The following is a 144,179-nucleotide window of genomic DNA, read 5'->3' as shown; positions in this document are numbered from 1 at the left end:
ACAACTGAAATGTCTTAAATCAGATAGAGGAGGAGAGTTTACCTCTGATGAGTTCAACTTATTCTGCAATGATCATGGTTTAAAAAGACAAGTCTCTACACCGAGAACTCCATAGCAAAATGGGATAGTTGAGAGAAGAAACAGATCTATTGTGGATTGTGCTAGAACCCTGATGATTGAAAAGAAAGTACCACAAACATTTTGGAGAGAAGCAATAAGCACAGCAGTTTACACCCTGAACCGAGTACAACCGAAGAAAGGAACTTTGAAGACACCATATGAAATCTAGTATGACAAGAAACCTAATGTAAGTTACTTCAAAATCTTTGGAAGTAGATGCTATGTACACAAAGATGATAGAAATGGAAAGTTTGATCAAAAAAGTGAAGAAGGAACATTTCTTGGTTATTCTTCTAGAAGTAAAGCATTTAAATGTTTGATCAAATCATCTAACAAAATAGTAGAAAGTGCAAATGTGAAAATTGATGAATTTGCAGAAAGAAATGATGAAGGAAATTCTAAGGAACCAGAAGATTATGAAGAATTTGTCTATGTTCAACTGACAAGTCCTACTGAGAGAGTTACTGAAGAAAATAAAGAAGATATTCAGTTGTCAAGTGATGAAGAAGATCATGCAGAGCCTACCAAGCCTGTATTAGCCAAGTATGTCAGAAGGAATCATGCATCAAGTCAAATTATAGGAGATAAAGATGATCCAGTGATGACAAGGAACAAACTGAGACAGAACATGTCTGATATCTGAATTTGAACCGAGAATAGTGAAAGAGGCATTTAACAGTGAAGATTGGATAAATGTTATGACAAAAGAGATTGATCAAATCAAGAAGAATGACACATGGGCACTGGTCCCAAGACCGAAGGACAAAAATGTAATCAGTACAAAGTGGATTTTCATAAACAAGCTGAATGAAAAAGGTGAGGTCATTCGAAATAAAGCAAGACTAGTTTGCAAAGGATATGCTCAAGAAGAGGGAATTTATTATGGTGAGACTTTTACACCTGTGGCTAGACTTGAAGGAGTAAGAACATTGTTGGCATACACTGCTTACAAAAATTTCAAGGTATATCAAATGGATGTCAAATCTGCATTTCTGAATGGTATATTAGAAGAAGAAGTTTTTATTGAACAACCTAAAGGATTTGTTGAAGGAGAGAATAAAGATCAGGTATGTAAATTGAACAAAGCTTTATATGGTCTGAAACAAGCACCTAGAGCATAGTATGAAAGATTGCATTCTTATTTAATCAAGATTGGTTTTATAAGGACAAGTGAAAACAACAATATGTACATGAAGAATGATGAAAATGGAATACTGATCTCAGCCATATTTGTTGATGACATTATATTTTGTGGGAATGATTCTCTATGCAAAAACTTTGGAAATGAAATGAGCAAAGAATTTGAGATGTCATTAATCGATGAGATAAATTATTTTATAGGTTTACAGATGTTGCAAATGAAAGATGATATTTTCATTACTCAATTCAAGTACATAAAGGAAATCTTGAAGAAATTTGGAATGGACTCAAAACCAGTAAGTACTCCTATGACTACCAACTGTAAATTATCAAAGAATGATGAATCTGCATCTATTGATGAGACACTTTACCGATCCATGATTGGAAAGCTACAATATGTTGTTCACAGCAAGCCAAACATAGCACATGCAGTAGGCATAGTTGCAAGATTTTCTGCAAATCCCAAGGAAACACACATGACAGCAATCAAGAGAATTTTTAGATACTTGAAAGGCATTGAAGATTATGGCTTAGTATATAACAAGAGAAATGATTTTGATTTAAAAGTGTATACTGATGCTAATTGGGCAGGCAACATTGATGATAGAAAAAGCACAAGTGGAGGAGCTTTCTTTTTAGGAGAAAGACTAGTGAGTTGGCTTAGCAAGAAACAAGGATGTGTTTCACAGTCAACAACAGAAGCTGAATATGTTGCTGCAGCATTGAATTGTACCAATATAGCATGGATCAAACAACTGTTGGACGGTATAAATGAGAAAGTTACCAAGCAAGTAACTATATTCTGTGACAATACTAGTGTCATTAACATTTCAAAGAATCCTGTTATGCACTCTAAGACAAAGCACATCTCTATCAAATATCATTATCTTAGAGAAGAAGCTCAAGAGAAGAAAGTGGTGTTGGAGTATGTTAACACAAAGGAACAAATAGCAGATATCTTCACAAAGCCATTTCCAAGCGACACTTTTGAGTATCTCAGAAGCAAGTTAGGGGTCCTACCCCTATCTTCTACTCATTGACAGAGTTCGGTGAAAGCATCAATTTGATGAATCTACAAAATATTATGTGTGGATTGATGCTTATATACACACTTTAGGATGTTTTCTAAAGGTGTGCAAGAAACAAATACAAGGAAAAGGAATTGAAGACATAATGCTCTGACCGAGACTGAGTTGACACATAATAGCAAGGAATTCACTTCTTAGTAGAAGAAATCATGTTTTAGCTTTTTTACTTTTTGGCATTGTTGTCAAAGGGGGAGAAGACTATTGTATGGGGGAGAAGTCTGATGACAGGGGGAGAGCAATTTAGAATTAATTAGGTCAAATCAATTGGTTTTTCCATCAATGCCAAAGGGGGAGACTATTGGCATTTTAACAGACAATAAGAGATTGTTGGCATTTCAATTAGGATATTGAGAAGGTTGTTGATGATTATGGATATAACTGATTAAGGATGTTTACTGTCTTAATATTATTATTTTGTCATTGATGTCAAGAAATTGATTTTTCTAATTCAGTATGATGTTGTCATATCTTAAGAAGTATGATTTGATGGGTATAAAGATGTCGGTAAAAGACACTATAAGATTGTGAAGAATAAGGGGAGAAATAAGTTATTCAATGGGCAACTATTACCGAGTTAGACAATGATGAGATCGTGATGTTTAGATTGTTTTGATATCCTACATATGTTGTTGATTGTAAGATTAATACTATACTATGTTACCGAGCAAAGAACCTAGTCGGTAAACCCTAAGGAACCTAGTCGGTAAACCCTAAGGTTATCGCTATCGGTTAATGAAGGCGGAAGGTCTATCGAGTGAAGTTTAGTATTTACTGAGTTGCAACCGAGTTGTAAAAGAATGCATTAAATGATTAAAAGCGTTATTTAATGAAGGAAGCTGATGAGCTGGAATTGATTAAATGATTGGTATGTCGTGCATGAAGTTTGTTAAAGAATCCATGGCAATGGAAGATCAGCAGAAAGATCTACAGCTCAGATTGAACTGCAATACATTAGCACAAGTTCCAAGAAATGTATGCAAGTTCCAAGATGAGGTAAAACATTTTCAGATCGAAGGATACATTGAACCTAGTCAAGTTTGAAGATCTGATGGCTATGATTGATCATGGGATATGTGATCAAGGAGATTCAGCGGTTAGCAAATTGTTTATAAATAAGGAACTGTTGATAAACAATGCATGTGGGCAAGTGTAAGCACAAGGATGCTACATAGTGATTACCGAGCATAGAAGCTTGAAGACCTGTTTGATTAACAGAGTATAGAGCCCAACAGAGGGACAAGATAAGTCCTATGACTAGATTGTATTGAGCAAATAAGAATCTGCTTTAGCATTTTTGATGTGAAGTTGCGGATATATTTTATTACTGTTATTTTGTAAAGTGACAGAAAATCTCTTAACTGAGTGGACTTAACAGTTTTATTTGCAAAACCCTCTAGCAAGGTGACATTCTAAATGAGTGTTTGAAATCCTTTGACAAGGTCACTTCTAACAAAGTGAAGATCCTAACAGATCTAAGGGAAATCCCTTAACCGGGTCACATCTAGCAATGTGTTTGTAATCTTTAACAGGATTTTCTTTTAACCGAGCATACTCTAGAAGAGTATATTTCTTAGTGGGGCTGAAATCCCACAGTGGTTTTTCCCTATTTGGGTTTCCACGTTAAATCTGGTGTTATGAGTGTTGTTATGATTATGTGTTCTTAAGGTTGCATGTTTTACAATTTTGATTACATATATCTGTTTAAGCTACCAAGGTTGAATCTGTTGATTTTATGGAAGATTAAGTTTATATGATTCACCCCCCCCCCCCTCTCTCATCTTTTTAGCTTGGCATTTGTACTTAACAATTAGTATCAGAACTATCACCTAGATGGGTGTGTGGAATGCTCTCCACTACACAACAACAATAAGAATAACTCAATAAATGTGGATGGATGATTAAAATGGTTAAGTGTGGGAGCTAATTTGACTATAATGGTGATTCTATGGAGATGATTCTAAGCATAAAATAATAGCATAAGATTGCACAAGATTGAGATATGTAAATGAGGGGAGGAGGCCCAAATTTATAGATTTGAAGAGGCCAAAATGGAGGGCAAAGATTGATTTGGAATGGAGGGTGGAGATTGAAGTAAAGTGATGGGAAGGATTGAGAGGACATGGTGTGGAGACCAAAATATTTTCCAAAAAGGCATTTCTTGTCTCCACACTCCTCAAGGTGCATAGGGAAGAGATCCCAATGCACATGTGAAGAGTAAAAGGAATTAAAATTCCTTGAGAGAGATAAGGGAATTAAAAATTCTCAAATAGAAGATTGCATGGGAAGAATAAAGAAGAAAAGGAATTCAAAATTATTTGGGAAGAGAGGGCATGGGGATATGCAAAGGATTTGAAATACTTTGACCTAACCAAAGTGGTTTCATATAAGGTTTGGAAGGTGAGAGGGGAAATCCATTTATGGCAAAGAGTTGACTTGTTCGTAATCATGGTTATTAGGATTGTGCAAATGATTAAGAGAGGAGATTAGGTGGGTTAATGAGAGATTAGAAAGAAAATGGATAAGTTAGGAGGATTTGACATAAGAAGAGAAAATGAGTGGAGGAATTTAAAATTGAAGAATAATGATAATCAGGCTTCTAGAAGAATTAATTAGGCTAAGTGAGGATTAGAAGAAGTAATTTGTAGGAATCACATAACTTAAGTTAATTAACTAAAAGAGGTTTAGAAAAATAAATGATTTTAGGGGACTTTAGAAGAATGGATAAATCATTAATTTATTGACAAATTAATTATTAGACTATAGTGAAAAAATTAATTAAATTTAATTAATTAATTTTGAGAGGAATAAAGGGTAACATAATTAGATAGATTAATTATGTAGAAAAGATAAATTAATTAAATATTTTATTTAATTAATTTTATATGTCTACATTTTTCCCCTCTTTTACGTAGTAGAAAAATTGGTAGTGGGTAAAAGACAGAAAAAGATGCCCCAACATGAAGACGCGGGTGGTACATGCCCCCTCGAAAATTTTGGTAGAAAATTTTAAATTTTTCAAGAAAATTCTTGAAAATGATTGGAAAGAGAAAAGAAAGGAAGAGAAAATGACAAAAGGGAAACTAATTTGGAAGAAAAAGGAGAGATGATGGGAAAATGCAATAAAAAGGGGTGAAGGGATGACCTATATAAGCCACATGGGGCCGAAGAAGGGGTCATTGTCACACTTACACCTTGGAGAATTGAGAGAGACCAGAGCACTTAGGAGCCATGGATCACATTCCTCTCCACAAGCATCATGCATAGAGGGTCTGATGATACTAGTGATTGGCCAAGTACATCCCATCGGCATGTACCCCAACCTAGCTTTGTGATTTTTGTAGTTTAGCATTAATTAAAGCATTAATTAGGGGGTAAACTTATCGCGGCATAGACATCGATCTTCGATTTGGCATATGCGTGGAGAAATAACACCTCTACAGGTGTTCCTCATCCGCACAGGTGTTCCCCATCTACATAGATGAAACATCATATGTACAGATGTTGAATAGCCTGCAGGAGGGGAAAGGGAAAATACTGTCGAACGGTGTCTCTGTTCTGCAGTTCAGCACACGGGGCATGGGTTCAGTGTCTACACCTAAGGCAGAACATCATCTCCACCTAGAGAGAAAATGGGGATAAAAGAGAGGAAAGGGGAGGATTTGGGGGGAATACGAGGTCAATGAAATGCCCCAAGTATAGAAGGAGGCTAGAATAGGCTAGGATAGGATAGGATAGATTAGAAGAATATCTAATGAAGTGGTTTTCTTGAATGTAGGAGGACCTCGATATTTTGACTTCTCAGGAGCACTGTCCACGGATGATGTCATTGTACAGGAAATTGAGCGGAGATGAGCGACTTGTACTGAACTAGCTAGGACCTGGGTTCATAGGGTGATGGTTGTGGATTCGAGCTCGCACAACTATGATGACAGCATTGGTAGAGAGGTGGAACAATGAGACCTGTTCCTTCCACCTACCTACAAGTGAGGCCAGCATCACCCTCCTTGATGTATGGCAGATCCTGAAGGTTCCTATTAGAGATGTGATTCTTAAGTATCGGTTAGATCATGGGGAGGACTACTTGAGGCAGGTATGCACATGTGGTGATCTCCCCATGGACAGGACGAGGATGAGATTACGTGAGGTGATGGAGCAACACCGAGCTATTCCCAGACTGGTTTTATTCATCTGCAGTTTGATCAGTGGTCGATTGATGCCTGATATGAGCAGGCATGGATTTTAAATAGTGTGGAGCAAGTATCTGTACTATATGATGGAGGATAGAGTGGAGTCTGCATGAGGGGTTGTGGTGATTGGGCAGCTTTATCATGATATGCATGTGTGTGTATCGAGGTTATAAGAACCTCAAGGCCGACATTACGTTGCTACACATCTAGACATGGGAGCATATCATCGTGATAAGGTCACTAGGGGTACAAGATCAGAGGCCACACTATCTGTATGTTGACAGATATAGAGGACAGCTCCATCATACTCAGGTTGGTGCCACCTAGTTTTGGAGGATAATCATCTATGAGATGGTAGATTTTAGATGGCAACCATATATAGACTATGAGCATTGGAGGCATGATTATATGCTTGCCTAATTATAGAGTGACTGATGGCTCTTTGGCAGGACAATTCACGTCGTCGACCAGTATCTCCCACATAGAGTGATGAGACAATTTGGGTATCAATAAGATATAGTGGGTCACGAGCAGACCCACCCTCAGATCACTAGAGAGCATGACTCTTGGGGAGACATGATTGGTATTTTTGTCGTTAGGCTCAGTTAGACAGGGGCTACCATGGTTGTGAGGACAGAGTGGCCTAAGGTGGACAACGTCGGGTGCACCAGAGCATATAGGGCTTGGTGGGATGCACACAAGCCAATTTGGATTACTATTCTAGGGGTATTACAATAAGATGAGCTCATGCCCTCGGTTGAAGAGATAGTTGGGGGAGAGGGGGATGGTCCAGGAGAGGAGGAGGCTACCAAAGGAGCTAGGGGATAGGTATAGTTATGGAGGGGAGTTCAGAGGAGGAGGGGAGGCTAGAGGAGGAGGGGAGGTCAGAGGGGAGAGATACCAGTAGCAGTGGTACCATTACAGGTATAGGTGTTGGAAAGGGAGATAGGGGGTCCTCAGAAAGAGGGGGCAGCAGGGGGAGCTTCTTGGCAAATGCACACTCCAATGAGATATTGTAGGTGATTGAAGGTTTTGTCATTGACAGAAACCTTACAATCCTATGACATCGGCAAGGAAATCTACCAGCACTAGCAAGGTCAAACTCTACACCAGCACATAGACCACCGGCACCGGCAGTGAAAGGAAGCATAATGGCACAGAAGCCGATGGGAATTTTGTTTGTAATATATTTTGTTAATTATTGTAAAATCATTGTAAGCCGACTTGGCAAGTTGTAAAATGACTCATATATATAAGAGATCGTTGTAAAACATTTTGTAATAGATGGAAGAAAATATATAGGTGAAATAAGGCAGACCTATTATGCGAATTATAGGTTAAGGGTTTATGTATAAAGCAGAGCTATAAACCAGTACTGGATCTGGCATAGTAGTTGTTATCTTGAAGTAGTAAAAGACGTTGGATTTATATAATCCATTTTGTAAGTCAGTGAGACTTCCCATTTTGTAATTGAGCAGTGAACTCTAGGAACTTGGCCTTCCTACATGTGCAGGCCCCTCTTGTAGCAGTAATATTCTCTTATTGGCCAGTAAGTGAATATTGTGGGTCACAAATCCCACCGAGGTTTTTCCCACACCGGGTTTCCTTGTTAAACTATTGTGCTATGGTTTTTTTTTCATGTGGTTGTTGTTATCTCTGTTTATTGCATTATTTCTTGTTTATCGGTATACAGTATTGATATGCTCTACATGTTTTCAGTTAATAAAATCTTATAACCAGTTAGATACTGATTCACCACCCCTCTCAGTATCTGTGGGAATCCTAACAATTGGTATCAGAGCTTGGTCCTCTATTTTTAGAAGCCTAACAGCTTGAGGAAGATCTTGATACCGGTAGAGATGGAAAACTTGATGAAGCAATTAGAAGGAGCTCTCTCAGACTATGATGCAGAAAAGTTGGAAAATATCAAACTTGAAGATGATCTAAAGGCTGCACAGGATATTATTCAAGCACTTCAAGAAAATATTACCATTGCAAAGAATAAGAGAAGAGAACTTTGTGAAAAGATGCAAAATGAGAATGATGAAAAGGAAACTCTTAGTGATCTTATGAATAAGTTGAAACAAGAAAACTTGACAACAAAGAATGAGATGCAAGATATGACTATGAGATTTTGTAAAGAAATTTAAGATAGGAAGAAGAATGAAGAAGACCTAACTAGAAGACTGAATGGTGTTGCAAATGAAAACACAAGACTTAGTTATGAAAATGATATGTTGAAGACAGATCTGATGCATGCACAGAATGACTCAAATGAACTCATGAGGTAAAAAGGTATCTTGGAAAGAGAACTGGCTACTGCAAATCAACATAAAGAAAAATTCAAGAAAAGCTCAAAAGAACTTGGTGACTTGTTGAAGAATCAGAAACCTAATGGAGATACAAATGGCCTTAGCTTTGAAGCTGGTGAAAGCTCTTGTACTGCAAACACACAGGATCAAGACAAACCAGTAAGACAACCTATTGCTTATAAATTTAATGGCAAATGCTTTAACTATAACAAGTATGGTCATAGAGCAAATCAATGTAGATCTAGAAATTATCAAAGCACAAATACAACCACCGGTCAATGCTCAAAATGCAACAAAGTTGGTCACAATTCAGAGAATTGCAGAATGAATGTAAGATGTTATATTTGTGGAAGATTTGGACACTTATCTAATCAATGGAGAACACAAACCAGCATAGGTTATGGGAAAGCTATTCAGAAAAATAATGTGACTTGTTATGCCTATAAAAAGATTGGACATATTGCTAAATTTTGTAGAAGCAAGTCCTCACCGATAAATAACAATGGTGCTAGTTTGAAAGGTAAAGAAAAGGTTGAAGAAGTTAAGCAGGAATTCTCAAAACAATGGATCAGGAAATTAGAACTAAATGTTGATAGGAATACTCATCTATCGGCAGAATAGAGTAACACTCCACCGATAGGAGACCCTTCATCTAACTGAAGAAAATTCCCTTGAGGGTTTGGTAATCAAAAGTGAAACATGCTATAATTCCCTCGGTTGATGATAAGAAGTTGAAATTACTTCTATACCAGCAGATAAGTTAAGTGATTAGTTAACCGGCAAGCATTAAATATGGTGGTTGGCAAAAATAACATTATAAAATAGTGTTTTGGCTCCAATTTCATTTCACCGAGCATTCAAGCATTCAAAGAGTGCGAAAATTCCTGAACGAAGGCATTCCAAGCAAAGAAGAGAATAAATTCATCAAGAAATCATCCTTAAGGAAGATAAAGGTATTTATATCCATGGCTTCTTCATCTATTCCTGAATTCATAGCAAACCCTACTTTTGTCGAAGTGATTAAGCACCCTAGACCTGTATTCTAGTTAGTTCCCAAGATTACCAAGAAAGATGATAATGTTGGTGCATTTTCTCAAATTCCCAAAGGAGTAGTTTTTGTTGAAGACCCTAGAATGTACATACATTGTCACATAGAAGAATTAGGTGATGAGGAAATCAAGAACATGTATAAATTAGTAATCTGTGATGAAACCAATAATGTTAAACCTGAGCACAAGATAGTGGAAACCCTAGGTTTCACTGAAATTCTCTGTATTCCGGATTTTCCTAAGGATGTTATAAGGATAGTTCTAAGAAGGGTTCATGGTGAGTTCTTCTGGTTGGACTCACTTCACAAAATTACAAAAGAGGTAGTAAAAGCTGTGACAGGGTTACCTTCCACCAATAACAGGCCTGATAAAACAAAGGTGGTCTCAAATGACCTAGTGATTAACCTAACAAGTGCAACATCTGATAAGAGATCCTTAAGAGTAAATGATGTAACCGACATCAATATCAGATTCATTAGCATGATTTTAGGCTACAAAACCACACATGCAAATAGGTTAAATTCAATCTCTAGCCTATGCATAAAGAGTGCCTATGATATGATTAAAGATAGTGCAAAAATAGATGTGTGTGAATGGTTGAAAGATGAACTTATTGACAATCTTGGAAAGATAAAGAAAGACAAAAAGGGGACATTTAGATTTGGAAACCTACTTGTCTGTTTAATGCTACACATAACAAAACAGGTGCCCGATATCGGTAATAAAAATCTTGGTTTTTGATATACCGGTAGGCAAACAATTGTTTGATTTACTAAATAACATGGGTGAAAATAGAGAAAAGAATATAAATGAGTACTTCCAGGCATTGAAGGCCCGGATGAATACCAGAGTCAGATTATCACAAGCAATTGTAAATAAGTATAAGGATGAAATATGGTTTGTTATTAAGAAGGATGAGATTTGGATGGAGGTAATTATCCCAAGAACCATTTGGGTTACTGAAATGGGTTATGAAAGTGATGATCATATAATTGAAACATATGCAAAAGCCCTCCTGGAAGCACCCAGGGAACCTAAAGAAGAGGTATTTGGCAATGCTAAAACTATTGAAAGTCAAATCCAATCAAAGAAAAGGGTAAAGAAGGTGGAAGCAACAGTTAGAAGAGGATCTAGACAAGCTAAAGCTATCAAAGAAGATGTACTTAAACAAACTAGTATTACTGAAGATGAGTTAGAAGCACAACGGCCAGAAACTCACCTTTCACCAGTTGCAACCTCTTTGGAAAGTGATATGCCAGCTGAATTTAAAAGAGTTGTGAGAAAAAGGGAACCTTCACTGGTATCTACACCTTCTCCTAGAAGAACCAAACAGAAACAACAGGCAGTAAGGCCCCCGGCTAGAAAAGTAACTCCAAAGAAAAAGTTAACACCCAAGAAGAAGACTCGACAAACCATTGCTCCAATTGACAAACTTCTAAATGAAATTACAGAGGATGGAAAGCTGAAAAAAATCAATAAATTATATGATTCATTATCAGTTGATCACAAGGAGAAAGTTGAAAACAGTGTAATTCTACACTTGGACATTTACAAGAAATTTCTAATGCAAGTTGTAGATGAATTACCGGCAGAACTGTTTAAAAGACTTGAAGCTAGAAGGCAAGTTGTTGTAGAACTTGATAAGAAAATAAAAGTTGAAAAACTACTTGTTGTTTATCCTGTCAACTCACCAAAAGAGATAGATTATCTAATCTCTGAGGCTAACCAGTCAGTATTTTGAATTGCACACCGGTATGTAGCACTTATGGTTGGTAGAGTGAATGAGGTAGCAGAGGAAACTGCTAATGCATGGGACATATTCCTTGTAGAGAAGGAAAAGCGGGAAGAATATAGAAACCCTAAACCTATCAAAGTATAAGGATAAGGGAAAAGGCAAGGTTGGTGGACCACCTAGCATAAAAATAAAAGATAACTTATCCCCACCGCCTCTGAATACTCCACCGGTAGTTACCACTAACAATCAACTGACTAGTGAGAGTATGGACTGTTAGGATTCCCACAGATACTGAGAGGGGGGGTGAATCAATATCTAATCGGTATATAGAATTTCTTAACTTAAAACATGCAAAACATATTATAATAGTGTACCAGTATGCAAGAAATAATGCAATAAACAGAATTAAAAATATCCACATGAAAAGCACACCATGACACAAGGATTTAACGAGGAAACCCGATGTGGGAAAAACCTCAGTGGGATTTGTGACCCACAATATCCACTTACTGGCCAATAAGAGAATATTACTTACAAGAGGGGCCTGCACATGCAGGAAGGCCAACTGCCTAGAGCTCACTGCTCAATGGGAAGTCTCACTGACTTACAATGTGGATTGTACAAATCCAATATCTTGTATTGCTTTACAATAGCATCTATAATGCCTGATCCAGTACCGGTTGCTACTCTACTTACATAAACCCTTTAACCCATATTTTGCATAATAGGTCTACCTTAATATTTTGCTTACATCACTTACATAACTTCATTCAAAAAGTCTACAATGATCTCTTTTATATGAGTCATTTTACAACATGCCAAGTCAGCTTACAAAGCTTTTACAATAATAAACAAAATATAATATAACAAAATCCTGTCGGCCTCTGTGTCAGTATACTTTCTTTCTTTGTGTCAGTGTCGGTGTCCTGAGTGTCGATGTAGAGTGTGATCGTTGATGCCGGTGAACAATCTTGTAGGTGTAATGCCTTGTCGGTATGATGCCTTGTTGGTGCCATAGGATTGTAAGGTTGCCATCAATGACAAAACCTTCAATCACCTACAATGTCTCATTGGAGTGTGCATATGCCAACATGGACATACCACAAGAGGACACCAATCCCAATTCTGAGGTGTTATATACAGTAGACATTGACACACAAAAAGCCAATATTGTGGTAGATAAGGATACAACTGGGAAAACAAATATGGCTAATGAGCCACTGGTAACAGATAGTACAAAAGGTAAATAGGCAGAGCAATGGACTTCATCACAGCAACAGGTTCATACAGAGACAGTGCCACTGGCATCAGCTGAGCAATCCAAACCTTTGCTTAAAGAAATGGAAACACAAACTGACCTACCAGAGGTCACCACAAGCAAGGAAACTGTTCCCACTAGCGGAATACAGATTGTTGGCTCATCAAATGCAGAATTCAAATCAACTAATGTAACAAAAGTTTTTTGGATTCCATTAAGAAGATAACAAATTGCAGCTCACAAGCATACAAGGCAATAGATGATACCATTTCAATTTTGAAAATGATAGCACCTAAATGTAATGTAGATAATAAAGATTCTTTGAGTCAACTTGACACTTTGTCTAAGTATATTACTGACAACACTGTGACAGTTGAACAAATAAAAGAGGAAGCATTCAAGGAGAGATTAGAGAAAGAAAAACACAAATTCTTTGAGGAAATAAAGAAGTGTACAAGGCAATTTGACACACTTTTACTGGAATTGTGCAAAACATTGAAGGAATTTAAAACTTTGTACAGGGATATAGATAAGAAGATCAACAAGATACAGGAGGAAGTAAATCAGCTAGCTAATAACTTCATTAATTCATCTAATTCATTATCAGTTTTTGAGTAAAAAATAACAGGTTTTGAGGAAGAACTACTAAAGTTGGAAAGAGAGAAGGAAAGAATAAAAGGAAAGGCTAAAGATCTAAAATGTAGACTTGGTCCAAAATTGGACTACCTAGCCTCCTTAAGAAAATAAATATCTGATGCTTTGATTCAAGGACAAAAAACATCGGCAGAGAAAATGCAACACCTCACCGGTACAGTTCAGAGGACAAAGGCCACAATAAAAGACAACAAAAAGTTCATTAAAAACCTGAATCTAGTTTTGGCAGATCTTTTTCAGATTGTAACCAACCGGTTACAAGGGTGAAACTGGAAACCACACTCAATTGACACTTTGATAACCTTGGTCATTGATGCCAAAGGGGGAGTAGTGGAATGAGAAAAATAATCAGTAAATGACTCAACAGCTTAGGGGGAGCTCATACTCTTTTGGTACACAATTTTGGTAATTCTAGCAGATTCTTTTTGGATAACAATTTTTGGATTTTTCTCATGAGTGTTGCCATCAATGCCAAAGGGGGGGATTGTTGGAAAATGCACACTCCAATGAGATATTGTAGGTGATTGAAGGTTTTGTCATTGATGGAAACCTTAAAATCCTATGACACCGGCAAGGCAATCTACAGGCACTAGCAAGGTCAAACTCTACACCAGCACATAGACCACTAGCACCGGCAGTGAAAGGAAGAATACCGGCACAGAAGCCGACAGGAATTTTGTTTGTAATATATTTTGTTAATTATTGTAAAATCATTGTAATCCAACTTGGCAAGTTGTAAAATGACTCATATATATAAGAGATCATTGTAAAACATTTTATAATAGATGGAAGGAAATATATAGGCGAAATAAGGCAGACCTATTATGCGAATTATAGGTTAAGGGTTTATGTATAAAGTAGAGCTATAAACTGGTACTGGATCTGGTATAGTAGATGCTATCTTGAAGTAGTACAAGACATTGGATTTATATAATCCATTTTGTAAGTCAGTGAGACTTCCCATTTTGTATTTGAGCAGTGAGCTCTAAGCACTTGGCCTTCCTACATGTGCAAACCCCTCTTGTAGCAGTAATATTCTCTTATTGGCCAGTAAGTGAATATTGTGGGTCACAAATCCCATTGAGGTTTTTCCCACACTGGGTTTCCTCGTTAAACTACTGTGTTATGGTGTGTTTTTCATGTGGTTGTTGTTATCTCTATTTATTGTTTACCGGTATAAAGTATTGATATGCTCTACATGTTTTAAGTTAAGAAAATCTTATAACCAGTCAGATACTGATTCACCCCCCCCCCTCTCAGTATCTGTGGGAATCTTAACAGAGCTAAGCCGATGGATATACTAGTTGGGGAGGGGGGACAGGGGGATAGGTACCACAGGCTGATTTTGACTAGGCCATTTTGGAGTGGGACACAAATAGGGCCAGGGCTCAGAGCTTGGAGGATTAGTTGGCCATGAAGAGACAAAAGGTGGACCAAGAGAGCTAGAGTAGATAGTCTGTAGGAAGCGTTGGCCAGAGTCAGGGAGGAGGGAGGTGCACTGCGGCAAGATCTAGAGGCTGTGATCTCAAAGTGAGACATTGTGAGGGCAAATGCCGATATGACCTTGGAGCTATTAAAGGCTGCTAGGAGTGGGGGAGTCATCAAGCAGCTCAGGGAGGAGATGAAGAGGATGGATGAGGAGCTTGATACTTTTCAAGGGAGACTGAGCAAGGTTGAGGCGGAGCCGATTAGACTCTAAGGAGAGACGAATATGGTGCGGCAGCTATTGATACCAAGGGATCTGGGCTCAGTTTTTATAGAGATTACAGGTGCTCAGTAGCATATAGATAGACTAGCATAAGAGGTGTAGTACTATAGAGATGTGTACCATTAGGCAGTACCAGGAGCATAGAGAGCTCCCTCCTATACCAAGACCACTAGGTCACATAGAACTTAGAGCTAGCAGTCAGGTGGATCTATAGGGATGAGGGCACCACGGCCACCACTAGCAGGGCCCTCATGAGGTGTAGGAGAAATGGAGAGCACAAGCTAGTGCCCTCATATGCATGTGTGACATTTTAACCCTTTGGGGTATTATCATTGTACTATAATTGGGCACATTATAATTTTTGATATATATATGAGATGAGATGTAGTTTTGGTGGTAATATGCGTATGTACTTTATTATGGACTTTTATTATATGATGGATGGTGATTTTTATTTGATGCATGTCATATAACATATTTGTGATGCAAGATATGTATGGCCTACATGATATTTATGTTTATGATTATGATGCTAATCATGTTGTGGATGCAGCATGGTTGAATGTGATTTTATATGATGTGTGTGATTGTGTCATGATTATGCCTAATTTGTTATAGAATGTATGTTGTTATATGATGTGTATGGTGTTATGTATAATGTGATGCTTATAATAATGTATGAAATGAAAATGGATAATCCTAATATGATCATATGAAATGTGATGAATTGAATGATTATGAAATAAAATGCAACTATGATAATGTGCTAAAAAATGATAATTCAACTAAAATGATAATACAAGTAAATTAAATGTACAACTAAAATGAAAATGCAAGTAAAATGCAAAATATAATTGAAGTGATAATGCAAATATTATGAAAAGTGAAATGCAATTATGATTGAAATGAAACTAAAATTATGGTGATTGTGTAATGATGATTAGGCTAAAATGATTGCAACTAAAACTAGTGAAATGATTATACCACTATATATGGATAAGTAAATGCAATATGCAACTAAAGTAGTAATGATAATAAAAATGCAACTACAATGAATGTGAAAAATGATAATGGAACTAAAATTATTATAACTAAGATGGGTGGGGAAAATGTGAGTACAATTATTATGAAATGATTATGAAACGTGTAATTGTTTATAATGTGCCAACCATAACACAATGATAGAGCACTAGACAAAAGAATGAATAGTGGGGTTGGAAGGTGAATACATTGAGGTCTCCATAATGAGGCGAGATGGGATGAAAGTGAAAATGGATGGATGAGAGAATGAGTGATTTGTTGTTGTTGTGTAGATGTGGAGAGAATGCCTCATTTAATATTGCCAAGGATGATATACACTATTGATTATAGGAATCAAGATGTTATGAGGATCTAAGCCATGGACTAGACTCTTAGATAATAGGTATCTCTATACACATAGGCTTGCAAACATTATGATGATGTAGATGCAGGACTACAGGACGTACAAGAGAAACCTTCAAACATGCTATACCACAAAAATATGCCCCACTATACACCAACTTAAGACACACCAGGATATAGAATGATCCAGGAATCATTTTGATAGGGGTAGTCATAGGACACAAAGATGTAAATCAAAGAAAAAAGATCAAACCACACACAAATGATATGCATAGGGCCAACTGACATCTCTTGCCAAGAGTAAGACTAGGACTAGCATGATGGTGCCAGAAATGGGAAGGATGCATCCCGATGGGCAAAAGGTACTTGATAATACTGATTAGGCAACAAAGGTAGATGGCATGCAGTGATAGATGTGGATATCGAACTAACTACTAGGATTTGATTAGGCTCATGTGGATGGATGTTTGGATTATGCGCAAGTAAAGAAGAAGCTCAGTTTGTTGGGATAAAATCTCAAAGAATGGGAGGAAGCTCAATGTGATGGGATAAAAGCTTAGTGTCTCCTAATTCATAGTTTGGACAAAATCTCATCATCCCGTGCAGGGGGGATGAAGCAAAGTGTGAGGGGACTGGGTTGAGTGATCAAGATGGGATCATCCTGCATAGATGCCCATATGTGGAGAAAACCCATCATATGACTTAAAAAGGATTATGCATGTGGAACTAGGCTAGGAGATGATGGAGTGGGGGTGAATTAATTCCTAATATTACCAAGGGAAAATAGGCATGAGGTGGGTGTGTAGTTTTAATATCAATATTGGGCGGGAGGGCGGGGAGAGATGAATGTCTACGAGATGGTGGATCTAGCTTATTTACCTTGACGCCTAAAACTAGGTTTTCACCAGGGTACTTTCCCATAGCGCCACAAGTGGTTTTCACAGATGGACGAATCGATTTTTCTTTACTTTTTGCTTTTTTTCTTTTTTTTGTATTTTTATTATTTTTTTTATTTTTTTGTTCATTTTTTACTTTTGAAAGCTTGGAAAACCTCTAAATACTAGGTGTAGAATCTCTTCAGATGCATGATGTTCATAGGCTCATCTAGAGGATCTCCTTTAGGGGTAGCCAGCTGATAGGCTCCTGATCCATACTTTTCTATGATCACATATGGTCCAAGCTAGCTAGGCTCAAACTTGCCTTTCTTTTCATGATCCTGGAGATTCATTTGATTTTCCATAAGCAGTAGATAATCAATGTAAAATTATCAGGTTCTAACTTTCTTGTTATAGCTTAGTCAGAGAAAATTTTGATATACTCAGAGGTGATTCAAGGCCTTAAGACGCCTTTCATCCAACAGTTCTAGCTCTTCCAATCTGGCAACTATGTATTTTTCATCAAGGAGGATGTTCTGCAGGGACACTCGGAATGAGGGTATCTTGATCTCAAGGGAGAGGATGACTTCGGAACTGAAGGCTAGGGAGTAAGGAGTTGGCTCCTATGGGAGTGTGAATACTTGTGCGGTAGGCCCAAAGGGCAGGATGGAGTTGCAGGTGTCAATCACGACCAACTTCAGTGACTTTTTAATTGAGGATTTTTATGACAGTTTTATTCTAAGCCTCAACTTGACCATTACCTTGTGGTTAGTATGGGGTGCAAAAGCGGTGTTGGATGGAGAACTTCTGGCACAAGTCTTTAACATCCTGAATTTTGAAAGATCCTCCATTATTTGTGATAGTAACCTTAGGGACTCCATAGTGGCAAATGAGGTAATTCAAAATGAACTTGTAAATCTATTTACCAGTTGTGAAAGTGAGTAGGATGGCTTCCATCGAATGAGGTGGGGTGAATTTTTCCTATGAGATCAAGTCCCCGCTAAGAAAAGGGCCAGGGTGTGATGAATGGTTGCAGATCCTGAGAGGGTGCATGAATCTTGTCACCATGTTTCTGACAAGGAACACATTTCTTGACATAGTAATAGGCATCTTCTTCCATTGTTGGCCAGTAGTATCATGTACACAAGAGCTTCTTAGCCAAAGTGATTCGACTTGAGTGTGCTCCGCAAATACCTCTGTGCACTTCACGTAGTGCCCCTTCAGCATCCTCTTTGTCTAAGAACCTTAGGAGGGTTTCATCAAAGTTCCTTTGAAATAGGGTGTCACCGAGGATAGTGTATTGGGAGGATCGGTGAATGAAGGTTTGTTGTTGGGTTTTGGTGAGGTGAAGGGGGATGATATTGTCTCATAAGTAGGCGAAGGTTTCTTAGTACCAAGGGGAATTAGGACCAACGAGGACGCACACCATTTATGATTCAGGAACATCATATGTTGGTACTAGAAGTTGCTTTACCAAGAACTCACACTTTTAACTATTTGTCGGCATCTGCAGGAAGGAATCATTTGTGGCCATTGCATCGACAACTATTTTATTTGTCCTAGGAATCTGATAAAACTATAATAGTGAAATTTGGTTTGAGATCTTTGACCATGCTTCGATAAGGAAGTAACTTGTCATCCTTTGTTTGATACTCGTCGTTTACTTGATGATAAGTTGAGAGTCATCGTAGACATGCAGCTTCATGATTTTCCATTAGACAACCAAGCGAAGTCCAGTGATGAGTTATTCATGCTCTGCTATGGTGTTGGTACATGTAAAGGCTATCTTATATGACTTGGGCATGCAATATCCTTGAGGTTTTATTAACAAAATACCTACTCCCAATTCATTTTGTGTGTAAGAACCAAAAAATTACAACTGTCATTTTGTTGATGTAATGACAGTCATAATGGCATCATCAGGAAACTTTGTGATGAGGGGGTGATCACCTTGTAGTGGAGCATCAACCAATTGATCGACCATGACTTTTCCTTTGATTTCTTTCTGGTCCACATACTCAATGTCAAATTCACTTAGGAGCATGACCCATTTTGTTGTGTGTCTTGTGAGAGCATCTTTAGACAGCGGGGTAATTAAGGGGATCAATCTTTGCTATCAGCTTGGTCTTGTTGTTAAGCATGTAGTGCCACAACTTTTGAGAGCTAAAAACAAGCACAAGGAAAGCTCTTTCTATAGGAGTGTAATTTAGGTCATATCTGACAAGAGTGTGACTGATGTAATATATCGCATGTTCTTTGCCCTGGTCATCTGTTTGTCCTAATAATGCTCTCAGGGGCAATGTGGTTCTTGATATATATATAAGGAGCGGTTGTCCTAGAACAGGTGGCATCAGAACTGGAGGGGAGGCCAAATATTCTTTCAATGTGTCAAAGGCCTTCTGACATAGGTAGTCCCATTTCAATCTAGTATCTTTACATAGGAAATGTCCAAATGGGTGACATTTATCTGCAAGTTTTGAAATGAATCAGTGGATGGACTGGAGTTTGCCTTGTAAAGTGTGTATTTGTCTTAGCGTCTTGGGAGGGGGAAATTTCCATGATTATCTTGACCTTAGCAGGGTCCACTACTATTCCCTTATGAGAGATTGAACCCCAGTAGTTTTCCTAATGTAACCCCAAAGTCACATTCCTTAGGATTTAGATGTAACTTGTATTTTTTGAATCTCTTAAAGATCTTCCTTAAGACTAGAATGTGTTCTTCTCTTGTTTTGGAATTTCCTAGTAGATCATCCACATAGTCTTCCATTATTTTGTGCAAAAATTCATTGAAGATAGTCACCATTTCTCTTTGATAGGTGGCTCCTACGTTCTTAAGACCATAGGGCATAACTTGGTAGCAAAAGGTGCCCTAAGGAGTTGTGAATGTTGTCTTATGTTGATCCTCTTCTACAATTCTGATTTGGTTGTACCTGAAGAAACCATCCATTAAAGAGAGAATCTCATGTCCTGTTGTGAGATCAACTATCATGTCTATATTTGGAGAGGAAAGTCATCTTTAGGACATGTTTTATTAAGGTCTCTAAAATTTGTACAGATTTTGATTCCCCTAGCAGGTTTTCCAACAAGTACAATATTTGAAACCCACTTAGGATAATCTATGGGTTTATGAATCCGACATCCAACGTCTTTTGAAATCTTGCCTTGACTAAGAGATCCACTTATGAATGCAACTTACATGGCTTTGGTTTGATAGGTTTGGCATCTGCTCAAACTGCAAGGTTGTGTACTACTAATCCTGGATCAAGGCCTGACATGTCAGCGTAAGACCAAGCGGAATTGATTTGTGTCTCTTGTAGAAAACTCAATAAATTTTGTATTTTTTTTTCTTGATCCGTTAGGGACTTAGCAATAAGCACATTCTTTGGTTTGTCCTTTGTCCCCATGTTGAAGGTGTCAGTCTCTTTAATGAGCAAGGGTAATTTTTCCTAATACAGGGGAACCATGATAGGCAAGTCAAGACCCCCATCTTCTAGAGCTTGATCCAGGTTTTCACTAGAAGATGTGTCCTTTATTTGTACTTTTTCTATGTCCATAGGTACCTCGGAGAGGTTTTCACTAGGGAACTTTTTATTTTTCTTTTCATTTTTTTACTAGGGGAATTGACTTGACTACTAAAGTAGGCCTCTGAATTAAGTTGAATCTCATTCACAGATGTGTGATCTTTGAGGTTTTGCATAGTAATCCATGCCAAGAGGGCATCATCATTGGCACAGATGTCAAGAATGGTTTGTCCTCATTGATCCCATTCAATAAGTTTAGGGTGGACAATTTGGAGCTCAGATGGAGTGGAAGGGGTGACGGGGGTGATAGTATTAATATGGGCATCATCAAATATGTCATCAAGGTATTCAAAAGGCATTTCATGGAATTCCTCTTCATCAAAGTTTTCAACTTCAGTAGGAGGGTCTGGCAGGGAACCAATAAGAGTGATCTTAGGTATAGGTGACTAACCCAAGCCCCTATTATACTTTTAAGAGATTGGAGAGATGGGAACTTTTTTGCCTTGTTCTTCTGGTCCAAGACCATGTCCTTTGTAACCCATCTTGTCTACCATGACGGATACCTTAGGATACATTTCTTTAGGTATATCTACTGGTGCTTCCACTTCTTCTTGGTACAACCAAGAAGTGACATCAATTTCTAAGATTTCTTCATCAAGTGGACCCCACTGCTGGAAGGTGGTTTTTTTTGCATTGTATAGTGGGTTTACTTTGTTTCTTGATTTCCTTTGGCTTTCCATATGAATTAGGAGAGGGTGGGAGTTAACCCACATAGAGATCATTTTGAACGGTATACTCTCCACAACCATTTTCAATGATCTTGACCTTGATCTCAGATTGGGATGAGGTGGATTTGACATTGGATGGATCTAATGGAGGAGACAGAACCAATGAGTTGAGTGGGAAATGGTAGGGGTGCTTCCCTTCAAGAAGTTTTCAATATTGGAAGGGTTGTGATTCAATGGGAATGGTGATTTATCAACAATTGAAGTGGAATTTGAGGCATTGGTGATATATGGATGGAATGGCTTGAATGGAGTGGATCCATGGACGGCCAAGGAGAATATTGTATGGAAGATCTAGGTCCAAGACTTGACATGTTGTATCCACCACTGCAGGGCCCACTTGAAGAGTCAAAGTTATGGTGCCTTTAGAAACTCTTTCTCCATCACCATAGGCTTTGATTGTGATTTTTCTTGATGTATCCACCAAATCTTCAGATATTCCCAGTTGTTTAATTAACTTATATGTACAAAGGTTTAAGCTTTATCCACCGCCTATAAGGACCCTCTTGATTTTATGCTTCTGGACAATGGCCTCGATATAGAGGGGCTTGTTATGGGATGGATCATCAGATGGTGCATCGTTGGATGTGAAAACAAGGTGATGTTGTGTAGCAAGGTTACCTATAAGAGCTTGGAATTGGGATGCATTGATATTATCCAGGACACATGTGTCTAGGAGAGCTTGTTCAAGGATCTCTTTGTGGATGGGGGATGTCTTAAGAAGCTCAAGGATGGAGATCTATGCAAATGTTTTTCCAAGATGATCAAGGATATCATAGTAGTGATTGGATGACATGGGGGGTTATAGAGGAGGGGAAGGAGATCCTTGGATGGTCACTCTTCCTCTTTGAGTGGTAACATTGTAGTCATTCTGAAAGTAGGAAGCGAAAGGTGAAGCACCTTGAATGACTATTTTTTCTTGAGACTCGATTTGATGATTATGGAGGAGGGACACCTTGAATAGTGACCCTGGGTCTATGAGGGTTGAAAGGGAGATCAGTTCCTTGCATCATGATGGTGTTGATATTGACAAGTTCTATGCAGCCTGCCAAAGAGTCAAAGGCAGATATGTAATTCATGTAGTCATAATTGACAGAATGAGATGATGAGGCGTTTTCCTTACCATGTTTAGGAAAAGGGTCCTCGTACATTTTAAGTTTCTTGTTCGATTTACCAGGTTTGGCAGTATCAACCTCAATGTCCCCTTTGTCAATAAGGTCCTAGATGTAATTCATCAATTTCATACACTTTTGTGTATCATGACCATTGACACGATTGTAGTCACAATAATCATTTTCATTATACCATCGGGGTTTGGGTTGATTTGGATCGAAAGGGCATGTCATCAAAAAGACAACAATGCCAACCTTGACAAGCTTTTGGAATATGACCTCAATGGGTTCAGCGAGCGGGGTATACTCATGTTGAGACTAGTTATTGGAGCGAAGAGGTTCACCTGGGATGGAAGTATTGTTGCGAGGTTGAGATTGATTGCGAGGGATGGATTGATTGTTGAAAAATTTATTGGTGGTGGTGGGTTTGGATGGGGCAGCCATAGTTTGGGCATGCTTGGCATTGATGACTCCATCATTGACAACATTTTTGTTCTTAAACCAATAATTTGGCTTGCCATTGTAGGAAGAGGAATTTTTATTAGATTTTTGATAATGTTTAATGTTCCTTCCTCCAAGATTACATGTTCTAAGGATAATCCTTTCTTAGATATTTCTTCAAAAGTGTCCAAACATTGACAAGTCGGAGGTTTAGAAAATTCAGGTACCAAGTTGCGTTGAAATAATTCAACTTGATATGACTCTGGTATGTCCCATGGAAACTTCTTGATAAGGTGTCGCCATCTTTGAAGGAAGTTACCGAAGGTTTCTTTGGACCTTATGTTTTTTATTGCATAATTCCATCATAGAAGCATCATTCTCAATATTATAGGTATAGTGGGACACAAACAATTATGTTGGGTCTGGGAAAGACTTGATGGAACTATGGGGTAAGGCGGAAAACCAAGCATGGGCATCCTCGCTAATACTTTTAGGAAAATGTCTTCTAAAGTAGATATCTTGTAAGAGACCTATTCGCATAGGATATAAAATTTGTGGACATGGTCTCTTGGATCACCTTTGCCCTTATACTTATCAAACTTGGGCATTTCAAAACCTGGAGAGTAAAATGCACCTAAGATTGAAGGGTCATAAGGATAAGGACATATCTCTTAGAAAGTGTAAGGCCTTTTGTTTAACCCATTCTTGAAATTTTTGATAAGGTCTTTCATGTCTTGGATTTCCTTTAGAAGGTTGGGTTTTTTATTGGGGATATTAGGCACATAGTGACCCATTTTAGATCCTAGAATTTGATTGGATGAGAATAGGATACCACCACCATCAATTTATTGATAGGTGGAACCGGAAGGTTGTGAAGTGTTTTGAGGATGTGACCCATGAATGGTACTAGTGAGGGGTAAACTTGTGTTGATGTAGTTGGCTGAGTTATGAAGGGAATGGATGTCCTTGGAGGATTAGAAATGTTTGGAGGAATAGAAACCAAAGGCAAGGTGATTGTAGCTATTGATGTTGTGGGTGGAGGATGAAGAATGGGATCAAGAATGGAATTGTTTACGAGGTCACCTTCCGACAGCTTGTCAAGGATTGATCTATCAAAATCAGGGGAAAAGCGCTCCCCTTGTGTAATTAGTGGAGCTACAAGTACATTAGGATCATGTTTAAAAAATATTTCCATCATGTCTTGGTTATAGGGGTCATTGATGAGCGATTGGACACATGGAGAAAGATCATGTTGATCAATGAGTTGTTCTACTTGTTGGGGATCTTGATTGAAGGAGTCTTTGGTTTGAGGCATCTCATTTCCCTCGATGGCCATCTTTCATTTTTGTGAGTGAGTCAACACCATACACAAGTAACCTTAAATATGAAAGGAGACAACGAAGAACTTTGAAAATGGTTCAGATTTTGAAAAGCAAGAGTGATGAAAGGACTTAGCAAGTTTGACTTGATTTGATTTGGATTTGATTGGATTGGATTTGGATTGAGATTGATTTGGATGGTCCTTGGATTGGAACAAGATTGATTCAATTAGAATAATACCTTAATCCTTGAATTAGGACTCATGTAAGGATTGATGATGTGGACCACAAGCAAGGTGACACCAAGCTAGGTAAAATTTAGACCTTTGGATTAGGATTAATTGATCAAGCCTTCTTCTACTCGGAACAGATTTATGTTCCTAAGAAAGATAAAGAAAAAAGATTGTGGTTTTGATCAATCCAAATGATTAAGAAAATGTACTTGGGGGAGATTTCATCCCAAGCACAAAAGCCAAAGGATGATTTGATTAAGGATGAAGGCCTAAACAAAACTTTCACAAAGTGTGAAGCTTAGGGTGAGGTTGATTGAAGAATTGGATGATCTTGATTTATTGATTAATGTTTACAATTAATTGGTTGATTGGATTTTATTATGCTAAGTCTCTAGAAAATATTGATGATGATTGTGGAAGATTGATTGAGGAAAAGAAATATGAAAAGAAGCAAGGTTACCTTAGATGGAACAATGACACAATAAGTGATTGGTAGATTGGGCAAATTGGATAGAGGAATACGACCACTCCTATCAATGCTTTGGGATAAACCTGATCTTTGATGAAAAGTGTGGATCCTCAAGTATTCCTCATCAAAATCATTGTTGTGACCATGAAGATAATCATGGAAATGATGCAAGAAGGTCCTATGTTTCAACAAGATTTTTTGGTTGATATACAAAAAATTTCTACGTTTGAGGAGTTGTTTATAAATGGACTTCTTATTCTTGACTTGGCGATATATTGACTTTTTTGGATGTTTGAGGGACTGACCTTTTTTGGATGTTTGAGGGATCAGTTTGTTCCAGATTTAAATTTAATAAAAACTTCTATTCAAACTTAATACTTATCAGTATAAGCAGCATTAATAAGAAATATGCACACATAAAATCAAACACACATGACTACCAATATTTATCATGTGGAAACCCAAATGGGAGAAATCCTTGGTGTGAGTAGAAACTCACAAAATATGCACTCTTCTGGAGTACACCCGATGAGGAGCCATCCCTGTTAGGTGTCACCCGGTTAAGGGATTTTCTTTAAGTTCTGTTAGAACCTTTACCTTGTTAGAGGTAGCCTTGTTAAAGGACTTAGGATCATCATTTAATATGTCACCCGGTTAAGGGATTTTACAAAGGGACCTGTTAAAGTCCACCTAGCTAAGGGATTTTACTATTGTAATTATTAGAAAATAACAGAGAGAATGATATATTTTAATAGCTACTCTTAGCTTAATCAGATCCAAATGAAGCTCTTCGGTTTGACCACCGGTTACACTTGCTCTACACTCTACTGGTGCTTTGCATTGCACTTTCTCTACACTTACTGGTGCTTTGCATTCTTACTCTTATCTTCACACTATCTGAGATTTGTACACTCTCTTCACCACTCTACTATTCACTTAGCAGTTCTACCCTCTTCTCACCTTTCTAGATCACCTCTCTTCAAAATTGCACTTTGAAAATTTTATGATCAATCTTCTTGGTTTTCATCAAAAACCTATATACCATATTTAGCCAACACATACATGTTGATTCCTCAATCAGTTTACACCTAACACTTGGTAGATTTGAAATTCAAATCTTTCCAAATCTTCTTGCACTCTCTCTGCATTCTCTCCATCAATCTCACCAGCAACTCATCCTTATCTGCCTCTGCAACTCATAATTTCACCAACCTCTAGGTCGTGTTCTGTCTTTTTAATGCGAACCAGAAAATCCGTACAAATCTCACCTTAACTGGTTGTTAATTGTTGTATACTTCACTTGTCATTTGTTTGATGATATCTTGCCATGACTAACTCACCTTTGGTCATTGCATCCATCTTACCGGTCACTACTCTGAGATTCTCGGTGGATAGCATTCTTCAACCTTTATCATCGGTTCACTAATGTAACTCTTCATCTTTTGCCATTGTTCACTGATCATCAATCAAACTGATCACCTATCTGTTCAAAGTGTTTTGGTCGTGCATAAGACTACTAAACTACAATCTGAGTCACCTCTTGTGACCGCATCATCATTTCATCTGCCAGTTTTAAGAAACTGATCTCAACACCTATTGGGTGCTTGACTGACTGGTCAGCTACTCTGTTTATCCTTCAATCGATTAGTCTTCTACCAACATACTGTTTAAGTGTGTCAATAATGCATATTTGGGAAGCATTGAATCCTCCATATTGTTTGCAGACATGAATAAACCATTGGGGTTTACCACACCTCCTTGCCTATGAGCTTGGCCTTATTCACCGATAAGTGTTAGTCATCAATGATAATACTAAATGATGAACCGTTTGTGCCAACACCATTAGTTATGCCAACAATCTCTCCATTTGGCATTGATGGCAACACTTCAAACTTATCTTTTAGCAACCAGTCACTTCTGCTTCTGCTTCAGCTACTCTGTTTGAATCTCCCCCTCTCACTGGCTTCCATTCATGTCACATTTGACTTCATATCCCTTTATGTTCCATCTGACTTCACTCCCCCTTTGACAGCAATGCCAAAGGTGTAGTCTAGACATCTTATTTCACATACTGCAATGATTGCTCCCCCTAATAGGAGTAGTCCATAATCATCAATCCAATTAAAAAAAAATTTAGGAAAATCATACCGGATTGATGTTGTTCCAATATTCACTCACCTTAGAACATGTAGGGGAATTACCCCTAGCTTACCTCTAAGATGCTCAAAAGTATCCTTAGGTGGCGGCTTGGTGAATATGTCTGTAACCTATTCCTTGGTTGGCACATATTCTAGTCTAACTTCTTTATCATGTACCTGTTCCCTAAGATAGTGATACTTCATTGCAATATGCTTGGTTTTAGAGTGCATTACCGGGTTTTTTGATATGTTAATGGCACTTGTATTGTCATGGTGTATCACCACCGGTTCAGTCACCTTTTATTGGATACCTTCCAAGATCTACTTAATCCATACTACTTGTGTACAGTTGATTTTTGCAGCCACATACTCCACCTCAGCTATGGATGGAGAGATACAATTATATTTCTTTCTTGTCCATGACACAATCCTATCTCCAAGAAAGAATGTACCTCCACTAGTGCCCTTTCTGTCATCATTGTTCCCTGCCCAATCCGCATTGGTGAAGACACTTAAGTTAAAATTTCCCTTATGTGGATACCAGAGACCATACTCATTAGTCCCCTTAAGGTATCTGAATATCCTCTTAACTGACACCATATGAGTCTCTTCTAGATTTGCAGCAAATCTAGCAACCAAGCCCACTACTTGTGCTATATCCGGTCTACTGTGCATTGCATATTGTAACTTACCGATCATGGATCAGTATAGTGTCTCATTCACTTATTAGCCTCATCATCTTTGGAAAGCTTGCAACCTATAATCATCGGAGTTCCAATAGGTTTGGAATCTTCCATTCCAAAGGTCTTCAATATTTCCCTTATAAATTTGGTCTGGCTAATGAATATACCATTCTTTAGCTGAGAAACTTGCAGACCAATGAAGAATTTTATTTCACCTATCATGGACATTTCAAATTCTTTCTTCATTTCTTCTGCAAAAACTTTTCTCATTTCATCATCTCCTCCAAAAATGATGTCATCTACAAAAAGCTTTGCAATCAGATGCTTTCCTTCTTTTCCATTCTTCAAATACAAGTTATTGTTGTCACTAGTTCTAATGAACCCTATACTTATCAAGTATGAGTGCAGTCTCTCATACCAAGCTCTTGGTGCTTGTTTTAACCCATACAGAGCCTTTTTTAGCTTGCATACCATATCTCTTCCATCTTCTGAAGAAAACCCTTCTAGTTGCTTAATGCACACTTCTTCCTCTAGAACATCATTCAAGAATGTTGATTTGACATCCATTTGGTAGACCTTAAACTTCCTGTAAGCAACATAAGCAAGCAATATTCTGACTCCTTCCAATCTGGCCACCGATGCAAAGGTCTCTCCATAGTCCAAACCTTCTTCCTGTGCATACCCTTTGTAGACTAACCTTGCTTTGTTTCTTACTACTTGACCAGTTTCATCCATTTTATTTCTAAACACCCACTTGGTGCATATCACATTTTTGTTCTTCGGTCTGGGCATAAGGGTCCAAGTTTCATTTTTCTCAATCTGCTCCAGTTCTTCATCCATAGCCTTGATCTAGTCTTCATCTTTCAGAGCCTCCTTTTTGGGGGGGGCTCAATTTTAGAGAGCGGATAGGTACTCTCCCTTGCTTTTCTTCTAGTCAATACTCCTGCACTTTTGTCACCAATAATATTGTCAGCAGGATGATTATTTCTGACATACCTTGGTTGTACTGGTTCATTTCTTGGAGCTTCTTCTACCGGTTGTGTAGGTTCTACTTCACATGCTTCATCATTTGCAGCTACATTACGATTCTCTGTAGCAGGTTCGACCGATACAGTGTAATTGAGTCCTTGATAGTCCTCTGGTTCACTCTTGTTGTCCTGTTCATTTTTCTCAGAGAACTCATCTACTCTGACATTTGCACTCTCCACAATCTTATCGGTCCTTTTGTTCAAACACTGGTATGCTTTACTCTTTGTGGAGTAACCTAAGAAGGTTCCTTCATAACTCTTAGGATCAAACTTTCCAGAGTACTCATCCCTCTTGATGTAGAACCTGCTTCCAAATACCTTGAAGTAACTGACATTGGGTGAGTATACACACCATAATTTATAGGGAGTCTTATTTGTCCCCTTCTTCACCTGTATCTAGTTCAAGGTATACACAGCAGTACTCACTTCTTCTCTCCAGAAGACATGTGGAATATCCTTTTGTATCATCAGAGTCCTTGTACAATCAATTAGAGTTATGTTTCTTCTTTCAGCAACCCCATTTTGTTGATGTGTTATGGGTGCAGACATCTGCCTCATAATCCCCATTCTTCACAGTAATTTATGAACTCTTGAGAGGTGAACTCTCCTCCTCTATCCGATCTCAAACATTTCAGACTCTTACCAGTTCCTCTCTCCACTCGAGCCTTAAAGACCTTGAACATGTGAAAGGCTTCAGAGTTATCTTTCAAGAATACAGCCCACATTTTTCTTGAGAAATCATCTACAAATAACATGAAGTATCGGTCCCCATAGAAACTCTTAGTCCTCATAGGACCACACAAATTTGTATGCACAAGTCTAGCACATTCTCAAATGAATAACATTTGTTGTTGAAACTAGATCCGGTCAACTTTCCTAGCTAACAATCTTAACACATAGCATTCTTGGGTTTCATAATGTCAAGTATACCTCTGACAGACTTCATTTTACTAACCTTTTCTATGCTATCAATATTAACATGACACAATCTTTTGTGCCACATCCAACTGTCTTGTACCTTTGCCATTAGGCAACTTCCTATAGTGGTGTCTAGGTAGAACATATTACCTCTGGTTTATTTACCAGTAGTAATCAGACCTCCTGATGTATCACTTATTTTGCATATTCCCTCATTAAAATCCAACCGGTAACCCTTATTGTTAAGTTGTGCAACACTTAACAGACTATACTTTATCCCTTCTACCCAGTAAACATCTTCACAATTGATTTTATCATTTAGGGATATAGATCCCTTACCTTTTACTGCACAGGGAGCATCATTGCCAAATCTCACCAGTCCTCCATCACTGTCCTCCATGCTAAGGAATTTGTTCCTATCACCAGTCATGTGGTGAGTGCAACCATTGTCAATTACCCAGTCTCCACACTAGTTTGAACTAGAAACCAGTGCCATTTCACTTTCCTTTGTGCTATCTTTCTTTACTACTACAAATGTAATCCCATCTCCATCAGATCCTTCTAATTCTTCATCGGTAACTCCTTCTGCAAGATAGCACTCCTCGCTCTTTTCTTTGTATCTTCTAAAGTTATCATTCCTATCATTGTCAGGACATCTGGATGTAATATGACCTATTTTATTGCATGAGAAACACTTCAGGGGTAGTTTACCTATGTCCTTCCCTTTTCCTCTTGGCAGCCTTCTTGCTATTAGAGCTTCAAGCTCATCTTGTTCCTTTTCTTCAAATAACAAGTTGTCATGTTCATGAGAATAACCGGTTCTTGCAGTAGAACTACTTTTGGTTTCTTTTCTTCTAATTGTTGGTACAAGTGTCATGGAAGATTTGAAGGCGGTATCAATCTTTGGCATACTATTATCATAGTTACTCTGTTCAAAGGCAATCAACTTACCGATCAAGGAGTCAAGTGTAACATTAACTATTCCCAAAGATCTGAGTTCTTGAATTACAAAAACCCTTATGGCATATTGTGGTAGCAAGGTTCTCAAAAATTTTCTGATCACATCATCTTCTTCAAGTTTTCCTCTAGCACTTCTGATGGAATTCACCACATCATTTATTCTTTTGCTATACTGCTCTATATTTTGTCCTTCTTGCATCCTCATCTCATCAAATTTGCCTCTTAAATTGTCCACGTTAGCCTTTTGTACATGAGGATCTCCTCCATAAAAAGTCTTCATCTTATTCCACATCTCATAGGTTGTTTTTAGATCTTCAACCTCAACATACTCATTATCAGATAGAGTACTAGCAATCACATCCATAGTTGTGATGTTATCTTGTTTCTCTTTGATCTGATCTGCAGTGAGAACCCCTATAGGTTCATTGTACTATATGCTTACATGATTCCAGTATTGATCTCCTAGGGCTATTAGGTAGAGCTTCATTCTACCACACCATAATATGTAATTCTCCTTAGAGAACTTGGGGCCTTCCTTTCGCATCATCTTGGATCTTCCCTTAAGTTGTTAAGTTCTTTTGAATCTAAGGACCAAGGCTCGGATACCAATTGTTAGTCGCAATCGGTGCTGAGACAAGAGGGGTGAATTAACACTATACCAGTTTGTTCCAGACTTAAACTTAATCAAAACTTCTATTCTCACTTAACACTTATTAGTATAAGTAGAATTAATAAGAAATATGCACACATGAAATCAAACACATATGACTACCAATATTTATCACATGGAAACCCAAATGGGAGAAAATCGCGGTATGAGTAGAAACTCACAGAATCTGCACTCTTCTGGAGTACGTCTGGTGAGGAGCCATCCCTATTAGGAGATTACAAAGACACTGTTAGGTGTCACCCAGTTAAGGGATTTTCTTTAAGGCCTATTAGAACCTTTACCCTGTTAGAGGTAGCCTTGTTAAAAGGAATTAGGATCATCATTTAAGATGTCATCCAGTTAAGGTATTTTACAAAGGGACCTATTAAAGTCCACTCGGTTAAGGGATTTTACTATTGTAATTATTAGAAAACAACAGAGAGAATGATTTTTTGTAATAGCTACTCTTAGCTTAATCAAATCCAAATGAAACTCTTCGGTTTGACCACCGGTTACACTTGCTCTACACTCTACTAGTGCTTTACATTGCACTTGCTCTACACTCTACTAGTGCTCTGCATTCTTACTCTTCTCTTCACACTATCCAAGCTTTACACACTCTCTTCACCACTATGCTATTCACTTAGCAGTTCTACCCTCTTCTCACCTTGCTGGATCGCCTCTATTCAAAATTGCACTTTGCAAATTTTAGGATCAATCTTCTTGGTTTTCGCCAAAAACCTATTTACCATATTTAGCCAGCACATACCCACTGATTCCTCAATCCGTTTACACCTAACACTAGGTAGATTTCAAATTCAAATCTTTCCAAATCTTCTTGCACTCTCTATGTGTTCTCTCCATCAATCTCGCCAGCAACTCATCCTTATCTGCCTCTGCGGCTCATAATTTCACCAACCTCTAGGTCGTGTTCTATCTTTTTAATGCGAACTAGAAAATCCGCATCTCACCTTAATTGGTTGTTAATTGTTGTAGACTTCACTAGCCATTTGTTTGATGGTATCTCACCATGACTGACTCACCTTTGGCCATCACATATATCTTATCGGTCACTACTCCAAGATTCTCGATGGATAGCATTCTTCAACCTTTATCACCGGTTCACCGGTGTAACTCTTTATATTTTTCCACCATTCACTGATCATCAATCAAACTGATCACCTATCTATCCAGAGTGTTCCAGTCGTGCATAAGACTACTAAACTACAATCTGATTCACCTCTTGTGACCGCATCATCATTTCATCTGTCAATTTTAAGAATCTGATCTCAACACCTATTGGGTGCTTGACTGATCGGTCAACTACTCTGTTTCTCCTTCAACTGATTAGTCTTCTACCAACATACTGCTTAAGTGTGTCAATAATGCATATTTGGGAAGTACTGAATCCTCTATATTGTTTGTAGCCATGAGTAATCCATTGGGGTTTACCACACCTCCTTGCCTATGAGCTTGGCCTTATTCACTGATAAGTGTTAGTCATCAGCTAGTTGATTGATTTCCTCCTGTATCTTGTTGATCTTCTTGTCTATATCAACTGTCAAAAAGTTAGTCTTACAATGGTGCAGGAGCACCCTTCTATGGTCTTCCTCTTTTGGGTTTTTGTTGGTGTTTTGCTTCTTTATGAAGCCATTGTAAATATAATAAGAGCCATGAGCTCATTAGTCTTAATTAGGTCCTAATCTAGGTCCTAGGTTCTCATTTCTTATGGAGGAGACGTTATGTGTTCCATTGATGATTTTGGGGTCCTTTTAGCATAGTGGTGCCCATAGGATAACCCAATGTAGGCCTAGGAGTTAAGAAAAGCAACTTTGGAAAAGTTGCTCAAAAGTTGCAAAAAGTTGCATGACAACTTTTCAAAGTTGTCAAGCAACTTTTCCACCTATTAGGTCAAAACCCTTAGCATAGCATGGGCAAACCTAATTTTGGCACATAGATCGAGGAAAGGATACTATATATGTTTCAAACCCTAAAATGATGGGTTGTATGTCAGATTGTACGGCCAAGAGTAAAGACCTTGACTGTGATTGGGTTCTTGTTGCCGGTCAGCACAAATGAAGCATTAACAAGTTAACAATGGATTGTTTTGTGAACTAAATGGTGTTTTGAATCTTGCATTGTACTTATACTTTCATTTTGAGCACTTAGGGTAGGTTCTTGTGTAGGTTTTTGTGTGTTTGTAATTATTTTTGTGAAGTACTTTGTCATTGTCCAGTTTTGGATTGTTTTGTGAAATGGGATGATAACTCCTATCCCCATTGTGGAATCACCATGAAACCATGGGGAATAGGAGTATAGACTCTATACATTACTTCAAATCAAGCAGGGCCCTTGAAAATGCAGGGAAGTCTTTCAAAGACCCACTCCTATGCGAGACTATACTATGTCTGGCTAGGAAGGGTTGAAGTTGCAGAGGTCCATGAGAGCAAGGTAGGACAAGGAGGGAGGCACCCTTTGGAGGAGGTGTAGAGGGATGTGTGAAGAACCATTGGTGAGAAGGAGGAGCTTCCACCAATCTAGATAAGGTGGCAAAGGCAATAAACCTTCACTATGACCCAGGCAGGCCTTAAAACCCTCTTTAAAAAACCCTTAAAAACCCCAAAATTCACCCAGGGCAGTGTACAGACACTTGGAGTCCCAAAACCTAGAAAATATTTGAGCTTTTGCCAATTTAATAGTAGTCCTTTTGAGGAGTTTCACAAGTTGGGTCATCATTTGCAAGAGGGAGCCCTAAAAGTTTGGAATGGAGGCCTAATTGGGCTCATTCCTTGTAGCCCTATTTTGCAGGATAGAGGCAAAATTGTGAGATTGGTAACAAATAGGAAGGCCTAAACCTCTTGGGGGCACATGAATGGATGGTAAACCATGCCTAAAACCTATCCTATCCTTGCTAGGACCTAAGATGGTGTAGGACAAGCCAAACCCTTATGAGCCTAAATAAGGGTTCTATTGAATCTCATGAGTAGGTGAGACCTTAGGAGAAGAATTACAAGTTGTTGGTGGGTGGATTGGGAAAGGTTAGGGGATTCCACAAGAAAGGGAAGTCCTAGAGACCCTAGGGTGTAGCTAGAACACCTGGTGATTAAAGGAAGGGATCAAAGAGCATAGACTAGGCTAGTCTATCCCATACCCATTCCCATCAGATTGGTATCAGAGCCAGTAAAAGATTTGGTGGACCATGCATGTCTCTATATTCTAGTGAATCAGTAGGGGAGAACATAATGGTCACTAATGCAAAGCTGGCTAGGGAGGTAGAAGAGTAGAAGGAGAAGAATAGACTCCTTGAAGAAGTGATGAGTGAGATAAGGGACAAGCTGCAAGAAGTGGTTGATCAGAGGACACATGGACTCTGGGGTGAGGACATCAAGGATAAAGGCAAGAAAACCATTGACATAGATGACATTATACCTGAAATAGACCCCTTGATCAATGAAGAACCTTTTGTAAGGGCCATTAAGGCTTTGAATACCAAAGATTTTGAAGGATTGCCACATTTCAGTGGAAGGATGGACATTGACATTGTTATGGAATGGATTGAGGGTATGGAGAACCACTTTGAGTGTGAAGGAGTGACAGAAGCTCAAAAGGTTAAGGTTGCCAAATCAAGACTAAGGGGAGCAGCTTTGACATGGTGGAAGTACCTACAAGAAGAAAGAATTAGCATGGGGAAGCTACCTATTGCAAATTGGAAGGCCATGGTGAGTAAGATCAAGGAGAACTACTTACCAGAGGATTATGAAGTCCAACTTCATAAGAAGAGACAAGGATTGAAGAAAAAAGACCTTGATGTGACCTCCTACATAGAGGAGTTTCAAAAGCTTTGTCTTAGATCAAAAGTCTAAGAAGAGGAATCTATCAAGGTGGCCAGGTATCTAAGTGGTCTAAAGTGGAACATCCAAGAGGAGATAAGCATGTGGACTCCTACCATTGTCCAAAAATGTCATCAGCTTGCTGCTAAGGTGGAGGAGAGGAACAAAAGGAAGGGAGATTCTAACAACAAGGGTAGAGGCAGAGGTAGAGATCAAATGAATCACCGAGGTGGTTACCAAAGCAAGGCAAATGAGAAAAGGAACCAAGGAGAATTCAAGTTGACTGAACATAGCAGTGAAACCAATCTCAAAGGAGGCCATTCTACAGGAAGAGTTGCACAAGGGGGTCAAAGTAGGGGTAGAGGTACCGGCAGGGGTAACTCCTACTTTGCAACCATGAAATGCTACAACTGTGGTCAATTGGGATACCCGGCCTATAGATGTCCTGACAAGCCTACCTCATCAAACAATGGAAAGAGGGTTGCTTATGCTCATGAAGACACATCAAGTAGCAAGACACCTGAGGTAGGCCATATTGAGTCAGTGATTGGAGAAAATCTAATGTTCAATAGAGTCTTGATAAGACAGTTGGTTAAGGATGAACCTAAGCATAGGAGAGCATTGTTTAGGGTGAGATGCAAAATCCTTGGAAAAGTTTGCAAGGTGATAGTTGATTCAGGGTCAACTGATAACATAATATCATATGAGGCAACCAAGAAGTTGAAACTCACAAGGATACCCCACACTAGCCCTTACAAGGTGACATGATTGAACCAAGAATAGAGTGTGCTTGTCAATGAACAGACTTGGGTAGAGTTCTCTATTGGAGGATACAAGGATAGGATCCTTTATGATGTGCTACCCATGGATGCCTGTCACCTACTGCTAGGTAGACCTTGGCAATTTGATAGGAAGGTGATCTATGATGGAGAGAAGAACTCCATTTCCTTCAAGAAGGATACCAAAACCTTTAAGATTCAGTCTCTGACAGAGAATGATGAGGGAACCTCAAGAACACCTAGTGTCTTATTGACTACTGGTAAAGAGTTCTTACACTTGCTACATGAGGAGGAGATAGTGAGGTGTGCCATCTTTGTGAAGCCAAAGGAGGAGGAAGACAAGTTGCAGACAGAGGTACCCAAGGAGGTGAAGCAAATGTTGCAAGAGTATAAGGACATAGTGAGTGATGGAACACCTGCAACACTTCCACCAAGAAGGTCTATAAGCCATCAAATAGACTTTGTCTCGGTGCATCCCTACCCAATAAAGCTACATATAAGCTCACACCTAACCAAAACAAGGAGGTGGCAAGGCAAGTGTAGGAATTGTTGGATCAAGGACTGATCAAGAAGAGCATCAGCCCATGTGCAGTCCCGGTAGTGCTAGCATCAAATAAGGGAGGCAAGTGGAGACTTCGCACTGCTTCAAGGGTAATCAATAGGATCACCATAAGGTACAGATTTCCTATTCCTAGAATAGAGGATCTGATGGACTATTTAGGAGGTGTCATGTATTTTACCAAGTTGGACCTTAAAAGTGGTTATCATTAGATTAGAATTAAGGAGGGTGATGAGTGGAAGACCGCTTTTAAGACCATAGAAGGGTTGTATGAATGGCTTGTGATGCCATTTGGACTTACTAATGCCCCAAGTACCTTCATGAGGTTGATGAATGAGGTGTCAAAGGACTTCACAGGAAGGTTTGCGGTGGTGTACTTAGATGATATACTCATCTATAGCAGTTTCAAAGAGGAGCACCTAGAACATCTCAGGTTAGTCCTAGAGAGGTTGCATGAAGAGAAGTTGGCAATCAACTTAGAGAAGTGTGACTTTTTGAAGCAAGAGTTGGTCTACTTGGGATTTGTGGTGTTTAAGGGAACCTTGAAGATGGATCCAAGCAAAGTGGAGGCAATCTTGAATTGGCCTACCCCTAAAACAAGGACTGAAGTTAGGAGTTTCCATGGTTTAGCCCAATTCTATAGAAAGTTTGTGAGGAATTTTAGTGGCATATGTGCACCAGTACTTGACACCATAAAAGGAGGCCTAAAAACCAAATTCAAGTGGATTGAATAGGCTGACAAAGCATTCCAATTGTTGAAGCAAGAAGTAGCCACAAAACCCATCCTACTCTTACCTACTTTTGACAAGCTATTTACATTGGAATGTGATGCAAGTGGCATTGCAGTAGGGGGTGTTTTGAGTCAAGAAGGAAGGCCTATGGAATTCTTCAGTGAGAAGCTTAATGAGGCAAAGAAGAAGTACTCAGCCTATGACCGAGAGTTGTATGCACTAGTTCAGTTTCTCAAAAAATGGAGGCATTACCTACTCCCAAAGGAATTTATGGTGTTCATACATAACCAGGCTTTGAGTTACATTAACACTCAAGAGAAGTTTAGCAATAGACATTTGAAATGGATGGAATGCCTCCAATCCTTCACCTTCACCATCAAGCATAAAAAGGGGCAACTCAACAAGGTGGCAGATGCTTTAAGCAGAAAGTTGTTGATTGTTCAAGAGTTACAATTGCAGAGCATAGGAATAGAAGGTTTCAAGGACCTCTATGAAGTAGATGAAGACTTCTCATCAGCCTACAAGGTTTGCAAGGAGTTTGAGAATCATTTTCATGGTGAGTATGCAAATTACACTCTCCAAAATGGTCTCTTGTTCAAAGGTAATCAGTTATGTGTGCCTAGAGGATCCATGAGAGAAAACCTTATCCAAGAAAAACATAATGGTAGTCTAAGTGGACACTTTAGAGTCAACAAAACTTTGGATCTAGTACAAAGGTACTACTATTGACCTAAGTTGCCAAGAGATGTGTTAAAGTATGTAGAGCAATGTGGTGGGTGTCAAAGGGCAAAAGGAGGATCAAGTAATGCAGGCCTCTATCAACCATTACCGGTCCCAAATAAGCCTTGGGAGTGTGTGAGCATGGACTTTGTAGTAGGACTCCCCAAGACAAAGATAGGTATGGATAGCATCTATGTGGTAGTAGACAGGTTTTCTAAGATGAGCCATTTCATTCCATGTAAAACTACTCATGATGCTAGCTATGTTGCACATCTCTTCTTTAAGGAGATTGTAAGGATTCATGGACTTCCACTAAGTATTATTTCAGATAGGGACAACAAGTTCATGGGCCATTTTTGGCAAACCTTATGGAAAAGATTAGGGACCAATTTATCATTTAGCTCAGCTTACCATCCACAAACTGATGGTCAAACTGAAGTCATTAATAGGTTGTTAGGCAACTTGTTGAGGTGTCTAACCAAGGAGTATGGGCAAACATGGGATCTAGTCATTCCACAAGTGGAGTATGCCTACAATAACAGTGTAAATAGGACCACTGGAAGGAGTCCTTTTGAGGTTGTCTATGGCAGACATCCAAGGGGAGTGTGTGAAATCAGGGAACTTGGTTCCATGGAGATGAAGAGTGGACAAGCAGAGGACTTCACTCAAACCATCAAGGAAGTCCAAGAACAGGTCAAGAGAGCTATCCTAGAGTCTACTCAAAAACTAAAAGCTAAAGTGGATGAGAAAAGGAGAGAGGTTCAATTCAAAGTGGGTGACTATGTGATGGTCCATCTGAGCAAAGCTAGAATGCAAAGTGGCAAGCCTACTAAACAGAAAATAAAGAGGGTAGGACCTTGTATAATTCTATCCAAATATGGTGAGAACACCTACAAGGTTGATCTTCCTTCAGATTTGGCTATATCACCAGTCTTCAATGTTGTTGACTTGATACTATACAAGGGTGAAATAGCAGGACAAATTGAGAATCAAGCCAAGGTACTATAGGACTTGGATGTGAATGCTTTACCTCAAATGAAGCAGCCCATAGCAGAGGAGATCTTGGAGTCAAGGGTGAAAAAGTCTACTAGACACCAGATCTACATGGAACACTTGGTGAAGTGGGTAGGTCAACCTGAGTCTGAAGCCACTTGGGTTGAAGAGGGAAAGTTCAAGAAACTTGGTATTGACCTGGCTCTCATTTCTCCCTTAGTTCCTTAATTTTGTGCAGAGGGGGAGTATGGTGCAGGAGCACCCTTCTAAGGTCTTCCTCTTTTTGGTTTTTTTTGGTGTTTTGCTTCTTTATGAAGCCATTGTAAATATAATAAGAGCCATGAGCTCATTAGTCTTAATTAGGTCCTAATCTAGGTCCTAGGTTCTCATTTCTTGTGGAGGAGAGGTTATGTGTGCCATTCATGAGTTTGGGGTCCTTTTAGCATAGTGGTGCCCATAGGATAACCCAATGTAGGCCTAGGAGTTAAGAAAAGCAACTTTGGAAAATTTGCTCAGAAGTTGCAAAAAGTTGCATGACAACTTTTCAAAGTTGTCAAGCAACTTTTCCACCTATTAGGTCAAAACCCTTAGCATAGCATGGAAAAACCTAATTTTGGCACAAAAATCAAGGAAAGGATACTATATATGTTTCAAACCCTAAAATGATGGGTTGGATGTCAGATTGTACGGCCAAGAGTAAAGACCTTGACTGTGATTGGGTTCTTGTTGCCAGTCGGCACAAATGAAGCATTAACAGGTTAACAATGGATTGTTTTGTGAACTAAATGGTGTTGTGAATCTTTCATTGTACTTATACTTTCATTTTGAGCACTTAGGGTAGGTTCTTGTGTAGGTTTTTGTGTGTTTGTAATTATTTTTGTGAAGTACTCTGTCATTGTCTAGTTTTGGACTATTTTGTGAAATGGGATGATAACTCCTATCCCCATTGTGGAATCACCATGAAACCATGGGGAATAGGAGTATAGACTCTTTACATTACTTCAAATCAAGTAGGGCCCTTGAAAATGCAGGGAAGTCTTTCAAAGACCCACTCCTAGGCGAGACTAGACTGTGCCCAGCTAGGAAGGGTTGAAGTTGCAGAGGTCCATGAGAGCAAGGTAGGACAAGGAGGGAGGCACCCTTTGGAGGATGTGTAGAGGGATGTGTGAAGCACAATTGGTGAGAAGGAGGAGCTTACACCAATCCAGATAAGGTGGAAAAGACAATAAACCTTCACTGTGACCCAGGCAGGCCTTAAAACCCTCTTAAAAAAACCCTTAAAAACCCCAAAATTCACCCAGGGGTGTGTACAAACACTTGGAGTCCCAAAACCTGGAAAATATTTGAGCTTTTGTCAATTGAAAAGCAGTCCTTTTGAGGAGTTTCACAAGTTGGGTCATCATTTGCAAGAGGGAGCCCTAAAAGTTTGGAATGGAGGCCTAATTGGGCACATTCCTTGTAGCCCTATTTTGCAGGATAGAGGCAAAATTGTGAGATCGGTAACAAATAGGAAGGCCTAAAACTCTTGGGGGCACATGAATGGATGGTAAATCATGCCTAAAACCTATCATAGCCTTGCTAGGACCTAAGATGGTGTAGGACAAGCCAAACCCTTATGAGCCTAAATAAGGGTTCTATTGAATCTCATGAGTAGGTGAGACCTTAGGAGAAGCATTGCAAATTGTTGGTGGGTGGATTGGGCAAGGTCAGGGGATTCCACAAGAAAGGGAATTCCTAGAGACCCTAGGGTGTAGCTAGAACACTTGGTGATCCAAGGAAGGGATCAAAGAGCATAGACTGGGCTAGTCTATCCCATACCCATTCCCATCATACAAGTATCTTTGTACAAAGTTTTGAATTCCTTTAATGTGCTACATAATTCCGGTAGAAGTGTGTCAAACTGCCTTGTACACTTCTTTATTTCTTCCTCAAAGAATTTGTGTTTTTCCTTTTCTAATCTCTCCTTGAATGCTTCCTCTTTTATTTGTTCAACTGTCACAATGTTTTTTAGTAATATACTTAGACAAAGTGTCAAGTTGACTCAAAGAATATTTATTATCTACATTACATTTTGGAGCTATCATCTTCAAAATTGGAATTGTATCATCTATAACCTTGTATGCTTGTGAGCTACAATCTGTTATTTTCTTTTAAGGAGTCCAAAATAACTTCTGTTACATTAGTTGATTTGAATCCTGCATTTGAAGTGCCAACACTTTGTATCACGTCGGTGGGAGCAATATCCTTGCTTGTGGTGACCTCTAGTAGGCCAGTTTATGTTTCCATTTCCTTAAGAAAAGGTTTGTCTTGCTCAACTGATGTCGGTGGTACTGACTCTGTGTGAACCTTTTGCAGTGATGGAGCATTTTGCTCTGGTTGTTGTTCTGTGTTACCATCTGTCAGTTTACCTTCTGTGTTATCTGTTACCAGTGCCTCACTAGCCATATATGTCTTTCCAGTTGTGTCCTTATCTACCACAATGTTAACTTTCTGAGTATCAATGTCAACTGTGTATAACACCTCAGAGTTTGGATTTGTGTCCTCTTGTGGTATCTCCATACTCTCATTAGCCAGTTGATCTTCATTTGTAACTACCGGTGGAGTATTCAAAGGCAGTGGGGATAAGTTGTCTTTTATTTTTATGCTCAGAGGTCCACCAACCTTGCCTTTACCCTTATCCTTATCTTTCTAATATACTTTGATAGGTTTAGGATTTCTATATTCTTCCTGCTTTTCTTTCTCAACAAGGAATATGTCCCATGCATTAGCAGTTTCCTCTGCAACCTCATTTACTCTACCAACCATAAGTGTTACATGTCAGTGTATAGTTGAGAATATTGTCCGGTTAGCCTCTGAGATTATATCTTCTATCTCCTTTGGTGAGTTAACAGGATAAATAGCAAGTAGTTTCTCAATTTTTATTTTCTTGTCAAGCTCTACAACAGCTTGCCTTCTAGCTTCAAGTCTCTTAAACAGTTCTGTCAGTAATTCATCTACAACTAGCATCAAAAATTTCTTATAGATATCCAAGTGTAGAATTACATTGTTTTCAACTTTCTCCTTGTCATCAACTGATAATGTATCATATAATTTGTTGATGTTTTTCAGTTGTCCATCCTCTGTTATTTCATCTAGTAGTTTGTCAATTGGAGCAATGTTTTGTTGAGTCTTTTTCTTTGGTGTTAACTCTTTCTTCTTTGGAGTTGTCTTCTTAGCCGGGTGCCTTACTGCATGTTGTTTTTGTCTGGTTCTTCTAGGCGAAGGTGTAGATACCAGTGAAGGTTCTTTTTTCCTCACAACTCTTTTAAATGCAGCTGGCATATCACTCTCCGAAGAAGTTGCTACCAGTGAAAGGTGAATTTTTGGCTGTAGTGTTTCTAACTCATCTCTAGTGATACCGGTTTGTTTAAGTACATCTTCTTTGATAGCCTTTGCTTTCCTAGATCCTCTTCTTACTGTTGCTTCTACCTTCTTTACCCTTTTCTTTGATTGAATTTGATTCTCAATAGTCTTAGCACTGCCAAATACCTCTTCTTTAGGTTCTTTGGGTGCTTCTAGGAGAGCTTTTGCATATGTTTCAATTAGGAGATCATTGGTTTCCTAACCCATCTCAGTGACCCAAATGGTTCTTGGGACAACTGCCTCCATCCAAATCTCATCCTTCTTAATAACAAAGCATATTTCATCCTTATACTTATCTACAATTGCTTGTGAAAGTCTGACTCTAGTATTCATCCAGGCCTTTAATGCCTGAAAGTACTCATTTATATTCTTATCTCTATTTCACCCATGTTATTTAGTAAATCAGACAGTTGTTTGCCTACTGGTATGTCAAAACCTAGATTTTTGTTGCCAATACCGAGCACCTGTTTTGTTATGTGCAGCATTAAACAGACAAGTAGGTTACCAAATCTAAATGTCCCCTTTTTGTCTTTCTTGATCTTTCCAAGATTATCAATTAGTTCATCCTTCAACCATTCACACACATCTATTTTTGCATTATCCTTGAACATATCATAAGCACTCTTTATGCATAAACTAGAAACTGAGTTTAACTTGTTTGCATGTGTTGTTTTGTAGCCTAGAATCATGCTAATGAATCTGACATTGATGTCAGTCACATCATTTACTCTTAAAGATCTCTTGTCAGATGTTGCACCTGTCAGGTTAGTCACTAGATCATTTGAGACCTTCTTTGTCTTATCAAGTCTGTTACCGGTTGAGGGTAACCCTGTTACAACTTTTACTGCCTCTTTAGTTATTTTGTGAACTGAGTCTAACCAGAAAAATTCACCATGAACCCCGCTTAAAACTATCCTTATCACTTCCTTAGGAAATTTCGGGATACTGAGGATTTCAGTGAATCCTAGGGTTTCGACTATTTTGTGTTCAGGTTTCACATTACCGAAATCATCACAAATTATAGTCTTATACATGTTCTTAATTTCCTCATCACCTAATTGTTCTATGTGGCAATGAATGTACATTCTAGGGTCTTCTGCAAAAACTACTCCTTTGGGAATTTGAGAAAATGCACCAACATTATCATCCTTCTTAGCAATTTCAAGAACTAACTGAAATACAGCCCTAGGGCATTTGATTACTTTGACTACAATAGGATTTACTATGAATTTAGGTATAGAAGAAGGTGCCATGATTATAAATACCTTTCTCTGCCTTAGGAATGATTGATTGTTGAATTGCTTTGCTACTTTACTCGAAATGTCTTTGCTCGGAATTTTCGCACTCTTCGAATGTTTGAATACACAGTGAAGTGGAATGGAGCCAAAAACACTGGTTTATAATGTTAATTTTGCCAACCACCACATTTAATGCTTGTCGGTTAAGTAATGACTTAACTTATCTGTCGGTGTAGAAGTAATTTCAACTTCTTACCATCAATCGAGGGAATTATAGCATGTTTCACATTTGATTGCCAAACCCTCAAGGAAATTTTCTTCAGTTAGATGAAGACTCTCCTGTCGGTGGAATCTTACTCTCTTATGCCGGTGGAGTGTTACTATGTTCTACCGGTGGAGGAGTATTTCTATCAACATTTAGTTCTAATTTCCTGATCCATTGTTTTCAGAATTCCTGCTTTACTTCTTCAACCTTTTCTTTACCTTTCAAACTAGGACCTTTGTTATTTACCGTTGAGGACTTGCTTCTACAAAATTTTGCAATATGTCCAATCTTGTTACAAGCATAACAAATCACATTATTTTTCTGAATAGCTTTTCCATAACCTATGCCAATTTGTGTTCTGCATTGATTAGATAAGTGTCCAAATTCCACAAACGTAACATCTCACATTCATTTTGTAATTCTCTAAATTATGACCAACTTTGTTGCATTTTGAACATTGACCGATGGGTGTATTGGTAATCTGATAATTTCTAGATCTACATTGATTTGCTTTATGACCATACTTGTTACAGTTAAAGCATTTGCCATTGAATTTATAAGCGGTAGGTTGTCTTACCAGTTTGCCATGATCCTGTGTGTTTGCAGTAACGGAGCTTTCACCAACTTCAAAGCCAAGACCATTAGTGTCACCATTAGGTTTCTGATTCTTTAGCAAGTCACCAAGTTCTTTTGAGCTTTTCTTAAATTTGTCTTTGTGCTGATTTGCAATATCCAGTTCTCTTTCTAAGATAACTTTTTGTCTCATGAGTTCATTTGAGTCATTCTGTGCATGAATCAGATCTGTCTTCAACATATCATTTTCATAACTAAGTCTTGTGTTTTCATGTGCAGCTTCATTCAGTCTTCTTCATTCTTCTTTCTATCTTCAATTTCTTTACAAAATCTCATAGTCATATCCTGCATCTCATTCTTTGTTGTCATGTTTTCTTGTTTCAGCTTATTCATCAGATCACTAAGAGTTTCCCTTTCATCATTCTCATTTTGCATCTTTTCACAAAGTTCTCTTCTCTTATTTCTTGCAATAGTAAGATTTTCTTGAAATGCTTGAATAATATCCTGTGTAGCCTTTAGATCATCTTCAAGTTTGATATTTTTCAATTTTTCTGCATCATAGTATGAGAGAGCTCCTTCTAATTGCTTCATCAAGTTTTCCATCTCTACCGGTGTCAAGATCTTCCTCAAGCTATTAGGCTTCTGAAAATAGAGAACCAAGCTCTGATACCAATTGTTAGGATTCCCACAAATACTGAGGGGGGGGGGGTGAATCAGTATCTAACTGGTATTAATATTTTCTTGACTTAAAACATGTAAAGCATATTAATACTGTATACCGGTAAACAAGAAATAATGCAATAAACAGAGATAACAACAACCACATGAAAAACACACCATAACACAGTAGTTTAACAAGGAAACCCGGTGTGGGAAAAACCTCAGTGGGATTTGTGACCCACAATATTCACTTACTGGCCAATAAGAGAATATTATTGCTACAAGAGGGGCTTGCACATGCAGTAAGGCCAAGTGCCTAGAGCTCACTGCTCAATTACAAAATGGGAAGTCTCACTGACTTACAAAATGGATTATACAAATCCAATGTCTTGTACTGCTTCAAAATAGCATCTACTATGCCAGATCAGTACCGGTTTATAGCTCTGCTTCTTACATAAATCCTTAACCTATAATTTGCATAATAGGTCTGCCTTATTTCACCTAATTACATTCCTCCATGCTTACATAATTGTTCTACAATGATCTCTTATATATATGAGTCATTTTACAATTTGCCAAGTCGACTTACAATGATTTTACAATAATAAACAAAATAAATTACAAACAAAATTCTTGTCAAGTTCTGTGTCAGTATGCTTCCTTTCACTGTCGGTGCTGGTGGTCTGTGTGCCGGTGTAGAATCTGACTTTGCTGGTGTCGGTGGATTGCCTTGCCAATGTCATAGGATTGTAAGGTTGTCATCAATGACAAAACCTTCAATCACCTACAATGTCTCATTGGAGTGTGCATTTGCCAACAAGTTGGAGTCTCCTAAGACATGTTTTGAATGTAGTCCATCTTATGGTACACTAAGGTGTCTAACCAAGGACCAATTAGATTCCGGAGTTCACTTGTCCACCCAACCATTCTCTCCTTTTCCTTCTCAAAATTCCTAATCTGCTCCATAATAGACAAAATTTGGCCTTCAATACTATCGGTTAAGTTAGTCGTAGGATCATAAACCTGAGAAATTTGAGCTAACTGACCTCTACAATTATCTATTTTCTTGTCTATGTCAGTAGTAAAATTAGTCAAAACTAGACAAAACTTATAGATTGTACCGCCTTCTGCTAAGGCCTCGCCAATTAGTTTTAATTCCTTTTCAAGATGGGCCTTATCATTGCTGATCATTTGCAAAAATGTTTGAACTTTGACATCTTTAAATTTCTCCATGGCCTGTTGGGTTGATGCCTTGGTCAAAGAATCAAACTGAGTGGATATATGATCTATCAAGTCCTGAAGCTTACCGGATGAACTGGCATTAGCATCTAGTTGTAGTTCAGGTACCACCTGTTCCAAAACTGAAACTATTTTCTCAACGAATCTCTTCTCTTCATATTCAGATTGCGCTAACTCTTGACTAGCTTGTGCTTGGAGAGAAGCATCAACATTCATCCTTTCTGCCAAAGACATCTGATTGAATGGTTTGTCAAAAAATTATATTAAACTATGGAAATCTCCCTTGGCTTTGTATTTTTGATGTGTCAATTTCCATAAGGATCAGATTTTTCATTACCTTTTTTCTTCCCTTTATCTGGTTCCTCCTATTTTTCTTCTACCCTTTTCTCAGTCTGAACTGATCTGGTTTTGTCTTCTTTGGGTACCTCATATGCACCGGTGTCACCACTTTGTGCACCATCCTCTTCCTCAGCTGATTTAATATTCTCCTTAACACGCTCAACCTCTACATAATCCAAAATTTGTTGCTCTACAACATCCTGAGTGTCCTCCTTATTTACATCATTTACCGGAGGATTCTCTAACTGAGTGGTTTCTTCTTGTGAAACAGTTTCTACAAGCCAGTTCTTAGTGAGAAACTTCTTCCAGATTGCACTGGTTTCTCTCCTTGTTTCCCCTACTCTGCCAACCATCAGGCTATTGACTATGTTCTTGCTCTTGAATTCCTTTTTATTTGCTAGAGAAGTTAATCTATCAATTTCCTCAATAGTGATACTGGTGTATTGATTGACTAGTTCACTCTCATTTATTTCTCTATCCATTTGACTAGCAGATTTTCTCCTAACATCAATTAAAGTGTACAAATCTTTTGGAAGATATTTTTCTGAATCAATCAATTCTTTACTAAATACATCCATGCACAAAATTAGAGCTTCCTCAATCTTCCTCTTATCCTTATCATCCATATTTTCATAATATACAGAAATGTTCTTCAAATTTCCATCTTTAATAATTTCATCTATTAATTCTTGAGTAGACAAAGGAGGAATAATATGACATTTTGTTTGGGTGGTCTTCATCTTACCGGATTTTATTGCCTCATCCAGGTCATATTTTATCTTATTTCCTCACTTAGGCTTGCTTGCAGGTACATGATCAGACTTTGCCTTCTTCTCCTTCATCCCTTTCTTCTTTGGCAGAAAGGATGAATGTTCCTTGGATTACTCTTGCAAACTCTCCTTTCTTTGGCACCTTGGGAATGTCTGCATCTGACTCTATTGCACATGCCACCGAAGAAACTGCCACATACTCCCTTTAGGGTTTCTGCTTCTTCCTTAGAACACCTTTCCCCTTTGCAGATGAACTAAAGGGTTTTGATTCAGTCAGAGGTGTCTTCATCGAAGCGGGAGAAGACCCTGTCACCTTCATTTTGACTTGAACGGGTGTAGTCTTTTATTTCTTTGCCTTTTCAACTGCATCCCTTGCATCTCTTGCAGCTCTAACTTTTCTTGAGGGTGACCTTCCTCAACAAGGATTTCCTCTACTATCTTAGATATTTTTCTTTTCTTAGCCGGTTCGGTGAACTTGGTGTGCAGCTCCATTGGTTTTTCCTTGCAAGTTCTGAACCTTTCTTCTTTAGTATTCACCGGAGCATTAAGAAGGTGTTGTGTGTAAGCATCCAAAGTCCCTACATCAACCTCATATCCCATAGGCATTATCCACACCATCTGGGGCTGAACCACTTCCATGAGACATTCATCTTTGTTTACCATGAAGCAGATTGTCCCCTCATATTTCTTCATAATTTCCTTGGGAATTTTGACCCTCTGTTTCATCTTGTCCTGAAAGGTCTTGAAGAATGCCCACAATGCAACATTTTGATTGTCTTTGTTGCCAAGTCTATCAAGACACTATTTTGTCTGTTGGGCCACCAGTCTGTCAAAAGCCCACTGCACTCTACTAGTTTTGGGAATTTGATTGATGAAGTAAAGTGCCAGATAGATAACCAAGAAACCAAATTTGAAGACATGCTTCTTATCTTGCTTAATTTTCTTCAAATTTATCTTCAATTCCTCCAACAAAACACCACACAGATCATAATGAGCATCTTCCTTAACCATCCGGTAGGCCGCATGGATGGTAGTATCGGATACAGAATTCAATCAATTAGATTGATATACTTTGTAACCAATTACCATCGCAACAAACTTAACTTCATCTTCCTTGATTGTGTTGATCTTCATTGAGTGTCCATCAAACTCTGCATCGGTTAACTTGTTGACGGTAGGGTTTGTGACTTTGCGTAGCCCTGGCTTGTCACCAATTTTATTCAAAGAAGTTGCCACCCTAATTGCTTCTGAAGTGATTTTATAAGGTTGGTCTAGCCATATAAATTCTGCATGAATTCTGCTCAATACACACCTCACCCATTCATTTTCATCGAATGACCGAAAGTTCACAAATTGAGTGAAACCCTTTCTCTGCAACTGCACAAATTCCGGCTTGGGGTTACTGATTTCATCCATGATGTTGTCGGTATAAAGATCCAAAATGTATTCATTGTCAGTTTCCTTGATCTCGTAGTGAATATAGGCCCGTACATCATCTATATGCAAAACTTTGTGCGGAATGGAAGAGAATGCTACAACCAGGTCAACCTCCATGGATTTGTAGGGGTGCTTCTTGAACACAGGACGGGGTCTATCCTTGACCTCAACAACTAGTGGAGTAGAAATGGAGGACAATGATGCCATTTCAAATTTTCAAAAAACCAAACTCAGAAATGATCTTCGAAAAATACCTCAACTAACTATCAGATGCCCTAGATCACTCATCAAATCACTTTAAGCTCACTGATCACCCGGAAGCCTTGATCGCCTTGTTCTGCAACTCGAAAACACTATTTGCAAAGTGAATAATAACTCTCATATTTTCCCTTTTAACTTTGCAAACCCTAATTTCACTTTGAAATAAATGCACCTCAGATATCCAACTAAATGCCCTGCGCAACTAATGGATGTCGAAATCAGCCATCTGAATCCTGGATATCAACTGAAATTTGAGTCCTGTCATCTATAATCCATCGACTACAAATCTCATCAAGGGGTATTGCAAGATTTGCATGAGTTTGCCTCACCCTAAGGCCAAAATCCCTAGTTACCGGATGAAGGTTCTACACTGGATTCAGCTACATATCCATTATATGCCTTAGATTCATCTTTCTTTACCCACATCTTCTTATGTTGATCTTTGATCTCATCTACCTTTGCCTTCCCTTTTCATCCGATTTGTTCTTGTCTACCGGAGCACTATTTTTTCTTCTTCAGTACTTTGCAATGTGACCGATGTTGTTGCATGCTCTGCAAACAACATTATTTTGCATAGTTCTAAAGTTCATCTGATTTGGTCTTGTCCTACACTGATTAGATATATGTCCAAACGTTCCACAAGCATAGCATCTTTTGTTCTGAAATTTATTCATCACTGATGTACACATATTTGACTTGTGTCCAAAGTTATTGCATATTAAACACTGACCGGTAAAGGTAGGAACATTATTCATATTGTTCATCGTATTGTTATTGTTCATCATTCCATTATTCATCCTACTTTTGCATTGACTTTCCATATGACCAAACTGATTGCAAGTAAAAAATCTACCATTACATTTATGAGCATTAGTTTGTCTTACCGGAGGATTCTTGCTCTTCTTCTGATCAGGTTTTGTATTTCCTTGTCCAGATTCGAAGGATTCACCTTTCTCAAATCCTAAACCTCGTATGTCCTTTCCATGTCTTTGACTTTCCAGTATCTCATCAAGCCTTGCGGAACTAGCTTTGAATTTGTCTTTGTACTCATTAGTAGTAGCAAGTTCATCTCTCAAGATAGCAACCTGTCTTTAAAGTTCTTGACCATTATTCCTTGATTGTGTCAACTCAAGCTTCAACTGATCATTCTCATAAGTAAGCCTGAAGCATTCATGAGCTCTTTCCTTCAATGATTGTACCAGATTCTCTTCATTCTTCTTTCGGTCCTCAATTTCCTTGGTTAGCCTCATCACAATGGATTGCATCTCATTCTTCAAAGCAACATTTTCTCTCTTAAGCTTGTTAACTTCATCAGCTTTGTCTTGATATTCCATGATCTGATCTTCTTTCTCCTTCAACTTGTCCATCAATTTTTCCCTCTTCTCTCTACAAACACTTGCTTGATCCTTCAACTTACTAATGAATTCATCAACAGCATTCAGGTTCTTCTTCAGGGTACAAATCTCATTTCTAACTACATCAAGATCCTCAAGTGCCACATTGAGTTGTCTCTGAAAATTAGAATCTATTGAATCAATCTCCCAGATCTTCCTCAAGCGGTTAAGCTTCCTCAGAGGAACTATGCTCTGATACCAATTGTTAGAATTAGAGATCACTGAGAGGGGGGGTGAATCAATGATCTGCTGGAAATCAAATCCGCAAACTTATTCTTTATCCACTGGTTAGCAATGCATAACAAAAAAGAACATAAACATGCAATAAATAAACCACAGATCCATAACGCCGAAATTTTTACGTGGAAACCCAGAAAGGGAAAAACCATTGTGGTGCTGGAACCCACAATATTCATATACTATGGCCAGGAGTACATAAATATTACATAGATTGGGAATGCACTTGCATTCAGGCTCACTACCTAGAGCTCACTGCTCAATTACAATGAGCTACAACCTTCAAGGAAGTCTCATTGACTTACAATTTGATTACAATGAGAAAATACAATGAAATGCTCTGAGATAGCATCTGACAATGCAAGAATGAGTTTCGGTTAAGCACTAGATCTCTGACTGTACTCGCTCTACAAATACTTTGTTTCTGTCTCAGTCAGCTACCAGATTATCTGTAAACCAAATGCACACAAGAAACTGCGCTCAATCACACCAAAATGGATCACCACAATAGTATTACACCGAAAACCAATTGCCAAACAATCTTATATATCCAGTCTTAACATAAAAATAATTTCCTTCAAGTCAGCTTCAAGAAGTGTAATGTGTAGCTCCAAGTCGGCTTCAATCTCGAACAAAACATAGCACCAGACCAAAAGAGTATGATCACACGCTTCCTAAGGATCTTCCCATTCACCAAAAATAGAGATCAACCACCAAAATCACTGCTATCATCGGAAGTCATTCCCGACTAAAATATTACCAGGATAGCCTTGTTTTACCGATTAACTCCTACTTCCGGATAAGATGAATCACGATCGCCGGATCGAATCACCAAGAAGAGTTGTCATCAATGACAACCCTAGACCAATAAGCAACTATCGGAAGTCACCGGATGAGTGTCAATTGCCAACAATGGAGATATGCAAAGGATTTGAAATTCTTTGACCTAATCAAAGTGGTTGCCTTTAAGGTTTGGAAGGTGAGAGGGAAAAGCCATTTATTGAAAGAGTTGACTTGCTCCTAATCATGGTGATTAGGATTGTGCAAATGATTAAGAGGGGAGATTAGGTGGGTTAATGAGAGATTAGAAAGAAAATGGATAAGTTAGGAGGATTTGACATGAAAAGAGAGAATGAGTGGAGGAATTTAAAATTGAAGAATAATGATAATTAGGCTTCTAGAAGAATTAATTAGGCTAAGTGAGGATTAAAAGAAGTGATTTATAGGAATCACATGAATTAATTAACTAAAAGAGTTTTAGAAGAATAAATGATTTTAGGGAACTTTAGAAGAATGGATAAATAGTTAATTTATTGACGAATTAATTATTAGACTATAGTGACAAAAATAATTAAATTAAATTAATTAATTTTGAGAGGAATAATGGGTAACATAATTAGATAGATTAATTATGTAGAAAGGATAAATTAATTAAATATGTAATTTAATTAATTTTAGATGTCTACATTATCATTTTAAATGTGCTTGTGTGCATGTAGATAACAATGTTTTCATGTATGTGCACATATAACAAAGAAGATATATATGGTTGTATTCTTGTATCTTCATTGATTGTTTTATGTGAGAGAAGACGGGTGTCAAATATGAAGGAACGAAGAAGGATAGATTTCCACTTAAATCTATCTACTGGTAGACAACGAAAAAGATGTCTTAGCCAAAGTGTGTTTGATCAATTTATTATTAGTATATGTTGTTAATTTGATTGTTATGTTTCATACTTTGTCATATCATGATATTGTTACATTAGCACCTAGAATGTAGATATATTGCACTAGATTCAATTACTCATGCCAATTTTAGATTACTAGGCATCCCTGTGCAAAGTTAGGTGTTTTATATTAGGAAAGATTTTGGGGAAGTTTAAAGCTTCAAGATTAAGTGGAAAAGCACTTTGACAATGTTATCGCCCATGGTGTGCTTGATGGAGATTGAATGTCAAGGGAACCTATTAGGGTAGTCTTCAGTTTTGTACTCTATGTACTCTTGTATTCGACATTATGGTCTCATGTATAGGAAATAGTTTCCTTATGATTTTCATGTTCTTTAGGCTTGTATATTCAGACTCTATGTTGCAATCAAATACCATGTCTGTATTAATATATATTTGAGCAAGTCACTTTAATTTATGCTTAATTATGTGTGTGATTAAGCGTATTTATGTAATTTATTACTTTAATATTATGGAGGGTCTTACACTTACCATTAAACTTTGATTATGTTTGTTATGCTTTCTTGATATCCAATAAAATAAGAAACTTATGACAAACCCTAGCATATTTTCCTTCACCATTTCTCACAAAGCCCACAAATATTTTGAAGTCAAAATGACAAATTCAAGGGAAATTGAGAGGAATTGCAAATTAGTAATGGTAGGTGAATGGCACCTAGTCCCATTCTCCATCACTTTTACAAACTTTTCTCTACAATTTTCGCAAATTACCTTAAGGAACACAATTGACTAGGATGAACTCAACTAGTAAGAAAGTGGGTCATCCAAAGAAAAGTTCTAGGTTTGAATCCCCACAACATGAGAAAGTATTGAAATTTAATAAAATCATAGAAGAAAAGACTAATGATTATATATTTGTTTTGTAGGTTTGTGGCATCATCACAATTATTATATAAATTATGAATCAAAATTCACAATGTGAATTGCCCAATACAATTCATTGTTTGTCCTTACTCTTCCATAATGAAACTCTAGTGTAAAACCAATACTAAATAAAGTATGAGTGAATATTTCCTAACACATTGATAAAAAATAGATCTTGGAATTACAATCCACAACTTCGAATGGCTTCTTTTTTGCCCATGGTGAAAGTAGTAAGTACCTTTTGACTTTAAGGCTACAATTGTAAATCCTTTTGGCTCTCATGAAACTCAAGTTTGCGCAAGGATGGGATGCAACTAAGTCTATCCAAAACACTAGTGCCTATATAGGGAATCAAGGAAAATGGATGAACCATAGACAACCTTAGGCCATTTTTTCTTAATCACAATTTTGAAAAGAGTGGCCTCAAATTATTCACTTACAAGAAGGATAACTCTATAAACATCTCCCAAAATGACATCAAACTACTTGTACCACTTTTATGTTACCTATGTAATTGTATGCAACCTCTACATATAACCTCCAATTTAATAATGATAGGGATAGGCAAACAAATAGCTCAAATAGAAAATTATATTTGGTCACAAGGCAATCAAATGTATGTTTGGGTTTAGGGTTTACCTTACACCCAATATTATTAGTTAGAGGTTGAATAGGTTGTAATGTCATCTACAAAAAAACCAAACATATAACAATTGAAACGTATTAAATATAACAGAAATGTGGAAGATGGTTGTTATAGTTAGGGTAACAATATAGCCAATAATTCAATGCCTCCAAATATTATCTTCTAGATAAGAATGCAAAGTATAAACTCCTTGAGACAAAAATCACTCCAAAACATCTATACTCATATGAGAGTGAAATCAATTCCACTACTCTTATCTCGATACTTTCGTTACATGATGATCATACAACAAAATATGTCCCCATCTAAAAACCTCAAATCAAATAATATTAGAATTGTATTAAATTCTTAACTTACACATTACATATTTGATCAATTAATTACCAAAATTAATTTCATCTATAATTTAATCAATTTCACCCAAAAAAAAATTAACAAAAGTGCACACCTATCAGCTACTACATAACTCCATTTGTATTATAATAACATGGTCTACAAAGATAAAATCATCAATATTTCTTACTTAGACTTCAATGAATTGGATAAGGCAATGACATATAGCTTCTACTAATATTTGATAAAGTTAATAGAAATTTGCCACCTTCCAAGCTTTATCTTCAGCTGACCTCTAAGAAAATTCTCCATGGTTTTTAAATCATTAATGATAGTTGAATAAATAACCCCATTGATATCCCCTTCAATGAAAAGTGTGAGAAAGTAACATCCTTACATCAAATGTAGTTCACGGTTCAATTAGCACTTCTATTAAAATTATCAAGGAGAATAAGACTGAAGCAATAAATATTTTTCTTCTCATCCCAAGATTTTCGTTGCCAATTTAGGTCCCATATGATAAGGAGCCAACTAATCGTAAAACTTTGCATGACCAAAGCCAGCACTATCTTTTGCAACCATAAAGTTTTGGGACAATCCACCCCTAAGAGTAGTAAAGCTTGAATCTGAACAACGTGCATTCAACTACTCCTAAGTGCTTTAACTAATCTATTTGTTAGATTTGTCATTGATGTGGAAGATGAATATATCCTAGGTCATTTAATAAAAGCTTTGTAGTTAGCTAGATGTTATAAAATTATAGCTTTGAATCTAAACTTCCACCTTTTGTTAGAAATATTTGTAAATTTGTTAAAATGATCTTAGGTTATCTTCGATGTAGCTTAACTTTTGCCATAGTCATCAAATTTAGATTATCTTTTATATGATAGACAAGATTTGATGTAGGTTAATTTTTTTGCTACCGTCAACAGATTTTTATATATTATCTTCTTATTTATAGAGATGACTATGATAAACACTTTAATTTATTCAAAGAAAACGTGCATATTATCAAGCCTAATTTATCCATGGCCATCTATGGCATTAACTCCTCAACATAGTGTATGAGATAGGTCTAACTAAAATGTGTGCATGCATGCACACACATCACATATTTACATGCATGCACATGTTTGTATTCATGTTTGCGAGCACACACTAACACAAGACATTCAAATTACCACTTCAACGAATTAGAATTTCAAGGCTTCGGATCTATTATCTTGAGAATTTTGACAAGTCACTCGAGAGTTGCATAGACACAATACGTGACAAAGTTGTTTTTTACATGTAATGAAACATGTACACCATTGTTACTTGACATTACTGCACTAAAACCAGTTAGCACAATACTCTTCGTATCTATTCTAAATGTAAAATTAAAAACATATAATTTTGTCACATTAAATGTATTATAGATAATAAACATATTTTGATTAAGTAGGATTGTAAAACAGAACGTCTTTATAGCCACCACATGCAAAATATAGAATTGTAAAACAAGATGTTTCATTGCCACAATCTGCAAATTGCTTCTTTCCCTGTATATGTGAGGGCATGTTATGCATGGGCCTATTTTTTAATATCACGCACAATACGAATAAAAAATGATTTGAGGAAAAATTTACAAGTATACACACATGCTGAAAGCATGTTGAGGTTATATATATCTACCACTTGATCCCACTAGACGCAATCAGTCTTTGTTCAAATATATTCCTAAAGATTAACTTCCACAAAAAGAATGTGACTAGATTAAGTCTCTCAACACCCGGTTAACAAGCATCAAACATAATAATGCATGTTAATGAAAGATCCCTTGTTTGTTTCATCCTTTGCATGGAGAAAATTTATTTTCAGCAGCAAACAGTTAGTGTTTTGAACATATATTACAAAATATCCAAAGGAATTAGTCATGTGCTGGCGACCTATGTATGGAAGCAATTAGTCATGGTGCAAATCGCCTTGTCCACTCTGCAGCTATTCTGTCATGTTCTGCTCGATCAGTCACATATTGATGAGCAATGCTTGGCACAAGATATTCATCTGTCAATGGATTTAAAAGGAAAACATTCAGGTTTGCCAATTGCACGAGTTGTGAAAGCTTAAATGAATGAAAAAGATTTATTTGTCTGTAATGAAATTTTTTTATAGAACTTACATGGATTGATATCAGTTAACAGGGAACTAATTGAAAGCAACACTTTGGATATTGTTAAGGTGGGACTCCATTTATCCTTCAATATGTCCAAACAAATTTGGCCGCTTGAGTCAATGCTGCAATGGTAAATTCGAGTTCTAAACACCACCTACATACAGAATAATAACATTAGTAATTCTAACATGCATTACCATGAGGTAAACAAAATGAAATCTTGTTCCTGAATTGATGTGGATAGTTGTCTACTTATTTCTTTATTTGTTAGAAAGTACAACACAGTTATGACTAAGAAAATAAGAAAGATAACAAGCCAAAAAAGTCTAAGTCATGACAAGCTGTTCGCAAATATATCTAACACTAGACAAAAGTCCACTTTATCTCTATATAATTTCAAGAAAAGGACATGTTCCTGTTGCAGAATCTCCATAAAATTATTGCCCTTCCAAAACTTACAAAGCAAATCCCCATCGGGATCTCTAGTGTGAGGAAACAATGTCTTACTCCCAATGAATAGAAAGACCACATTAAGAATTATTGCGATGTTTCATTGCCAATAAGATTCCATGCAATCTACTAGAAGAAACAATGGTAAAAGACAAAATCAGAATCCAGTTGCAGTCATTTCTGATAGTTGATCGATTCACTCAATTAGGCATCAACCACTAACAGAAATTATGCAATCAAGTAATTTTCAATAGTCTTTTAACATTGTTTTGTGTGTTAACTTCAACAATTTAATCAAGATAATAATTTGATAGTGAAAAATGGTCCGGGCAATGAGCAAAAATGCTCTGACACCGAGCCAAAATCTAAGGAAAACAGAAATCATATGAGAAGTACTGATATATAAATTTCTTGAAATGATATATCTGATTTAAAAATGAAAAGAAAAACTGTTCTGATGCAACCATTGCGCAGAACAGCCAAGGATCTCATGTCAGTCATTCCTAATTGTGAAAGCAAACAAACCTTCATTGCATTAGATGTCGATCGTGCTAATTCACACAACATTGCATAAACAATAAAATCCTTGTTACAATTATTATTTTCATACTTACAGACGAATAATAACTCTCCTATATTTCAACACACTCCTAGAAAGGCTTTAATAATAAAATTATCACATCCTTGCTTTATCCTATTGACACAATTATGGCCATTAATAGATTTTACTTTCCCTGCTTTGCTAAACCAATTAATAACATTTACCAGGCTTTTCTCTAAAGGATTTATTAAAAAGATAACCCTATCCCTACTTTATCCTATTGACACTATTATGGACGTTGCTAGACATTATTTTCCCTGCTCTGCTAAAGCAAAATAGCATTTACAAGGATTTTCTCTCATTCTAGTCCATGTGTAGAGATACGGTTTACTCTCATCTACCTTCCTAAAACATACTTACTCTTTTATCCATGTTGTATCATCCTGAAATATACTTATCCCTTTTTTAATTCATATTCCTAAAATGCACTGATATTTTGTTAACGTGAAAAAATTTCTTCTGTCAAGAATCCTTCGTGAAAGGTATAAGACTATTAAGTCTGCTTCTCCTGAATCATTGCAAAGCATAGACAATAAGTGTATTATAGGTTCCACCCAAGTGGCTTCCCCTATTGGTATTGCACCCAATTGGTAGCTCCTTAATCATTGCAAAGCATAAACAATAAGTGTATTATAGGTTCCACCCAAGTGGCTTCCCCTATTGGTATTGCACCAGATGGAACCCCCAATTTCTTAGCTTTCTATCACTATCTTAAGGCCAATTACCTTCATCATAAAAATTTAGATTGGTTTGCAGCTGAATAAGGCATCCTTCATCTATTCAATGAGTTACATGGCAAAGAATGATAGCAGGTCTTGGCTTCCAGATTTCCAGTATAAAAAATCATCACGCTGGTAGTTTTAAATAAAAGGGATGATAAAAAATTGCCAAGTATATCACATGTTTTCATATAATCAAATCAAACCCTCATTTAATCAAATCATACCCTCATTTATCAAAACTCTAAACTTTCCATTCATTGTTCATTGCAAGGGGAGCAGCCAGAAGGAAAAGACAAACTTATGCTACAAAAATCATTCTTTTTTTGATGCTCTACCTGATTTATAGGTTCATTTCATCCAAAAACCAGTGAACGTTTCATACCCAATAAACTTTTGGTACGATTTGCCAGATCTTGAAGAATCTCTCTTATTGAAACAAAACTTTGTTTTATGAAATAAAAACTATTTTGCATATGTTCCCAATGATCTATTTTGGGATACATGTGTAACCTCAACATAACAGATCGACTACCATTATTAGTATTCCACCAAAATCAAATCATGCAAATTAGATATTATACTCGATAACGAGGCCAAAGAAAACATCTGATTTTTTGCCTTGTATCTATGCAAAGAGGTTCATCTTTTTCGATGAGACCTTCATCATTTAGTATCTCTTTACTATTTAATCCTATACTTTGATCTATAGGGGTTTCCAGATTCAAAAGATTCAATATTCAAAATTCTCTACGACTTCTTGGAAGAAAAATATGTTCGAAAATGAAAGAACTTGAAATTTTTTCATTTACATCCTCAATAGTTTTGTTTTTTCTTCGTCGTTGAGATCTATCAAAAAGTTGAGATCTATCAAAAAGATTTACATCCATTCTTTTTTACTTTAGTTTTAAGAAGAGACTTGCAATTTTATATATCAAAAATCGGTCATTAAAGTACCCCGGTACAAGTGGCATAGATCTTCGCCTTTCATTGGCAAAAATTCTCAAAAAATCATTCTTGTTAACATAGAAGCAATTCTTGAGATACAAAATAGTTTCCAATAAATCCAAGTCAAGCTCCCCGTTTTCCAAATAGGGCGTAGTTAGTTGGTCTACAATGGCTTCATTGCCTAATTTCTTTTTATCTAGAAAACGAGACGCATTTCTGCCCTTGGAAAGCCAAGGAGTTACTGGCATTTTTCGAGCTTGTATTTGGTTTTCCAAATGTGAATATTTTTCGCCATTTCTCAATACGGCAATTTATCCAGCGAAAAGGATATGCGATCTTGATTTGAATACCTTCTTTTACATAGTCTTTGATCCAATCTTTGGGCACATCAATGTCCGTCAATTCATATCCATCATAATTGCATTTGATATAAAATTCCCTATTCAAATTGGACCAATCCTACTCCCATTTGTGGGCCTGAAATAATAAAATACAAGCAATGTTTTTGGCTATTCTTAATGAAGGGAAATATAATCTTTTTCGAAGATATGTATGTGTGAATAAAACACCAGCTCTGAGATAGTGAAGCAATTCCCAATCGAAGCCCTTCTGTATTTGACGGTGACGATTTTCCATTCTTTTGCTTTCGATCCAAAACTCCTTTTGACTTCTTACATGAGTATTTTAACTACTCACATAACCATCATAAATCTTTATGAGCAACAAGAATATTGGTTGAAGCTCTCAAATCTTGATATTCCTCCCTCAAAGTTCCTTGGTTTGAAATAGTTGGTTGTCACATTTAACGTTCACTATGCAAAAAATTTATTAGTACAATAATCATATCGTGTTGTGTTCCCGGTAGTCATCCACACCACTATGAAAGAACACTCCATTTATGTTTCCAGTTGACTAATTTATTGATCTCACTCTATAATGAGCATAATATGATTCACTAAGAGGATTCTTGACACAAGAAGATGTCATATGTGATCAAAGAATAAGTTTTATTGAAAAGTCAATATAAAGAACAAGTTTATTCTAGGAAAAAGAATAAGTTTTATTCTAAGAGGAATTAGTAAGCATAAAGCATAAGTTTATTCTAGGAAGATTGTGCAAAAAGGAAGCCTACTTCATGTGTATAGGATGGGAATAAAATAATGCTTAGGCTTAATATTAGCTTAGTAAGGAATAAAGCAACGGAAAGGATAAAAATTGTCATGAGAAGATTAAGAAAATAGAGACATACAATAGCCGCTCAAATACAGTGCTTCTTCTCTCTCTTTAGATATTTGGATCCATGCTGCTCTGATGCCACTAATGAAAAGTGGAGAAATGGCATTATTATGGGCTTTAATTTTACTGATTCAAATAATAAATGTACAATGTCATAGGGCAGGGCTAAAGGCCTCATCAACCTCTTCATCAAATTAGTGTCCCATATACTTGAGAGATAAATAACTTCCTGACTACATAACTATGCCCAATCATCATTATTTACAGGGAGACTAAAGCCATCTAAAGTCTAATATAATAAATCAAATTTAACTATAAACTTTAGGTGACCCTTAGAACCCTTACACTTTTGGATCATGTAATAACATCTTCTTAGCATGTGAAGATCCATTCCATGTACAAGACAGCGTGAGTTTTTCCTATGGTTTCCAGGTAATAAGTACTATTACAGGCAACAGGGACACAAATAATTGTTGGAGATAAGTACATGGAGATTGAAAAATAACCAAATATTTAGATAATTTGAATTTAGAAAAAAGTTGTATACAATGAATAAGCAACTTTAAAGAATATAAAATAGTGGAATGCTTTAAAAAAACTTAAAAAACATTTGTATGTCATGTCCTATCCATGATATACTATTTCATCCTAACTTAGCTTGATGTCAACGTGAAGAAAATGGCCTTATTCATAAGACCCCGGCATTTTCTAATTGTCTCAGCTGACTCATGTGACAACAACGTATGTTAATATGATAACTAATAAAGCGATCAAAGTATAAACCTTTGTTATACGTCAAATATTACATGACATATAATACTGACGATATATAATATATATAGACATATCATGAGATACGATAGCAACTACAGATGTTGCAGCAATATTACTGTTTGTAATAGTTAATTGACAAGTCAGCAAATAAGCCTACCCGATAAGGTGATTAGTAATATGCAGTTTACATTAACAAGACAAAACAACTAATATTTAATCAGAAGAAATTCATTATCCTAGAACAAGTGTGATTTATATTAACCCTTGTTAAGGTGTGATTCATTATGTCTACAGAAGCAATTAAGATCAGTTAAGGTTGAAGGGACATTTGGAAGGGTCACCACCCCATGAAGAATGATGTCCCTTGCTAAGAGAGATTACTCTACGACTCCTCTCCAAAGTTATATAAGATGGTTCTGTATTTGAGGCATAAAAAGGGGAGACGAGATGAATATGAGATATCGTCTAGAGAGACAGAAAAAAAAAGGGAATTCACACAAGGCAGAAAAACACGTCATCAGCAAAACGGTACTTCTGCATATCAAGCACGGTAACATCTTTCCTAAAATGTTGATCAGATTTGTATATGCACACTGTTAAGACTCACAGTCACAGTATTAAAATCATAAGGAAAAAATGTCATTAACTTCAGTAATATACAGATAATTGGTCATAATGACATGAATAGATTAATTCACTGAACTCACAATTTGATGGTGAATCGCTCATAATAGATACAAGATGTATAACACGAAGGACTATAAAGGAATCATGAATGCTCAAATCATGTTGCTAAGCCTAAAATGTTAAGCACGTAAATCAGAATTACAATCATAAATGACAATCTTAAATAACATCACATGTAACAAAGGGGATTAATGAAATAGTTACTGTTTATGCAATTTGATAGAAACATCATAGAGTTATATAAATACTATCTCAGCAATCATAATAATAACACGATACAGTGAATATAAGGTGTACACATTTAATATGAAAATCTGTATAATAAATCATGGATAGAAATTAACAATCAAGCTATAAAGAAGATGCCTATAAGAATTTAAAGAACTATAATCAGAATGACTGCACTTACCTGTGAGGGAGGGAATGGAGGTGTAATGGAGAGGTTAAGAGAGACTCGTAAGTTGGCTGTCCTGGAACAACCCTAGAGGCATCTAGGACCTTGAGAGCACTTACCTTGAGGAGTCTAGCAACCTGGTTACAGCCTCATCCCAAACTCACAAGGTAAGAAAGCCATGAAGAGGGTTGATATATGAGGAGATCAGTTGGAGTCACCAATTGGAGCAAGAAGGTTGGATGAAACAACCTCTCTTGGGCTTGGGTAGAGAGACTCCAAAACAGACCTCATAGTATCCTCCCTCCAAAATCATATTTATGTATAATTTCAAATTTATATCATAATGTTAAACCTACATGTTTATTAACAGAGGAATGTACCTATTTGCATATGGTTTCAATGTTATATGCAGGATATTATATTTAATCATATGTTTTCCAATTGACCAGGTATAATCTCTAAACCTAATTTTATAATTTTCTGATTCTCAGTACAGTTGTTGGTGTTGGAAATAAGCCACACCTGGACCAACGATGGACTGGTCCAAGAGGGGCCAGTAGCTCAGTGGTAGAGCACTCCAGCAGCGTATGGAAGGTCCTAGGTTCGAGTCCTAGCTGGTCCATGTCTCAACATGGTATCAGAGCCAGGTCCAGGCTAGGAGCCCCAAGCACACGAGAGGTGTGGCTTAAGGGGGGGGGTGTTGGTGTTGGAAATAAGCCACACCCGGACCGACGATGGACTGGTCAAAGAGGGGCCAGTAGCTCAGTGGTAGAGCACTCCAGCAGCGTATGGAAGGTCCTAGGTTCGAGTCCTAGCTGGTCCATGTCTAAACAACAGTATTTAGATGGGGACATTACATTGTAAGTACTGAAATAGATGTCAACAAAAACAAAGGTTAATTACATTGATATTTTACGATCATTATCATGCTATGAAAATTTATCTTAAATTGTAATCAACTAAAGATTGCAGACAAAGACTGGGAGGGGAAAGCCATTATTTTAAAAAACGGTACAAGGGCCCTCAAAGACGACTATATTTTCAAAACAGTTGATAAAACTTCAATACATGTACACATCTTAAGCCTTATTAGTTATTATTGATTCACTGCATACTATTACCCATAGTTACAGAACTTGTAGAGTCTGGCCTAGACTCGGTGAGTCCCGAGGTGGGTCACCTCTGCCGAAGCTAGAGGACCCTGGACTCGGACTCGGCCGAGTCTGGCCGGGTCTACGCAGATTCGCTGAGTCCTGAGCCCCAGACTCTGCCACCCAGCAAGTAAAAAAACAGGCAAAAAAAATCAAAAAGTCAGTGTAGTCTCCATTAGAGACAAATTTCAAGGACATGAGGAGTGATAAAGCCAATGCAAACCTTGGACTTTGATGGATATTCTACAAATATTATTTTCTAAGCATTAGATATCAGCCCCGTTGAATAATTTTGGGGGAAATTGCGCTGATAAAAGTGGAAAATTTAACCTTCGAGTCTAATTAGGCTCCATATAACAACATTGGTCAATATTTATATCAAACTCAGATTTATGAAATTCTCTATTAAAGTTATTTCTACAAATCTGTTCAGTAAGAGTTGTTCATTTATTATAATTTAGTTGCTACTCTAAGTACAAATATCTTTGTTTAGTTGAATAAGATTGAATGCAAATATGTTGGAAGACACGGCTGATAAGGTGCAACATGTTGTAATACTCTGAGTTCTTATAAAATATCAAGCTGGTAACAACCAGATCTGCTCTGCAAATATTATTTTCTGAGCATTAGACATTTTGCAAATGTTTGTTATAATTGTTTGGAATATATTACAAGGACTTGGGGTGAAATTGGTAAGGGTATCTCGCAGTGGTATCAGGGATTTGACCCTACTAGCCTGCCAGGTTAAGAGTTGCAGTTGTCAGACAAAGATGAAGTCCAATCAGAATCACATTGAGGAATTCAATACAGAGTTTATAAAGTGTTTGCAGGGGTTCCACATATATTGGGAAGATTTTATGAATTAGATTCATCAGATTTCCACAGTCCATGTTGTTGATTTGCATTTATACTTATGTGATCAATGTAAACTTGTGTATGTGCTTCTATTTGATGAGATTATTGTGCCTTTAATGTTTATTAAATTATTTATTAAAGGATGCATGAAACAGGTTTTAAATCCTCAAGAAAAATTGAATTTCTTGGGTTTTTCAATTTGCCGAGTCTGGGTGCCGAGTCCGAGTTCGAGTCCGAGTCAAAAATCAGCTTGCCAAGTCCAAGCGGAGTCAAAGTCTTGTAACTATGCTATTACCTCTCTAGGATTTGATAAGAATTGTTTCTGCTACAAAAGAAACTATGAGTTTTTATACACAAAATAGAAAACTACAAGTCTATCAGTGCATTCCTTTAGTTCTTTTAGCAGTGTCAACCACATATCAGTACTTCAGGAAAATCCAACATAATTTAAATGATGTATCTGAGAAACCTATATAGAAATTCCAAAATTCTGGAGATATATAGAGATTCAACAAACCTTTATCTGAAATCTCCTAATGTCTGGAGATACGTTACACCCTTAATCTCATAGTGCTAATAAGGTTATGAGTAGTCAGCTTGTGGCTACTTCTTTATTAACTCGTGATAATTATCATATTATTTTTAACATATTTAGGTCATCGTAGGTATTATAATTAGGTATTAAGTCAGTCTAGATGACATCCAGGGCATAAGTAGGGTATATGTAAGCAGTAGCTTGTGGTTAATTTATTATTATCAGATTGTAAATTGTGTTCTCAATTTACACTAGAAATAATTTAAGGTTTGCCCTCTTTAAGTGGCTTGTTATTCTCAATTATTATCAATTATTTGCAGCATATTTCCTATTACAAATGGTCTCAAAGCATGATCTTGGCATCATGAAGGAATGAAATTAGGCAAAAAAATAATTATTTTGGAAGTCCTTCTGTGAAGAGCATATCTCTCTCATTTTAGCAATTTTTTGCTTCAATACCTCGGCTCAAAGAGAGTCCTTGGACTTGAAATTTGTATAAATTGTGCCACTCAATTAATGAATTAATGAATGATGGAATGTTACTCTTAATTTACCATTTATTTGTGCATTTAATTTTGTTGGTTGAGTCGTAGATGCAGGTTGAACATGTCAATGGCACAATGCACCCAAAACAGATGCAATGCTGCGCTTTCACTAGGAAACCCAATCAATCTACCTTTGGCGCATCACCTCCTTTTTCCATTTGTTTCTCTAAACACTTTCCTCTAAATCCTTTTCTCTACAAGTCTTAACATAAATAGGATCCATCCTTCTCTAGAGGTTGCTCAAGCATTGCAGATATTGGCCTGAAAGTCCAATGCTATTGTGCTAACACTGCCATAGGCCTCCAACATTTTTTTGTGACTACTTGAAACTTTATTCTTGAAGCTCCCTCCAACATTTGTTTGCCAAGAATTCGTTTTTGAAGGAACACATCAAACAATTTTACAATCTTCCAGGAATATGGGCTGTGATCTTGAAAATTGTCTTTCTAAAGTGACGGATTCAAAGTTCAAACCCATTGAACTCATACTCTGGTTTTTGATGAAGAAATCACAATTATTTGCTCTACTGTAGAACTCTCATTCACCTAAGAACTCCATGCTACTGAAACTATGTAATGTCCCCACTTTGAAATAGAATTTAATAATATATAATAATGATAAAATTAAAATACAAAAGAATAAAATTAAAATATAAAAGAATATAATTAAAATTTAATTAAGTTAATGAATGGTCAAAAGACATGAAATGAAAAGTTGCGACTCCCTCAAACATGAGATATAAAAGGGAGGAGGGAACCTCATTTGAGAGGGGAGATAGAGAAAGGAAGAAGAAAAGGAGCATGTAAATCAAGGAAAGATTAGTGGAAGAAGAAAAGGAATGGGAAGAAGATAAGGAAGTGGCTCTTTCAAATGGCAGAAATTATGAAGGGTTGCACTCTTTCAAAAGGGTACTGCCTATGAAAGGTTGTGTCTCTTGCCAAAGGACATATATGATGAAGAGGTGTGACCTCTCCCTCACATTGGGAGATAAAAAGGGAAGAAGGTTCATTTGAAGAGGGGAAGAGAAAGGAAATCAACTAGAAACCCGAATAAATAAATAATATTAAGCATAAAGTCCCTATGCATTATATGTGTTTGGGTCTAATGCATAAAGCATGGACCATGCTCTTACTGATTTGTTAATTTGTCATCCATATAGAAATGGATGTAATTAACATATTATCGTTAATATATATAATTATATATTCCTATCATTACTAATGATGAAGACTCCTTAAAAGCTATAGCCAATCCATCATGCCATTATGGAGGGGAGGTAGGACATATCAGGAGGGCAAGTAGCAAAAAGCTCCATTCAAGTAGTGGTAACCCCGAGTGGGGTTGGGAGGCCGAATGGTGAGTGCCATTAACAAGCTCTTGGGCTTAATTAATAGGCTCAATGCCCCTTTATGATCCCCTAGGTGCTTCATAATGTGGATGAGTAATTGGGAAAAGCCTAAAGGGAATACACATGCAAATTATGTAATTTACAATGATGATTAAGATAATGTTCCTAACCCTAGTCGGAAAGATTGATCTTATATCAAACATGATTGAGAGGTCTCAATTATGATTTAATTGGTAAAGTTATACCTCTAACTATCTTACATCTCGGATTTGAATGGGATTTGTGATTTTAGGGCAAAAACTAGGGCATTTACAAAAGGGGACATTACATAAGGAGATATTTTACTTGGTAAAGATATAAACCTAACCCTAACTTGTTGCAATTGTGATTCTAGGGCAAATTCTAGGGTAAATCCGGAAGGGGACATTACAAATGGTATCAAAGCTTTGATCATGCCATCCTAAAAGGTAAAGATGAATCAATGAATGCATTCTAGTTGATAAGAAGGGATCTAACAATATGTGTTTTTATGTGTATGCTCCGTGTCTACATATATTCATGTGTATGCTTCGTGTTTTTGTGTATGCTCCATGTTTGGGTTCATACCTAATGTGTTTCCAGCATGTTTATTCCATGTGTGTTTCCAAAGCTATTTCATATTGGGAATCATTTTGAACACTCCATGATCATTGATTGATGACAAGCAATCTTGGGTGGGGTGGACTATAAAGTCCCCACTTTGAAATAGAATTTACTAATAAACAATTATAAAATTAAAATACAAAAGAATAAAAATAAATTTAAATTAAAATATAAAAGAATATTATTACCATGTTTGGGTTCATACCTAATGTGTTTCCAGCATGTTTATTCCATGTGTGTTTCCAAAGCTATTTCATATTGGGAATCATTTTGAACACTCCATGATCATTGATTGATGACAAGCAATCTTGGGTGGGGTGGACTATAAAGTCCCCACTTTGAAATAGAATTTACTAATAAACAATTATAAAATTAAAATACAAAAGAATAAAAATAAATTTAAATTAAAATATAAAAGAATATTATTAAATATAATTAAATTTAATTAAGTTAATGAATGGTCAAAAGACATGAAATGAAAAGTTGTGACTCCCTCAAACATGAGATATAAAAGGGAGAAGAGAACCTCACTTGAGAGGGGAGATAGAGAAAGGAAGAAGGGAGGAAGCATGTAAATCAAGGAAAGATTAATGGAAGAAGAAAAGGAATGGAAAGCAGGTAAGAAGCAGGTAAGAAAGTGGATGTTTCAAATGGCAGAAATTATGAAGGGTTGAACTCTTTCAAAGGGTACTAATTGTAAAAGGTTGTCTTTTGCCAAAGGGCATACATGATGAAGAGGTGTGACCTCTCCCCCACATTGGGAGATATAAAGGGAAGAAGGTTCATTTCAAGAGAGGAGGAGAAAGGAGATCAAGTAGAAACCTGAATTAATGAATAATATTTAGCCTACAGTTCCTATGCATTATGAGTGTTTGGCTCTGATGCATAATGCATGGACCATGATGTATGCGTGTGTGTGTGTGTGCATAATTACGAATGATGAAGATTCCTTAAAAGCTACAGCCAATCCACCATCCCATTATGGACGGGAGGTAGGACATATGAGAGAAAGTAGCAAAAAGGTCCATTCAAGTAGTGGTAACCCCGAGTGGGGCTGGGAGGCTGAATGGCGGATGCCATTAACAAGCTCCTAGGCTTGATGGTTAGCCTCAATGTGCTTTGTATGATCTCCCAAGTACTTCATAATGTGGATGAGTTATTGGGAAATGCGGAAAGGGAATCCACGTGTACATTATGTAATTTACAATGATGATTAAGATAATGTTCCTAACCCTACTAGGAAAGATTGATCTTATATCGAACATGATTGAGGAATCTCAATCAGGATCTAATTGGTAAAGTTATACCTCTAACCATCTTACATCTCATATTTGAAAGGAATTTGTGATTTTAGATCCAAAACTAGGGCATTTACAAAAGGGGACATTATATAATAAGATATTTTACTTGGTAAAGATATAACCCTAACCCTAACTTGTTGCAATTGTGATTCTAGGGTAAATCCGGAAGGGGGCATTACATACTAGAATTTCAAAAGGGCCCCTACTTGTTTAATGTTTTGCAGACCTTTGTATTAATCTTCAATTAGGCATTCCCTATTGTTCTACGGTTACCCACATACAACACCCCCATACACTTAGTGCCCTTACATCTACTGCCACATTTGCCAAATGAAGCATCTAGCTATATCTTGCTTGTGGGCATTTTGTAGGCAAAGTTACAAATGGCATTCTTAGTTGAGGTGCATAACAAAATCTCACTTTGAAGAGGTTGCACTTGTATAAATCCTATGATTGAGAGAAGCCTTGGATGAGAAGAAAAGAGAGTAAGCATACTACTAGCGGCAGAAATATGAGGCAAAAATGGAGCATTGGCCACTCTCTATTTCCATTATCCCATTTGACCTCCTCTAGAAGACATCTATGAGTTAGATCCCCAATTGCAAATGGAGAAGGAAGAAATGCACTCCTAGTTATACAAGAGTAGATTTGCACCTCTCAAGGTCATGTTCCATAGATCTATTGTGTATAATGAGGAACCTAAGCCTAACGAAGGGATCTTTGGCAGACCCATGGCTACATCATTTGTAGATGCTAGCAATTCTTCCCCCTTCTCGAATGCAAGAAACAACAAGGACCAGCTGCTACCTCCTTTTGAAGAGTTTGTGGGGCCTGAAATCTTTGATGACATCATTTTTTTTGGCTTTGATTCTCTTTGGCAGGCCATTCCACAACATCAAATATATTTTGCCTTGGCTTCAAGCGAGATCTCCATGAGCACATCATCTTTGGCACCATCTTTGACTTCTACCAGCATTATTTGTTGGCATTCTCATTCCTGCTTTGCTTCTATTCCACATGCACGCAAGTCTTTAGAACTCTTGTATCCAGATGTGCTCTAACATGCTCTCAACAGAAAATTGTGCTTGGCATCAAGGAATCACATTGGAGCTGCTATTCCTAGACCCTACAAGGGGTGCTACACCTTTGCCCCACCAATGACTACTGCTCTCAAGCCCTTGCTCCAATACAAATGGATATATAGAGATTCGAGAACACTATGTGAAAAATACGCTGACCAATTGTGCATTTTGACTCTATGCCCAATTCATGAAGGCGCCAAATTTTGGATTCGAAGTTTACAAGAAAGTTTCCTCAATAAGTTGTCAAGAAGGTACTAAACATTTCAATACGTTTGGATTTTATTTAAAACCTACAAAGCACATAGCATGTCGACTGGAAAAATTTATAATGAGCTCTTGAAATACATGCAATACTTCCTAGGGCAAGGTGGGACAAGTAATCTAAAAGATTCCCTTTTAAATAGATACTCTTTGAGTCTCGTCTATTGGATCCCCTTTTGGATCAATGGTTAAGGATTGCCCTTCCTTGTGGGGCAATCTATAAATATTGGTTTCCCCACTTTTTTGTAATGATCTTTGGGTCTGTTAAGTAGTGTATAGTCTCTACTTTATGTTGCTTCAGAAACTTACCTCAAAGAGTCCTTGAATTGAAACTTTGTGTTCTTCCTGTTTATGGTCCTCAAGAAAAAGCACCGCAATTAATGAATGATAGAATGTTGTTGTTATTTTATTGTTTATTTGTGCAATTCATTTTGTTGGTTGACTCATAGATTTAGAGGTTGAGCCAGGCCCAGTCACACAACACACTCAAAGCAGATGGAAACTTGAGCTTCAAAGAGGAAACCCAATTGATTCATGCTTTGGTTTAGCGTCTCCTTTTTCCATTTGTTTCTCTACACCCTTTCCTCCCAATATTTTTCCTTGCAAATCTTAGTGTAGAGAGGAACCAGCCTTCTCTGCAGTTTTTTCAAAAGTGTGAACTTTTGCCCCAAGCTTCGAATGTTTGTTGCAAAACTTGCAACCACGCCACCATGGGCCTCCAACAAACAGTATTAATTGTATCAAAAGAAGTATCTTGGAAATAATTTGGGTGGCCAGCAGCCCCACTCTCCAATGTGGGAATCTTAAAGACCTGCCAAACTCCAATTTCCCCATTGATGTATTGGCAGTGGGAGAGTTTAAGTATGGCAGCACATTCAGACTACACATTGTAAGGCTCTTTCCTTCCCCTCTATTTATGTTTAGGCATGCTTTCAATTTGTTCTGTGTGTAATGGTTTGATGGTACTATGAAGTTGTCTTGGCTTCTTGCGAATATCTGCACTTTTAATCTTATTTTTCAATATTATTTGCAGTAATGCAATATGTAATGTGTATAAATGTGTGTTTCACTTTATGAAGTCCTGCTTGGGGTGATCTAAGTTTTAATAAGGAAAGTTAAGTTTTGGGAGCATGATGATTCTTAATTTGGAAACGATGCTCTACTTCCTTTCCATGAAATCACTAACCTCTCTCTAGTTCATTCTGTCAGTCATCTGTATGAATCTTGCAATATCCTCTCCACCAGTAAAATTCATCATTACCCTTTGACATTTCTAGGTTGGTTCCCTTCAACTGGATCTTTAAGGAAAGATCAAAGAAACAGTTGAGTTTTCTGGGCTTTTTGCACTGTCTTCTGTCTGTTTCCCATTTCACTATTGAAATGGAAGAATGTGTGAGAGTCACAATCACAAGTTTTTTAGAGAAACAAATCTCCAACTAGGATTGAACTGACATTTCCTGGTTTTAAAAGTATGCGTTTGGAAAACAAATAGCTCTCTCGAAATAAGAAAGGAAGGACTTTTAAGTCTAAGCATTCTTCTTGGTATTGGAGATATTCCTGGGGTGTGGATTTTTGAAAAATATTATCCAACCTTCGTTCATGGCTCCTCCATGACCCTTGTAAGCTTGGATTGGATTGCTCAGCAATGAATTAATTTTGATAAGAAATGTTGTTCCATCCAAATTGAGTTTGGCCCTATAAGGGTTTGAAGCTTTTGAAGACTCAATTTGGTAGTAGATGCATTATTTAATACTTCTCTAGAAAATCAAGAATTTATTACATCCTTTTATGTATTTTTCAAGCTGCTCTATGAGATGGTTATTGTGGAACCCATAAACATAGTTGCCAAGAAACTCCATTATAGGAATGCAGACCATATCCCTCTCCCTATGCCACAATTTCTGGTGTGTAAGGTAACAGAGGCAAAAGACAATAAGCTGTTATGCCTTTGATGAAGTTCATTCTTCTCTCATGAGTCTCGTGGACGATCTAAATCCAAGCAGCTCTTGGATGATACTGTCTTGGTGGTGAAAGTACTTGAATGAATGCAGAGAGGCCATTTTGAATATAGAGAGTCACGGAAAGCTTCAAAGATGAAAAGCTGCTTACATAGGCCTCAACAAATCTGTTAAATGCTCAGTTATCTGGTACATTGGGCTAGGGGGCTGTTAAATAACTTAAAAGTGTCTTGGAGGTTATGAAAAGAGCAGTCAACAACCTGGTATACTTTGAAAGTGGCTCACATGATTGGCATCCAGCCTATATTATTCAGAGCAAGCAATGCCCTTGTGATTCGCGAAGACATGTTCCAAACGGAACTTGGTGTCAAGGAAACTCTTGATAAGATACTAAAACTAATTAAGGATGACGTGAGAAAATGATCATCCAAGGTTGAAAAAAATGATGCAATCTGGAAAAAGAATGAAAGTGGATGTTTGAAATCTGGAATTGTATGCTGATAAGAGCCTAGTATGATTGTTGTGTCAAATGAATTGAAGTTCGATGAAGAGGAACCGGATATGATTAGAGTAGAGAGCCAATGGCAGTTCCTGACTCAAATGAAGAGGAGGTCAATGCATTAAATTAATCTATCATTTGATGGTGGCTGCAATCTTGCATAATACTCTTGCGAATGGAAATATTTTAATCCGTTGCAGCTATTTTTTGTGGTAAAATATGAAACTCTAATTTATGCACAAGAACAGGGAGATTAGCAGCTGCATTTTGGCTCCAATACCTTACTGTTATATACTATTAGATGGTTGGAACATCTACAGATTGTGATGCACTTGCATCTGGACAGATTTCGGCAGTCTCTTACAGAATAATTGGACAAGGTGGAAGACCAACTGTGCTCTATGCATGTCTTTTCTGTGTGATGTCTCTATCATTTGACAGTAGTAGTCAGATTTGTCCCTGAAAGCTTCTGTTACCATTGTATTGGTTTGACTTACTGGCATGGTTCTGTAGTTGTGCATGGAAACAGAATATCATATGCTAATAGAAGTAGATGTTTATATGAATTTCTGTGATTTTCTAATGTAAGTCTGCATTGTTGTCCTTTGGATCTTCATGATCACTCAAAATAGTTTTACTTGTTTGTTAGTAGGCCTTGATGCTTTTTTCTTTATTTGTCATATCAGAATAAAAATTCTGATACAACACCTTACCATATATTCAGATACCATAAATGCCTTGCCAATGGAAAATGTTATGCTGCTCAAATTTGTATGTCTCATGCAAATTTGGAAGTAAGAAGGCAAACTGTAAAACATAAGTTTATGTAGTTTAATGAGCTGAACAAAGCAGATAAGTATACTATCAGAATAATTTTCTCTTGATTATTAATGATCATAAAAAACTTAATGCACAATAATTATAATCTGATTAGATCCAGATTTTCTTAACCAGACAGATTTGTCCCATTTGGTCCAGAGATTTCAATTCGTTTATAAATTATACCAAAATGTTTTAGATTACAGATTTCCAAATTTATTTGACCTCCCAAACAAATCAAATTTTTCAAACCTGGTAACTACAACAAATGCTATTGTTTCCCATTCTGATGAATCTACACCCTCAACAATGTGACATGCACAATGCTGTAAGAGTTTAGTTACTGCACCTTTGGAGGTTTGAAAGGGTAATCACTTGGAAATGTGATGTCAAGAAAAAAAACTCCACCATAATATGGTGAACCTGCAAAGACAGCAAAATTTTGTTAGAACTTGTGGCATATATGTACATCTTTTTCTCCCTTTATAAAACAGTCATTGGTTGTGTCAAAAAGAAATAGTCACATTACATGTGAATATGAAATGTAATAGAGACTTTTGCTGACCTATAATAAATCTTTGAAATTTGTATATTTTTACCCTCATAGGATAAGAATTTGAGTGCACCATGCAAATGGCACATATGGCACCATCGGCATTGTGATTTTCCAGTACCAATACAAGCGCAAACGAATGGAAAATGCACTTTCTAAGCATATCATGTCAAATTGGAGGCAACAGCAGTTGCTCACAGGCTCAGAAACAATTCGAGACAATGATTGATCTAATGGTAAATTGTTGTGTGCATGAAATCCATTACTAGAATTAGAGGTTAACAGGGATGATATAAATATTATAAATAGCTAACCATTCTCTTTAAGTGGCAGCTACAAAAGCAACTGACTGACATTCCTATCAAAACTAGCAATGCCATAAAATGCAGATTTTGCCTACTCTATCATCTTTTTCCTCAAACATTTTGAGATTGATGAAGGATTGTTGACTTAGCAAAAAACATATCCTTGTACCAGATAAAAGTGAAGTTGAACTAGTATATCACCTGTTTCCTCTCAAGAAGACAAGGGTATGCAAGCATCTGAAAATCAAACTTGTGCTCCAATTTGTACTACTGTACAAAAAGGCCTCAGCTGCATGAGAGATAATGATGAGTCAAGCTGTTATTTTCTCTTCATTCAAGAGATTATTTAATGTTCCTTCTCATGGGAAGATTGACAAATTTCAGTCAACTCAAACTTTATGGTCAACATCTTCTTTAGAGATAGAATGTCTAATGCAAGAAGATGAAGTTTTTCTTCATAAACTTGATATGGATTCATAGTTGGACAACAAACATGATCTTATCTTCAAGATTGACCCAATTCCTAATTCAATAGTTTCCATGTCCATCAAAGAAGAGGTACGTATTAAGAATTTAGTAGTTGATCAGCCTGTTAATGGGCCTGTTTGGGTTTATCCAGAATCCTACAAGGTGAAGTTGGTGGAGTGGTCCAAACCGAAGGAAGGATGGTATAAAATTAAAATTGATGGGGCATCAAAGGGCAATCCAAGACCGTCGAGGGCTGGATATGTGGCATGGGATTGGGAGGGCAATATTCTAGCAATTGGAGCCTCTAAATTATCGGAGGGAACGAACATTGAAGGTGAGGCACAGGTGGCTATCAAAGTGCTAAAACTGGCCAAAAAATGGGCCTTTCGAAAATACAGCTCGAAGGAGATTCTTTGATAATTATAAATAGCATTAAAAAAGGTGAAATCCATGCTTGGAATTTAAATAAATATGTATTCGTTGCCAAGCAATTAATAGAAACTTTTGATGAATTTGAAATCAGAGATGTGATGAGATAGGGGAATGACGTGGTTGACAGGTTGTCCAAATGGGCATTGACACTAAATGATGGGGCAAATAGTACGGTGGAGGATTTTCAAGATCTTGTGCTCAATCTCTGAGTTGGAAAGTATGCCACCATTTTGTTGTCCTCATTTTTTGTTTCTAGAAAATGAAGGACCACTACATGAAATTTTTGTGAAAAAATGAAAAAAAATTACTCTATGGCACACTTCTCGAGACAGAATTTCGACTAATCCTTGGACTAGCTTAATCCTTAGTCCATCCTCGAACTACGTTTCGAATTTCGTCGAATTCTGGGTTCTTTGCTATGTCTTTCCTTCAATTTCGGGTTTTAAAATCCCGACTGCAGGTGGAGAATTTTCTTCAAACTGCAAGTTTTAATGATATTCATTGTTTTGGTTGTTGTAGGGGAATTTTTAGCTTATTACATGTGCACTTTCATTAAAAGATGTTACTTGTAATTTGTTTTAAATTTTCCTTTCATTGTTTTTAATTTTTTATTGTTTTTGGTCTTGTTTAGTTAAAATAGGGATTTTTTGGCTCAATTACAAGTAAACTTGCAGTTTGGCCTAAAAACCCCTACTTTAATAGTTTTTACATGTAATAGGGATTTTAAATCCCCATTACATATGTGCAAGCATTTCTAACTTGTTGTAGGGATTTTATTTCCCTTTTACAAGTAATTAAAACTTGCATCTCTCTCCAAAAAACCTGATTTTATGCATAAAGTGCATTTTTGACAATTTTAAACTTGCAGTTTGTTCTAAAAAACCCAAATTTGCTTTGTAAGTGAAAAAGTGAAAAATAAAACTTGCTACTTGTCTAAAAAATCCCGATTTTGACTAAATATGAGGAAAAAGTGAAATTAGAACTTGTCATTTGTTCCCAAAAACTCGATTTTCACATGTTTATGCAAAATCGAACTTGCATTTGTCTTCCAAAAACCCGAATTGCAAGAAAAAAACGGTTTTTGAAGAATTCAAAGCAAATTTTTGTGGAGATCTTCTAGGAAGGAGAGGTGTTTTGGTTTCTACCCTATTTTCATGCATTCTTGGACACCTTTCACGCCATTTGGAGGTTGCATTTACTGGTTTTTGCTTCAAATCAGCAACCACGTTTTTTATTAATGCCACATTTTGGGGGATTAAAACTTCATCAAACTGCATTCTCCTAAATCGATTTGAACTCTCCTACCTAGGCATGGAGATTGGAGTTTTATTTGTGCCATTTCATTCGCTTTTGCTGCCACGTTTTTTCATATAAAACGTTTTTCTAAAAACGTGGCAAGGGTTTGGCATCTCGGTTTGTCTCTATTTATTGGTGTGTCTTCTCCATTCCAAAGATTGTTGCATTTTTGGAGAAGCATTTTCAGTTTGAAGAAAGGTATGTTCTCTTTCCTTTCTTTCCTTCATTTTATTATTTTCTTGTTTTCTTAGTTTTCTTTCTTAGTTGCATTTTTGAAAATGTGTTGTTCTTCCCCCAAAAATCGGTTTTTGTGAGAGAAATCTTCCCCTTGGTATGCAATTTTCGAATTGCATTGTTCTTCCCATATTTCCCTCTTTACTTGTATTCGGGATGTTTAATCCCGATTACAAGTTAGCTGGAAATTCTTGTTTTTCCCTTACGGTTAAGGAATTTAACCATTTTTGGTTAAAATTCCAAGTTGAAAAGTGTGAAATACCCCTCCCTTTCAAATTCGGGTTTTAAAAACCGGATTACATGTTGAAAAGTTCTTCCCATTTTCACGAAAATGACATTCCCGGATTTTCCCATATCTATCCATTCACATTTCCCATATCCGTACTTCCCATTTCCGTCATTTTCCGCAAGTCAAAATCTCATTTTCCATCCGTTTCTCTATTTGCAATTTTACAAGCATACTTGCATTCAGGTTTTAAAACCCCGATTGCATGTATATTCTTTCCAACTTGTATACTTGCGAAAATTTCCCCAAGATCCGAAATTGGTCAAAGTCAAGATTTTCCCATTTCTACATATTTCCCCACTTCCTCTCACAAAATCGTAAAGTTCAAGAATCAAAGTTTTTCCCATTTGGAGAAGGAAGAATGATATTTGCAGCTGACTATGATGTTGCCTTAACTCTTTTAAGTCTTCATCACAGTATTCCAGGTTCACAATCAATGTCAGATTTGTCGGCATCTCCAGCTCCAAAGAAGATGAAATACAGATATGACAAATATCAGAACAAGGTTGCACCTTCCCAGGTTTCTTCTCCTTTGGATTGCATCAGAGACACGGAAATAGGGCACGTTGATATGTCAGAATTCATCAAAAGGGTAGAAGATCCACAAGATAATAACTTGCAGCGGCTATTGGACAGCCATACTCACCATGCATCATCTTTCCCGGTGGCTGCCCTAGAACCTGAGTTTGTTCTTGCCTACACCCATCATTTTGACAAAGAGTCAAGAGTCATCAAAAATGATGATGGCGAAGCTATAATCCGTCTCGATGCAGATACAATCGAGAAGGTCTTCAGAATACCTCCCACACCTGTTTATATGGAAATCTCCAAAGAAAGTGCAGTAGAGTATTATGTGAAGAGGGAAAAAGATTGCAAACGACACATCAATAGGTGGATCCAAGAGCCACAAGCTTCCTTCTCAAGGTGGGCGAAGTTGTACCACTACGATTTCAAATGGGAGATTGGAGACACCATAACCCTTCTCAGCAGGATGATGGGCCTTGAGCATTCCAATGTCTTTGAGCCATGGATGTACCAGTTCATCATGTTCATACAGCAGTCTCATCACATTTCATGGGGAGAAGTCATCAACGATGCCCTGTGCGAACAACTTGCAGCAGTTCCTACCACCATGACCTTCTTCATGAATTCATATTTGGTATATTTGGCAGCATCACTTAGACACTTTCCAGGTCTTTCTACCAAGGGTGATCGCTCACTTATACCAATTTGGGAGTATTATGACTAGTTGTCGTTGAGACCCAGCAGACTGCATTTCAGAAGAATCCAAGATGCATTCTTCGGGTATTTCATGTGTCAATTTGACAGAAATCTCAGGAATAAGAGAGTATCAGATGAGGCATGGGACAAGGTGTGCAAGTATGGATGCTTGTTTTTGCAGTTTCCCACCTTCACCTATATGAGGATCGGATGCTATGGCGGTCAGCCATACATGCTTCCCAGATACCCAACTAATAAGATCATTCTTATGGAGTTGGGAAGACAGATCATGGCTGTCCACATTTTTCAGTCTGCTAGACACAAGGTTGGAATGGGGATCTCTACCACAAACCCATTGAAAATTGGCCGGTATTCCCTTGTCACATCTGTAAAGGCTAAAGCCATGGAGACTGAATTGCAGGAAATCAAGCTCAAAAGGTTTAAACCTAGAGCTGATTTTGATTACAGGGGTATGAAGGAGAAGATCAAGAAATCCTTTGTGTATGTACATCGCATTGAAGACATCTGGGTAAATCTCCACACAGAAGCTGAAGTCCTCAAGATGGATTACTGCAGGCTCACTGTTGAGCAAATTGTTGATTTGAACTTGGCGGATATCCCACAAAGGATGATTGATGACGAGCATATACTTGATCCTGAATACATTTCATGGAGGGTTGAGGAAGCTCCACTTCCTTTGATCCAATGGTTGCACAAAGAGTGCATATCCATCCTTGACAGATTTCAGCCTATCTAGGACAACACCAATGCATGGCTGAAAAGTAATGTTGTTAGACTTATAAAAATCAAGGTTGGTAAAGAAGATGATTCTACGGGGCCTCTTGGACGTAAGTCTGAGATTCAGGTTGACAACAAGGAGGGTGTTTCATCTTCGAGCACAAGGATCAAGTTGCGAGTCAGTCATGCAGTAGTGCTTCCTCCTGAGGAGACGACAGTTCGTGGGAAGGAAAAATCACGATTCCATGTTCAGGTAATTGATCCGGATAATCCAGAAGAGAGGCAGCAATCTGATGATGCTCCCAAGTCTCCAGTTTCAGACTCGCCTCATGAGATCATCCCTCCAGTTTCCATTGAGACGCCTCTTTCTCCTCTTGATTTGCTTGTGGATGAGTCTCCTCAGAATGCAATTCTCATTTCAGCATACGAGCCATCTCCTGATCATCAACAAGAGAGTGTGTTGGAAGTTCCTGAGGATATTCCTACTTGCATCCAGTTATCAGAAATTGATACTTCCACTTCTGGTTTTGAAGCATTCATGAGGCAATCTTCATGCCCATTGGTAATTGAGCAAACCGTGGTCGCTGTCCAAACAGATATTCCTCCCAGGATGACCACGGTGATTCAAATAGAAACTGCTTCTCCTTTGCCTACGGCTGCTAGTAGAGGGGAGTTGATGACTTTGCCTCCATGGCTTAGTTCTTTCACCCCGAAAAGGAAGAAGCAAGAAATCTCACCTGATGCCTTTGACTATCGGCAACTGAAACAGTCCAGATCCAAAGTTGCTAAGAAGGCCAAGACTATATCCAAAGTAACTGTTGACAACAACAAGATGAAGGTAGCTGAAATTGTGGAACCTATTGCAGATAAGCCACTTGACGAAATGTCAACTGTCGATTATAAGGTTACAAGGATAGAGTTGGGAAAACAGACGCATGAGGTCATTAAACATGATGCTCAGTTTTCTGTTGCTTCATTGGTGCAAAGGTGTGATGAGCTTCTAGCAAAGAAAGGCAAGCTAGAAGAGGAAAACCGACAGCTTATGGCAGTCGTTCATAAAATCACAAAACCTGCTGCAGAAGAGAGTAACTCCATAGGTTCTTTTAATTCCCAAGAATCAATTCGTAAGGTGGAAAGGGCTGCTCAGAAGGTACAAGCACTGGATTCCTGGGTTGATCAGCTTCATGGTCTATGTGCACAGGTAATGAAAGACATTTTTCAGATAATGTCTAAGTTGGAGACTATTGAGGAAAAACTGGATCAGACTTCTAATACTTTCAAAAAGAATCTATAAAGTGTTGAAGAAAGTTTGACAATCTGGCGTACCATGCCCCAACAACAGCTGAGTAGTTTGCAGGAGCATACCATCATCTCTTCCAGGATCATGTACTTGGAATTTGAAGAACTTCTGGAAAACAAGGCCCTTGTTCTTAAATCCCTCATTGAGGAGATCGGTGATGCAAAGAGATTTCGAGGCGAAGTTTACCGAGATATTGTCTCACATTGTGAAAGGGCCTCTTGTAACATAGTAAGTCAGGATGGAGAGCTGATTCTAGAAGAAGAAGTTCTTGCTGATTTACAAATGAGGATTCATAATGAATGGAGGAGCGAACAATTCTCAGCCTCTTCAATTCAGACATTGATGAAACACCAAGTCTTTCTGCATGAAATCCAGTCTATCTTGGATAAAAACAATTCTGCACTCCTCCGGTGTTATGACACTATTGTGAAGACCATGGTTGTTGCCAAGAACACCCATGAACCAAATCCCGAGGAACTACAAACGAGCATCCAGAAATTTCAAGGATTTGTCTCTTCACAAAATGCAACTTAAGTGTTTTTCAACACTTAGTTGAATTTTCTCTCTTTTGTAATCTTTAGTTGTAATTTTGTTTTGACAAGTTACATGTAAAAGTATTTTCTGTAAAAAACAAGTTACACATTACTTGCACTTTTGTAATTACATGTAAGGCAACTACAAGTTGTGTCCGATTAGGACTATAGTTGGAATAAGTCTTAGTTAGTTGGAATAACTCTTAGTTAGTTAATGAAGTCTTAGTTAGTTATTGATGAAGTCTTGGTGGTTGAGAGAATCTCTCAAGTTAGTTAGGATCCTCCCACCTTTTTCTCAAGACTCCTCTTCTATAAATACTTGAAGGGTCTATTGTAATTTTTATCTTTTGGAAAGCAAGCAAAAACTCTGCCAAATTTACAGCAAAAAATTTTTGAGCTTATGTATGTGAATTGAAGGTTTTGAAGAATAATAAAGAAGGATTACTCAAGTTTTGAAGTCTTTGAGCTACATGTTTGAGTTTGAATCTTTTTTATTTTTTCTATGCAATGTGTTTCTAAAGGAGCTTAGTCCAATCTGATTTGAAGTCTTTGAGCTACAAGTAGAGAAGATTAATTAAAATAGGAAAATCTCTAGAAGGAGCAACAAGTCTTTGAGCTTGTGTCTATTCTTGAGGAAAAATTATTGTTTGATAAGAAATAGCAGCAAGTCTTTGAGCTTGCATTAGTTCTTGTCTTTATGTTGAAAGAATAGATTATTCCAGTCTTTGAACTGTTATCTTTTATTCATTGTAAAATTTAGTATAGCAAAGAGTAGATAGGACTTCACATAATCAAGTCTTTGAGCTTGATATTGCTATCCCGTCCCGAAAGAAGTGACGGAAGTCTTTGCGCTTTCAGGAAACTTCATTTCCTTTCTCTCATTTCACTCGAAAGTGGTTACTGCTGTTCATATTCAATCGCTATCCTTTTTTGTGAAGAGAAAAGGATAGTCTTTCTTGAAAAAAGAAAAAAGATTGTTGTCCCATCCTATTTTATTTTCAAAGTTGTAGTTAGATAGGGGGAGCCTTCCCTTAATTAGGAGAGTTTTTACGCGTGTGCTGTGGTTGAAACCACAATTTTGTATATTTCCCCAAGTGTACAAAATTTTCAACCAGTACATTTTCAATAGGAGTTAATGAAAAGGTGTGGTAGCAAGGTGATTTAACATAGGTTGCCAAGGCAATAAATAAAGCCTATTGAGGATGCACTTGGTGATCATAAAGGAAGACGGGTGGCGATTGCAATACAACATGGAGGCCACCTTTACATTGACAACGCTGAAGCAACAACTCGACCTAATTATTGTGTTTTGTCATTCTTTTTTATCTCTGCTTCTAGTCAAAAAGAGTGAGCATGTGTTAGCTGTCGTAGATCAGGTTAGCCATGTGTGAGCATGTGTTAGCTATCATAGATCAGGTCCAAGTCCAGAGGCTGAAATCGCCAAACTCGACAAGTCCCGTGCCTAGGACTCAGCCAGCGGCAAGGCCCAAAAAGGCCAAAAAAAACAAACATTTTTTATACATTTTTAACTTCTTCTTTTTTATGTTATTTATCCTCCAACCCTAAAAGTGAACTTCATTTCATTCATTTGGAAAAATAGAGAAAAACAAGGGTGCATTGCAAAAAAACCAGCAAGGAGGAAGTTCAAGATTTCTTCCATTTATCACATTGGGGCTGCATTGTGTTTGGATTTGGTGCATCAAGAGTTGGATAGGAAGAGTTTGCAGCCCATTTCAAGCTTGTTGTAAAAGGTAAGATTGTTTTTTTGAAGTTTTTTGTTTCTTGTATGCAAAAATTTCATTTTCTATTCATTTATTTTGAAAGTTTTAAATTTTTTTCCAAAATCTTTTGTATGTTTGTAAATTTATTATGTTTTATTGCAGCAAACTTCACTTTATTATTTACCTCAACTTCAAGTTTCACAAAACTATCCTACAATGTCTGCTTCAACTTCTAGACCCCCCATTACAAAGGACCCTGCTTGGAAATATCATGAGGATTTTCCAGGGCAAGGAAAGGGGCAAACAAAATGTACATTTTGCAAAACAATATTCCAAGGAGGTATATATAGACTGAAATACCATATTTCTAGTGTGTGTGGACATGATACCGAACCATGCCTAAAAGCACTCCCTGAGGCCGTACGTGATTGTTATGTAGTGGTTGAGGAAATTGAAAGAAAAAAGAAACAAAAGGAGGATCAAGCGGCCATTGGGAGAGAGGCAACTTTAGGAAGAGGGACATAGTTAGGTTGTGTTGGAGGCCCTTCTTCCTTACCTCCATATCGTCCCACTCAGTTTGCTACTACCGGTGCTTCCGCTTCTACTTTTGTAAGTGGCAGTGCCATCGCCACTTCTCATGCTCCTAGCACTAGTAGTTGTAGTGGGAGTGTTAGCATTGGACCTAGGATTCATAAATCTAGGTTGGATACCTTCTTTGTGCCTTGCACTACTCCCGGGTCCCAATAGTCGCTTGAGGGCATGGGTTGAAACAAGGAAGTCCATGATGCCATTAAAATGGCAGCTGGCAGGTTTTGGGTCTACAACAGTATTCCATTCTTTACAGCCAGGTGAATGTTTTATAACTTTTATGTTTGATTGTTTTAATTTTTATACTTTGATTCTCTTTGTTTTATTTTTTCTCGTACATACTACATAGTACATAGATGATAGAACATACTTAACTTATCTTATTGAATTTATTTGTGACAGGTCTCCTTATTGGCAAGAAATGGTTGATGCCCTTATCATATGCAGGGCAAGGTTCAAAGCCCCTACTAAGAGTGATTTGAGGGGACCCATTTTGTCTCAATTAGTGAATGATGTGAAGAAGGAATTAGATGAACAACGCCAGATATGGAGCACTAAAGGTTGCACCATCATGACTGATGGTTGGACAGATAGGAGAAATAGAATTCTCCTTAATTTTCTTGTTTATTCCGCAGGTGATTGATTAATTTTAGTTTCATATAGTCTTTAATTTTTTATTTTTTATTTAATGGTTTATTGAATGATCATTGACCTAGCTTTATTTATTTATTTCAAGGGGCACCATTTTCATCAAGTCCATTGATGCCTCCGCCCATTGCAAGAATGCCACCTACCTATGTAAGCAGATAGAGGAGGTGATTGATGAGGTGGGTGAGGAGATCGTGGTACAGGTGGTGACCAACAATGCAGCAAATTATGTTGTTGGGGGTAAAATTTTGATTACAAACTAATTTTGTTTGCAAATTAATTACTATTTTGTACCTCCATTAATTACAATTTACAATGCAACAAATATGTTTATGTAGGTAGACTATTGATGGAGAGGTACCCATCTATAGTTTGGACCCCATGTGCTGCCCATTGCATTGACCTCATGTTGGAGGATATTGGAAAACTCCCATGGGTCAAGAGATGTGTAGAAAGGGCGAGAAATGTATGCAAATTTGTATATAATCATTCATGGGTGTTGGCTCTTATGAGACAATACACAGAGCAGAAGGAGTTGCATCGTCCAGGAATCACAAGATTTGCCACAAATTTCATCACATTGCAGTCCATGCTTAGCTCTAAGTCGGCCTTGAGACGTATGATTGTTGGTGGAGAGTGATCTTCCTCATCCTATGTCGCCACCCCTGCAAGAAAAAATATGGTAGACTGCATTTTTTATGAGCAAGACTTTTGGGTCCCTTGTGATGAGATTGTGAAGGTAAAAAATTTATAAATTCTACAATTTAACTTTTTGTTTAATAACTTATTATATGTATTCTTTTATTTGCTCATTTTTCTAAATTACACTATTTTCAATTTTGCAGTTTGTTAAGCCCTTGGTGGTTTTGATGCGAGTTGCGGATGGAGAAAAGCTCGCAATGGGTTGCATATATGAGGCCATGGATAGGGCGAAGGAGGGCATCAAATTCGTCTATGGAAGAGATGAGAGCAAGTATGGTCCCATTTGGGAGATCATTGATAGGAGATGGCATTATCAGCTTCATAGGCCCATCCATGCAGCAGCCTATTATCTGAATCCGGCATTCCATTTTATCCCTTCTTTCAAGGCTGATGTGGAGGTCCTTAATGGGCTATACTCGATCATGGAGAAGATGGCACCTATTGGTACTACTCAAATAGAGCTTATTCGAGAGCTACAATTGTTCTCAGATGCACAAGGGGAGACCTTCTCTCGTCCTGTCGCCAAAGACGGTAGGACAACTATGATGCCAGGTAAAAATAAATTGTAAGGCTTAATTTTAGTTTTATTGTATATTGTAACTTGTTAAATGAGTTCATGAGTGAGACTGATTTTATTTATTTTTCTCATTTCAAACTCATATCATTGGTGGAGCTTCTTTGGCCCAATGACACCAAATATTCAGAAGTTGGCCATTCTTGAGCCAGCCATGCAGCGCATCTAGTTGCGAGCGCAATTGGAGTATGTTTGAGCACATACACTCCAAGAGGCGCAATAGATTATCTGTGGAGAAGATGAATGATCTCGTCTTTGTTCACTACAACCTCCGCCTAAGAATGAGAAAGAATGCATTAGTTGACATCTCTCCTATCATTCTAGATGAGGTTGATCTTGAAGCAGAGTAGGCCAATGAGAATCAGACAGATCCTGCGATTCCTGCTGCTGTCTTTAGTGATGATGACACTGATTGGATCGACCAGGTAGATATAGAGGCTAAGGCTATAGCCATGGCAGAGGAGGAGCAGAGAGCACGAACAGAGACAGAAGATACTGAGAGTGACACAGTTGTTCCTAATGTTGGTGAGCATGGCATGGTGTCACGGGGAGTGACTATGGCTGCTGAATCGTCCAGGACCTACCTTATACACCTTCGTAGGGGGCCAGGGCGAGAGGGTGCACGCTCCTCTGAGCCATAGGCTTGTAGTTGTATTTACCTTTGGTATTTGTGTGGAACATTTGATGATGATCATATGATGACATGGATTTTTTATTCCATGAGTTTTGTAATATTGTATACATTTGACAATATTTATATATTTATGTTTGCTATTTCCTTCTGCTACAATTTGCGTTTATGCTTATGTGATTGATGTATACTTGTGTATGTAATCAAATGAGCTGAGTTTGAGGATGATATTGTGTCTTTAAGGTGTATTCAATAAAGGGTGCATGAAACAAGTTTTAAATCTTTAAAAATCTCTAAATTTCTTGAGTTTTTCACTTTCCCGAGTCCAGCCGAGTCTAACTCCGAGTCTCGAGTCCAAGTCGGACTCGGCCTTGCTGAGTCCGAGTCCCGTTTCTTTGATTCTATAATCAGCAGCAGTGATCAGCAAACTATCGTTTGGAAGACAGCGAATCATCCTAAGGCAGCGAACTGATCTTGAAGGCAGCGAATCATACTTTTGTGACTGCGAACTGTTCTTACAGGCAGCGAACATCATCCTAAGGCCACGATATATCATTGAAGGTAGAGCGAACTTCATCTCAGAGTCTGCAGCCCTTCTTGTGACAGCGAATATCATATCTATTGCAGATAAGTTCACCTTTGTATATTTGCCCTAGGTTGAAGACATTATACTACTGTGCATAGCTTGCTGATTGCTTCAAGTGTTGAAGCTCATTGTAAAGATACTGACTAATTATTGCATAACAAGATCTGAGATTTATAGCTGGGTTTTTCACCTCTTCCCAAGGTAGTTTGGTGTTCCTAGTGTTCATTATTTTGATTTGATATCATTGCTGTCATCTGTGTGATCCTAATTTATCAGTCTGATCCTAAAATTAACAGTTTAGAATAGTGCATGTGACATGTGGTGGTTCTACATAAACATATGAACATATCTAACATCAAAAACCAATTATTTAATACACTCCATTTTTCCCATGTCCTTGAGTGTAGTGTCATGGCATGCACACAAGGAGTCCACCATATATGTTTGTATGATCTACCTCAAACAATTTCTCCTATGTTTTCCGCAAATAGGCTAAATCTATTGAAACTACACCACATTATCAAGACCAACCTCTTCAATAGTATCTCTTAAGGATTTGAAACGAATGCTCGACATCATTGTAGTCCTCATCAACATCAAGGGTCCTCTATACATGTCACCATGATATTGATGAGTGAGCAATGCCTAATGTCGGTGCGTCCATCCATGACAATGCAACATCCACGTTTGACCCATGTGGCCTTCATTTTCTCCATTAGATTCTTAATCTTGGAATAGTTCTTATTCAAGATTGTGGTCCTCAATTTTGTCTCCCCTAGTGGCACATATGAAGGCCTACTCTTAAAATATTAACCACGACCTCCTCATAATAAGGAGAGTGGCCAACATGGAATGGAATGTCATTGGAAAAGAAGAATTTGTCAATGGCATTGTCTAGCTCATTAAACCACTCCACCACCAAGTTAGGAATATTACGTGTCCCTCTATGCTTTCCCTTAGGCTCTATTGCACTAGACAAAGAAAACATGGCTATTGGAAAGTGCAAGTACCCATCACTAGCATAGTAGCAAGTTGTTTGTCTTCACCAATACTAAACAACTTATTTATCTCTATCGTCTAGTTAAGTGACAATTGGCGACACATCCCAACTCTTTGCATGGGATGTGAAGGAGATGCACATTAATTCTATTACGTTACCTTGGAATCCAAGGCCACAAAATGCAATATTCATAGCTTAGTGCCACCCCTTGATGTGTCAATCTTTACTTGTATTTTAGTAGAAAATTGTTTTAAAAAGACCTTCTTATGAACCTTGGTATATTATTCTAACATTTGGGATGAGCAATTGAAATGAGCATTTCCAATAAATCTCAACTTCTTTTACTTATTTTGTTTACATAAATAATAAATTGCAACTTCTTTTACTGTTTTTTGTGCTTAGTTTCCAAATATTATTTTAATACTTGTCCCACTAACATCCACGAAACCCATCCTCATGTATATCATCTCTAACACTCAAAGAAAAATTGCTCTTAACCAAACAAACAAAAAATTGGAAAAAATCATGAGTAATTACAAATCACTGGGTTTGGCAATTTTTCCTCTCAAAAAATCACAATATCATAGAAACTCACCAATGACCATTTTTTCCCGAATACTCGCCATAAAATTGCAATAAAATCAGCCAAATCATGTGCAATCACAGGTTATACTAATCTTTGACTAGTTTTATCCATTTTTTTACTTCAACAAGGGATTTGTTTATTGAGATAGGATTTTATTACACATTTTTTTTTCAATTGATTCCAAAGTGTTTTATCTTGTCTACATTTGTTTGGAAGCAGAAACACCAACTTCAAGTTTCAACAATTTCTTCAGATTTCAAGCTCCGACTTTGGCTCCTCCATCACAATCTCATCCATTTTCTATTGCAGAATCCATACTCCATTCTAGTTCATAGTTAAACTTGAATATAGCAAAATGTTTATATGGGTTTGAACTGGGAGTATTTTATTACAAGCTTTTCACAGTGGTAGTTAAAAGTCTGTCCCCTGTAACTGTCAAATTTAGAATCTGCTTCCACATCATATGTTCATTTTTTTATGGTGTTGAACTGTTAGTAGTTGAAACCTGGGATGAGCAGGAGTAGGGGACATCAGAAAAGATTGTAAGGGCGTAGTTAAGTGTAATTATGCCATAACAATAAGCGATAACAAAATATTGTTGCCAAGGTCTATGCACCACCTATAAGGTCTTAAATTAGTTATGGCATAAATAAACCCTGTTCTAACGATAGCAAAGGGAAAAAAAATCTTTTCTTTTTTTCCACAAGGTAAACCAAAAAGAGGACCCCCAAAACTGTATATATCAAATGAATTGCATGTTTCTCAAGATCCAGAAGATCCAAGAGAAAGATCCATCTGTAAAATTCTGCATGGTAAGAGATTCATGAGAAAACTTAGGATTAAATAGTCATAACAGGCAAAAGACCAACATCAAATCTAAAAAATAACACCTTATAGTTTCTCAAGTATAACTGACCTGCTTTACAAATCAAATGAAAATAAAAGTGAAGGAACACAAACAATCTACTGAGAGGGGGGGGTGAATCAGTGGATATAAAAATTTGATTTTCTAAACAATCAAACACTAATAACAAAAACCAAGAATGTCAATGCAGAGAGATTAAACACACAAGCACACAAAAAGCATACACATAACACCAAATATACGAGGAAAACCCACTGTGGTAAAAAACCTCAGTGAGAAGAGCTACTAGAGTCTACTTCTCTAATCCAGCCTCACAATGAAAGTATCTGATTACAAATGTATGGGCACCAACCCAAAGGAACACCAATCCCTGGTTTTATAGGCACCAACCCCAAGGAACACCTATCATTGATTTTATGGGCACCAACCCAAAGGAGCTACAACCCCTAATCTGAGCACCCACTCAGATGAAATACAATAATGATGAATTTTTGGTTATAGCTAAAGTACCTTGTTACAAATGATATTTTGTAACTCTCTGTATTGTTCTACACTTGAGCATACAACTGAGTTCTCTGCCTCTGCTGCTTCAAACTCTATGTCTTCAATCACTCACTTTCTACATGTATTCTCTATTCTCATCACAGTGTCTTTGCCTTCATTGATCCTCACACCTAATCACTCTGTGTGCAATCTCTTTCTGTCTTTCTCTCTCACTGTGTTTTGTACACACTCAAAATTCTCTCTTCTGTACCCGCTCTCTACACACCCTCGGTGTCTTGCATTCTACAATCTCTTTGTGCCTTCTGCACACACTCTCTACACTCTCTCTCTCTGTCATCTACAATCTATCTAAATGATAGTCTTCTTCTTACTCAAGAAATCTCCTCCCATCCATTTTAAATTTACTCTTCTCGAGCTGCAAAGATTTGATCTTCCACCTACCTTGCAAACTGTTGGCCACCAACATTAAATGCACCCTTTTCCATCTTTTGTTTCAAATCTCTGCGTTCAGATTCAATCAGACATCCAACTACTATTTTTAGTAGCTTCACCTGCAATTGTGCCATGTAGACGTTCATTCCATTCTACATCTCGAGGGAAAGGGCAACCGACAAAGATATATAAAAAAGTCTCTTTGTGCAATACAAAGCCTCTTCACCAAATTCTCAAACTAGACAAAAGGAAACTCACCTCAACAAGCAACCTTCATGTTTAACACATTCCCGGGTCAGCTTGATCAACAGTCCTATCGGACTATCATGGAGACTTCAAATGCTTCTCCCTGATGATCTCAAGTCTCTTAGATGAGGCTATATTCTACTCAAACATTGAACCATAGATGTGACTCCAACAAGCTCACTTCGAAATCCACAAGTCTCCTCAATGGAGATCCATGCTTCACTTTACCTTGACTGATCGGTGAGACATACTCAAGTCACCTCAACGCCCACTTCACACACAGGCCTCACTTCATGATCAATGTGACTTGGCCATATCGGTAAGACCCGAATCGGCTCACCTCGATGGCATAGTGTCTCCTCGATGACCTTCCACAACACTTCATGTTGGTGTGACATCCCCATATTGGTAAGACAGAGATTGACTCTCACCAAAAAGCTATGTCTCGTTGATACAACTTGCACTAAGCAGGCTCCAAGTCGAGAAGCAAAACCATGTGAGCTATTGCTCATATGACCAATACACGCCAGTCCATAAAAGGACTCAACAATGCAACCACACTGTCGATGTGGGATAAATGATAAAAACATTAATTGCACAGTCTGATCTGGCGGCCCGAATGCCTTCATCCTCTTTGTTATGTGTTCGAATAGTTGCTTCCCAATGCCTTGTTCAACCCGTGCTCAGTTTGTCCAACCAGCCCAAAAGCAATCATCCCTTTGTGTCTACTCAATCAATTGCTTCTCTATTTGACTCTCTTCTTTGCATTGTCTCTATCAAGTTGCTTCATCTTGACATGCATGATCATGTCATCAATGCACCGTGTTGACATCAATGTGCATGACCCACTGTGTTGACATCAATGACAATCCAATGCCAACAAAAAGCTATCCTTAATGAACAGAAACTAACTGCATTGTGTGATTAGAAAGTTAGTAATAAAAATACAGAAACAACTCCCACACTTTTCCGGTCAATCAATCCACAGGCCACAGTATAGCACTGACCTTGACGAGACTGATCATGATTCTAAGTGGATTGCAATTGACAGTGTCCTTCTCCACCCTAATTTTTTTGATACCCTACTGGAGGCCAACATCGATATTGATGTTTTTGAACTTTGAATAACTTGGGAGAGGCTCTGACCAAGAAGCTTTATCATCAGGACCTGCAGCCCTCTAGTGTAGCTCTCTTTATAGAGGCAACAGTTATTCGCTATGTCTGATTTTTTAGGACCTTTTTACTTAGTCTGTAGTTAACTTTTTACAGAGTAGTTTTAATTAAAACTTTAAAAACTACTAGTATCTATTTATCATTTAAGTACCATGTAGTATGCATTGTGCAATGCAATGTAATCAATGATATGAACATAAATGAAAGAATCTATATTCCACTATGTCTGGGCTAAATCCTCATTTTTATTTTCTCTCTATTAATTTTGAAAAACAGCAGGTTTTTTTCTTCTTTTTTGTGTTGTTCTACGTTTTTTGAAAATCCATTTTTTTCTCTTAATTTTTTGGTTTGCCGATTGTTTCCCTAAAAAATTGCAAACTGATTACTCCCGTTTCCTAATGGTTAACGGGAACTCTCCAAGGGGCATCATGTAGTTAAGGATTTTGCACTCTGAATTTCATGGTTGAGTGGATTAAGAATAGCTGATTGAGGGGATAAAGGATTTTCTAGTATACAGTCTGTTGAGGGGATAAAAGATTTCTTTGAAACAGTGAGAAGGAATATTGAAAAGCATACTGAAACATGTAAAGGGAAAGCTGATACAGAGAAAAGAGAAAAGCAATACCACATTGTGATCTAGTAAAGGTGTATCTGTGGAAGGAGTGATTTCCCAAAGTTCAATTTAAGAAAATACAAATGAAGAAATTTGATCCATGTAATATTTTATGGAGATAGTAGCAGTTCTTGTAACGTATATTTGTCAGAAAAGCAAGACCAATTCCTTATCTTTAATATTGCTCATCTATGTGATAATAAAGAGAAGGAAATCGTGACTAAAGCCAGCAGATGATCACCCTCTGAGTTGATCAAACGATTTTCCGCAAAACTATAAGAGCGATTTGAGAAAATCTTAGAATTAAAGATGTCTGCTTTGCCTTCTTTGGCATGAACCTAAGCATTTGATCAGGAGGGCAGACCTTGCAATAATTGATGCTTCATGCATCTCCGGCGCAGCACTACAGTGCCTTACCCCGGATTTCTTAAGAAGAATATTGTCAACAACGAATGGTTTAATAGGAGGCTTCAGAATTCCAGTCTGGAAGACTTCTTGCACGAGCATCAATCTCAAATTTTAACAGCAGATGGTAATTATTAGAAACATGCATTGTAAAGTTGTTTAAAAGTATGATTATAAGAATCTGTTAAGTAGAGGGCCAGTTAGAGGTTGAGTTACTTCTGGGATTGGGAGAGCTGTTTCTGTGTATATAAGATTAGCACAGCTGATAAATTAAGGCAAATTCAACTGGACATACATGCAAATAGGTTTTTGAATTACCTTGAGGACCCAAAATGGTAGAAGTCCACTGATACAGATTATCGCCTTTGGGTCCGGCAGAGCAGAGGGAGAGATCGTTGAGCTCAGCCAGGTCTTTTTGTATTCGTCTACCCGATGCTGACACCGACGCCCTCATCGCCCATGGACTACCGCCTCCGCCCACCGTACCCATCCTCATTACTCACCCTTACTGGACTTCTCTTCATTTTTATTAACACGCCTCGCAAATAAAAACTTCGGCCCCGGTCTCTCCTTCATGGGCCACCTAGTGGCTAGCCCCTGTTTGTTCTTAAAAATAGAAACTAGCAATTGCACCTTGGTGTGCAATGGGTACGTCGAGGAGGTGTGGAAGGTTAATTAGTATAAATTGTGGTTTTTTTTGCATACATTTGTGTAGTACACGAGGTCAATTGGTAGGTCATTCAACAAATGATTTTGTTTGTGCAGAAAAGGTCTAAATTGAAAAATGATAGCTTCAAATCAATTATGCATCCACTTATAGGGATCCAAACATTTTGGAAACAAATCCTTTAAATCAAGAGAGATAGGGATAGAAAGAGGGATTAATAGAACTTGGAGAAGAGTGAGAGAGTAAAGGAGCTAGAGATGGTGATGGAGAGAGAGAGAGAGAGAGAGAGAGAGATGGAAAACTAAATATGGAGAGATAGAGAGGCAAAGAGATATAAATATAAATGTCTAGGGAAAGGGAGAGGGAGAGGGAGAGGGAAGGAGATGGATGGATCTAGAGAGAGGGAGACATAGATATAGACAAGGGGGAGAGAGGAAGACATAGGTTGAGATGAACATAGAGCACAAGAGGAAGAGAAAGACAAATGGATAGAGATAATGAGAGAGGGTGGCAAAGAGACATAGAAATTAATAGGGAGTTAGAAAGTGAGATATAGAAGAAGAGGGAGAGGGAGAGATAGAGAGAAATAGATGGTGAGATGGATACATATTGAAAGATAAAGGGCTCAAGAGAGGTAGAAATATAGAGAGCGCTAAGGAGAGAGAGAGAGAGAGAGAGAGAGAGAGAGAGAGAGAGAGAGAGAGAGAGAGATGGTAATAGAGGTAGAGAGATATGGATAAAAAGAGATAGACGGAGGAGTGGAAGGGAGATAAATAAATAGAGAGATAGAGATATAGGCCATGAGAGATGAAGTAAGAGAGATAGATAATTCAAGATATAATAATAATAGTAAAACTTATATTTTGAGCTATTGGAATGGATCTTCCTAAAGGCAATGATATTTAATGACACTAATTTGATTTTCTTTTCTTGGGATCTATAGGTAATTTTTTTCTTGAAATATGAGATGCACAGTTGAATATTAAACACCCCTGGGGACCCTTAGAGAAGGAGAGATAAAGAGGGAGAGAAAAAAGGGGTAGATAGATGGAAGAGATATATATAGATAGAAAGAGAGATATAAGGGAAGAGGGAGAGGCAAAGATAAGTAGAGATATAGATGGTGAGATAGGGTGATGGAGATATAGAGACGGGAGGAGAGGAATAAAAAGATAGAGAGACATATAGAGTGATAGATAGAGTTGGAGAGAGAGGAAAAAATAGGGTGAGAAAGGGAGGGACAAATAGAGACATATAGAAAGAGAAAGTGAGAGCGAGGTTGAGATAGAGAGATATAGGGGATAGAGAGGGAGGAAGGCAGAGATGAGCAGAGAGAGAGAGAGAGAGAGAATGTTGCGCAAAACACGTACCAAGTTGACTAATAACTTCTTGTAGGAAGGGGTGGGGATTTTGGAATTTGAATTTTAACTTTTGAACTGTAGTTTATGTCCCACATGCAATGAGATCAATCCTTGGTGGCTTGGGAATTATATTGGGTAGAAAAGTGATTGTCTTAGGTTAGGAATGAATGTACAAGAGTTGGTGCGGATGTAAGTGCATTGATGAAGGGCAAATGATGAATGAGAGAGAGAGAGAGAGAGAGAGAGAGAGAGAGAGAGAGAGAGAGAGAGAGAGAGAGAGAGAGAGAGAGAGCGGGGGGGGAATAGAGATGGTAGTGGCAATTCTTTAGTGCTGATCTTTTTAACATATAACAAAATATTTTTTCACCTTGAAAGCTTTGTTTGTTTTCATTTATCAAAATAGGCAAACAATATGATTGACATCTATGAAAACATAACGAAAATAGACATCATCACATAGTCATTTTTTAATATTGTTTGATAGGATGAATTTACATACTTCTTTTCTAGAAAATTCATAAAACTTGGGACAAATTGAGAACTATATTGCACTCAAATATAGTAATTAGTGAGTTGTCTAAGTAATTTATTTTTAATTTAACATTATATTTTATTTATATTAGATATATTATATGTTTAATATTTATGCATGTCTCTTATATACAAAATTAATATATGATTGATATTTATTATCATAGATTATGTTCCATATAATATATATTATTAGACATAAATATAATTCAATATAATCAATATATATTATACTTTTTACATATAATACTAATTAAAATAATAAATATATTATACATTTAATATTTTTAAATTTTTGTTTGAAAATATATTAAATATTTTGAAAAAATATATTGAAATTATATTTATTACTATGTACACTCTATAGAATTATTCATTATTAGACATGTATTTTTAATAATATGTATTTCATAAATAATATTTATTAAATAAAAATATAATATTAATTATTATAAACATAAATTATATAATACCAAATATTAATTCAACGCACGTAGTTTTTCCACATATGAGTCATTCCATCTTCAATATCCATGCCAATAATAAAAATGTTAAATTACTTATTTTAATTATACCGATTCCTTAAAGAAGGTGATCAATTTATAATGGTGAATTCTTTGAAAAGAAAATTTAACAAATATTTTATCTGACTTATTTCAACGTCGATATTATGATCCCAAGTAAGCAATTTCAGAAACTCCAAGGGTCTTTTAGATCTTTTGAAGCAATTGCAGCCAACCAAATTTATTGTTTGGTTAGTCAAAAAGATTCGATTTTTTTTTACTTATGATTGTGCATGGAATGATTTTATCATGCGCTAGCCAGCATGGTCGACTGCATAATTTTCCATGGATCTGAATAGATATTTTAATTTTATCATGTAATTTATTGGTATGTATTAATTAGATTTGATATAAATTATCCCAAGACATTTGCAACTTCAAGAACTTCTTACTGACAGTTCTGACTGTTTACGATAGTTGATTTGATTTGATTAGAAAATCGTACTCCATTCATTCCATCAATTCAATAAAGGACAGTGTAGGGTATTATGAACATTGCATGGTAGTCCACGATATGTACTATACATAGTGATGCACTAATTTTTGGCTACTACTTATCTTGTGACTTATCTTGTGACTGAAAACGATGAACAATCAGGATATCTTGCATCGTCTTGCATCCTTTTTTAAACAGTCTCTACCGTTGATTTTGAAAATCTAGGAGGTCCATTTCATAGTAGGAGACGCCTTCAGCGTAATAATGTTGTTGTTTTTTTTTACTTAATAGTCAAGGAGTGTTCCTCCAACCCAGCTCTAAATCTCTTAGGGCAAGACTATTCCCTTCCGGGATCATAGTAGTAATCCGCAAACTACTATCATCAAATAAGTTTAGGTGAGAGAATCAATCTCGAGATCTATATTAGAAAATGAAATGGAAGAGTTTTAATGGCGTCCACTAGATCAAGCAGTCTAAGGGACCAAAAGTTACATCATTAACATTTTCAGATTTATTTCTTATCAACTCTTCTATTATAAACCTTGACCAAGAAGCTTGCAAATTTTTTAAGTCTTGTCTCCACAAAAAGCTCATTTAGACTACCTTCAAAATATTTTCCAACCACTTACGGATATCCTTATATGATGGTGTCACTTCATTTTAATAGTGTCTTTGCTACAAATGACACAAATTCTTTCTTCCCACTTTTCTGGGGACAGTCCATCTACCCATTTCACATCTAAGGTAATGAGAGTCAGTCCTCAGCTGTGCAATTAAAATTTTAGCCTTACCCTTAATTGCAACCCTCAAATAGGTTTTCTCATTATGCTTCCATGTGGAGTTGAATTCTTTGACATAATGTGTTTTTTTTTTATCATTATGTTTTGTGCATGTGACAATTCTAATCTTGTCTAACACCATCTTTTTTATTCAATGTTAGTGTTGGGACATTCATGTCAATAAATGTCTCATTTGTTCATCATGTTGTTGTTAATAAATGTCTCATTTTTTTTCAAGTCTTCTTCCTACGAATTAGCTCCCCCTCAACAACCATTTTGGGCCAACAATGCTTCTCTGTGCTTTCAACCTTTTTTAAGTAACTTAGCAAAGATGATGCAACTTCAGTACCCTTTGCAAACATGGACGTTGTTGAGGGGGTTTGACCCCTACATGTTGAGGAGGTGGTAAGGCCTCCTCCACGAGGGTAAGCCCTTCCTTTACCCTGTTGTTTCTCCTTGCATTTTTGCATTCATTGTGTTTTGTATGAGGTGTGTGTCATCCGTCCAGGATCATGTGTGAGGATTTATGAGCCTCTATGGGAGACTCTTTGGGTGGTAGGGCATTTAATGTCGAGCACCCATTGACATCTCTTGATGCAATCGCTGGTAATAATGATAAGTCTTTCAAATCGGCCCTTATTGATTCGCCATTTTCAATACCTTGTGATGCCAAGTTTGAGGTTCTAAGTTCCTTTGGTTCTGAAGATAATTGCAATGGAGGAAGAAGAGCTAAGTACCTTGGTTCTCCCCTGCCTACATTATCTATCATTTCGAATGATTGTATGGTTAAGGATATTGATAATGAGAAGACTAGGTTAAAAGATATTGTAAAAAATTTGGCGGTCGTGGATATTGATAAATGCCCAGCTAAAAAAAAACTAGATGAATGGTTCAAGAATGTTTAGGTTAAAAAATTAGGGTTTCACATTTCATTTTGTAGAATGATTCAGAAAGGATTATTTGTCATTTTTTTCAAAGACGCCAAATCTCAGGTGGTGTTAGTGCATAAATAGTTTTGGTCTATAGGAAGTTGCACATTTAGGGCCCTCCGCACGATGTTGTGCATGACGAGATTCTTGCATTATCCTATCCTAAATGGGTGGTGGTTAAAAGTCTTCCTTTAGTTTTGTGGAACTTTATTTCGTAGTTACTTGAACCCATTGGGAGGGTTATTAGGGTTGACAACTCTTAGTCCTTGGTTCCTCATTAGGACACTCGAGTTCTTATCTCGATTAACCCAGCCAAAGATATTTCCCAGGTTTATTGAGATTAATGTTGATAATTGTTCTATATCCCGCCTAATTGAGACCCTAGGTGGGATTAATGCATGTTTTCTTTGTAGACGTGAAGGGCATATTAGAAAGAATTGCCCTATTTTAACCACCTAGAATCCAAATGCTTCCTCCAATATCACTAAAAAAGTTCACTCTGCGAATAATAATGGAGGTAATGTGGCTTCTCTGTCTAAGAATGGCCATAATAATCACCCTATTGATGAAGAAACTTGACTCTCTTAATGAGGCTATTAAAAATGTGGCTTCAAACTTGGTGGTTGAACTTCTGGTGCTTAATTCCTCTGCTAAGTTTGGGGCTTTCACTATTGATGCCCCTCTGCACTCGACTATTGTTGAGGCTATCACCCAAATTGGGGATTCTTAGAAGGACTTTAATCATTTTGTAGTCCCCAAATCGCGTAGGACTAGAAGGAAGAATGCCCACCAGTTGGCCATGGATGAGATTAAAGAGTTCATTAAGAACCATAAGGGAAGCACTTACCTTGACCCCCCTAAAAATGGCTCTTGATTTATCCCTATGGACGATGATTCCTGTGCTACCCCACCTGAGAATAGGCTTTCTAATGGTAAAAATAATTATGTGGTTAAATCTATTATTAAAGGATTTGAGGATAAAGAATAAGCCAACAATAGTATGGCTAGATTAGGGGGAAAGATCTCCCTCATGGAGACCTTAGATGCCCTAAAGTTATCTAATAACTTCGATATTCTTTCAAAATTGCACTCTAAGAAATATACTCCTAACATGGAATCAAAGGATCCATGCATCTGAGGGGTAGATCTATCCGCTCCAACCCCCCAGGCTATTATTTGCCTTGTGCTTGATACCTCTAATCTCTAGGATTTATCTAATACATATAGTGCCTATTTTTATATCATTAGTGTTGACCCTTCAATTAAAGACTACCCCCGATAAGACTCTCAACCTTGTCGTGATTCCTTATGATGCTACTAAGATGAGAAACTATGAGGATACCCTCGAGGATATGTGTTTTGAGTCTAATATTGAGGCAGAGTTGATTTCTAACAAATCGATCACTAGTGGGGAACAAGATTTTGAGCATAATGAACATGGGAATAATGATCCCAACAATATTGAAACTCTAGTGCCTGCTGGTAAAGGCATGCTCATCCAAGTTAGACACAAGAGAGGGAGTCCTAAAGGTTCTAAAGGTAAAATCTCCCCCCTCCCCCCCCCCCCCCCCAAAAAAAAAAAAAAAAAGATTGACTCTACGATGGAATTGCCCAAGTGTTTCAGCAGGTTTGGGGCTACCAATAACTCCTAAAACTATACTTGTTAAAAGATGATGAAGTGCATCTCATGGAACATTAGGGGGCTTGAATCCCCTGATAGAAAACATGTGGTGAGAAGGTTTGTCAATCAGCATGGAGATGCAAACATAGTTATGCTTCAAGAAGTCAAAGCTATTAAATTTACTCTTGAAATTCCATTTTCCATTAATAAGCAAGACAACACCACCCTTTCACATTATGAATTATGGCTCCTCACCATGTAATGGAGTTGTCTGGGCTACTATAAAATTTTGTAACATGAAGATTGGGCTATGCTCAATCTATGCATCCAATGACTACAAAGAAATAACAGAGATGTGGTAATGGCTTTGCTCACTTCCAGATATTCTCTAGAATCTCAAAGGTGACTATAATATGATTGAATATCCTAAAGACAAGTTAGGGGGTGTCAACATGGATTGGAAGGGAGGGGAGAAACTACAGTGGCTTAGGATGAAAAATAATATGAGACTCAAGTTGATCCATTGGAGGGTTTAAAAAAGGAGTATGAGGGGATATGGTTTACTTGGTGTAATTTTAAAACAAGGCCATAAAAGAATCTATTATATGCTAGATAGATTTTATGCCAATAAGGATTCCTTTCTTTTATGCAATATAGTAAAGGTGTCTCTACTAGAGTTTTCCCTTTCACGTTATCTGATCATCACCTGATTGTCTCCCATGTCTGTTTAAATGACAGGTCCACTATTAAAAATGTGAGGGATGAGAAATTCATTTTGAACATCAAACTCTTGGATAAGGCAAATTAATAGATGTTCTCACTATTGTATATATGATAAGGCAAATTAATAGATGGAACAATGTCCAATGTTCCAACATTAAAAGATGGAACCAAAATGTAAATAGTTGGAAATGTTTACTTAAAACTATTGGAAAGAAGAAGGCCAATGATAGTAAGAAAATTGAGAAAGATCTTATTGGTAACCTCCAGATAATGAAGACTCGGGACCAAAATAACCCATTCAATCTCAGGCGCACCCAGTCTTTGGCACACTGCAGAAATCTTCTGAGAAATATACAACAAAACAAGATTAAAGAAGTCAAAATTAGGGCTAGAATGAATTGGTTGCAAGCAGACAAAGGATCTAAGTTATTTTTCAATATGCTAAAGCGAAAGGAGTATAAAGAAAAGATTGACAAAATTTCATTTGATGGGAAAGATATTGTGGATGATGAATAGATTAAAAGTGAGTTTTTGCACTATTATCAAAATTTGTTCACCTCGGAAGATAACCCCTCTTGTGCCATAGCTAGGTATAAGCATAAGAGACTGATTCCAAAATTCATCTCCATTGAGGATGTTATAGCTCTCAAGGAACCCATTTTCATTGAGGAGATCAGAAAAGCCATTTTCTCTTTGAATAATGATAAGGCCCTTAGCCTAGATGGCCTACCCATTAAATTCTACAAGGCTAATATTGATTGGATTAGTGAAGATCTTCTTTTGATATACAAAAAAGCGGCTGATTTGGGTTCTCCTAATCTGAACATCAACAAGGGGATTATTAAACTCCTCCCCAAAGATGGGGTTAAATCTTTAATTAAGAATTGGAAGCCCATTACCCTCCTTAATGTTTCATACAAGATCCTTGCCAAGATTTTGGCCCTCGGGCTCGTTGATATTCTACTTGGATTTATAAGCTCTACTCAAACTGGGTTCATCAAGGGAAGATACATCCTTGAGAACCTTATTACAAGTTGGGAAGCTATGAGCTAAGCGAAGACTACAAACCAAAACGTGGCTATGTTCCTTCTGGATTTTGAGAAGGCTTATGACCATGTGGACTGGGGTTTTCTTATGATGATTTTAGAAGCCTTTGGTTTCCCTAAAGAATTATGTCATCCGGTTCAAGTCCAACTTAGGGATTCTTCTGCTCAAGTGGAAATCAATGGGTCTCTCACTAAAATATATAAACTGGAAAGATCCATAAGACAAGGTTGCCCTTTGGCACCCGCCCTATCTGTCATTGTTTGTTATGCAATTTCTTACTTGATGAGAGATGTTACTCTGTCACCGATAGTTAAAGAAAATCACTCTACCAAATAAGTTTGACCAATTAAACATACAATTTGTTGATGACACTGCCTTGTTTATTGAATTGAAGGAGGAGAATATGGAGTCTCTGATGACTAAGCTCAATATTTTTAGTGAATCCTCTAGAATTAGAGTTTCCCAATCCAAATCTATATTCTTGGGTTGGCTTGAGAATCCCCCTAACTGGTTGAGAAAGTATGGATACCAGTTGGGGGGGGGCATCTAAGCAATTTAGGTATTCGGGCATCTCTTTCTCTATCTACCCTTGTTTGAAGGAGATGTGGCTTTAGATCAAGGGCAAATTGGAGACAAAATTAAGGAAATGGGACAAGCATTATTTGTCACTCGCTAGGAGAATTTAGATCTTCCAAAAAAAAATTCATCATATAGCCTATATTATGCGTCTATTTGGATGTTTAGCAGCTACCAAGTTAATGAAATCTAGAAAAGCATTAGAAACTTCTTGTGGTTAGATGGAAGAGGAAATAAGAAGAAACACTTTGTTAAATGGGGTTGGGGCTATTTGGATAGAAGAATGGGGTTCTAGGGTTGAAAGACCTCAAAATTCAAGGTATTGTTCTTGCTGCTAAATGGATTTTTCATGCATTGGAAGGAGATGAACCTTGGAAGGTTCTCATCAGGAACAAAATATGGATGGTTGTACCCATTGTGTACCAGAATGTGTGTCAATCAAATTAAACACTAAACACATCAATGAGACTAATTAAAAGAAAATTTAAGAGAAAGAAATTCAAACTCCACTTCCCTATGAATGTCCCATTGTCCTTTATCTCCAAGAATTTATTCAGCCATATTAGCTCTCAGATTTATGCACTGATGGCTTTCAAAATGACAAACTAGAGAATGAGATTGAATTCAAAATGCAAGAAATTCTTCCTACAATTGTATGATACTAAGTTAGATGAGATACAATTTTGATTCTACATGATGTTAAAATGCACTATTGATCTATGCTATGTTATGAAATGCTTAATGCTCTTAATTTATGCAAATGAACTTCTAGCTTCTAGACCTTGATGTGTGCAAATGAGGGTTTATTTATAGATTTTCCAAGGCTCGTGTCCTAGGTGGCAAAGATGGATGGTCCAAATTTGATTTGAGAAGATGAAGGGCTAGAGATAGAGAGGTTAGAGAAAAAAGTGGATCATGCTTCCTTAAGGGGAAACAAGTGATATGTGGAGGATGGAGAGGAAAATAGAATGCCAAGTGTCCTCAATTGGTTGCAAATGCCACGTGTCTCTGCAAGTTTGTTGAATTGGTTGAAGATATTTGATTAATTAAATATTTGAAAATATTTAATATATGAGACACATGTTGATGTGGCACTTTGATGTGGCATGATAAGATAAGTTGATAAATGACGTGGGAATGATTTAGAATATGAATAATAAATACCATGGATCATATAAATAAATTAAAGAAATTATTTATAGATAGAGGAATTAGACATTAATTAAAAAAATTGTATTTAATTAATTTTCTCAAGCCAATTTTAGGTGTATACACCCAAACAAGCCAAAACATGAAAGTCTCTCCCCTTTAGTGACCTAGTTGCTAGGAACTTCCTTGTCTCCATAGAAGGCTCTTATTTGTTCAAGGCAATATGGAAGTCTTAGGAGTCTATTAGGTCATGGATCTCTAATTGTAGGGTCAGTAGTAATGACATTATATGTGGGGAAAGGTCTATTTGGTGGAATCTTTTCCATAGAGGCAAACCTCTTACTCTTATTCAAGGCTGCTTAGCTAAGAGATGGGCCTTAAAAGGTATATGTTGCTTTAAAGATATTATCATTAATGACCATCTAATCTCATGGGCTAAATTGTCTTATAACTTTCAGATTCATGTGTCCAATTGGAGGACCTATTATATGCCAAGAGAAGCCTATAATGTACTTAAACTTCCTAAATCTTGGATGGATAATAATGACAGGTTTCTTTCTTACACAAGTGGATGGATGACACTCCTCCTATGAGGACCAAAGCAAAGCTAGTTTACAATACTTTATGTTGTAATATCGATCTCATTGCTCATATTAATGTTATGTGGTGTACTGGTTTCTCTAACAAACAATGGAAAAATACATTTACCATAATTTGGAGTAGTAACATTACTCCTAAGAAGATATGCTTCAAATGGCTACTTATTTTAAATAAACTTCCCTTTAGGAATGACCAGCATGCGGTTGATATATGTAGTGCATGCAAAGTAGCAAAAACTACTAACCATATATTTTTTGAATGCATCATTGCTAAGGAGTTTTGGTTCCTATTTGGAATTACTATTTGTGATGTTGTTAACATTATGGACATTGTCATGGGTTTTGTTCATGGCTTAAAAAAATACTGTAATCTATTTTGGTTTTTATTATCCTACAAAATTTTATGGTATATATGAAAGATTAGGAATGAGGATAAGTTTCAAGGTAAAGCTAGGATGCTTACCGAGTCTTTAAGAAGACTCACTTTTAGCATATTGATGTGCATGTCACTATTGTAATAAGATTGGCAAAGAAAAAGTTTGAGAGATTCTTGGAGGATGGGCATACAAGAGTATTCACCTCAGAAATATCCCATGGGTACACTTGGAGGGGGTTCAACATGGAAAGAACCCCTTTTGTTAATGCATTAGCAACCTTTATGCATGAGATTAATGAGGGCAAAAAGATAAAAAGAGAATACTTAGCTTAGGTGGCAACCCATGGAGTAGTTTCTATTACAAATGATAAAACAATGATATGGATGGAAGGTCCCCTTGGCTGGATAGCTTGGGTGGACCAATGAGTCTTGGCTTGTAGTAACCCTAGAATGATATTTTGTAAATGACATACAATTGTAATAAAATGTTTTGTCTCTTAAGGAAAACTATATTGTATATACACAAATATAGAGTCATTGTATTCTGCAATGTTGTATTGAGTCCCATACATATGGCACAATGACAGTTAGTTGTTCAAGTCTTGTACATAATTTAGACATACAGTATGGTCATTTTGATAGTATAGTCTATTATTTTTAACAGCTTATGCATGATACTTGTAATGTTTATTCTCTATAGTCAATATAAAAAATAAAAGCAACTTAGCAAATGAATTACCGTTGATGCCTCATTAGGAACATACCAACCTCAGCTAAAAGGATCTCATATGGTACCATTGACTTTGAGATAGCTGGTGATTAAGTGTTTTTTAATTCTTTCTAATTGCCTCCACTTGTGGTTTGATATGCTACTTCCCCAAATTTCACACCCATAGAGGGTAATCGACACGACCAACAAAACAAAATGAGTCTTCTTAGTCTTACAATCCCATAACTCCACTTTCTTGTACCTGTTCTAAACAAGGTAAGAATCTCTCCATCCCCCTTGAATCCTTTTTGCTTTATATGTCTCCTAGCTAAGCTTATTGTGAAAAGAAATTCCTAGGTACTTATATTCTTCCACTATCTCTAAAGAACTTTCCTCAAGAATAAAGTGAACTTGTTGCTTCTTCTTTTTCATGGAAAAGGTCATGACCTTGGTTTTATTGGTGTTCACAGGCATCCCAACCTCCTGACAAAAGAGATCTAAAGCTTCAAATGCTCTTTCAATCCCTGGGTAGATTTTGCAATTAGAATAAGATCATCTGCCTGTAACGATAGCTTCACCACTTAGCCCGGTAGTTGGATACCCTCTCCCATGTTGTTGTTTAACCATTCTTCTAGTTTATCAATATACAAACCAAACAGCATGAGGGAAGAACCCAAAGCCCTTAGCCAACTACGCCACCCATTTGAACTTATAAAAATAACAATGTTTGTAATGTAATTTGAAATGAAAATACACTTTTCCTAGGTCAATCAATTAAATGACTTAAATAAATGTAAATTAAGATGGATTGTATTATTTTGAAATTTTAATTTTAGAAATTATGATCAAGGATAAAATTTGAAGTAACAAATAATTGAATCTATCTTAATATTGAAAATGGATGTATTTAGTTTGATAGTGACTCGAGATTATAATAGCTCTAGGAATTGTCCTCTAATCAAATCCAAATCATGTTGTATCACTCATGTGCACTTTTGGAATTATCTATAACTTGTGGAAATGAATCTATTGGCAATGGACAACTACAACCTATTTTCTTGTGATATATGCTCTTCATTAATTGTTAAGGACTAGTAATATTGAAAATAACCTTGCGAAAATCATCAAATCACAAAAAGGTAAGTTTTATTAGGTTAAGACCCTTGATTGGTCTTGCTTTATAGTAGTGGAAATGATTGAATATGACACCCTTTGGTCATACAAAATTCCTAAGATGATTTGGCATAGAATTTTATTCTTGTAAGTATTCCAAAGTCAGTGGTCTTACATTGATTCTCCTTTAAGTTCTTAAAATATGTGAATGATAGTTGACAATACTTAGATGTGAGAATAATGCACAATGTCTGTGAGAATTCGTCAAGATCAAGAGGCAATGGAAAGCACAAATAAGAGAGAGAAAATAGATGATAGAAATAAACTGTATTTTATCAAGATGCAAAATGTGATCAGCTGGATCATCAATAAGATGTTCAATGATTGCCCGTTGTTGTCTGTTGTCCATACAAACAAAGTGGATGAACCTGCTTATATAGGCAAGGCTAGGGATATGTGAGAACACAAACATGACCTGTGGCTCAATAAGAAACAAGGGTGGGTAGGAGAAACGATATAATATTCCACATAAGGTGGAATGTAACAACAAGATAAGATCAACACCATAAAAGGTGGATATTCTCCTCTACACATTATCTTAATGTGACACAAACACCCAAGTGTCTCATACCCAAACTACTATTAAATGCATGTACCTAAGTAAACTTAAGTATAGTGTAATAATATCCAACATGAATAATTATTTACACCAACACCCCTCCTTAAGTGCAACTTAGGGGAATGCACTTAAGTCTACAATGCAACTAAGCAATGCAAGATGGGTTCCGGCTACATGGCCATGTTAGGTACCCGTGTAAAAATAAAAATGCAATCTCCCATAAATGGAGAAAGAGAGAAAAACCCAATGGGAAAAAACCCTCCCCCAAAAGAGAGATGATGAAATCAAACAATTCTCTGAATGATGAATGAGAAGAACAAAACCTCATGTGAGGAAAAAGTCCTCCCCATAAGAGAGTAGAAGAGACTATGAAGCCCTCCCTCAATGTCGAATCTCCTGCAAAGATGGTCCAATGATGATGACCAAAAATACCTCCCCATAAGGAAGAAAGAGAGCCAATGTTGCACCAATAATGTCAAAGTGTGACAAAACCAGGTACCAATGTCGACGATGATGAATCACTCGCTACAACAAAATGAAGATTAGGCATGGAGACAACCTGCTTTGAGCACCAACTGGATACTTGCAAATGGCAAAAATATTGGTACAATCTAAGTTTCACGGGAGCCATGCACAAATGTGTACAATCTAAGTCTTAACTGGAGTCATGCACCAAGTCTCACAAGATATTCCTAATCTACGTGTACAAGAGGATTACATCAAATAGTCAACAATGACAAGATACAAAGAGGTGTGGCACTTTATGATAGTGCGAGTACAACATTGCTCAAGAAAGACCATAAATCATGATAAAATATTCAAATGTGGAAACATGAAAATGATGCCACCAACAAAGAAGCCTTGTAGAATACTGCAGATGAAGATGCCTCCGAATGGAATTTCACCAAGAGATATAAATGAAAAACTGACCCCCCATAAAAATATCATGTCAACACTTACAAATAATGGCAAAGTGGACTTCTAATTTCAATTAATACAACTTCTCAAAATGAGATATAAGAGACTTCAACAAATACTGCCAGTGATCTAAACTGAGATCCAATCAAAATACAAGTACCAAATAGGCCAAAAATGACCAAATACTGAAAGTACAGTATCCACTCAAAATCACTGCAAACTAATGGCAAATTATGAAAGTATACAAAAAATTATGCACTTTCAAAAAAAATGGCACCTGAAAAGGAGTCCATATGAGCCCAAATGAAGGCTCCAAAGTTGTAAAAATCAGGATTTTATGATTTCTAAAAAACTTGTATCCAAAAAATAGAAAAATCTTGCACCACTGTACAAATCTCAAAATTCTACCCCAAAAGGAAAAAAACTGCTCGAAAAAAGGAGTCCAGATGAGTGAGATATCACTATTTGAAAATTGTCTGCAAAATAATAATTTCTAAAAAATTTCCGCTGTAGCTGCAAACTTCAAATGCCTCTAGATTTGACCTTTGAAGTCCAATTTGGATGAAACAAAAGACAAAACTGACTTTCTTGGACCTCCTCAATCCAATGGTGACCTCAGATTTGACCCATCAAGCTTCAATAATAACCTGTAATAGAAAGCTCCAAAATGCAAACCCCAAATAGCATCAAATTTCTCTCAATTGGCAAACCAATGACACTCTAATGGCTCTGATACCATGTGAGAATTTGCCAAGATCAAGAGGCAATGGAAAGCACAAATAAGAGAGACAAAATAGATGATAGGAATAAATTGCATTCTATCAAGATGCAAAATATGATCAATTGGATCATCAATAAGATGTTTAATGATTTTCTGTTGTTGTTTGTTGTCCGTACAAACAAAGTAGATGAGTCTGCTTATATAGGCAAGGCTAGGGATATGTGAGCACACAAACATGACATGTGGCTCAATAAGAAACAAGGGTAGGTAGGAAATAGGTGTGGGTAGGTAGGAGAAACAATATAATATTCCACATGAGGTGGAATGTAACAACAAGATAAGATCAACACCATAAAAGGTGGAAATTCTCCTACACACACTATCCCAATGTGGCACAAACACCCAAGTGTTTCATACCCAAACTACTATTAAATGCATGTACCTAAGTAAACTTAAGTATAGTGTAATAATATCCAACATGAATAATTATTTACACCAACAATGTCTTTAAATACTAAGACATAGAAATTAATTGTGTGAAATGTATGCCAACTCATATCATAATGGTTGATAGAATAGGTAGGAGGTATAATTTTTCCATAGTCCATGAAATTATAAATAATTTTTTTGAATAGAAACTATGTATAATTTTTTCATTGACATTTTAGATCACACTCAATGATCTATCATCATGAAGAACAAAAGTGTAATTTAATTGCAGATAGAGCCTTAAGAAGGAAATTACGGTGAGGGTAGATTGAAGATTCAAAATGAAAAGAAAAAATAAAATTAGAATAAGAATAGAAATAAAAGAAATCAATAAAGAGAAAGAAATTAAAATAATAAAAGTTAAACTAGTGGAAAAGAAAATAGAAATCATGAACAAGAAAAGGAAAAACTTAACAAGAAAATTGATAACAAGAAAGGAAAAGATCAAGAAGTAAGAAGAATAAATTGGAAAGTAAAAACTAAAAACAAGAAAGTACCACTTAGATAAATACTTCATAAAAACAAAAGACACAATGCATCAAGTTCCTGCCAATAGTGTGGTTAGTTTGGTGGGGAGAGATAGAGAAAGGGAGGGAGAGATACACAGAGGAGGAAGAGAAAGATGAGGAGGGAAGGGGGAGATAGAAAAATAGATAACTAGCGGGTGAAATAGAGAGATAGAGAGGGATAGGAAAAGAGGGTGATATATATATATATATATATAGAGGAGCAAGAGGGAGTTAGAAGGAGAGATAAATCAAGAGGTGGAGATAAAGTGGAGAGATAGAATGAAAAAGAGGGAGGTAGAGATAATGAGACAAATAGTTATAAGTTAAATTAATTCTAATTACTTTTGATTATTATTATAATTCATAAAAAGACATAAATAAATAAAATAAATTCCAAACTTAAATCTTAATTAAAATGAAACCTACTTTAAAGATGAAAAATCAATTTGTAATTTTGTGATTATTTAATCCAACTTATATGTACCTAATAATAACTATTAATATTATTAAAATTTATATATAGATTTTTTTATTTACTTTAATTACTTTTAATTATTATTCATAGTTTTATAAAAAACTTTAATAGTTATAATAATTTTAAATTTAAATCTAAATTAAATGAAGCCTATTAATAAAATAAAAAAAACAATTCACAATTTCATGACTTTTTTAATTCAATTTATATATACATGATAATAATTATTAATGTCACAACCCTCCTCTATCACTTTTGGATTTAAAATACAATTCTATTACATTTTGGTTAAACTACTTAAAATGATTGAATAAATGTTATAAAAGAATAAAATGAACACACACACATACTTGGAGAATATAATTCAAAATGCATTATTTTTATTTATTTATTTTCCACTCCCAATTATGGCACATGTTGTAGGAAGAATAAGAAGCTTCTAGAGGATTCTCCACCACCTTGCATGTAACTCCCCCACTAAGTTTAATCAATTTGCATGAAGTCCAATATTGGAAAAGAATATCCTTTTTAATTAAATTTTCTAGATAGTGGAATGGAGGGAATTTTCTTATAAAATTGTATGCAAGTTTCAAAGAAGGGAGTTGATTATGTTTTGAAGGAAATTTCCCCAGTTTTAGAAGTAGATCTTCTTTGGTAGTCTCATTTTCGTTGCAGGAATTTTAAGTTGTTGTTTGAAGAATTTCTCTCAAGTTGCAAGGAAGGATCAAAAGGATAACCAGTGGATTCAACATCAAGCTCGATAGATCAGGTTCTCTCCTTGTTATTTCACATTCACTTATGAGGAATTCGGATTATCAAAAGAAAAAAATAGTTATAGATCTTCCTTTATATAAAGAAATTTTTTTATTTGATTGTAAATCTTTTATTTAGGGATAAATAATAATGATAATGCTTTCATATAGTGCATGTAAAAGATAGTTATTTATTTATTTTATTTCCCTTAAGAAAATATGCACATGATCTTGCTTTTTGTTTTTTTCAAAGATTTTAGCAAAAAAAAAAATCATATTCCTTTAATTGTTTAAAATCTCTTTTTCTGAGATTAAAATTCTTCCCTGTGTGATTGAATCTTAGTCTTGATCTCTTCCCTCTAATTCACTTCTCTGGTTCTTCGAATGGAAATCTGAATCTCATTCTTTAATCTCTTTGTGATTATTAGTTAAATAATTCTTTTTGTGATTATTAGTTAAACAAATCTCTCTGTGAATATTAGTTAAATAATTCTTTCTGTGATTATTAGTTAAACAAATCTCTCTGTGATTATTAGTTAAATAAATCTCTCTGTGATTATTAGTTAAATAAATCTCCTTGTTAGATCTCTCTGTGAATATTAGTTGAATAAAATCCTCCTGTAAATACTGGAAATAAACAATCCTCCTGTGAATACTAGAAATAAACAATCTTCCTATGAATACTGGAAATAAACAATCTCCCTGTGAAAACTAGAAATGAACAATCTCCTTGTGAATACTGGAAACAAACTCTCTATCCCCCTGTGAATACTGGAAATATTAACCTCCTGTTTACTGTAAAATCAATCTAAAACAATTGTTTGATTATTTATTTTATTCATGTTCTTATTTTCATAAATAAATACTCTTTTGTTACATATATATCATTAAATAATTGGAAATGTAAACTATATATATACATATGTTAAATGTATTTCAAATGATAAAATGTATTAAATAGAAAGCGCCATATTCCCAAAAATTATTTTGGGTATCGGGCGGCGTGCAGGTAGAGGCGACAGTTATTGTAACCGTCGGGGGGGAGGTGGTACCCTCCACTTCCCCTCCAGTCACTGTCACGGCAGTGGCCGTAGGGAAGTGGAGGGGACCACGGGGTCCCCTCACGTCCCCTCACCACTGCGGACCTGCTTCCGCAGACCCACAGTGGTGATGGGACCCGTGGGTCCCACTCCCACTCCCTCCATTTCATCCTTTTAAAAAAAAAAATGCCATTTCAATTAAATTCGTGGCAATTTGTATAAAGTTAATATTTTTTTTTATATAAATTTTAGTTTAATAAAAAAATTTAAACTTAGGTAATTTTTTAGATTTATAATTAGTTTTAGAAAATTTATAAATTGTAAATTAAATTATACCTTCTTAAATCCACTTAGCAATTTATCCACGTCAATATGATTTGAAGCTAAATTCTTTTTTTGGGACTAGTGACTTTATAGGCGATATTCTTGCATGTAACTTACACTACCTTCGCCTCATGCAAATTCCTTACATTGATTACATTTATTGGCTTCTCCATCTCCATGCAAGTTACACATTTAAATATTATTATGCAAGTTTCCTAATTGTTATTATTATGCAAAGTTATATTTCAAGTTTTGAATAATAATTAAAAAAATGTTAGTTATGGTTGTTATTCCATGTAACTCATTGAGTAGTTATTTCAATTAATTGAGCTTTGCAATGTCTAATTATACGCATTCAATTCATAATTATTTTTCCAAGCATGACGTTTATCAGAAGTTAGAAAATTAAATAAAGGAAGTTGGAAAACCAAAACCTAGTAGCATTTGGTATATACAGTGCCTCTGGGTCACGCTTATGGGTAATGTCGTCATGTTGAACTACTGCACTTAACGCCTAATAAAGCTACATCAATGATGTCTGTGGCATCGTCCCTATAAATCATCGGGGAGTAATAAGGGACACTTGGAAGTTAAAATCCAAGGGGCGGGTAATCCCCCTTGGATTGATAATTTAATAAGATAATTCTAAAACGATCTTTCATTCGCTGAGTTAAACTATAGTAAACCCCTATAGGGATGATGAGTGAAATGCTTTTATAAAATTGATTTAATCTCGAAGAATTGTTGTCGATTGACAATTGGTCAAGGGTGACGCTTATGTTAAGAATTAGGATCTAGTTGTTTTAGGCCACAAGCAATAGGCCATCTTGAGCCTTTGCTTAAGCGCTACCATCGTAGGTAGCAACCGCAGAGAAACTGTCTGGGACATTGACCCTAGAAAGGGTTGCGTACCCACTAATCAGTTTACATCAAACCATAGAGTAGAAAATAGAACTACATACTTTACGCCTTGATCCTGTGTCGAAGCGGGTATGTAGGCAGGCTTGGGACGGAGTTGTCCCTCGTACTCAGGCATTCATGGGTGGGGTCTAGGCTTGGTATAGAAGGATTGAATATAATCATAATTTGAAGATAATTAAAATGGAAAAAGTAATTCAATGCATACTCGGAAGGAATCCCGTATGGATTCGCTTGACTTCCCGAGGCTTTAAGCCAAATTCTGAGGCGGAATTCAAGCTTGTATTATGTTATTTAATTACTCCTAAGGACGGCGACCTCGGTGCACTTCTGTTAGAAGAGTGTAGTACTTAGTGAGTGGCTCAGGACCCGAATGGTCCCGATGAGTCTAAGTCTCTGGCCAAAGCACCTTCTATCCCAATTGGATAGATGCCTACCCCATATGGGTAGATGCCTATCTCGTATTGGATAGATGAAATCTTATGTCTTGTATGGACAAATGCCTAACTTGTATGGTTAGATGCTCATCCCAGATGGATGAATGCCTAATCCGAATGGATGGATTCCTAGAGTATGCGATTGAATCAAACACAATGATTAAATTAAACAAAAAAAAAAGGATGGTTAATTTTGTTGAGTTAATTATGGTGGGTTATTACATGTGGTATCAGAGAAAAGGTTCAAATCTAGGCCTTGTGCTCACTTCAATTTACACAACTAAGTGAATGTTTTGCAATGGTAGAAATTAAATTTTAAAATTCTAAACCAAGAATTAACTACATAATTTAACTTTCAGGTAAAAACGTAGAATGGCTAGAGGAAGAGGAAGGGGTAATGGAAGACGTACTACCACTAGGAGTCAAAGGGAAGAAAACCATGAATAAAACCATGAGGAAGACCATGAAGGGGATCAACATAATCCGAGAAATAATGAAGATGGGGTTGAGGCTATTATCAACCTTCTAACCGAGCAAAGAGATAAAATCAACTTCTTGGAACAATCAATGCAGGACCTTAGGGCAAGGCAGAATGACTTTGAAAATCAAAGTGGTACTGAAAATGGAAACCCTGATAGCAATCAAGGGAATATGATCAGTAACAGAAAAGAAAATAACATATTGGAACTCTCCAAGGATCTAAAGAAAATCACCCCTCCTAAGTTCGATGGGAGGAAAATTGGTGAAGGAGCTAAGAATTGGTTAAATGAAATGGAAAAGTATTTTGAATTAAGAGATTTTAGTGAAACAACTGATTTCAATTCTAATTGACACTGGGTCATCTAGATGTTTCATCTCACCTGAATTAGTAAGCAAATATGCATTAAAAGTTAATCAAATGGAGTCGTCATGGACAGTTCAATATGGGGATAAGGCAACTAGGGAAGTTACTAAGTGTTTTCTGAAGGCAAGGGTACAATTTCCCAAGTTTGAAACAAGGGTGGATCTCTATGTGGCACCCCTAGGATTATATGATGTAATTATTGGAATGAGTTGGTTAACTCATGGGATGGTGCTTGGGATAGACTAGCCTAGTCTATGCTCTTGGATCCTTTCCTTGGATCACCTGGTGTTCTCTCCACACCCTAGGGTCTCTAGGACTTCCCTTGCTTGAGGAATCCCTTGACCTTGCCCAATCCACCCACCAATGAGTTGCAATGCTGCTCCTAAGGTCTCACCTACTCATGAGACTCAAAACCCCTTACTATGGCTAATAAGGGCTAGGCTTATTCCAAACCTTCCAAGGTCTTAGAAAGGTTAGGACAAGTCTTAAACCATGTTTTACATCCATCCATGTGCCCCCAAGAAGTTACAACCTTCATCCCTTCTACCGATTTCATTATTTTGTGTTTTGCCTACAAAATAGGGCTACAAGGATTAGGACCAATTAGGCCTCCTAACTAGTCCTCTAGGGCTCCCTCTCACAAACGATGCACAAACTACCCAAACTTCCAAAATGGACTACCATTAATTTGGCAAGGTCTCAAGGATTTCTCTAGTTTTGGGCCTCCAAGTGGCTGTACAATGCCTAGGGAAAATTTTGGGGTTTTTAAGGGTTTTGTGAGTGTTTTTATGGTCTGCCTGGGTCATAGTGGATGTTTTGTGTTTTATCCACCTTGTCTAGATTTGTGGAGGCTCCTCCTTCACACCAATGGTGCTTCACACACTCCTCTACACCTCCTCCAAAGGATGCACTCTCCTCTGACCAACCTTTCTCTCCAAGACCTCTACACCAACAACCATTCCTAACCAGGCACTGTCCAATCTCACCTAGGAATAGGTCTTCAAATGGATTCCTTGCATTTTCAAGGGCCCTGCTTGCATAGAACTATGATAAAAGGTCTCTACTCTCATTCCCCATGGTTTCATGGTGATTCCACAATGGGGAATGGAGTTATGATTCCATTTGCACAAACCAGTCCAAAACTAGACAGTGAGAAGGCAATTTACAAACTATTTACAAACACACACAACCGGTAAATAAAAACCTAATCTAATTACTCAAAATGAAATTATTTACATCATATAAGAAACTCCACATAGTTTTACATGCAAATCAATCCATTAACTTGCTCGGTAGCTTCATTCAAACTGACTGGTAACCCAAAAACAGTCACAGTCAAGCTTTTCTTCCTTGGGTCGTACAATTTCTGACATCCAACCCATTAACTTAGGGTTTGGAAGTACTTATACTACCCTCTCCTTGGTCGGTGTGCCAAAATTAGGGCTCTCCACGCTCAACAAGAGTCTTTGACCTTTTGGGTGGAAAAGTTGCTTGACAACTTTTAAAAGTTGTCATGCAACTTTTGCATCTTTTGAGCAACTTTGCCATTGTTGCTTTTCATGACTCCTAGGCCAATTTTGGGCTATCCTAATGAAATCAACATACCATTAAGGCCTAACACACATCCAAGGCACACTCAACCTCTCCTGCACAAGAAATCACAACAAAAACACAAAGGACCTAAAACTAGGACCTAGTCAAAAACAAATGAGCTCATGGCTCTTATTACATATACAATGGCTTCAAAAGAAGCATAACCCCAACAAAACAAAGAAAAGAGGAAGAGCTTGGAAGGGTGCTCCTACACCATACTCCCCCTCTGCACACAACTAAGAAATAGAAGAAGAGATGAGAGCTGGGTCTATGCCAAGTATCTTGAACGTGCTCTCTTCAACCCAGGTAGCTTCAGACTCAGGCTGACCTGCCCACTTCACCAAGTGTTCCATGTAGACCTGGTGTTTGGTGGACTTCTTTACTTTGGATTCCAAGATCTCCTCTGCTATTGGCTTCTTCACCTGTGGTAAGACATTAACATCTAGGTCCTGCAACACCTTGGCTTGGTTCTCCTTTTGCACTGCTATTTCACCCTTGTACATGATCAGGTCAGCTACATTAAAGACTGGTGATATAGCCAAATCTAAAGGCAAGTCAACCTTGTAAGCATTCTCCCCATACTTTGATAGAATTCTACAAGGTCCTACCCTCCTCACTTGCAGTTTGGTAGGCTTACCACTTTGCATCCTAGCTTTGCTCAAATGGACCATCACAAAGTCACCCACCTTGAACTGAACCTCTCTCCTTTTCTCATCCATTTTGGCCTTCAGTTTTTGAGTGGATTCAAGGATGGCTTTCTTAACTTGCTCTTGAACTTCCTTGATGGTTTGGGTGAAGTCCTCTGCTTGCCCACTCTTCATTTCCAAGGTACCAAGGTCTCTCAACTCACATACTCCTTTTGGATGTCTACCATAGACAACCTCAAAACCAGTGGTCCTACTCACACTATTGTTATATGCATACTGTTCTTGTGGAATGACTAGATCCCATGTCTGCCCATACTCCTTAGTTAAGCACCTCAACAAATTGCCTAACACCCTATTGATGACTTCAGTTTGACCATCTGTTTGTGGATGGTAAGCTGAGCTAAATGAGAGATTAGTTCCAAGTCTCCTCCATAATGTTTACCAAAAATGACCCATGAACTTGTTGTCCCTGTCTAAAACAATGCTTAAAGGGAGTCCATGAATCCTAACAATCTCTTTAAATAAGAGATGTGCAACATAGCTAGCATCATGTGTAGTTTTGCATGGAATGAAATGGCTCATCTTGGAAAATCTATCTACTACCACATAGATGTTGTCCATACTTGTCTTTGTCTTGGGAAGTCCTACTACAAAGTCCATGCGTATACATTCCCAAGGTCTATTAGGGACCGGAAATGGTTGATAGAGACCAACATTGCTTGATCCTCCTTTCGCTCTTTGGCATACACCACATTGTTCTACATATCTTTTCACATCCCTTGGCAACTTTGGCCAATAATAGTACCTCTATACTAAATCCAAGGTTTTGTTGACTCCAAAGTGTCCACTTAAACTACCATTGTGTTTCTCTTGGATGAGGTTCTCCCTCATGGATCCTCTTGGTACACACAACTGATTACCCTTGAACAAGAGACCATTTTGGAGAGTGTAATCTGCATACTCACCATGGAAATGGTTCTCAAACTCCTTGCAAACCTTGTAAGTTGATGGGAAGTCTTCATCTCCTTCATAGAGGTCCTTGAAACCTTCTATTCCTATGCTCTACAACTGTAGTTCTTAAACTGTCAACAACTTCCTGCTTAATGCATCTGCCACCTTGTTAAGTTGTCCCTTCTTATGCTTGATGGTGAAGGTGAAGGATTGGAGGTATTCCATCCATTTCAAATGCCTATTGCTAAGCTTCTCTTGAGTGTTAATGTAACTCAATGCCTGGTTGTCTGTGAACACCACAAATTCCTTTGGAAGTAGGTAATGCCTCCATTTCTTTAGAGACTACACTAATGCATACAACTCTAGGTCATAGGCTGAGTACTTCTTCTTTGCTTCATTAAGCTTCTCACTGAAAAATGCCACAGGTCTTCCCTCTTGACCAATACTCCACCTACTGCAATTCCACTTGCATCACACTCCAATGTGAATAGCTTATCAAAGGTAGGTAGGAGAAGGATAGGTTGTGTGGCTACTTCTTGCTTCAACAATTGAAATGCTTTGTCAGCTTGCTCAGTCCATTTAAACTTAGTTTTAAGGCCTCCCTTAATGGTGTCAAGGATTGGTGCACATATGCCACTGAAGTTCCTCACAAAATTCCTATAGAATTGAGCTAATCCATGGAAACTCCTAACTTCAGTCCCTGTCCTAGGTGCAGGCCAATTCAAGATTGCCTCCACTTTGCTTGGATCCATCTTTAAGGTTCCTTTAGACACCACAAATCCTAAGTAAACTGAATCTTTCTTTAAGAAGTCACACTTCTCTAGGTTGATGGATAACTTCTCCTCATGCAACCTCTCTAAAACTAACCTCAAATGCTCAAGGTGCTCCTCTTTGGTTCTGCTATAGATGAGTATATCATCTAGTTACACCACCACAAACCTACCTGTGAAGTCTTTTAACACCTCATTCATCAACCTCATGAAGGTGCTTGGAGCATTGGTGAGTCCAAATGGCATCACAAGCCATTCATACAATCCCTCTATGGTTTTAAAAGTAGTCTTCCACTCATCACCCTCCTTGATTCTAATCTGGTGATAACCACTTTTAAGATCCAATTTGGTGAAATACATAGCACCTCCTAGATAGTCCATCAAATCCTCTATTCTAGGAATAGGAAACCTATACCTTATGGTGATCCTATTGATTTCCCTTGAATCAGTGCAAAGTCTCCACTTGCCTCCCTTCTTTGATGCTAGCACTATCGGGACTGCACATGGGCTGATGCTCTTCTTAATCAATCCTTGTTCCAATAACTCCTACACTTGCCTTGCTACCTCCTTATTCTAATTAAGTGTGAGCTTATATGCTGCCTTATTAGGCAGGGATGCTCTGAGAACAAAGTCTATTTGATGGCTTATAGACCTTCTAGGTGGGAGTGTTGCAAGTGCTCCATCACTCACTATGTCCTTATACTCTTGCAACATTTGCTTCACCTCGTTGGGTACTTCTGCCTACAACTTGTCTTCTTCTTCCTTTGGTTTCACAAAGATGGCATACTTCACTATCTCCTCCTCATATAGCAAGTTTAAGAACTCTTTACCAGTAGCCAATAAGACACTAGGTGTTTTTGAAGTTCCCTCTTCATCCTTTGTCAAAGACTGAATCTTGAAGGTCTTGCTATCCTTCTTAAAAGATATGGAGTTCTCCTCTCCATCATAGATCACCTTCCTATCAAATTTCCAAGGTCTTCATAGCAGCAGATGACAAGCATCCATAGGCAACACATCACAAAGGATCTTATCCTTATATCCTCCTATAGAAAACTCTACCAAGTCTGTTCATTGACTAGCACACTCTATCCTTTGTTCAACCAAGTCACCTTGTAAGGGCTAGTGTGGGGTATTCTTATGAGTTTCAACTTCCTAACTACCTCTTCTAATATGATGTTGTCAGTTGAGCCTGAATCAACTATCACCTTGCACACTTTACCAAGAACTTTGCATCTCACCCTAAACAATGCTCTCCTATGTTTGGGTTCCTCCTTAACCAGCTGTCTGATCAAAATCCTATTGAATATCAGATTTTCTCCAATTTTTGATTCAATCTGGTCCACATCTGGTGTCTTGCTGCTCGAAGAGTCCTCATGAGCACAGGCAACCCTCTTTCCACTGTTTGATGAGGTAGGCTTGTCAGGGCATCTATATGCCGGGTGTCCCAATTGTCCACAGTTGTAACACTTCATAGTTGCAAAGTAGGAGTTGCCTTTGCTGGTATCTCTACCCCTACTTGGACCACCTTGTGCACCTCTTCCTCTAGAATGGCCCCCTCTAAGATTGGTTTCACTGCCATGATCAGTCAACTTGGCTTCTCCTTGGTTCCTCTGCTCATTGACTTGCTTTGGTAACCACCTCGCTGGTTCATTTGGTCTCTACCTCTGCCTTTACCCATGTTATTGGAGTCTCCTTTCCTTTTGTTCCTCTCTTCCACCTTGACAACAAGCTAATGACATTTTTGAACAGTCGTAGGAGTCCATAGGCGTATCTCCTCTTGAATGTTCTACTTTAGGCCGCTTAGATACCTAGCCACCTTAATAGATTCATCTTCTTGGACTTTGGATCTAAGACAAAGTTTTTGAAATTCTTCAGTGTAGGAGGTCACATCAAGGTCTTTTTGCTTCAAACCCTGTCTCTTCTTATGAAGTTGGACTTCATAATCCTCTGGTAAGTAGTTCTCTTTGTTCCTGCTCACCATGGCCTTCCAATTGGAAATAGGTAGCTTCCCCATGCTAACTCTTTCTTCTTGCAGGCACTTCCACCATGGCAAAGCTGCTCCCCTTAATCTTGATTTGGCAACCTTAACCTTTTGAGCCTCGGTCACTCCCTCACACTCAAAGTGGTTTTCCATGCCCTCAATCCATTCCATGACAGTATCAATGTCCATCCTTCCACTGAAATGTGGCAATCCTTCAAAAGCCTTGGTGTTCAAAGCCTTGATAGCCTTCACAAATGGTTCTTCATTAAACAAGGGATCTGGTTCAAGTATAATGTCATCTATGTCAATGGTTTTCTTGCCTTTATCCTTGGTGTCTTCACCCCAAGGTCCTTGTGTCCTCTGATCCACCACTTCTTGCGATTTATCCCTTATCTCACTCATAGCTTCTTCAAGGAGTCTATTCTTCTCCTTCTACTCTTCTACCTACCTAGCCAACTCTGCATTAGTGACCATTATGCTCTCCCCTACTGATTCACCAATATATAGAGACATACACAGTCCTCCAAATCTTTAACTTGCTCTGATACCAATCTGATGGGATGGTGCTTGGGATATACTAGCCTAGTCTATGCTCTTGGATCCTTTCCTTGGATCACCTGGTGTTCTCTCCACACCCTAGGGTCTCTAGGACTTCCCTTACTTGAGGAATCCCCCGACCTTGCCTAATCCACCCACCAATGAGTTGTAATGCTGCTCCTAAGGTCTCACCTACTCATGAGACTCAAAACCCCTTACTATGGCTAATAAGGGCTAGGCTTATTCCACACCTTCCAAGGTCTTAGCAAGGTTAGGACAAGTCTTAAACCATGTTTTACATCCATCCATGTTCCCCCAAGAAGTTACAACCTTCATCCCTTCTACCGATTTCATTATTTTGTGTTTTGCCTACAAAATAGGGCTACAAGGATTAGGACCAATTAGGCCTCCTAACCGGTCCTCTAGGGCTCCCTCTCACAAACGATGCACAAACTACCCAAACTTCCAAAATGGACTACCATTAATTTGGCAAGGTCTCAAGGATTTCTCTAGTTTTGGGCCTCCAAGTGGCCGTACAATGCCTAGGGCAAATTTTGGGGTTTTTAAGGGTTTTGTGAGTGTTTTTATGGTCTGCCTGGGTCATAGTGGATGTTTTGTGTTTTATCCACCTTGTCTAGATTTGTGGAGGCTCCTCCTTCACACCAATGGTGCTTCACACACTCCTCTACACCTCCTCCAAAGGGTGCACTCTCCTCTGACCAACCTTTCTCTCCAAGACCTCTACACCAACAACCATTCCTAACCAGGCACTGTCCAGTCTCACCTAGGAATAGGTCTTCAAATGGATTCCTTGCATTTTCAAGGGCCCTGCTTGCATAGAACTATGATAAAAGGTCTCTACTCTCATTCCCCATGGTTTCATGGTGATTCCACAATGGGGAATGGAGTTATGATTCCATTTGCACAAACCAGTCCAAAACTAGATAGTGAGAAGGCAATTTACAAACTATTTACAAACACACACAACTGGTAAATAAAAACCTAATCTAATTACTCACAATGAAATTATTTACACCATATAAGAAACTCCACATAGTTTTACATGCAAATCAATCCATTAACTTGCTCGGTAGCTTCATTCAAACTGACTGGTAACCCAAAAACAGTCACAGTCAAGCTTTTCTTCCTTGGGCCGTACAATGTCTGACATCCAACCCATTAACTTAGGGTTTGGAAGTATTTATACTACCCTCTCCTTAGTCGGTGTTCCAAAATTAGGGCTCTCCACTCTCAACAAGAGTCTTTGACCTTTTGGGTGGAAAAGTTGCTTGACAACTTTTAAAAGTTGTCATGCAACTTTTGCATCTTTTGAGCAACTTTGCCATTGTTGCTTTTCATGACTCCTAGGCCAATTTTGGGCTATCCTAAGGACATCAACATAACATTAAGGCCTAACACACATCCAAGGCACACTCAACCTCTCCTGCACAAGAAATCACAACAAAAACACTAAGGACCTAAAACTAGGACCTAGTCAAAAACAATGAGCTCATGGCTCTTATTACATATACAATGGCTTCAAAAGAAGCATAACCCCAACAAAACAAAGAAAAGAGGAAGAGCTTGGAAGGGTGCTCCTGCACTATTAACAGACCGTCAAGCTAATGTAGATTTCTATAATAAAGTTTTTGAATGTTTGGATGATGGGGGAAAAAAGGTCAAAATCCAAGGAAAGTTTAAACCCATTAATATAGAAACCATATCAGCCATGCAATTAAAGAAGGAAAGAAGAAGAGGAGGCCTAATCTATATGGTTGAAATTGATGAAGTAAAAGAGGAAAATACCCCAACCTTTAAAAATACCCCCTTCTTAAAGGAATTCAAGGATGTATTTCCAGAAGAGTTACCCGACTTACCTCCTAAACAGAAGTTTGACTTTTCTATCGAAGTACTACCAGGAGTTGAACCAGTATCAAGGGCACCTTACCAAATGAACACAACTGAATTACAAGAGCTCAAAATGCAATTAGAGGAACTCTTAGCTAAAGGATTAATAAGGCCAAGTGTATCACCATGGGGAGCGCCAGTCTTATTTGTTAAGAAGAAGGATGGAATCTTAAGGCTATGCATCGACTATAGGATATTGAACAAGGTCACAATAAAGAATAGGTATCCCTTACCTCGCATAGGGGATCTTTTTGACCAAATGAAAGGAGCAGTAGTTTTCTCAAAGATAGACCCTCGATCTGGGTACCATTAACTCAGAATTAAGGAGGAGGACATTCTGAAGACAACTTTCAGGACTAGATATTGGCATTATGAATTCACAGTAGTTCCTTTTGGTGTAACCAACGCCCCGGCTGCATTTATGAACCTAATGAATAGTGTACTCCATGACTACTTGGATAAATTTGTTTTGGTATTTCTGGATGACATATTGATTTACTCTAGGAATGAGGAGGAACATTTAGTACACCTACAAATTGTTTTGCAAAGGTTGAGAGAAGATAAGTTATATGGGAAATTGTCAAAATGTGCCTTCTTCGAGGAAAAGATTCACTACCTTGGGCATATAATATCAAAGGAAGGAATAAAATTTGATCCAAATAAGATAAGGGCAATAGTAGAATGGTCAATCCCTAAGAACGTTTCAAAGGTAAGAAGCTTTATGGGGCTAGCAGGTTACTATAGGAGGTTTGTGGAAGGATTCTCTAAGATAGCAAATCCCATCACCTCATTACAGAGGAAGGGTAAAAGGTTTGTGTGGACAAAACAAAGTGATAAGGCATTCCAAATATTGAAGGGAAAATCGACTTTAGCACTCATTCTAAAAGTACCAGATCTGAATGGACACTTCACAGTCGTAACTGATGCTTCTATTGAAGGTTTAGGAGGAGTACTTGTCCAAGATGAAGGGGTAGTAGCTTACGAATCTAGAAAGCTAAAGAATCATGAAATTAATTATGCACCCCATGACTTAGAGTTAGCAGCAATTGTGCATGCCCTACAAAAATGGAGACACTTCTTGCTAGGGAAGCCCTTTGAGTTAAAGTCAGATAACCAAGGACTAAAATACATCTTTACCCAACCCCATTTAATGCTAGACAAAGAAGGTGGTTAGAATTTCTAAGTGAATATGATTTCAAAATTGAATATATTAAGGGGAAGGAAAATAGAGTGGCAGATGCCTTAAGTAGGAGGAGACACTTGATGACTATAGCAACATTCAAAACTTCTTTCAAAAGGCAAGTAATGGATGAGCAGGAGCATGACCCATGGTATGAGCAAGTCAAATTGACATTAGAACACGATCCAACTGATCCTAAGATTGAAGGGTATACATTAGATGAAGATGAGTTGCTTCGATACAATAATGGAATCTATATTCCTAATTTAGGAGACTTAAGGGAAGTAGTCTTGGCTGAGGCCCACAAAGCCCCTTATTCAGGGCACCCAGAAGTTAACAAACTTTATGTAGATCTAAAGAAGTTATACTTTTGGCAAGGGATGAAGAAAGACATAGTCAAGTATGTGGCTAAATGTTTAGACTGTAGACATCCAGCTGGATTGTTACAATTACATGATGTACCTCAACACAAGTGGCAAGTTATTAGCATGGATTTCGTGCAAGGGTTGCCCACGTCACCTTCTAGACATGATACAATAATGGTGGTAATTGACAAACTCACTAAGGTGGCACACTTTATACCAGGGAACCTGATAGATGATGCACCTACCTTGGCTAGGCGTTTTGTTAAGGAAATATTTAGGTTGCATGGAATACCAGAGAAAATCATATCAGATAGAGATGCTAGATTCACTTCAAGGTTTTGGACAACTCTTCAGTCACCACCCTGAAACTGACGGTCAAACAGAAAGGACAAATCAAATTATGGAAGACCTACTTCGCATGTACTGCATGGACCAACAGAGGAAATGGGAATCGTACCTACCTCTAGTAGAATTTTCTTACAATAATACATATCAAAGATCTTTGAGAATGGCACCTTTCGAAGCATTGTATGGTAGGCCATGTCGAGCACCTTTGAGTTGGGATAGTCTTGAAGATAGAATAATTATTGGACTAGATACGTTGAAGGAGATGGAAAGGAAAACTAAGGAAATTAGGCAAAGATTGAAGGAAGCCTCAGATCGGCAGAAAAGTTATGCAGACAAAAACAGGACACCAAGGGAGTTTGAGGTGGGAGAGAAAGTCTTCCTAAGAGTTAGGCCACACAAGAGTTCCATAAGGTTTGGGAAAAAGACCAAGCTTGCACCTCGTTATGTTGGGCCTTTTGAAATATTGGGAAGGATTAATCCAGTTGCATACCAATTGGCCTTACCTCCCCAGTTGAGCCGAATCCATGATGTCTTCCATGTATCTCTTCTTAAAAAGTATGTACCTGATGAGAAACACATTTTGAATTGGGATGCTTTACAGGTCCAAGAAATGGGAGGAATAATGATAGAGCCATTCAAAATCTTGGGGAGGCACGAATGCCAATTGCACAACAAAGAGGTTGATTAATGCAAAGTACAATGGAATCAGTATGATGAAAGGAATGCCACGTGGGAGGATACTAAGGAAATGCAACAGTTGTTTCCTTTTTTGTTTTAAGTTAATCATGAACTATAGACTCTTTTGGATGCGTTCAATAAGTGCATCGGGATGATGGACAAGTTAAGGGGGGGAGGATGTCACAACCCTCCTCTATCACTTTTGGATTTAAAATACAATTCTATTACATTTTGGTTAAACTACTTAAAATGATTGAATAAATGTGATAAAAGAATAAAATGAACACACACACACATACTTGGAGAATATAATTCAAAAGGCATTATTTTTATTTATTATTTTCCACTCCCAATTATGGCACATGTTGTAGGAAGAATAAGAAGCTTCTAGAGGATTCTCCACCACCTTGCATGTAACTCCCCCACTAAGTTTAATCAATTTGCATGAAGTCCTATATTGGAAAAGAATCTCCTTTTTAATTAAATTTTCTAGATAGTGGAATGGAGGGAATTTTCTTATAAAATTGTATGCAAGTTTCAAAGAAGGGAGTTGATTATGTTTTGAAGGAAATTTCCCAAGTTTTAGAAGTAGATCTTCTTTGGTAGTCTCATTTTCATTGCAGGAATTTTAAGTTGTTGTTTGAAGAATTTCTCTCAAGTTGCAAGGAAGGATCAAAAGGATAACCAGTGGATTCAACATCAAGCTCGATAGACCAGGTTCTCTCCTTGTTATTTCACATTCACTTATGAGGAATTCGTATAATCAAAAGAAAAAAATAGTTATAGATCTTCCTTTATATAAAGAATTTTTTTTATTTGATTGTAAATCTTTTATTTAGAGATAAATAATAATGATAATGCTTTCATATAGTGCATGTAAAAGATAGTTATTTATTTATTTTATTTCCCTTAAGAAAATATGCACATGATCTTGCTTTTTGTTTTTTTCAAAGATTTTAGCAAAAAAAAAAAATCATATTCCTTTAATTGTTTAAAATCTCTTTTTCTGAGATTAAAATTCTTCCCTGTGTGATTGAATCTTAATATTTATCTCTTCCCTCTAATTCACTTCTCTGGTTCTTTGAATGGAAATCTGAATCTCATTCTTTAATCTCTCTGTGATTATTAGTTAAATAATTCTTTATGTGATTATTAGTTAAACATATCTCTTTGTGATTATTAGTTAAATAATTATTTCTGTGATTATTAGTTAAACAAATCTCTCTGTGATTATTAGTTAAATAAATCTCTCTATGATTATTAGTTAAATAAATCTCCCTGTTAGATCCCTCTGTGAATATTAGTTGAATAAAATCCTCCTGTGAATACTGGAAATAAACAATCCTCCTATGAATACTGGAAATAAATAATCTTCCTATGAATACTGGAAATAAACAATCTCCCTGTGAAAACTGGAAATGAACTATCTCCCTGTGAATACTGGAAACAAACTCTCTATCCCCCTGTGAATATTGGAAATATTAACCTCCCGTTTACTGTAAAATCAATCTAAAACAATTGTTTGATTATTTATTTTATTCATGTTCTTATTTTCATAAATAAATACTCTTTTGTTACATATATATCATTAAATAATTGGAAATGTAAACTATATATATATATATATATATATATATAATTGTAACCGCCAGGGGGGAGGTGGTACCCTCCACTTCCCCTACGGTCACTGTCACAGTAGTGGCCATAGGGAAGTGGAGGGGACCACGGGGTCCCCTCACCACTGCGGCCCTGCTTCCGCAGACCCGCAGTGGTGATGGGACCCGTGTGTCCCACTCCCACTCCCTTGATTTCATCCTTTTTTTTTTTTAAATGCCATTTCAATTAAATTCGTGGCAATTTGTATAAAGTTAATATTTTTTTTATATAAATTTTAGTTTAATAAAAAAATTTAAACTTAGGTAAATTTTTAGATTTATAATTAGTTTTAGAAAATTTATAAATTGTAAATTAAATTATACCTTCTTAAATCCACTTAGCAATGTATCCACGTCAATATGATTTGAAGCTAAATTCTTTTTTTGGGACTAGTGACTTTATAGGCGATATTCTTGCATGTAACTCACACTACCTTTGCCTCATGCAAATTCCTTACATTGATTACATTTATTGGCGTCTCCATCTCCATGCAAGTTACACGTTTAAATATTATTATGCAAGTTTCCTAATTGTTATTATTATGCAAAGTTATATTTCAAGTTTTGAATAATAATAAAAAATAATGTTAGTTATGGTTGTTATTCCATGTAATTCATCAAGTAGTTATTTCAATTAATTGAGCTTTGCAATGTCTAATTATATGCGTTCAATTCATAATTATTTTTCCAAGCATGATGTTTATCATAAGTTAGAAAATTAAATAAAGGAATTTGGAAAACCAAAACCTAGTAGCGTTCGGTATATATATAGTGCCTCTGGGTCACGCTTACAGGTAATGTCGTCGTGTTGAACTACTGCACTTAACGCCTAATAAAGCTACATCAACAACGTCTATGGCATCATCCCTATAAATCGTCGAGGAGTAATAAGGGACACTTGGAAGTTAAAATCCAAGGGGTGGGTAATCCCCCTTGGATCGATAATTTAATAAGATAATTCTAAAATGATCATTCATTCACTATGTTAAACTATAGTAAACCCCTATAGGGATGATGAGTGAAATGCTTTTATAAAATTGATTTAATCTCGAAGAATTGTTGTCGATTGACAATTGGTCAATGGTGACACTTATGTTAAGAATTAGGATCTAGTTGTTTTAGGCCACAAGCAATAGGCCATCTTGAGCCTTTGCTTAAGCGCTACCTTCATAGGTAGCAACCGCAGAGAAACTATCTGGGACATTGACCCTAGAAAGGGTTGCGTACCCACTAATCAGTTTACATCAAACCATAGAGTAGAAAATAGAACTACATACTTTACACCTTGATCCTGTGCCGAAGTGGGTATGTAGGCAGTCTTGGGATGGAGTTGTCCCTCGTACTCAGGCGTTCGTGGGTGGGGTCTAGGCTTGGTAAAGAAGGATTGAATAGAATCACAATTTGAAGATAATTAAAATGGAAAAAGTAATTCAATGCATACTCGGAAGGAATCCCGTATGGATTCGCTTGACTTCCCGAGGCTTTAAGCCAAATTCTAAGGCGGAATTCAAGCTTGTATTATGTTATTTAATTACTCCTAAGGACAGTGACCTCGGTGCACTTCTGTTAGAAGAGTGTAGTACTTAGTGAGTGGCTCAGGACCTGAATGGTTCCGATGAGTCTAAGTCTCTGGCCAGAGCACCTCCTATCCCGATTGGATAGATGCCTACCCCATATGGGTAGATGCCTATCCTGTATTTGATAGATGAAATCTTATGTCCTGTGTGGACAAATGCCTAACCTGTATGGTTAGATGCTCATCCCGGATGGATGAATGCCTAATCCAAATGGATGGATGCCCAGAGTATGCAATTGAATCAAACACAATGATTAAATTTTTTTTTTAAAAAAAGAAAGGTCAATTTTGTTGAGTTAATTATGGTGGGTTATCACAATTAATATTAAGCTCAGATAGGTAGCAGAGTTGGCGTGGACCATTGGTTTGCTCCCAATTGATCTCGAGTTCAACTTTGAGGCCTGGAATCAATTGATGGATCTGGCTTACAAGCGGCTTGGTACATCTCCATATTTTTTTCAATATTTTAAAAAGTTTAAATAATAAAAAAAATTCGAGAAGAAAATATGGAAACTAATATATTTCTATTCAATTTAAAAATTATCCTACAAATTGTTTATATATTTTTATAATAAAATATTTAACAATGTTTCAAATGAATAAGTTTACTTTATAAAAAAAAAACCATCAAAATATATGTATCTTTGTAATTTGATCAATTGTTCTTTTGATATGGAAACTTTCATTTAAAAAAAAATATAAATCATTTGTAAATTATTTTATTCTTGCAAATATTATTAAAATATTTTTATTCATATAATTTAAATTAGAAAAACTAATAAAAATTTAGAAATTGTATTTAATAATTTATTATTATATTAATATTGAACTTCAAATTGTACAGCTTGAGTTGGCTTAATGGTGGAGAACTTGTGCTCTTGATAGAGATATCACAAGTTCAAATCCCACAAGGGGGTAAGGTATGTACATCTTATCGGCTTTGGCCCATTACTGATCAAATATATATAGACACACACAAACTACTTTATTTATCAATTAGAATTTTATTTTTCTTACCAATATTTTGATGAAAACTAATACACCCATATAATTTTTAATTTTTTAAAAATAAAAACAACAATAATAGACAAGTTTATTAAAATTATTTAATTTAATAACATCAATTTTATAATATCAATAAATACTTAATTGTGATAACAACCAAAAGTTCTAACTGATTTCATAATTAAATTATCTCATAATCTACACCCTTTAAGTTTGTGGAGGCACTATTTTTTTTTAATAATTGTAACGATTTTTTAATGAGATATGGGCAATACAAAAATCAACAACTACCTCTATACCCTTGTCGACGTTGGGCATAATGTATGATGGTAGATTCTCGAGCACGATGGTAGATTCTTGAAATTTTCGTGTAAAGATTGATTGTCATGCTTTTTTAATAATGTTACTCAGTCCAATTGTCTATATAGCAATATGATGTATTTGTATGTACAATAATATGTAATTAAAAAAAATAAAAATTTATGCTTGCACAAACCAAAAACAATAAAGAAAAATGGTACTTTTATAATTTTTAAAAATAAAAATTAAATTCAAACTATATAATTTTTGTTGAATTTTTTAAAGTCTATGCATTCATTGACTAAACTAATTAAATAATAGAATTCAATGAATGCAATAGTACCGTACCATAAGTAGAACTAACAACTCACAAATTTAAAAACTAGCATAAAAATGAAAAAAATACTTACTAAAAACTCAAAAGAAACACACAAAAACACTACTAACAAACAAAAAATAATAAAAAAGTCATAAGAAAAAATAAACTCAAAAGTGAAAAATAATGATCAAAGACACAACTACTCAAACAAGAGCTAAAGTACTAAATAAATGGCCTTTATCTAGTAAAATAAGAATGAATAGGTAGGAATTAGCAAATATTTGAATTTTCAATTTTTAATTTTGGGTCAATTCCACATGACATGGGATCATTCCCACACACTATTGGTTTGGTCCAAGACAATAAAATGCTAATATAGGGTGGAGAAGATATCCTTGTACATGTGGAGCAATACACATTTAATTATTCTATATGTAATAGAATGAGAGTGGGTGTGGATGGGTATGGATAGGATGGGGTCAAATGTACGGAAGTGGATATAGATGGAGAGGGGTTACAAATTGAGAAATGAGTTCAAATTTGTACAAGAGATTGTCATTTGTTGATATGTAATTATACGAAGTCATTTAATTGAAATGAATATGTAGACACTTCAAAAAAAATTGCACCTACAAACAACAATTTCACTAATTATTCATCTTTCTTAATTAAATAAGTTTAATTATTTAATTAATCTTATTTCATTCTTCTAAATTAATATTCCTCATCATTTTCATAATCTTTCTAATCTATTAATCATTTAATCAATTAATCTTGCGCTTTTTAATATTAATTAAATAATCTTATTATTTAATTAATTTCAACTTTGCACTTTAATTAAATGATTTTTATTGTTTAATTAAATTCAATTTCCACCTTCTCATATTTAAATAATTTCTTTAAAATTTTTAATTATCTAATGATGTCCTATCATTAATTAAATTTCCTAAATTTATTTAATGACATTTAACTCTTATTTCAAATAAATATAATTTCCTTCCAAATTCAATTCAAATTTATTCCCCTCTAATTCTGATTTCATTTCATGTTTTTGGAAATTTAAATTCAATCTAAATGACATTTCATTGTAAATTACCTACATCACATGTGGAAATTCCTAATTAACACTGACTCTCAGTTAGTCCTCAATCACTTTTGTGAACTACTTAGTTACTTCCTCCTTTTTCAAAATCAACTCTTTCTAACTACTTAATCAATTCAGTTCCACTTTCAATCAAATCTCTTGACTAGTCAGTCAAGTGAGTTATTCTCTCAACCAGGTTCAATCAAAACGAGAAATTGTCTCTCACCAACCTATCTCATGGAATCTTAGACATTGATCAATTATGTTCTCAAATCAATCTCAACCATTGAATTGAACATCTTGAAGTCTATAAATTGAACATCAATCATCCTTTTTCAATAACCATTATCTTCGTAATTTGTGTGCTTTTATCTTGCAAATTTTCATAAAGTGCAAATTTGAGAGTCATCACCCACACAAGAAGAAGGAGAACAATGGAGGCCAAGTGCATTGGAGTCAACATGGATTTATTCATTTCATGATTTTGGGTTATTTTGTTGAATTCATTTTTATTACTTCTTTGTGTTGCATTTGGATTGTATTTATTAGATTTAGAGGTTTGGTGGTTACCTTTTCAATCTAATATACATGCTAAATTTTCCCTCACAAACATCTAGTGAACCCAACATGAAAATATATCCTACTAATGTGTTATTTTTGTGTGATGTGCAGCTACAAGTGTCAAATTTGGCAATTGCTGAGGATTTTTTGTAATTGTCAAGGAATTTTCCCATCTCCAGTCTTGATTTACACAATTGATAGTAACCTCTTATGCATTTGATGAAGCAATTTTGCATTTTCTTCTTAGTAATTTCATAATTGCTCAACAAAATTTTGTAATGACCTGGTGAAAATCTACAAGATATAATAATCTATTTGTTGTTTTTCTTGTAATTTTTTGATAGTTTTTGTTGTTGCTTTCTGCTCTCTTGGTTTTCTAGAATAGGGATTTTGATACTAATGTTTAATTTAGTAGTGTAGTGTTCAAACTACTAATGCGTTCTTTGCAAGAATCTATTTTTTTATGTTTTCACTACTTGATATTTAGTAAACACTTCTTTTTTGTAAAGGGAATTAACCATTGTGTGAGTGTCTAATGCTTCAACATGTTCACCTAAAATATTTAAATTAGTATCCTCTCCCCTTTCCTTCGTGGATGCTAGGTGTAAGAGAAAATCTTAAGATTTCAGTAGTAGAGGCTTCCTTGGGGATTTCATCACCCCGAGGCTTGACCCTTGAGCAATATTTCATTTTGGGCCACTATATGAAAGGGTGAGAAAGAAATTTGTAGCCCATTTAGTGATCATATGCCAAGAGGTGTCAATTTGGAGGTGGACATCTAGAGCCACATGTAACGCCCCACCAAGGAACCCCAAAGGACAACTAACCAAGCAATTAAACATAGCAATATTTTTTTTAAAACAAATTATGTAACATTAAAAACTCAACATGAAATTAAATATAACATTTGCACATGCAGAAGATAATAACTCTCCTAACTAAGTCCTCATGCAAGTTCCCTAACATCACTACCTAAGCAACACTCTAAACATCATGAATAACTAAAACCATAATAATCATCATGACATAGCATTTACATGAGTAAACATGTCTAACATTAGATTCATTTTAATCACCAATTTAAGTATTCCTTTGATAAAATTTGCAAATATATAATGATACATCCAATCACACAAGAGTGGTCGGTGCTAACACTGAACCACTGGACACTAATCTAGAATTACATTCTTTTAATTCCATCAATTTACTTTACATTACATCAATCTCCCTAAGGGAGTGTCCAAATTACAATTATAATGAAACAATTACAATGATACAATAACAATGATAATTAAATACATAGCATCTCCTAATACATCATTGAACCATCTCCACCAAGTACTGAGATAAAATTGGAAAGAAGACATAGGATCCATCCAACACACAAACATGTTCGTTGGTCCCCAATAGAGGTTGGGAACAACCACATGATGATGTGGAACCCTTGGGTCCACCCCACCGTGCTCAGAAGATAAACATGAGGCTCCACACACCACAAGTAAACTAGGATGATAAACTAACATCCAAGAAGACATGAGGACACAAGGATACAAATGAGAAAACAAGAATTATTACCAAGTTTCACCAAAGGCTTCTACAAACACCCCATAGGATAGGGTTCTAAGATACAATTAGGGAGCAATGTCATCATATAGAATCACATTGGTTATCCTGGTATTCTAACCCTCTCCTAACTCTAGACCTTGACCCCCATGGAGAACTCATATGGAACTGAATGATCCTTTCATGAAGACAAGGTATTTCACAATCATGCTAGTTCCAAATGCCTCTACATACATACTAGCCTTCCCTATCTAATCCTCTATCTATACAAGCACACGAGGCCAAGAGAGGGGAAATCACAATTATCTTGATTAATGTGTTTTTCCCTTCTAGATAATTAATTAAGTTATCAATTGTTAAGGAAACTCACAATGAGTTATCTTGGCTAGCCACTTTAGGGCCCTGACCCCCATTGAGAGCCACATTCCCTAAACTGCACCTAGACACCTCTAACCTAGGGTTTCATCTCAAGGTATGATAAAAATAAATAGCATATATTCCCAAATGAATCATACATGAATCCATAATCAAGAATAAAAATCATAGATCATACACGTGACCTCTCTAGGCCTTACCATCAAGAATCAAAATCATATATCATACACATGACCTCTCTAGGACTTACCATCAAGATACATCAATGATTTTACTTTCAAATGACATAATCACAAGACATTCTTACATCCAAGCATATGAAAATATAAAAATACATGAATCAATCTCAAATACATTCTTATTGACCCCCATACATTGATACACGAGAGAACAACATCATGACAAGCCTTTGGAATCCACCCAGAGACCTGATCAGATGAACAAAGTCAAACAACGAGTACAGGAATCAAACTGAAATGTCCCCCATATAGTATTAAGGATTTATTTCAGATCTTATCATTCCCTCAACAATATATTAGTGATTCTTTTCAGATCTAAAAATGGATTCACAATTTATCTTGTCAAATCAATTGAAAACAACAAAACTGATCAACTAGACTTGCACAAAGGAACACCAAACTGAATGAAAGATTATAGGACAACATGGAAATGTATTTTTATATATTTAAAAACAAAATATCAGGTCTGAAAACTTATTTACCACAACAACAAATGATATATCTTTTATTTCTAAAATCTCTATCAAACCCACAAAATCATGATAAAACTACACTACTTGATTCACCCAGAACACCATAAATTGATTTTGTTTGAATAACAAATAGAAATAACAATATATAAATAAGATTAAAACCATAATAAGATCAACATAATTATGAAGCATATCAATAAAATCCTACGCAACAAGAAATCCATATAACTACACTTGAAGATCATTGAAAAGAACATAAAGATTTCTTGAAAATCAGCCCCTAAAAACTCAAGGAAGAAGAGGGCATTTGAACATAACATTACTCATGCATAATCAGAAATCAAAACCATTTTTATATTGAAAATAAAGGTGATTAATTTCACATTCTTTCCATTCCCAAAGCAATGAAAACAGATCAAGCAAGATGGAATCAAATCCTACCTTGAGTCCTGCGAAGAAATCAAGAAATGAAGAAAGAAGAGGAAGATCAAATCATAAGGATAGTCCACGCACAACCAACAATCCTTCCAATAAAAAACCAAGCAAATGTAGAAGCAAATAAACTAACAATCCTCCCCAAACAATCTCAAGAAAACTCCAACAAGAAACCCTCACCAAATGCACAAAGAATTGGAAAAAAATTCCAACCAAATCCTCTCCTCACACATCCAATTCATAAAACCTCTCAAACTCCAGCAAAAACCACCATTAATGAGTAGTCTTTTCTCTCAAAAAATAATACATAAAATAATGTAAAATATCCTCACAAAATTGTGTATGAGAAAACTCAACCAACTCCCATAAATAAACTTAAAAAATTAAAGCACAAACCAAAATTAAACTCATAAATGAAAACCTACTCCCCACCAATCAAAATCAGTTAAATATATATCCAAAGCATAATATATATCATCCCACTTAAAACATATTTAGACAAATAAATCTTTTATATCATTTATTATTCTCCACCAAAAAGAACTCAATTAATCATAGTCTCATAAATAATTAATCTCATAATTAAATAGTGGGAATAAACACTTTAATATACGATAGAGTAAATTGCGACTTTCTTATTATGGTACTTGACAAATTTGGCTTCTCCAAGAAATGGCGCAAGTGGATCCTTTCCTGCCTTTCAGGTGCACATTTCTCAGTAATAATTAGTGGTTCTCCCTGTGGCTTTTTTAAAGCAACTCAAGGGGTGAGGCAAGGGGATCCCTTGTCACCTTTCCTTTTCATAATCATGGTAGAGGCATTGAGTATAACTATAAAGGACAAACACTCTTAGGGTTTATGGCAAGGAATTATCATCCCTCAAACTAATTTTTCAGCTACCCATAATCTTTTTGCAGATGATACATTATTATATGGGAAGGCATCTGTTTTAGAGGCAAAACAAATAAAAGAGGTTTTAGATAAGTACTATTTGGTATCAGGGCAGAAGATAAATGCAGACAAATCAAAAATATGTGTTTGACTTGAAAGGTGCATTAAAAAGGAAAATCATAAGATTTTTGGGGTTTCAAGAGGTAGAATTACCTTGCAAATATATAGGTATCCTATTCTTTATGGGATCTAATAAACCTTCTTACTGGACTAAAATTATTGACAAAATTAAGAAAAGAATTTGTGCTTGGAAATGTTGATGGTTATCATTTTCAGGCATAATTATTTTGATAAAATCAATCCTCTCCGCAATACCTAGTTACTTCATTTTAGTGCTAAGGGCTCCCAACACTGTTGTTGAAAAAATTTAAAAGATCATAAGGGGTTTTCTATGGAAAGGGAATATGAATTATGCCAAAAATATTCTATTAGTCTCTTTTGATAGCATGGTTTTAGAAAAACACAAGGGAGGAGCGGGTTTGCATGACATATCTAAATGTAATCAAGCTTTAAGCCATAATCCAAATGGTTTTGTTTCGTGAGAGAAAAGTACTGGGATAGCCAAGATCCGAAGAGAATCTTCACAGTCTCTAACCCACCTGCAGGTTCGATAATGTGGAACTTCATGCTCTCAAGTAAGAAAGTAGTAACATCTTATATTTTCTAGGAGGTTAATAAAGGTAAAGAAGTCAACTTTTGGAGTGACTCTTGGAGTGGATATCCCCCTTTGAATAATAATCAAGACCTGCAATCAACCATTCAAGTTATATCTCAGGCATGGGGAACAAGACTAATAGATTATGTTAGTTTTATTGAACCCTCATCAGGGAAGGCATCATGGAAAGATTTTTCCTCTTTGCAGATTTCACAAGAGTAGAAGGAGGTACTATCATCCTTCAAAATAGAATAGTTAATATATCTGGAAAACTTGATCGAGTAATATGGGCACCATCTAAAAATGGTTCTTATTCAGTAAAGAAAGGTTATAAAGCAATTCAAAACAAAAGTGTCTCTATTCAGTCTCAAAGAGAATTCTCCTTTTGTTGGAACAATACTATCCTTTCGAAGGTGGGAAGTTTTGCATGCTTAGTGATGAGAAAGAGAGTTCTAACAAGTGGACCGACTAGTTAAATTGGGTATCACAGAGACTTTCAAGTGTGTGTTGTGCGATCAAACTTTTGAAAATCACGATCACTTGTTCTTGCAATTCTCCTTTGCACATTCTTGTTGGGTGTTCATCTTGGGTAAAATGAATTATAGAATTGCCTCTTTTGAACATAATCTAGGATCTTTTTTCTTCTTGGCCTGTGTTGTACAAAGCTTCCTTCTTTGCATGTATTTGGTAGACTACCCTAGCATTGGTTGTATGGGCCATTTGGTGGGAAAGAAACATACATATATTCAGAAAAACTCCCACTTCTATGTATTATGTTCATGCTTTGATTGAAAAATCTATTTCAGAGGTAGTCAACTCTTGGGTTTAGAATCATAAAAATGTTGGATCAATGTTTTCATCTTGGGATTATATTATTTTGAAGAATTGGAAGCATATAACTCTTCCAATAAAAGGAAGTTTAAAACAACTCCATAATACAAAGGTGGATAAGAGTTCAATAAAATGGTCACCACCATCTCAAGGTTTCTTAAAATTGAATTTTGATGGGGCATCTAGAGGCAATCCTGGTGTTTCGGGAGCAGGATTTTGCATCAGGGATGAAAAATGGTTGCTTAAGGCAGCTAGATCAATATACCTACCACTTGGAACAAAGAATATGGCAAAATCACTCTCTCTTCTTCACGGGCTACTTCTTGCAAAGAAATTGCAATTTAAAGCAATTCACATTGAAGGTGATTTGTTAATAATAATAAATGCTTGTAAAGGAAGGACATGTTTTAATTGGGCCTTGAGATATGTCTTACAGGTTGTTTGGAAGCTACTAGATGAATTTGAGGATTTCCACATTTCTCATATTTACAGAGAAGGTAATGCCTTAGCAGATCGCCTTGCTAATCTGGGATGTGATAGAAAGGAGGTATTTTTTACTCAAGATAATAATAGCAATGATGATTCCTCTAGTATTCATGAGCTTGCAGAATTAAAAAATGTAATAGAAGAAGGTTATACTTCTTTATGATATGCAAATTTCTCATTCAAATCAGATTGTTTTTTGTTAATATCACATCCACCATTGACAACTCAATTTAAATCACAAGTTACAGAGTGTATGCAATAGATACAAATTATGAATCGCCTTCAGGGGCTTTTAATAACTGCTCATGTAAGAGTGTCTTCTTGTATGCCTTCTCAAATGTAGTTTCATGGTGTGTAAAATGATGGAAGAAGAAGCTTTGAAAGAAATTTACAGCCGACAGAAGGTCTGGATGAAAATTCAACAAATGGGGTGCCTAGTAAAGAGTAACTTTAGTATTTTTGTGAGCCCATTTTATTATACATATACAGTTTTTTAAAACTTTGGAAAGGGTTTTTATTTAGGTGTCACAAATGAATATTTTGGAATAGACATATATTTTGTATTGATCAGTTAGATAGAGAAAATGTTGAATTTTCAATTATCAGCATATTTTGTTCAAATGATGAAGTTAGACTTTACAAGCTTGTCATTTTTATATGTTCAAAGCTATAATCGAAGGTTTTCTTACTGGTTCTTTCCTACCGGTATGCTCCCTAGAACCAAATTTTGTAACATCTTATTTAATATATAATATATATTTGTGGCTTACCACTTTCTGCAAAAATAAAAATAAAAATAAAAATAATAATACTAACAATCATCAATAATTATATATTAAATAATATTATCATCCCAATAAAATATTACACATAAATACTTACATCATAACCAATATAAAGACAACATTCACCACAAACTCAAGCAACAGACTCAGGGTAGTGGATATTGCCTTTAGGGAAAATTCAAACAGGTAAACACATGGCCAAAGATAATTGTCCTATTATGGGACAATGGTTAGCGTTAAGTCAACTTGGGTCTACATGATATCTTTGTTAGCACCATCAGGGAATGTTAGGCACACTCAAATCTGTGAAGCCACATGAAGTCGATGCCTAGTACCTGCATCAAAACAAAGCACAAAACACCTGTGTGACATATACATCCATATATACATCTAGAAAATATAATTATTAGCTATAAGCATTCCTTATCTAAAATTATTTAAACATATGTTAGTATATCATAAACACAATACATCATCTAACATATAGTCATCAAGAACTATAACTATGAAACCCTAATATAATTATAAAGCATCGTAACATGTAACATCATAACATAAGAATATCAAGTAATCCTAAGCATTAAACCTTGATATTGCCAATAAATACTTGAAAATATAAATCATCACCCCATAGACATATCCTAGAACATAGATCCATTAGATATAAGTAACCTTCATTAAATCAATTGAGTATGCCTACCTGTGATAGGCAACATGTCACATAAGCCAACATAAATCCATAAGAACATAATTAGGAAAATAGACATAGAGGTCATTACCCTAGATCATAATGCATTTCCCAAAGGAGATCATATAATAAACATTGTTAGAAAAAAAATCCACTCATCAAAAATAAATTTCATTAATAATAAAGTAACATTAAATAACCACTTCCTAAATAGTACAATCAAGACATTTTCACATTATAACTAGGCATACCCAAATGCATGCAAATACACATAATATTAAATTCACTGGAAGGGTATTTCAACATCACATGCATTCTCATCTATTAAGATGATGTGATTTCATCCCTTTCCATCCATCATCCATAAAATATAACCAAAACATTATTATCATTACGAACTTTAGACCTAAAAACATTTTTATCCACTCCAATTATTACTATATTACTACATTATCTGCATTAAATTGTAGGTTTAGTATCATGATACATGCCTTATTGTGCAAGGGTTAGAGGGGTATTACATCCTCCTCCCCTTGGACTCATCTTACTCTTGGAAGTCACAATGCTAAGATGGAAACATAACACACATTAGTCTTGAAACTTTCCTTAACCACACTTAAATATGTGCCCTTTTATTGGATATATGCAACAAAATCACTCATAAAAATAATTGAACACATAAAGTAGTTTTTAAATCCATGTATTAAACATACAATACCCATACAAAACAATAGTGTACATCATTCTTTGCAAGCTCAAGTATAGCAAGCTCACCAATACTCTTTTTCATTCAATATACCATCACTTGTTTTAAACATTCTAGTATGATATAAATCCTTATCATAGAATTACATAACAATATAGACATCCATAAGACACAACAAACTCAACAATCTTACACCTTTCAAGAAAGATAATACATTTCTAACATCTATATACAACAATAGAATGAATATGCAAGCATTTTACACAACAATATACACATACATACTCATCCACATCACTGATATGTACACATCACAAGGCTACATAAACGGGCATGTCTTTCCACACAAGTACCCATGTTCGGCCACAAAGAGAATCCAAAACCATCACTTATAGACTAAGATCCAAAATCCACAACTCTCACTCAGTGGCTTGATGGTGTTAGGCCACACACAGATACAGTGACACCGTCCATACAAGGCCACAATACCTATCCCTTGTTTGTGTAAGGTGGTTAGACTCTAAGAGATATTCACCATACTTAGGTGGGTAGTGGGTCCAGCCTCATGTACCCCCATCCTCAAAAGTTCCCTGCGTTTGCTTCCTCGTATGTACTCAACCAAGTCCTCCTGAGGAATCACATTACAACACTAGACCAACATTCAAAATCAAATAAACATAAACTAGTTTAGCCACCAAAGTTCATAAATGAAAGAGAAAATAAAAGAAATTATCAACTTCAAAAATAAAGTAAGGAAAATCTTAAGAATTGACAACACTAAATTAAATGTAAGCACAAAATCTATGTGCAAAAGATTAATAAATTGTGGCTAAACCGTCATGGACAAAGATAGATGAATTTGTTGGACCTCACAAGCAAGATAAAATAAATCATGATAAATTACAAATTACATCGCTATGTGACTAAAATTAGCCACCAAACGAGGAAGGTGGGAACAATGTCATGAAATTTATCTCCAACAAGAAGGAATACACCACAAATAAATACACACATGAATCCTCACAAATTAGAGTTCTTCTCACATCACACTCAAACCGAGGGAAAAAAATGCTAAGAACATATGACCGTACAAAGGGATCCCAACATAAAGGGAAGTAGTGAGTACTTTCCTCGAGGTCGCTTCACACTAACATTACTCGTACGTTGTTCTGTGCATCCTGAGGAGTTGGTTATTACTACTATCCATTCATAAGGTGTCTTGACAACAACTCATGGGTTGACATGCAGGGGATAACAATCAAGAAAACAACACATTGATGGTATGGTATCCCCATACCGTATATGCAAAAACATAACCTCCATGAATGATTATGTACTTCACCATCCCATGGTACACAAAGCAGGTACTAGTAGCTCACAACACCCAACAAAATCACTAGTAATATATATTCACATTTACAAGGATCTCTCTACCAACAAAAATATCACTGTTAAGAGAGAAACTCATTACTTTTCCCATGAACAACAACATTAATATCACTTTTCTAATTACACACACTCCTAGAATCCAAGATAACTTTCTTTCCAAAATGACATTTCTTAAAACTCACTTCACCTTACATAATATACAACTAAACACCTAAGGCATACCTATTAGCAAGACATCCTCATTTCCCAAGACATCACACTAATTCATAATAATAACATAAAAGATAACATATCTACGTCACATTTTATCTCTTTTCCAATACATGACATTTCATTAACATCATAAAATCAACAACTTATAAGGAAATTCATCATTTAAGAACATGTTATACTATTTTTTTGTTTTACTAAAATTCACAAAATAAATAACCTTTTCAAGATCCAATTACAAGAAGGTAATAACATCATTGCTAAAAAATTTCACTCGATCAAGCACAACATTCATATCTCTTATAAAGCATGTAAATCTCTTGCAAGGTTAAAAACATGCATATTTCCAAAACATCCAAGAACATTCAAGGATGATTTCCTCTTAATAAGAACAACTTTTTACTTGCAATGTATCTTCCTTACTCTATAAACAACATTTATTCTATACATGACTTACAAATCAAACCTCTCAAGAGATTTTCTAACATTATCATGCAAAAATGCATTCCTCCAATTACTCATTTTATAGGGTAATGAATGCAATAAGGAGCTAAGGCCTTCAACCAAAAACTTGCTAGAAATCACACATTCCTTTTATACACACTAGATTATATTCATAAGTAAGCACTCAAATATTCTAATCCATACAAACTTCATCACCAATTAGCATACTTGATAATCATACATCTAGACATAGAAGAGAGGAAGAGAGAGAGTGAGATACTAACCAACAATATTATATCAATTCAAGTTCATCTTAATACATACTGAATAACATTCATACATATTAAGCATGCAAGGACTTTGTAGATGCTGAAAAATGTCTTTTTCATCATGTACTAATTATTCATCCTAATTAATTAACTAATTCCTTAATTATTTAACTAAGCTAATTATTCTTCTAAACTGACTCAATCATCATTCTTCATCTTATTAATTATTCAAATTTCTATTCTCTAATCAATTAATCAATTAACCCCTATCTCAAATATTAATTAAATATTAATTATTACGATTTATTCCTTAACTAAATAATCTTTATTATTTAATTAATTCTATTTCTAATGTTTAAATAATTTTATTTAAATTATTTAAATTATTCCTCCAAATCCCTAAATTCTAATTTCAAATAATTCCATCTAATTTCATTTCAAATTCCCCAAATTTGAATTTCAATTCATTTCATTTAATTTCATCTAATTTCAAAATCCTCAAATTCACATTTCACCAAATCTGAATTTTAGTTAATTTCATGTGCATTTCAGCATTCAAAAGTCCAAATTCAAATCCAAATTGAAAATGAAAATAGAATTCAATTTCAAAATCCTATAGCGCATGTTGAAATCATAACTGGTTGATCAAATTAGTTGACCAATCACTTAACTCAGTTAACTCTCCAATCTCCCCTTTTCACTCTCAATCACCTTTTTTGACTGTAAAGCGGAAAATCGCGATCGAACCCTAGTTGCTCTCCCCTCTTCCAACTCCAAGGAGAGAGAAGGGAGATTCGCTCTAGGGTTGATGGTTTTCACTTAGGAAGGACTTTACATTCAAAAGAGGGGTTGAAACCCACAAGATCCAATCCCACACAATGCAAGATTGGATGCTAAATGTGTTTCAAGGGTTAAGAAAGCAAGGCTACCCTCTTTTGTAAAGAATGTTGATAGAAGAATTAAGCTAAGCATGCATAGAAAGTGACAAAGATTCGCTTATAAACTGAGATAGGGATATAGGATGAAGCTGCGGACCTGGAATTAGCAGTAAACTGTCGATACGGCGTTGTCCTGCAAATTTGAGCAAAAGTTGTCCAGACGATGGCGCCCGAACGCCACGGTCCTCCGAAAATTCCGTGAAACGAAGGGGGATCTGTTCGTCTCTGCACAAGGATTCCAGATCTTGAATTTCAGCCGCGTACCTGCAACCTACACACAGAAAAGCGAAGACGATTGGGGGGTTAGGGATTAGGGGTTTGCCTTTAGGTCAAACCCCGGTTTTGGAATTAACCAAGAAATGAGAAATTGTTGTAAATGTAATGTAAAACAAGTACTAATACCTTGTTGTAAGGATGTTTGTATCCTTATGTGCGAAGGTATAGATGTTGTTGTTTGTTGTATTGTTGTATGTTGTATGTAGCATGTAGTATGTGATCTCCTCTTCAATGGTTGAATCCTTGTCTTGAATGCAACACTTAGCCTTGAATGGAGACTTGAAATGATCAATTACTTGAAGGAATGCTTGAATGCTTGAATGCTTGAATGCTTGAGTATAGTTTCCACGCTTTTTCCACATATGTCCTTCTTACCCAAATGGGAGAGGCAAATGTAGTTTATATACTTGCCAATTAGGGTTAATAGACTGATTTTCCCGACCTTAGGCCGAACAGGAAAGTTTATTTTCCAAATTGCAAACAAAAGGACCCGAAGCCTCATAGGAAACCGGGCCCAAAATAGGGCTAGGGACCAGGGCGTTGGGCGCCATGGTCCTGGGGGACCAGGGCGCTGGGCACCCTGGTCCTGAAGGACCAGGGCGCTGGGCGCTCTGGTCCCACCTGCCAGGACAACAGGGTGCAAAGGAGGTTCAGGCCAGGGTGCAAGAAAATGCAGTTTCTGGTGTCATGAGCAAGTTTCGGGGTCTCCATTCAGGTTGCGTGTTGCGTCGCCATCGTGAAGACCAAAATGCAGTCAAAATTGCAAGTGTCGCAATTTTAGGACGCTACATTTAGCCCCCACTTTAGCGGGAGTATAAGCGTACGCCAATACTTCCAGTAAAGTACAAGGAAACAACATTGAAAAACTTTCACCACGTCAAGGAGGCAAGATACACCAAGCCCCCAGTGGACTAAGGATCTTACGAATTCGATTGACAAAGTAAAAGGGAAGATCACGAGGGAGAACCATGACTGTGAGTAGTAAGGTTCCCTCACTATGAGTCATGCAAGAAAGATATCAAAAATTTTCAAGGCAAGGTTAAATTTGCCAAGAAATTTTCAAGTATCTTGAAAAGATATGAACGGGATGTATGCCCCCCTACGTTAAAGCGATCGCACACGCCTCACCGGGGGTGATTGCTTTAAGGTAGTGATACATATAAGAAATGAGAAAGGAGCACGTTATCACAAGGATTTAGCCCCCAAGTGTGAGATAAGCCCAAGGATAATAGACACAAAACACAAAGCACAAGGTAACTTCACTTTCCTTGGGGTCAGTATGCTATATGATAATTCATGTATATCATATGTATGTATGCATAATTGTTCTTCATTCCCCAATCAAGGAAGGTCACCTAGAAGAAGGGAACACATGTGTCTTTTGAGTCAACATGAGAG

The 144,179-nt window shown here is 36.7% G+C and overlaps 1 protein-coding gene across 1 annotated transcript; it reads right to left on the bottom strand.

Moving 5' to 3' along the window:
• Positions 1-56,382: 56,382 nt before the first annotated feature.
• Positions 56,383-92,946, bottom strand: LOC131066314 (uncharacterized). Its single transcript, XM_058001047.2, has 4 exons — positions 92,704-92,946; positions 74,095-74,168; positions 56,947-57,094; positions 56,383-56,831 (listed from the first exon to the last, which is right to left on the bottom strand). Exons 1-4 carry the CDS (start codon positions 92,879-92,881, stop codon positions 56,734-56,736), a joined length of 498 nt encoding a protein of 165 aa, XP_057857030.1. The 5' UTR covers positions 92,882-92,946; the 3' UTR covers positions 56,383-56,733.
• Positions 92,947-144,179: the final 51,233 nt, after the last annotated feature.

Source organism: Cryptomeria japonica, chromosome 8 (assembly GCF_030272615.1).
Source record: "Cryptomeria japonica chromosome 8, Sugi_1.0, whole genome shotgun sequence".
Lineage (NCBI taxonomy): Eukaryota > Viridiplantae > Streptophyta > Pinopsida > Cupressales > Cupressaceae > Cryptomeria > Cryptomeria japonica.
The sequence above is the reverse complement of the archived record's forward strand: the minus strand, read 5'-3'. Positions and strand labels throughout refer to the sequence as shown.

Excerpts from the sequence above, each read along its gene's own strand:
- LOC131066314 (XM_058001047.2), bottom strand. The coding sequence starts at position 92,881 with ATGAGGATGGGTACGGTGGGCGGAGGCGGTAGTCCATGGGCGATGAGG. Across the intron at positions 57,095-74,094 it reads ACCCTTTCAAACCTCCAAAG|GTGGTGTTTAGAACTCGAAT; the intron begins GTGCAGTAACTA and ends TTCTGTATGTAG. Across the intron at positions 56,832-56,946 it reads GTTAACTGATATCAATCCAT|ATGAATATCTTGTGCCAAGC; the intron begins GTAAGTTCTATA and ends ATCCATTGACAG.